This window comes from Hibiscus syriacus, unplaced genomic scaffold, assembly GCF_006381635.1.
Source record: "Hibiscus syriacus cultivar Baekdansim isolate YM2019G1 unplaced genomic scaffold, ASM638163v2 tig00000538_pilon, whole genome shotgun sequence".
Classification (NCBI taxonomy): domain Eukaryota; kingdom Viridiplantae; phylum Streptophyta; class Magnoliopsida; order Malvales; family Malvaceae; genus Hibiscus; species Hibiscus syriacus.
This window is the reverse complement of record NW_024061797.1, coordinates 254,369-398,547: the sequence shown is the minus strand read 5'-3', so window position 1 is coordinate 398,547 and position 144,179 is coordinate 254,369. Positions and strand designations below refer to the sequence as shown.

Sequence of the window (144,179 nt, the reverse complement as noted above, 5' to 3'; positions counted from 1 at the left end):
ACTTTCTGTTAACATGGCTTGTTTCCCATATGATCTGTCCGAAGGTTTACTTCAGTTCGTGCAGTGTCCATGCGGGCCTCTGGTCTTGCAGCTCGCAATGTGGCATTACGGAAAGCGAACAGCGCGAGTTTTGTTCTATCTGGACTGGTAGTCAGTTTCGGACCAGAGCATGGTCGATAGTAATGATTTAAATCCGAAAGTCATGGAGAACACTAGTCAGGACAAGATCAGGGGAATTCTGATAGGTATGGAATCAATTCCAGGGTTAGTTGTGCAACTGCAAGAGAACTTTTTGCCGAGGATTGTCAAGGAATTTCTGGGAACAATGAAAACACTTAATTTCGTGGGAGCAAGAGAAGACTTGCTCGACGTTCCCGATTGCGATGGTCCAGCAGGTTTAAGTTATATCGACTCTCAGGAAGCTGGGGAGTTATCACAAGCTAATGCACTTAATTTCGTGGAAAAATTTGTAAATGATAATTTGAAGGGATTTGATGATGAAGTTGATTTGGTAAAGAGTACACGGCAGATTTCGAAATTATTCTCATGCCCAAAAGGGCCACAAAGTTTGGCCAAGAAACTATTGAAAGAAGCACTGACAGTGAGAGAGGAATTTTGAATGGGATGATTTTCTGGAGGATGATGGAGGGGGCAATATTTATCGTAAAATGAAGGAAGAGTTCTATGGTAATAGAAGCCATTCGTGGAAATCTTCTACCCACCCGGAATCCTAAAGGAAGGAAACTAGAGGAATCTTGTAATGATGATCAACCGAAGTCTGCTGATAGGACAGTTCATTCTGATTCAAAATTACTTTTGTGCAATCGAAAGATAATGACAAGACGGTACAGAGGTCAAATGAATTTTAGAAAAATCTTTCCAATGAGTTTTATGAACAATTTAATTTGGATTCCTCGAGAGGGGAATTGGAAGCCACTGGGGCAAAGACAGGTGCTGCTGAAGAACTAAATGATGTAGGTTTCGACAATCAGATGGCAGCTGGAGCTATGGAAGCCTTATTCTGTGCAGAGGCGGCTACTGACCTGGAAGCTGATCAATGTTTCCAAAGCATATCCGAGGGATCCACTAAAGGTTCATTTAGGGGGACTCTGGGAAGAAATTTCTTCTACATCAAGAAAGGGTGTTTCTTGTTTTGATGCAGCTCCATTTACAAGACGATCCAAGAGAACTAAGTCAAGTGAAGAGTCTTCAGTTTTGACGGTGAAACATTCCAAGAGTGTTGGGAAGGACTGTGACATGGAGTTGCTTCTGCCGAAAATGAAGAAAGCTAAACTTCTTGGTGGATCAAGAAGGAAACGACATCCTGAAGAGGTTCACACTATTACACCCTTTTCTCATCAAACAAGGCAGTCCTCAGTCACAAACATGCAAATGGCTGGGAATCCAGTAAGTGATTGCAGAAAAGGAAGAAAATGGATCAAAGAGGCTGGTTTCCTTCAAGAAAGTAGATCTTCTGGGAGTACAGATGTTGCACTATCCGAAGTGTCAAATGCTAAAGGGAGACTTTCTATATGGCATTTTGATCAATCTGGAGGACACGGAAATGGAAATGTTGAATTAAGTATTGATGTCCATTTGCAGCTGATTACGAGGAGCACTGGCTATCATTTACCTAGCCATCCCAGAAAAAAAGATCCTCCAAGAAAACGCCTGTTGATATTGGTGAGTCTGATAAAATTGAAAAACACTCCCGAAAACCTGTTCAGTCAGATGTCAATGGACCTCCAATTTCTGTGCCGAAAAGGTTGAGAGGAAGCAATAGAAGTACGTGCATTCCATCATCCACTAGGAGGACTACACAATCATCTGTGAATACTTATACGCTTCTGTATATTGCAGACCATAATTCAGAAGGAAAATTAGCTCATCGAAGTTCCGAAAAACAGGGTTCAGATGATGATGAGATTAATTGCAATCTTACTGAGAAGAATGGGGGGATGATATCAAAGAGCAAAATTGGGCCATAGACTGCAAAGGCAATCAAGTACTCTGGTGGAAATCCTGATGCAATTTCTTTGTCCAATGCTTAAATTTTAGCTGTAAACGTTGCTTCTAATAAATCACCAAAAGAGAAATCGAGGTCACCTGGTTCTCTATGCTCTACGCCAGCTAACCGTCCAACACCCATCAATGCTGCATCACCTGTTTGTATGGGTGAAGAATATTTTAATCAGTCATGCAAGAACCTATTAAAATCTTCATTTATAAAAGAACTCAAAAGTTTAAGACCAATCGAGCCTGAACCTATTTCCCCTTTGAAAGAAATGAGGAAGAGAAGGGATTTGGCCAATAAACAGCAGAAAAAGGTATTAGTTGCTTGTGATTCAGTATCTCTAAAGGTATAAAAGCTCTTTTACCAGGTCTTGGCCCGCCTAAGTATCTCCGAGGCATCATCTATTTCAGATGCAACACACTTTATAACTGATGAATTTGTGCGCACCAGTAATATGTTGGAAGCAATTGCTTCTGGCAAACCAGTTGTTACAATCTATGGCTTGAAAGCATCGGGCAAGTTGATATTCACATCGATGAAGAAGCTTATGTATTGAGGGATATCAAAAAAGAGAAAGAGCTCAGCTGTTGCATTCCAGTTTCTTTAGCACGTGCACGCATATGATCTGTCCGAAGGTTTACTTCAGTTCGTGCAGTGTCCATGCGGGCCTCTGGTCTTGCAGCTCGCAATGTGGCATTACGGAAAGCGAACAGCGCGAGTTTTGTTCTATCTGGACTGGTATCATTTTCGGACCAGAGCATGGTCGATAGTAATGATTTAAATCGAAAGTCATGGAGAACACTAGTCAGGGACAAGATCAGGGGAATTCTGATAGGTATGGAATCAATTCCAGGGTTAGTTGTGCAACTGCAAGAGAACTTTTGCCGAGGATTGTCAAGGAATTTCTGGAACAATGAAAACACTTAATTTCGTGGGAGCAAGAGAACTTGCTCGACGTTCCCGATTGCGATGGTCCTCAGCAGGTTTAAGTTATATCGACTCTCAGGAACTGGGGATTTATCACAAGCTAATGCACTTAATTTCGTGGAAAATTTGTAAATGAATTTGAAGGGATTTGATGATGAAGTTGATTTGGTAAAGAGTACACGGCAGATTTCGAAACTTATCTCATGCCAAAAGGGCCACAAAGTTTGGCCAAGAAAACTATTGAAAGAAGCACTGACGTGATGAGAGGATTTTGAATGGGATGATTTTCTGGAGGATGATGGAGGGGGCAATATTTATCGTAAAATGAAGGAAAGTTCTATGGTAATAGAAGCCATTCGTGGAAATCTTCTACCCACCCCGGAATAAAGGAAGGAAACTAGAGGAATCTTGTAATGATGATCAACCGAAGTCTGCTGATAGGACAGTTCATTCTGATTCAAAATACTTTTGTGCAATCGAAAGATAATGACAAGACGGTACAAGAAGGTCAAGAATTTTAGAAAAATCTTTCCAATGAGTTTTATGAACAATTTAATTTGGATTCCTCGAGAGGGAATTGGAAGCCACTGGGGCAAAGACAGGTGCTGCTGAAGAACTAAATGATGTAGTTTCGACAATCAGATGGCAGCTGGAGCTATGGAAGCCTTATTCTGTGCAGAGGCGGCTACTGACCTGGAAGCTGATCAATGTTTCCAAAGCATATCCGAGGGATCCACTAAAGGTTCATTTAGGGGGACTCTGGGAAGAAAATTTCTTCTACATCAAGAAAGGGTTTTTCTTGTTTTGATGCAGCTCCATTTACAAGACGATCCAAGAGAACTAAGTCAAGTGAAGAGTCTTCAGTTTTGACGGTGAACATTCCAAGAGTGTTGGGAAGGACTGTGACATGGAGTTGCTTCTCTGCCGAAAATGAAGAAAGCTAAACTTCTTGGTGGATCAAGAAGGAAACGACATCCTGAAGAGGTTCACACTATTACACCCTTTTCTCATCAAACAAGGCAGTCCTCAGTCACAAACATGCAAATGGCTGGGAATCCAGTAAGTGATTGCAGAAAGGAAGAAAAGGATCAAAGAGGCTGGTTTCCTTCAAGAAAGTATATCTTCTGGGAGTACAGATGTTGCACTATCCGAAGTGTCAAATGCTAAAGGAGACTTTCTATATGGCATTTTGATCAATCTGGAGGACACGGAAATGGAAATGTTGAATTAAGTATTGATGTCCATTTGCAGCTGATTACGAGGAGCACTGGCTATCATTTACCTAGCCATCCCAGAAAAAAAGATCCTCCAAGAAACGCCTGTTGATATTGGTGAGTCTGATAAATTGAAAAACACTCCCGAAAACCTGTTCAGTCAGATGTCAATGGACCTCCAATTTCTGTGCCGAAAAGGTTGAGAGGAAGCAATAGAAGTACGTGCATTCCATCATCCACTAGGACTACACATCATCTGTGAATACTTATACGCTTCTGTATATTGCAGACCATAATTCAGAAGGAAAATTAGCTCATCGAAGTTCCGAAAAACGGGTTCAGATGATGATGAGATTAATTGCAATCTTACTGAGAAGAATGGGGATGATATCAAAGAGCAAAATTGGGCCATAGACTGCAAAGGCAATCAAGTACTGGTGGAAATCCTGATGCATTCTTTGTCCAATGCTTAAATTTTAGCTGTAAACGTTGCTTCTAATAAATCACCAAAAGAGAAATCGAGGTCACCTGGTTCTCTATGCTCTACGCCAGCTAACCGTCCAACACCCATCAATGCTGCATCACCTGTTTGTATGGGTGAAAGAATATTTTAATCAGTCATGCAAGAACCTATTAAAATCTTCATTTATAAGAACTCAAAGTTTAAGACCAATCGAGCCTGAACCTATTTCCCCTTTGAAAGAAATGAGGAAGAGAAGGGATTTGGCCAATGTTCGAGTTTTGTTTGGCAACCACCTAGACGAGGATATACTTAAACAGCAGAAAAAGGTATTAGTTGCTTTGTGATTTCAGTATCTCTCTAAAGGTATAAAAGCTCTTTTACCAGGTCTTGGCCCGCCTAAGTATCTCCGAGGCATCATCTATTTCAGATGCAACACACTTTATAACTGATGAATTTGTGCGCACCAGTAATATGTTGGCAATTGCTTCTGGCAAACCAGTTGTTACACATCTATGGCTTGAAAGCATCGGGCAAGTTGATATTCACATCGATGAAGAAGCTTATGTATTGAGGGATATCAAAAAAGAGAAAGAGCTCAGCTGTTGCATTCCAGTTTCTTTAGCACGTGCACGCAAACGACCCCTATTACAGGTAAAAAATTCTAGGTTCTTTGGCCACTTGTTCCATCTTGATTTTCACAATAGTGGAGTTACGCAGGGTCGAAGAGTTTTAATCACCCCAAATACAAAACCAGGTAAAGCAACGATCTCGTGTTTGGTGACTGCAGTTCATGGTCAGGTATGGGCGGTTCCCTTGAAAATTCTCTCGAAAATACATATCTTCGGATGTTTGATCACGGAAGTTTATTTCCTTTTTTATGTATTTTGATCAACAATTCCAGGCAGTTGAGAGAATTGGCAGATCTGCTATGAAGAATGACAGATTCCCAGATGATTTGCTGGTTCTATCATGTGAAGAAGATTGTGAATTTTGTGTTCCTTTCCTCGAAAAAGGTAATAAGGGTTCTGTAAATTAGCTGGATTTCAGTTCGAATGTTTTTATTCGAGTGTTTTGCCGTTACGTTATGCTTTTAGAGGCAGTGGTTTACAGTTCAGAGCTGCTACTAAATGGAATAGTTACTCAGAAACTGGATTACTAAAGGTCGTACTATATCATCATGAAAGCATCATTCTCTCGGATCTTTATTTTTGCTTTTGTTACAATGGGAGCAAGACTCAATTATCATATGCTATTTACTTTTTCTTAAAGTACTTGTGTTCATCGCATATCCGGACACAAGGATTTAAGCCCTCTGAAAACCTTTCGGATACTTGAAAAACTTTTAGAAAATAAAACATACGTCAACCATGCACATCCAAGTAAAAATTCTTATGCAGACCCAAAATTTTGTCAAGACCAGTGTGTCGGTTATACATCATGGGATGATTGGTTCTTCAATTATTTCTGTATTAGCTAAGATATTATAACGATATGCTTCCCTAACATATACGTATTTGATGGCAGGCATCGGCTCTTCGAAGATCATGTTAGACGAACCTGATCAACCATGTGGCTGAAGAAAGACGATACGTTTCATCCCTGTGACAAGTGAAGCTTTCTGCTTTTTTTTTTTTCCAGCTTCCTCCGAGTTTATTCGTATTTCCGCCATTTCTTCAGCACGGTTTTCGTAGGCATAGAATGTAGAACATTGTGATCTGTACAGTCCTGGAATTAGTTTTAGCCGTACATGGTAAATGCTTAGGATGCATGCTTGTTTCATTCCCCCCTCTCCCTGTAATTTTGTTCGTTAATATTAACGTATGTATATATTTCGAAGATATATTAATGTCATTTTCCTTTTCCATTTTTCAAGGGTTCACGTTCGAGTTTCTGCATTTATGACATATTTTCTCTTTTGTTTTTGGGATGAAGGGTCACTTTTGTTCCTATTGTAGAGTCTTTATTGTATTTTCGCATCAACTTAGCCTTCGAGGTTGTTTAATTGTATCATTTTATACCTACTTTTCACTTAAAATCTTAAATTGAGGGTTTAAAAGTTATAGGGTTATGGTTTATGGCTTAGGATTACAATTTAGGATTTTAAGTGGGGTAGAGTATAAAATGATATAATTAAACAATTTTAAGGGTTAAATTGATGTAAAAATACGATGGGAGCGAAAATAATAAATTGGGTCTACTATAAGGCCAAAAGTGACTCTTAATCCTCAATTTCTAGTAATATGAACTAATAATCTATTAAATTTTGTATTGAAGGCATAATACTAAAAATAACCCCCAATATTTATTAAAATGGTTATTTGGATTTTTTATTTTTTTTTGGGAGTATTTTGGCCCCATTATTTTATTTTGGGAAAAATATCTATTTATATATGAAAATCATTAATTAACAAACGGTTAACGCTCTAAAATAAAAATAGAGATTTTTTTATCCTAAAAAAACTTTATGGGTTAATTAATGATCAAAGTGACTATTTATTTAAATATTAGAGATTTTTATCATAAAATACTTCCGAAAATATGATAGAGGTTGACACGAGTTGCGAAAAAGGTTTGGATTTTCGTATTAAATTACATTTGCTCATCAAATTATTATTATTACTTTGGTACCTAAACATTTTTTAAGATAAAATCATTATTATTAAGGATGGGCATGAGATCCAAACCTGACATGTTTTGACTCGAATCAATTTGATTGGATCGGGTTTTAAAAAAAAAAGGGTTCATGTCGGGTTGGGTCAAATTTTTTAAATGTGATGTTAAAAAAAAAATTACCTTATAAATTTAGAAATAATTACAATAATATCTCTCTATATATTATTTTTCAATTAATTCATTATTTTTATTGAATAAAAATATTATTTCAGGTTGGGTCGGATCGAATTTTTAAGTTATATATTAGGTCGGGTGAAATATTGTTTCATACCCGTCGGGTCAGATCTCAGATAGAAGAGCTGTTGTTCTCGGATCGGATCAAGTGAAAAAAAAAATCAAACCCAACCTAATTCATGCCCCTCTCTAGTTATTATTTTAGTTACCAACCGTAAAAGTTAAGTCGTTGATGTGAATTTCTTTTTTATTTTTTAATAATGCTCTTTCTCTCTACACCAATACTATCACAAATCATTATTTTAAATGCTAATTAATACTATTATGATTATCCTACTTTTATGAACTTATTATTTAAGGATAGAACATAGATTATTATAGTTTAGTTTTTTTTTCATTGGTAAAATGTTGATTTTTTTTGTTTTTGTTGATGATCGGCGACATCAACTTTAATATTAATTGTTGAATGTTTTTATTCTTTATGATTCTTTTATTTTCTCTTGTTTTTATTTTCAATAAATTTATATGTATGATACGTTTTTCGACCGTTTAACCGTTATTTTCACTTATCTTTTTTTAAAAGTTGATTAGACATTGTTACGACTGATCAAGATGACGCTTATTTGTTATATTGTTGATCTTTCCTGCTTTGGACCCTTGGATTGAATTCAGATACCCATTATATTTCGTGGATAACTTTTCGAGTCTAATTTACGATTTATCAGTGATCTTTTAGTAGCTTGATCCCTTTCGTTTGCTGATGCGATCAGATCTGTTTGTTTTTATCTTTGTTTGAATTTTCTTGGTTAGATTTTAATTTCTTTATATAATCCTTAGGTGATCTTAAGTTATTGATTTTGTCTCAATGATTATAGTAAATTATCTTAATTATGTATTTAGTTTACAATTATTGATTGTAAATCTTTATTATAATTTATGATATTTCTTATTTTAAATAAAATTAATGATATATATATATATATTGAGATGAACAAACTATAAAAATAATTGATTTAACTGATTAATCTAACTAAATTAATTTTGTTGGTTTAGTAAATTTTTTTATTAATCTGATTAGTTATCACTTACTCAATAATATTTATTTGAAGATTCTTAATTATTTAATAATAAATATATAAATTATTTTTATAAACATTGTACTTAAACTTAAAAATTTTAAAGATAATAATTATCTTTTTAACATTGAGGTCGCATCATTTTTTTATAAATTTATTTTTTTCATGAAATGTTTTCTTTCGGTTTATAAATTCTGTCATCGTTCTAAATTTTTTAATACGTAATATTTGAAACCCTTTTTTCCCACTTTCCTCTCTGTTTACAATTTCAGTCTGTACACTGCGGATCCAAGACCCACACACCCATCAATTCAATTTGCATCGCCGATAAAGGCTCAATTGTAGCCGTCTGCGTCTAAAGAGAAGACGGTACCGGTTGGACGGCAACTTCAATCTGCAATTTCTGGCTTCCGAGCTCTCTCCTGTTCATCCTCTTTCTCAAGCCACTCAAGGCCACTTGAATTTGAATTTAATTTTTTGTTTTGTAGTTTTAGGTTAATGTTAAATATCTTTTTTAATAGTTTAATTTATGTTCTTGGTACAATTTAGCTTGATCAGAAAAGTTCTTTGTTGATTTGAACTTCTAACTAAGAAAAAATATTTAATTGCAGCTAAAAGGAAAATGGCAATAAAGTTTCTTGATTGGTATTTGAAAATTGCAGTTGGATCGGCTATAATTGGAGGTTCCATGGAGTTATTCATGATCAAGACTGGTTTCTGTGTGAGAACTCTCCATTTTTTTCTCCCTTTCATTTATCTAAATTGATTTCATCTCAGCAATTTATGATTTTATTCTCCACAACCTAAAAAGTGTAGTCGTTGACTTTCCCTTTCTTTGGTTGCCTTTTAGCTTGATATCACTAAATTTCACAAGATATTAGCTATGTTACCGAGACTTAGCCAAGAGATGTGGTTCAGATACGAGCATGTGTCCGGCACGGATATGTTCAATTCTTATTTTCCTGAAGTTTTTTCGTATGTTTAGAGATTTGTACTTCCATAAGGATATGATACGTAAAGAAAAATGATGAGTCTAAGCAAATTAGTATATTAGTACCATATTCTTGTTGTTAATTGTTGGGTTTTTCGTTGAGTTATTTTGATATTCTCATTTCTTAATGTTATCCTAATAAGACTTTTGAACCCCAGGGTGATCTTATTTCGAACATTTTCAGAATTCTCTCGTTGTAATGTCAATGTGCCTAGGTCATATAAATGGACATCAAAGCTGTGTGTTTCCATGTTATCTTAGACGTGGATCTAATATTCTTATGTCGAAGTGCTAATTTCCTATATTTATGTAAAGGCAGGCTTAATTTCATTCTTTAATAATTTAACGGCTTACTGCTAATTAGTCGTATGACTGTGTGATTAGTGACAAGCATTAGTGAGTGTTAATCTCAATTGATGCTTAATGATGAGTTGAAAAAGATTTGGTTTGAACTGTTATCTGACACACTTGGTAAATGTAAAGGAAGATGATTTCTAACTATTTCGAGGAAAATAATATCCCACGTATTGCTTTAAAATGGTTGTATTTACAATTTGGCATGTTCGTCAAGCCATGTTGCCGTGTTATGGCATGTAACTCTTGATTGAACCTTTACTTTCCTTATGTTGTAGATGACAAAGTGACTGTTCTGGAGTCAGAGAAGCGAGCTTGGGAGAATTCTCCTGAAGCTCAAGCACTGAGAGAAGATCTTGATCCTTGGAGAAATCATGATGCACAAGAAAGAAAAAGTTCCTAATGGAGCCACATCGAGGAATGGGTTTGATGTTGTTTGATTGTTTTGAATAATAGATGTCCCAAGCGCGACCAGAACTCACGAGTCTAAGTAACATAGGTTTCTACTGAGTTAGCAATGTCATTCAAATACTATGAGACAATTTAGGGTAGATCTGTCTGTTTTCGCCGGTTCTATTTCCAGAGAGCAATTTTATTGGTTATTTCCCAAATAATATCTGATATCATGCATTAGTAAATAACCTAGGAAAAGAACATTGGAAACATCCTTGTTGTTTATATAAGCATTGCATGGCTATATGAGTCTCAACCTGATGTTACAAAACTACTTCACAGTAGAAGTTCGGGTTTAGCTTGGTTCATCTGTTTTTCACGGTTTTTACTCATGTGCCGCCTGTGTGAGCCTCAGGTTAGCACAACAGGTTCGGAACATTGATACGAGTTACAGGGAGTTTCTCGAATTATTGAGACTGACTAGAAGCCTTGCTCAGCAACATAGTAGTTTCAAACCTCGTAGGAATACACGGTCCAGAGTTTAATTGTTAAAAAACAAATATATAATAAGGACAATTTGATCAAATATACATTCCAATAATCTTTTATTCCTTTAACCAAACACGATAATCTTACATTTCTGCTAAACTAACTAAACACAAAATACAACATTCTCAACAATCCTATTCACTGATAATCTTACATTCCCACTGGTAATCTTACATTCCGTGAATCAAACGCACCCTAAGAGAGTGATTAATTTTTTTGAAAGATAATTAAAAAAATAAAATTATCACACTTAATCAATTATACAAAAAAATTAATTATAAAATTTTAAAATACAATAAATCAATTATAAAGTTACTAATAACAATAACATGTGTAAATTATCCAATTATTAAATCATGTGTTTTGAAGATGAGATGAATAGAGGAGAACCAGAAACTGGGGTAGACATTGGCACATTGAAAAATTAGGTGACGATGCCTTGAGGAGAACCAGAAACTGGGGTAGACTTTAGAACATTGAAAAATTAGGTGACGATGCCTTGCGTGGGTTCTGACTTGGATTGACGTGCCATGTCCGGGAATACTCCATTTTATTACTCATATACAGCTATGTTTTGTTGTTTTCTTTTATTAAAAAAAAAACTTATTTTCATATCTTGACTCAAAGTTTGTCATTTTGTTACTTTGAGGCGATTTTTTACGAAAAATCAACTTTTTCTTAATGATTTATGTGTCAAATATCGTTAGAGAAAATATTACAGATCTAACACTTTTTACAGAAAACTACGGCTCATACACCACGCTTATGGCATCACCTGGGGAACATGTAAAGAGTAAATGTTAGTTTCGTAAATTTTTTAAAAATAATGCCTAATAGTAATTCATTTATGTTTACGATGATTTTTGTGTAAAAACATCAAATTTTTTATGTAAAAAAACTTTCTCTATTAAAATCTTTAAATTTTCTTTTATAAATTATTTTATAACTCAATTTTTTTTATTTTTGCATGAAATTACACAATTCGTATAATTTAGTATAGAAAAACTTTGAGGATAATTAATTAAAATATGAATAATTTTATAAAAGTTTTATAACTAGTATTTCTTTTACAAAATGATGATGATGATGATGATGATAATAAAAATATTTTATAATTTAAAAAAGTTATAAATTTCATATATTTTTGAAAAAATTATTGACTTTTAAAATTAATTGTTTAAAAATATAAAAATATAAAAATAAACTTTTAATTATAATGGAGGGATCAAATGAATTATTATTCATTAATTATTATTTTTTTAACAATAGTTAATAATGTTTATTCATGTTTAATGAAATTAAAATTAAATATTTATTTTATTTTTTTTAAAATTAATATTAGAAAGAATATTTTAAATATATATGTGATATTTTTAACTTTACATTCTCTTTTTATTGAAAAAAACTCACTTTTAATTTTTTTATTGTATTTTTATTGAATTTTAAATATATGAGTTATAATTTAAATTAATCATTTATTCTGTTATTCATCATCATCATCAACATTTATAAATTTTTTAAAAATATATGAAATTTATAATTTTTTAAATTATAAAATATTTCTTATCATTATCGTCATCATTTTGTAAAAGGAATACTAGTTATAAAACTATTCATATTTTAAATTACTTACCCTCGAAGTTTTCATATATTAGATTATACGTATTGTGTAATTTCATGCAACAATCAAAATTTGTCGAGTTATAAAATAATTTGCAAAATAATATTTAAAGATTTTAATGCATAAACTTTTTTTGACACACAAAAAATTAAAAAAAAATTGACGTATTTATACAAAAATTACTCTAACATAAATTAATTATATATTAGACACTATTTTAAAAAACTTTACATAACTAGCACCTGATTTTTACACGTACAAAAGGTGTTAGATCCATAATATTTTCTTTAACGGTGTCTGACACATAAATAATAAAAAAAATGTAATTTTTCGGGAAAATCGCCATTTTAAAATTTTGATTCTTGATTTGATCTTATTTTACGCAAATTAGAGTTATTAGTTTAATGAAATTTTACATATATATATATATATATATGTGTGTGTGTGTATAAATGGTATAAAATTTAGACTTTATAATTTTATTTATTTTAATCTGAAATCTTAAATTTCAGAGATGGGCATAGAATTTTATATTAAAAGTGTAAATTTTTAAAGAATTATATAAAAAGGTAAGTTTTTCATACAGTTGTGGAGTTTCGTCTTGTTGGATAATTACTTGATTAGACTTTCTTTTCTCTTCGTCTACTAGTGATTTTAGAATATAATAAATAATTAGATATTGTTTTATCATGTTTTAAGTTGTGTATGTATAATTTACACAATTGTTTTAATATTGTCATCAAATATCTTTTAAAATTTATAATATATTTTATGTTTGTTTAATAATTCATATTCAAGGTTCATAATTTTATTATTATTATTATTATTATTATGTTATCTTCAAGATTTAAATCTATATTTTTTAAGTGATGTGCTTTATCAATGCACACAATAATTATCGGTAAAAATATTTAATATACCACTATTACTTTTAATAAATCTATGGTTTACAATAAAATTGAAATTACTTAGTTTTTAAGTAATTTTCAACTTCTGATAAATGTTAAGTATATTTAGATTTCCATTATCCATAACTTCATAGTAACATTGTTTTTGCATCAAACTATTCTTCACTTCAACATTGTTAAATTAGTTTTACTACATATTAGAGTGTAATCGTGTCAAATTGAACTCAAATTATCAAAAGATTAATTTAGAACCTTAGTCATGGTACTCTTATTGATCTTCATGAAATTCTATTTCCAATGCACGAGTTTAATTTTAATATAAATATCGAACCATCAATCTCTTTAAATTTTAGATTCATTTATCTTAAAAAAAAATAAATTAGACATTCATATCTCTGATTTTCAACTTGATTTATGGGTTCGAATTTGATTTGAATTAAAATTATTTAAAACTAAAAGAGGTATACTAACAAATAAAATTTCAAATAGATTTCCAAAGTACTTCAATCAAACTTAAAATATTTAAATCCATTTTCTTTCTCAATAATTTGAACTCCAAATGATGATTAAATTAAATTCAAATTCTTTACAAAATCAAATATAAATACCTTTATAATATAGTTGTATGATTTATACTACGTCTGAATATACTTAACAATAATATTGGTTCAAACATAAATACTTATTAAAAAAATCTGAATAATATAATTTTTTTAACAATTATCAATATTTAATTTGTTAAACAATTAATCTAAATTAATATCATAAAATTACTTAAATTCAACCAACACTTTATCATGATAAATAATCATGATGTTTTGTATGCAAATTTGACAACTTAGATTTTAAAATAGGGTAAACTACATATTTAGTACTTCAATTATCAATTTTACTCCATTTTGGTCACTCAATTAGTTCCTTTTCAAAATCATACCTAATGTTTAGTTATGGTTTCATTTTAGTCATCCACTGTTAAAAAATTAACGGTGATGCTGAATTTCATCACAAGATAGTGCCACATCCTCATTAAAAAAAGAAACATACCACATCAATATTTCTATTAATTTTTAAAGATCAACAACCAAAATGTAAAGTTATGTATGATTTTTTTAAATAGTTGTGTGACCTAAACGGAATAAAAGTGATAGTTTGGACACTAAACGTATAGTTTACCCTTTAAAATACTACCTAATCAAGTTGCATGACAATTTACCCAATGATAAATTGCGGCGCCAATGATTAATTAATAGTATGAAACATTACAGTCCATACTTTATCAAACCACGTCAGCGACAGCTTCGTTTCCGCAAAAAAATATATATATATATACAGCTCTCTGCTTATCTGCTAATGGCGGCCTAATCTCCTTCCTCCAACTTTCTCTCCAATAATACACAACCCGACAATTCAATTATTAAATAAATATTTTATCCCATCTACGATGAAATTTGGGTCAATCAAGGAATCCACGATAAAAATATCTACGTGCCAAAGGAAATAGTGCAGAAATCTTGGTGATGTTGTGTATATAAAGCTCGTGTATTAGACCTTTGTTTTCCACCCACACCATCTGTTTGAAATTTTGTTTGTGGGTCTGGGGTGGTGTTGAAACACTAGAGAGATGGCAATTGGGCAGTTTAAAGATGTTGAAAGCGGTGAAATCAAAGGGCTTGAAGATTTACAGAAGCCATTGATTGTTGTTGTTGAAGAAAATGAGAAGGTTGTTGTTGTTCATGGGAATGGTAAAAATGCTGGTGATGAAAATGGGTCCATTTGGATGGTGTTGCTCTGCACATTTGTTGCTGTCTGTGGCTCATTTGAATTTGGATCTTGTGTAAGTTCTTTCAGTTTGAAATTTCATGTTTTTTTGTTTGTTTAGCTTTTTCAGATCAAAATTTTCATGTTTGCGGAATTCCCATGTTTAAACAAAGTTCATGGTTGCTAAAATGTTTTCCATTTTCTTTTCTTTTCTTCTTTGCGTTTTTGTTTATTTTTAGGAACCAATACTAGAAAATGTAAAAACAAAACCACAACCGAAAAAAACCAGACCAAAAAGGTTTGTTTAGTTTAAGTTGTTCTTTTGGCAGGTGGGGTATTCAGCACCCACTCAATCTGCTATCAGGGAAGATCTTAATCTATCTCTAGCTGAGGTTAGCCTTCTATTTACTACAAACAAATTGCTACATACTTCCGATATTTAGGTTTATCGACGGTATCTCGACCGTCACTAATTTGTTGTCGGATTTCCTTTTCCAGTTTTCAATGTTCGGTTCCATCTTAACCATTGGTGCAATGCTTGGTGCTGCCACTAGTGGTAGGATTGCAGACATGATTGGTCGAAAAGGGGTATGTTCTGTTTCGGAATTGAATTGAAAAAAGTATATTGCAAATGATAATTGTACTAAATTTCTGCAACTGCAATGGAATCAGGCAATGAGATTATCAGCTGGTTTTTGCATCACTGGATGGCTTGCTGTTTATTTCTCTAAGGTTTACACTTGGTGTTCTTCATCTCAGAGAATTTAGGATTTAAATTGGATAGAAAGTACCCAAAATTGCGTGGATCCTATTGCAGGGGGCTCTTTCACTGGATGCTGGAAGATTTTCCACTGGTTATGGCATTGGAGTTTTCTCATATGTGGTAATTTTTTCCCCTCAGACAATAAGCATTTCTTGATGAATATACTGAAGTTGCTAATCATTTTCCCACTAAACAAACAGGTCCCAATCTTCATAGCTGAAATAGCACCAAAGAATCTCAGAGGAGGGCTCACAACATTGAATCAGGTTAGAGAGCTCGGTAGAATCGTGTGCAGTGATTTAAATAGCATCTGCAACTAATATTTGCTACTGGAATATTTCCTGGAGCGCCGGATGGCGCGGTTGTCGTTTAAATGCCCTTTCTTTCCATTGCAGCTCATGATTGTTACCGGTTCATCGGTTGCATTCTTAATAGGAACAATCATACCTTGGAGGGCACTGGCTCTAACCGGTAACCCTAATTATCCTTCAAGATTTTTGAATCGAAACCCAAAAAACATAAAGGATTGTTAGACGCTAAACGTTGGTTTTTTATTTTTGAAGGACTCGTGCCCTGCATTTTCCTGTTTGTTGGCCTGTGTTTCATACCTGAATCTCCAAGATGGCTGGTAAACATTTAAATGGAATATATTACATTCATATAAGAAAATAAAGACAGGATATATACATGCATATATATATGTGTGTGTGTGTGATTTTTGAAACATTGTTGATTGCAGGCAAAGGTTGGCCTCAACAAAGAATTTCATGTTGCTCTTCGGAAACTTCGAGGCAAAGATGCCGATATCACTCAAGAAGCTGAAGAAATTCAAGTAAATTTCATTAACCGGACTCGTAGATACCTTTCGAAATATGTGTTAATACTTCGGGAAAAATTAAGAGTCCGGATAATATAGGGATAGACTGTCCTTGAAATTATATTTAAGGCCAAGTTAACAATTTTTGGTGTCTCAACAGATGTACATTGAAACTCTTGAAAGCCTACCAAAAACTAGAATATTGGATTTGTTTCAACCAAAATATATACGATCTGTGATGGTGAGAGAATCCATTCTTTATCTCTGGTCAATTCAAGATTGTTGTTTAAGTGGTTTCCATTATATATTTTTCTTTTTTTATATATGATTTTCAGATTGGAGTCACATTAATGGTTTTCCAACAATTTGGAGGAATTAATGGAATAAGCTTCTATGCAAGTGAAACCTTTGCATCAGCTGGTAAATAAATTGATTTTAAGTAACTTATTCCAATGTCTGTTTGTCATTAACCTTTCATGTTGAATTTTTTTTTTATTCTTTAAACAATTTCCAGGGCTTTCTTCAGGAAAAGCTGGAACCATAGCTTATGCTTGTCTTCAGGTAATTAATTTTCCCTCTTTTTACTGCATGAACCGACTGAAATATGAGTTCGAATAAACAAATTCAATGATATTTTCTTACTGTATGTATATTTAGGTCCCAATAACTGTGGTGGGAGCAATGTTGATGGACAAGTCAGGAAGACGACCATTGATAATGGTAAAAAGTTAATCCCAGAAATTTACTTTTACTTTCTTTACATATATGAAATTTGATGGGAAAACCTGGGATGAAAATATCTATTCCGCCATTTTCAGGTTTCTGCAACTGGCACATTTCTTGGTTGCTTCCTGGCTGGCACTTCATTTTATCTCAAAGTAAGCCATAATAATTGTCTATCAATGAAATAATTTCATGTTTTTGATTCAATTTGTTGGACCTCTTTCATTATTTATATGAATCAGGAGCAGAGTCTTTTGCCTGAATGGCAACCAATATTAGCTGTTGGTGGAGTCCTTGTAAGTAAATCATCCTACATTCTTATTATATGCACATACGTACGTACGTACGTATGTATGTATGTATGTACTTGTATATTTGATTTTCATTTTTCCCCATTGAAATCAGATATATGTAGCATCCTTCTCAATTGGAATGGGAGCAGTTCCTTGGGTGATAATGTCTGAGGTGAGTACACTTTAAAAGTTAACAAAACGGAATTGAAACGATTAACCTGAAATAACTTGAATTCGATGTTCTTCGTGTCAGATTTTCCCGATAAACGTTAAGGGAGTAGCTGGTAGTTTTGTGGTGCTGGTGAACTGGTTAGGTGCATGGGCAGTCTCTTACACTTTCAACTTTCTAATGTGCTGGAGTTCATCAGGTAAATGAACTGATAAAACAAACCTTTCAACTTGTCCAGAAAACCTGGAAATGTGTTTTTTTTCAGGCATGAACTCTGAAACATGTTTTTGATTTTTCCGTTTCAGGAACATTTTTTATATACTCAGGATTCTGTGTAATGACCATCCTATATGTAGCCAAATTTGTCCCAGAAACTAAAGGGAAAACACTGGAAGAAATCCAGGCATCCATAAATTCATAATGGGAAAAGAAAATTTCATTTTTGCAAGAAAATTTTGGATCAATTCGTTTGATTTCCAAGTCAAGACAGGGCAATGATTGGATTCCAAGAAAATTAGTTCTGGAAATGATTATGCAGCTCTACCTGTTATTTTAGCTTTTTTTCCACTTATTTATTCAATAAGTTTCAGGATGTATAATATATGATTTATATTTTAGATCATTATATTTAGTGTTAGTATTGATTTGTCGTTGAAATGCACTGGCGGGTTGTAATTTTCAGAAGAAGATGCCATGATTTTGATTAGGGAAAGATTTGTCTCTTATTTCCATTTATGTCTTTGGATTTGGACTAGTTTTGTTTTGGTGTAAAAGGTGATGACGTCAAAGTTTGAATCAATTAAACCATTAAAATCAAATAAATTGAATTTATTATATTGTCAATATTAAATAAACCGAACCAAACTTCTCAATTAAACCGAAATAATTAATAAATTGAATAAACCGAATTTATACATATTTTTTCTTTTTACGGTTTATTTATTTGTAAATACACAAAATTCAATTCAGTAGTTTTATTTATTTTTAATAGAAAGTAATTAAAATGGAATGAAAATGTAATATTATATATGATTTTAGAAAAAAAAATTAGGTGACCAAAATAAATTTACGAGAATAAATACATAGTTTACCTTAAATTATATTTAGGTATTTAGTTATTGAATATTTGAAAATCGAGCTGAGTATGAATATTTGTTTTTAAAACATAAATATACATATTTTCAACAGTTTAAAATTATTAAATTATAAAATAAATATTAATAAATCCGGAATGAATTTGAAGTTTATTTTATTCATGAATAAAATATTAGACATTTTATAAATAAATTACAAAATAAAATACAAAAGCCTAGTATTTCATTATGCATTTCTTGAAGCAGTAATTCACATATTCAGCTGCATTCTTCTTATCTGCAAGAAAAGGAAAAAAAAACATAAGTTTTCTCATAAAAAATCATTGGAAATGGTATTTGATACAAAACAAAAGAGTAAACTTTACCGGATTTGATGATTTCGGGCATGGATTTTGCAAACCGACTAGTACAATTAAAGATCAGGAACGAGTAACGGAGAAAACATTTCGCTTTACAGACTTGGTTGCATAATTTGCGAAGAAGAGGGAAGTTTTCTTTGCGCCATTTCGTCGAACATTTGTATTTACAAGTATTTCTTGGATGTGATGGTGATGGTGATGGTGATGGTGGTGGTGGTGGTGCAGGAGATGGAGGGGCCGATATGATTTCACGGCGTGCATCTATTTCATAAGGAATCTATTAGGTTTCAAAATACTCATCGGGATATTCAGATTCTTGGAGAAATTCAAATTCTGGAAACTGAGAAGTTTTCTCGGGAAAGTTTTGGATTTCAGATTTTGAAAGAAAAGTTTCTTCAGGATTTGATTCGGGAAAATATTGGGGTTGGTAAGAAAATTCGGAAGCATCAGAATCCAGAGGAAATCCAGATTCATAATCGAAAGGGACGAATCCATGAACTTGAACTGCAGCAAGAACAAGCAAAACAGAAACATATTTCAGGAAAAATGCCTTATTGATTGTTTCCATTGTTTCAAAAAATATTAAGCTTTTGATGAAAAACTAAGCTGAAAAACAAGAAATTTATATGCCATGAGTCAATTGGAATCATGCCATTGATTGTTCCATAATCGCTAATTAACAGATGATTGATTTTAAAACATTGATCAAATCCCTTAAAAGTTTCCAAAATTCAAATTATTTCAAAACTCTACTCCACAACTTCTTCGAGAATATGCAATCCAGAAACGCATGATCCCTTGATTTCATCTCAACATGGCAAATAGAGTATAAATCATCAATATTCATACCCTAAACTAGCAATCTGTATAAATTATCCAGAAAGACGAATCACATTACAAAGTTTTTAGGCAGAGTCAAAACAAAATTCGAATCACATACTCTAACACACAATTATTGTCCAAATTTGTTGAATCAAGCTAGCCTTGTTCCAACTGCTCATGTATTTAAGACCCCAAGCCACCTTCTACCCTTGAAGGGCATAGATTTTCCCACTTAATTCTCGCTCGTTTAATTGGTTCATACCTTCTACCCAAACATTTATCCTTTCAAAGATGGACAAAAATCTCTCTCTATCAATTTTCGAGAAATTTAAGGTTTGAATAGTTACATCTACAAGATATGTGCATGTTGTTAATAATGAAGAAAAATTCTGAACAAATATTATCTTATAATCACTCTTAGACTATTCAAAATAAAAGTTAACGTACATATTGAACTCCAACAATATAACAAGAGATCTTTTAGTAGACTATTCAAAATAAAAGTTAATGTACATATTGAACTCCAACAATATAACAAGAGATCTTTTAGTAGAGATCCTATAATAACTTATTTTTTTTGAAGAATATTTGGATGTGATATTTTCAAATTCAAAATGGGAGAATTTCTATGTTTGACTACTAATTTTCAGTTGTTGTCTAGACTGTCTATAATCTCACATTGATTATTTTGACTGTCTTATACGATTAATTTAGAGATAAATTTAGGAGATTGACAGATAATCTATTGGTCAAATCTAATTATATATTTTTTGTTGGACATTTTTAGCTCTTCCTCACAAATAAAAGTCATTTTGCTTGTCATAAAGTTTCCCGGATCCGTTAGACTTAAAAAATTTATTTTGGGAAAGGCGATGAAATTCAATATGGAAAACGATTTGCTTATGGAGTCGCCACCAACCATTAAGTTAGATAGGTTGGAAACCTTAAACGTCAAAAAATGGTTTGCATTTTACCAAAGATTCGTTTTTAAGAGTTCGAGAGTCGGTTACGTGCGGGGAAATGTTAGTACCCCCACAACGCCCAAACTTTGGTACCTAAACGATTATATATTATTTGAATATTGGGAATTACAAAATTGAAAATATATTTAAATTACGATCTTTTTATTTATTCGAATTTATTTAAAAAGTGTGAACAATCTTCGAGAAAGCACTTCCTTTGTAGTTAGGAGACTTTCCCATAGATTCCCCTCACAAAAACGTTATTTCACAAATTTCGCCAAGATAAAATAAAATAAAATGAAAATCGATGAAAAATACTCAAAATAAATAAATGTAGAACAAATAAAATTATCGAATACAAAACAACAATTATGCAAAAAAATCCTTGAAAAGATACATTCCCTTTAGTTGGGAGATATCTTCGTACGTAGATTTCCCTCACATTGAAACTTTTTCATTTTCGTATATACATGAAATTATAACGATCGATAAAACACAATTACAAATTTGGACTAAAATGCACATTTACAAACAGGACAAGCTAAAATACAAATAAAAATAAACATGCTTAGTAAAATAAAGGACTAAATAGAAAAAAACAGAAATTTACAGGATTAAAACAACAAAAATAGAAACTTAAAGGATTAAAATAATAAAAAACAGAAAGTTAAAGGACTAAAATAGGAAAAATAGAAAGTTAAAGGACTAAAATAGCAAAAAATAAAAAGTTTAGGGATTAAATTAGTATTAATAGAAACTGGAAGGACCTATTAAAAATTATGAACAAATCAGAGCCCCAATAATAAATTTGAAATAAATAAAGATACCATAAATGAAAATAACCCAAAAATCATATTAAGGACTAAAATAAAATAACCAAAAATATGAAGGACTAAAAAATAATTAAACCATACCAAGCAGTGACTAAAATAAAATATTTACAAATGACATGACCAAATTCAAATATTAACAAAAATAACAAAATAAGTAAGAACATGCCTAAAATATAAACAAGGAAACATTAGTTCCCGAAATCAAATAAATGAAACTTCATTAAAGGGCTACAACATGATATTACAAAGCATGGGGGACTTAAAACATAATTACCCCAAGCATGAAAACACATATGGGTGATGTAACATCCCAAACTATGGGTTAGTGACTTAGTTGTAAAGTTTCAGAATTTGGTGATTAAAGTAGAAGAATTGGTTAGTTCAATGATTTATCTGGAAATAAATTCTAAAAGATGTTAGTAATTATAAAAGGTATTAAAGGGAAAAAGGGTCATTTGACCAAGAGATGAATTAAATAATGTTATATATATATGGATAAGGATGGGAGATTTTCCAGAAATCTCTTCTCTCTTTTCTTCTTCATTTTCTCTTCTCCACGTGAAAAACTCAAAGCAAAGGTGAGTTCTCTAATTTCTTGATTGTTTGTTGATTTTAAGCATGAGTTTTGATCCTTAGAGGATAACTAAGCTTAAGGAAAGCTTAAGTTATCTTAAAATCAAAAGATGAAGAAGTTATAAGAGATTTAAGAAAACGAGTTTTTATATGGAATCATGGAATAGAGTTGATAAGTTGAATTTTAAGTTGAATTTGACTTGTCATCTATGAGAATAAGAAGATAGAAGTGTTAGAATTGTATTTAGAACATATGGAAAATTAAGTATGATTCTTGAATTTCATATGAAGGATAGGATTTTGAAGTTATAGCTGATTTTCATGGATATAAGTTAGTTTAAGTAATGGTAGTTGAGTTTAATGACATGGTAGGGGTTTAAAATAGAAGAATTGAATGAAAAATTGATGATTTTCGAGCTTAAAATATAATTTCTGGGTAGAGGGAACCGATACCCTATGAATGGGAATCGATTCCCCCTCTTGAACGAAAAATTCCAGTATGTTCAGGGGGTATCGATTCCCCTGGGGGGTATCGATTCCCCCTAAATGAAAATATAGAATTTGATTCATTAAACCGGTTTAAGTTATTAACATAAAGTTTAAAGTTTAGGCTTCTGATAGTTGTTTTGAAATGATATATTTATGTAGATATTGAGCCTAAACAAGTTCCGGAATAATCAAAGGATTATAATCGAATCAAAGCAAGGCTAAGGTGAGTGCATCTTATTTTATAGAATTATATGGAAATTGGACTTGTGATAAGTCTATTTCCTATAGTTATAGTGCATGAAGTCTTGATTATAAGTATGTGAATGACATGAAATGTATGTATGCTTGATTATATGTGTTGACATGTTTTTGTATGTAATGATATGATGACAAGATATAAGATATGCGACAAGATATCTGTAATACATAAAAAGGTGATATAAGTTGTGTAATAAACCATGTGAATTGATATAAATAATTTGGAGAATAAATAGAAAGGTGGGATAAAATAAGTAGTATTTACTTATAAGGTAAAAGGAGATTATATGAACAGATAGTATTGATAGGTCACATAAGACTACATGTCCATCTTTTAATGTAATAAAAGTGTATATGTGAAATGACATGATAGGTGATAAAAATCGTGAGCCTATATGAATATGTGATATATGTGATGTATGGGAAACATATGAGAACAAGATATGACAATGATTTACATGTCATATGAACACCAGAGAAGTGTTATTTCCTATAATTATAGTACATGAAGTAATAAATTTAAATATGTAAATGACATGATTTTTATCATGTATGAATTCATGAGTAAAAACATGTGTGAATATGATTTGTATGCATTATGTCATGTGAACATAAGAGGGCAGAGCATAAATTATATGATATGAGATATATGAGAAAAGGTACATGTAATATGTGAATTATATGTTTATGTGAATATGTGATATGATATGATATGAGATTCATAAATACATGTTTATGAGATATATGTTTACACACACATATGGTATGTGATAGAAGAGAATGAACATGTGATTATAAGATCAATGATTACACGTACATTTGGTACGCGATTGAAACGAAAAGATATATGTTCATAAGAGAAAGGATATGAATAAGTAAATTGACTGTTATAAATGATAATGCCCATGTTATATGATAAGAGAACTAGTGGTATAGTTGACATGCCAAGAGTTGAGGGTATACCTATGTTCTACGGAACATATGGACAGAATTACCTATGTCTTTCGAGACATATGGACAGTAAACCTATGTTCTAAGGAACATATGGACAGTTTACCTAGGTTCTTCGGAACATATGGACAGTTGCCGAGGATCTTTATGACCTCTGGATAGTTACCGAGGTTCCTTGTGACCTCTGGATAGGTCCTTCGGGACATTGATCGAGCTGTGGTAACAACATATGTGTGCACAACCTCAATGTACTCACATACCTTAGGTTCTCACTAGTGTACATGGGCTAATAAAGAGATTAAACAAACATACTGAATGTGATATGTATACGATGGGTTTATAAATGGTTATCAAAGGTAAATGGTTTGAAATGTGTTAGATGAACCATATGATGTTTTGTGTGTTTCTTAATGATAATGATAGAGATTATGATAATGATGGTATATGTTTATGTATGCTTTATGTTATGTGAAATATTATATGTTTTATATGCCTCACTAAGTCAACGACTTAGCGTGTGATTGTTTCACACGTAGGTTTCGAGAAGAGTAAAGAGTATTGCGGAGCAAGACATGTCAGTTCTCCTTACCAAATGTCAGATCAGAAAATATATGTATTGTATATAGAGTGTAGTTGGCATGTAGTCTAAAGATATAAATTGTATGAACTCTGATATATTTTATAAACGTTTTGAATAAGTTAAATGTTATAAAAGTTTTTAAATTACTCACTATTTTATACGAATAAATGTTTGAAAAGTCAATGTGACACTTCGGACTCGTATCCGGGTCGGATACGGGTTGGGGGTGTTACAGGTGAAGTGCCAAAACGACATCGTTTTGGTTTGTGTATTTAAACCGAAGCCCCAACTCTCATCACCCCTCATTTCTCTCATTGCATCAAACAAAAATAGAGAGAGAGAAAAAAAGCTCTCTCAACTTTCCCTTGTTGGGGAGAGAAAAGCAGTTACCGCCGGCGTTAGCCACGGCGGCTCGCGGCGGAGCCTACGACGGCGCATGGCGGCCGGAATAAGAGAACTTCCCAGAATATCCCTCTCAACCCCCTCAGTTCTGATCTAAAGATCTTTTTCCCTAAAAATGACCATAGAAACCCAGATCTAGCGATATACCTTTCGGACGAAAAAGAAAATCCGGTGACTTTTGGTGTTCCCGACGGCTTGTCCGACCAGGGTAAGAGTTATTTCATTCTCTCTTTGCTTTTCTTTCTTTTTTCTTTCTGAGTTTTTCTGTATTTTCTTTTTCCTTTTTTTGTTCGAATGAACTATGCTTTTCTCACTCTTTTTCCTTTAAGACCCTAAATTGTTTTTTTTGTATTTTCTCTCCATTTTTTCTCTGCCCTCTCTCTATATTTTTTTTACCCCGAATCCTTCTCTCTCCTCTCCTCTCTCTGTCTTCTCCTCCCTCTTTTATGTTGATGCATGTTGATATCAAGAGGTCAATCCCTCGGGATTTTGAGTGTGATTTGTTTTGATATTTTATTGGGGTTTTCTGATGGATGTTGTCCTTTGACTGATTGAGGCACTGTTGGGGCAGATGGGAGCAGTCGGCGGTGACAGCATCAGAGACTGGCGGCAGTGGTGGCATCATACCATAGTGTTAGGGTTTCAGAAACCCTAGGGGACCGGTCGGATCCGGGTCACTGGGCCGATTCGGGTTTTGCTAATGGGTTTGATGGGTCTGCTCTGGATTCCAATTGGGTCGGGTTTGAGTTGTAACGGGGATTGGGTAGGTTAGCTGGGCCAATTGGGCTTGTATGTTATCTGGGCTCCGGATCTGGGTCTGTAAACAAAAAATGTAAATAATATTAATAAAAATAACCATAATAATAATAATAATAATAATAATAATATAATATAATAATATTTTGGTAGACTCGGAAAAAAAAAACGGGTGTCTACATTGCTCATTTCAAATCACTAAAAAAATAAAAAAAATATTTCTTTTCGCTTGAGTTTTTTGCATTTCTCCAAATATTTCATTTGCCCATTCCAAGAAGAGTCATACCTGTAGTTTTCATTTCAGATTTTAGGTGTAAAAAATTTCTGAATAACCGTGTTAATTTCAAGATGTAGAGTCTATTTGAAGGATTACACAAATCCAAACGATTTTGCTTCCAAGATTGTAATACATGAAGAAATTATTCTATCTTATTTGTTTTTATTTTAATTTCCTAATCAGTTCTAACAAATTATTTGCAGTAACACTATTATTATCAATGATTATTGTAAAAAAAAAAGGGAAATAAGGTCTCTCTATATCTTATTCCCTTTAAGCCTCCATTTACAGTACTGACATGATGTTTTGCCAACAACGAGTATCAATGTGATATGGAAAATACGCATCGAGTATCGAGTTGCATCCACCTTTTATGTTGTTATTGAGGGTCTACTCACCTGCTTTGATTGGTCGAATAGCATTAGATTTCTCTGGTGTATGGACCAGCCTTCTTGTTCGCTCGTCTGTAAGTTGAGCAACATTAAGGCGTGCGTTTGACGCTTGTGGATATCTGTGGTTCCAGTCATGTATGTGCGTTTTGAGCATGGTGAGGGATCAAGCTTTTATAGTTTGCACGAATGGGATTGGTTGCCCTTGGTCTTTGCGTAATAGTAAGTTTGAACAGTTCTGTGGTTGAGGGATCAGTTTGGAAGAGTTTACTTATGGCTCCATCTTTTATATTGATGTTGCTGAATATTCTCTATTGTTGGATGGGTAGTGTTTATAGGTCTGTGTGGGGGTTTCTTCATTCATTTGTAAGTTTAACAAGGCACGCTCTTTTCCTCCATTCATGGTGAGGACCTTATTGTTGTTGTTCTGTATGTGTTTGTTCCTTAATGACATATAAAACACCTTTTAAAAAAACTGAAATTCAATGTTATACAAATAATTCACATCTCGATAATGATTTTAAAAGCAGTTCATCTTAACTAAATAAAAACTTGCCAATCAAAACAATTCCTGACTAATCTAACTCGATCAACATACTGTTTATCTTATCTAATTCACATCCCTAATACAAATACACATGATGAGGTACATACAAAATCCAACAATCAAAGCAAGGGAAAGATAAATAACCCATTCGTAAACCAATGTCAATTAAATACGCGGTGTATTATTCTTGGGCAGTTATCAATGTCAATTAAACCATAAACTTCCTAATAAAATTTAGGGTAAATTATATCAGGTACCACTGAATTTTGAGCATTTTATCACTTATACCAATGATCTTTTACTTTTGACAATTATAATATTAAACTTTGATTTATTTTCAATTATACGACTCCGTCATTAAACCGCAAACAACACGAGACATGATATACAACTACTTACTTGGATACGACATGAAAGTTACCTCATTTTAATGTGACTTTTTTTATGCTTAAAATGAATCAAAACAACATTATTTGTATAATGTGTTAGTATTGATTTTATATATAATACGAAATTATATCGTATTCTTGTTTTTAATTTTTTTATCTAATTAAAATATTTAAAAGTTTAATCAATAACATTTTATTTAATTATTGAATAAAAATTTAACAATTTAAAATAAACTATATAAAATTAAATATTAGAATATATAATTATAAATAAAAATAAGGCTAATATTTCGTTACGCACTTCCTGTAACAGTAATCGACGTATCGAGCTGCTTTCTTCTTGTCTACAAAAAACAAAAATAAAGGAAAACGATTAGATTTATTATATATATAAAAAAATGAATATGAAACTCGTAACTAAAACATAAGAATGTTCATTACCAGATTTGAAGATTTTAGGCATGGATTCTGCACAACGACTAGTACAATGGTAGATCAAAACCGAGTAACGGAGCAAACATTTCTTCTTGCAGACTTGGAGGCATAGGTTGCGAAGGGGAGGAAAGAATTCTTTGCGGCATTTCAACGAACACTTGTGAACACAAGTGTTTTCGGGAATTGATGACGATGGCGATGGTGATTCTGATGGCGATGGAGATGGTGTTTCTGATGGCGAAGGAGCAGGAGATGGTGGAGGGTATTTGATTTTACGGTGAGCATCGGTTCCATATTCAAAAGACTCTTCGGGGTATTCAAATTCTTTGGGAAATCCATTATCAGAAAACTGAGAAGTTTTCTCGGGAAAATTTAGGATTTCTAAAGAATCATAAGGACGTTCAGATTCAGAAAATTGGGTTTCTTGGAAATCCTGAGGAAACTCAGATTGTGAAAGCAATGAAGGTTCTTCAGAATTTGATTCAGGAAAATATAGGGATTCAGAAGAAAACTTTGAAGCTTCAAAATCCTGAGGAAATTCATATTCAAAATCAAAGGGCTCAAATCCATGGACTTGAGCAGCAACAAGAACAAGCAAAGCAGAGAGTAATAAAAATGATTTCTTCATTGTTTCTATTGTTTCAAAACTTTAAGCTTTTGATGTGAAACTGAGAAAAAAATGAAGAAATTTATAGCCTTTGAATCGATTGAAATTCATGCCATTAATTGGTCCATAATCGCTAATTGACATATTGATTTTAAGAGATTGAAGAAATCTCAACTTTCCAAAATAGTCATTTCATATATTATCAGTGAATTAATTTCTGAATACTTTCCTTAAATATTTACATGATTTCCCACAAATCATAAACTATCCAATCCTTGATTGCTTCCTTTTTTACGAATGAGTTACCGAATATATTTTTTTTAAATTTAGTCATGCCTTCCTTAATCGAAATTAGCGTCATAAGGCGATTACATTAAAAATGAAAGAAGAAAATGCAGAATCGAAAAACAAAGCTACGGCCGTTTGAGAAACATAATTAGCTAAATTATGGGCTGCACCGTCAGCTTCCCGGATCGGTAACACAAGAGACACCCACTAAGGGTTGCATTCATGGCAGCCGTAACAATCAGTGAAACGGTCTCAAGGATCACGTATGTGGGCAGTAGGTGGGGTAGAAGTGTAGCTGAATATCATGCAGTCTTCCACCCAGAAGTGTAGAGACCTCAACTGGAATTCCGCTTACGGCGGCTACAAGACCGAGAGTGGAAATATGCAGTGTTTTTATCTCCTTGCGCAAGCCATTGCTCCCGGGAGCGTTGCCGCCAATAAGTTTCCTCGATGGAGAGACGTCGATGAACATCATCTTTAAGCCGACTTAACTGCAGCAAATCAGACTCGGACATTAGTCCTTGAAGAAGACGGTTGATACGTGGCCGGAGTGCAGCAATACGCCCCCTTGTTGGATGTCGAACGATATTGTTGCCATTCGAAGAGGGAAGTATCTAGAAGAGAAGATTATAGCAATGATCCAAGTTTGGGATGTTCTTTACTGGTAAGATAAAAATAACTGTAGAGGGTGGCCGGTCGGTAGCTCTAGAAAGTGATGGTATAGACTGATTAGTCATCAAGCAAGACCACATGTATTGACACGTGATTAGTCATAAATTTGGATGATAATTGTGGGTTAGTTGCTAAGATTCTTCTCCTCCCAATTTATTTATTTTATTAAAATATATCAATTTAAATTCTTAAATCATAAATCTTAAAATTTAAACTCTAAATATATAAATAATTTCTGATGAAAATAATATTAAACAACAATTAGCTATTACAGATTCAATACTTAAGAAAGTTTCTTTCAACATTCGTATTATTTATAGACTCGGATATCAATTATCCAAATATGTATTGTTTTTCAGATAAAAAATTCGTAAATACAACTTTCACCTTATGATTTCGATATACAAATAAGAATTTGTGATCTGATTTACTTTTAAAAATGTTGATTTATTTATTTTAATTAGATTTATTGATAAAAAAAGACTAGAATTTCCCGATGCAATTCTTGTAGCAGTAATCGACATATCCAGCTGCTTTCTTCAAGTCTGCAAAAAATCAAAATAAAAGCAAAAAGATTAGTTTTCTTATATAAAAAAAACAAATTAAAATGATATTCGATTCTTACAAAAGGTTAAAGTTCTTTACCGGATTTGAAGATTTTGGGCATGGTTTCTGCACAACGACTAGTACATTTGTAGATCAGAACTGAGTGACGGAGCAAACATTTCTTCTTGCAGAATTTGAGGCATATGTTGCGAAGGGGAGGAAAGGTTTCTTTGAGGCATTTCTGCCCACACTTGTGAACACAAGTGTCTTCTGGAACTGATGGCGACGGCGGAGGAGATGGTGGAGGCGATTTGATTTTACGGCGTGCATCTTTTCCATATTGGAAGGACTCTACAGGGTATTCAAATTCTTTGGGAAATTCATTATCAGATAACTGAGAAGTTTTCTCGGGAAAATTTAGGATTTCTAATGAATCATAAGGACGTTCAGTTTCAGAATATTGGGTTTCTTGGAAATCCTGAGTAAATTCAGATTGTGGAAGTAATGAAGGATCATCAAAACCTGATTCAGGAAAATATTGGGATTCAGAAGAATACTTGGAGGCTTCAAAATCCTGAGCAAATTCAGATTCAAAATCATAGCGCTCAAATCCATGGACTTCGGCAGCAACAAGAACAAGCAAAGCAGAGACTAAATTGGTTAGTAAAATTGATTTCTTCATTGTTTCGATTGTTTCAAAACTGCTTAATCTTTTGATGTAGAGTTTAGAGAAAAATCAACAGATTTATAGCCTTTGAAACATTGAAATTCATGCTATTAATTGCTCCATAATCTCTAATTGACGGATTAATTTTAAGAGATCGAACAAATCTAGGCGTTTTTCCCAAAAAATTACCGGTGACCAATATATTTACCGATCTAACACCGGTCAGACTATATTTCTATATCTAACACCCTTAGCAGTAAAGCGCCCCCCTGAACTGCGCTATATACTGATTTAGCGCCACATGGGGTAAGGCGCGCCCCCTGCACCGCGCTATATGCTGACATGGGATATACGTGGGTATAGCGCGGATCAGGGGCCGCGCCTTACCTGTGTATCTGCCACACATCAGAAAAGCGCGCCCCTTGCCCCACGCTATATGTTTAATTACCCCCATACCCTGACGCTTCACACCCTAATCCTCCCTATAAATATCCACATCCTCAATTACTTTTATCACACCAAATTCTCTCAATTTCTCTAACTTCTCTTAAATACTCTTATATTCTCTGTTTAAGGTATATTTTATTATATTTTTAATATTTTGTATTTAATTTATTTAAGTATTTTAATTTATTTAATATTTTACTTATATAATTTTTTTTGCAGATATATAATGGAAGGCGGTCTACTTCGCTTGGATGAAAATCATATATCTCGACACTTTACTGATATGGTAACATTTTAACGTTTTAATTTAATTTAAATTATTAGTAATAATTTGTTGATTTATTTAATGCGTGATTATTAGATTAAGAATTAATTTTTGTAATTAATTTTTTTAGGAGAATAACAGTGTATTAGATCCTTTTATTAGGAACCTTAAGTTAGTGATACCTAGCTGTGTCTTGCCGTATTTAGTAGAGGATGAATTGAGTTACATAGGTAGATATCAGGGTCACTGTAAGATAGAACCAGACCTTATCTCTGTCTTAGTAGAGCGGTGGAGGTCGGAGACCCACACATTCTATCTTCCGTGCGGAGAGTGCACGATTACACTTGAGGATGTTGCTATGCACCTGGGGCTTCCGGTGGATGGGGATGTTATATCAAGGATCGCGCAGGGTTCTTGGACTACTTTGTGTAGGGAAAATCTAGGACGTGTCCCAGAAAGTTTTAACGGTGGTCAGATACCTTTAAATTGGTTAGATGCCAATTTTCTGGAGTTGAGCGAGGACGCGTCTGAGGATGAAGTTAAAATGTATGCACGGGCATGCATACTGCAGCTGATAGGAGGGTTATTGATGCCGGACAAATCGTGCAACCAAGTTCACTGCTTGTGGTTGCGACATCTGAGCGACTTTCATCTGGTCGGATCATTCAGTTGGGGCTCGGCAGTTTTGGCTTCGCTTTACAGGGAGATGTGTCGAGCCATTGACTATAGGCGTAATGCTATCGGCGAATGCCTGCTGCTGCTGCAGTATTGGGCATGGTATCGATTGCCCTTTTTTATGTCTCGTTGTGAAGAACTCATTCGTATTTCCACTACTATTGAGGTAATTATAAAACTGATTTCTTATATTAATAATTTTATAAAGCGTATAATAATTTTTTTTCCTTGAATAGGTGGTTTACTGATAGGAAAAATCATCAAGAGCTACCTTATGATTTAGAAAAAATTAGGGTGCTAATCGATCAGAAGGCTGGCATACAGGTATGAATTTTAATGTTTAAAAATCGATTTTAGATTATAATTATATAATTAGATTATTCTTTTGATAAAATATATATATATTTATTTTAGTTTGAATGGGTGTCATATTCTACTGATGATGTGAGGGCGGTGATCCCACCTGAGTTGAGGGGCCCATTAGATGTTTGGATAGCGATGGTCCCCTTGATCTGTTATGCGACTGTCGAGTGGCACTCCACTGATCGCGTGCTCCGGCAATTTGGTTGTTTTCAACTAATTCTAGAAGCACCTCGTAATATGGACGAGTTGCATAGCACATATAGACGCGGCAAGACAGATACAGATTGGCTGGTGAGGCATCATGAGTGGGTTGTGTTGTGGGAGGATCGACATCGGCGTCTTCCCCGTAGAGAGCCCATTTTTTATGACCTCTTGATGGTTGCTGACGTTTATTATGAGTGGTTCAAAAATAACGGGAAACTGTTTCTGCTTCCCGAGGATGCACGAGGGCAGACCTTTCCACGACGTCGATAGAGACGTTCACCAACACATCACCATCGTCCCCCGACTCGTGGACGGAGAACAGGTGCTTCTGGTTCATCCTCAGCTGCACCAGCAGGTCCTTCACAGCAGCCACTGTATCTAGCGACTTACATACTGCAACCATATATGATGCTGCCACCGCTTTTCCATTACCTGGTTTTATGACCCCGCCGCCGCCACCGTCACAGATGACCCTTCTTGGAGGCTATTATGGGTCTATGTTTACAGATCCAACTTGGGGTTCATATGCTAGATATTTGGCGGGTTCAGCCTCATCACCCATGGCCGCAGCACAAACACCTCCTGTACAGTTTTCACACTCAGCGATGTCTGGGTTTTATGAGTTTTCCCAGTTTTCGCATGCCGGTGGGATAGTCAGTCATACACCTACAGGGTCCTTATTCTACGGAGGTGCTTCATCGTCATCATCTCCTTATCAACTAATGTACCTACTCAGGAGGACAACGATGACGATGACGACGACAACGACGATGACAGCGAGGAGTCACAACCAGTGATACGAAGAAATCCTCCTCAAGATCGACAGCCACCGCCCTGCAAAACACATTCGCGTCGTAGGCATCGATAGATTTTGTTTTTTATTATATTTGTATTTATTTTATTGGACTTTTTAATTGTAATTTTTTATTATTTCTCATTTAATACTTACTTTATTTTGTTAAATTTGTTGGACTTTTTTTAATGTATTTCAGTTAATTTTATTTATTACCATTTAATATCAGTTATTGTAATTTGGTTATCATTTACCATTTAATACTCATTGTAAGTTTGTTGTATTTAAAATTATTTTGAAATACCAAATTGTTATTAGTTTGATAAAATTTAATGATTGTGTTCGATAACTTTCTTAAGTTTGTCACTTATTATCTCTTTTATTATAATCACATATAACACAAACGTCCAATCTCATATTATTGTATCATTTTTTCAATCTTCATCAACGATTATCGAATGACATTAACTTGAAGTAAATGCAAATTAAAGTACAAGAATTATTATTTTATAAACAAACACATCATTTCCTCATCAATTGTTACTTGATGGCAACAGAAGTGGACATGTTTTTCTAATGTGTTCTGGGTTTCTACAATGCCCACATCTTCTGTCTTGTCTAGATCTTTCTCGAATATCCATATCGCAATGAATTCGATTGGATTTTGGACGACCACGCTCCCTCAATTAACTCAGATTTGGTACAATCAGAAGCCAATCTTGAACCTCATCAGGGTCTTTGTCATTATCTATGGGGGGAAACTCAAATTCGTATACCTTAAAAACTTCAGATAGTAGGTATAAGAGATCCACAAAATGGTTATAGTCTTGGCGTATATGTGAGCAAGCTGCTATCGCATGGATACTTCAGAGCTTGAAAAAACCCGCAGTCGCACGTTCTGTCCCTTAGATTTACTCTTAATGACACAACTTCAATCCCTTGAAGAGGTCGCGGCAACTCTGTGACATGAAACATTTCATGCCTTCTAGAGAAGCTTATTACATATATTCCATTTGATGCATAATTTTTTTCTGTAGATCTGCAACTAATCTAGGGTGATAGACTTGACCGCCTTGTATCCAGGTTTGAGCTTGTCCCACGAGCTTCGCAAAAAGCGCCCTCAAACGAAAATATGTAGTCTTTACCAAAGCCGCTACTGGTAAGTGACGTGCACCTTTTAAAGTTGAATTAATTGCCTCTGCCAAGTTGGTCATCATGTGTCCATATCGATATTCACCATCATATGCGTTCGTCCACATTTCTTTATCGATGAGGCTGATGTAATCGTATCCTTCCTCATTCTTTCGCCCGCAAATATTGAAGCATTGATTCAAACATTCGAGGAAGTAGTTCGTAACCTGATCAAAAAATGTATAACTTACTAACTTGCTTTCTTTGCAAAATTAAAACGATCGAAAGAAAACAAACTACATCAGTTTCACTTACCCATGCGCACAATTAAGTGACGCTCATCATTCTTTTTGTACCTTCCATGGCAGTTCGCAGCAATGTGTCAGAGATAATACCTATGTTGGACAAAGGGTGGTTGCCACATTGGACCCAAAGACTCCATTGCTGCTTTGATCTCAGCTCCGCAATCTGAAATGACACAGATGTTTTCCCTCGTGATAATATGTGCACGTAAATTTCGGAGGAAAAAAGCCCAAGAATTTGTATCTTCTCCTTCGACAAGAGCAAAAGTAACTGGAAGAATGTTGCGATTGCCATCTTGGACAACTACCAATAATAAAACTTGCTTGTATTTTCCATACAAGAAAGTCCCGTCAATTTGGATCACAGGCTTGCAGTATTTGACAGCATTAACGCACTGTGGGTAACTCCAAAAAAACCGGTAGAATTGGCATCGATCGCTAAAAACTCGATCATTATGGTTGCATAGGAGCTTTCGAAGTCCACAATTGTCCCATGATTCAACGTCCTCACTAGCCTAAACCAACCTGGAAGTTCGTTGTAAGATGCATCCCATTCGCCATGAAGTTTGATAATGACATTTTGTTTTGCCAACCAAGTTTTTTTATAGGGGACAGTGTACCCATACTGCGATTGTATAACTGAAATCAACACTGCAACAACTATATGAGAGCTTGTTTTTTACCATGGGCATGATGGCTTGGCATATCATTTAAGAGTCCAAGTTGGGATGATCTTGGTTGACCCCTCCAGCACAACATATGTGAGGACCGTTGTACACTGTTAGTTCCCATATGTTGTTTTTCCTTTTCATTTTTGATATGCGAACCATCCAATTACATCCGTTTTCGCGTCGGGCACAGTAGCATACATATTTTTCGGTCGTGGATCGGTTGACTCTGGACTGAACAGAATTACGGATATTGTAATTTTTTATAGCTATCACCGCTTCTTCTTTCCTTGAAAACTCCATGCCTAAAGATAACTCACCATTATTTATTGATGAGTAATATCCATAGTCACCGAGATGAGGCATATCCGCAAATTCTGGTCCGTACATTGCACCATAATCAGCTTCATACATGTGTGTAGGAGGGTCAGTTTGTGCCACATTTCCTGGAACTTCATCACCATCGGAGTTGAATTGCGGTGATTCTGGGTGAATGAGTAGTCCAGTCTCAGCACCATCTGCACCAGGCTCACGAAGCGGTTCTTCTGGTGGAGATGATGGTCCCTCTATGCGCTCCATATTTAGGTCGAAGAACCTACTACTTGCACGCCTTCCCCTTGAACTAGAAGGCATATCGACATTGAGATCGAAAAAGCTCGCAGTCGAATGTCTCTCCCTGGAGCTTGAAGCCATCGTGTTAAATGGAAACTGCACAGATGGTTGCGTCGATAGCATCTCCATAGTAAGGTCAAACAGATTTGCAGATGAATGCCTTCCCTTTGAACTGGACGCGATGTTGCCATACGGATTGTTCGTCGACCCACCTCGGTACATATCGTAAGGAGTTGCGGATGAATGTCTCCCCATTATAGCATTAAAATCATTACACATTACTGTCGGCGGGCTGTCAACTTGATCAACTTGTTCAGTCAGCCCATAGTGGGAGCTTAATGATTGACCCCGAACGACACACACTTGAATAAAATTTGCATACATCTCAATATCGGCGTCTGAATAATTACTTTGAGCTTCAACCATCATTTCAACATCATCATTGTTCAAAAGTTCGAACGATGTATAAGTTAATGACAACAATAAATGTTGGAAATCTGTACTGCAACGACGACATTCCTCTACTACTTCCAACATGAATCTTCCTCGAAATCTTCGTTATCAGCTCCTCAAGAGTTATGTTTCTCTTCAATGATATTTTAACACGCTCATTTGATACGAAAACAACGCCGGTTTCATCTTCTCGAATTTCACCATCATAATAAACAATAGCTGAAAGTCTCGTCATTCTTTGAGTTTAAAAGTGCGGCAATATTATATCTGTAAAAAAACTGAAACAATGTTAATTAAATAAATAATATATGAACGAAAATATAACAGAATAAATTTTTTACACATAAACGTAAATAATTTAAATAATATAATTTTATATTATTAAATGTACAACAAAACTATTTCGACATATATTCCCGCTTTTTAATTTTACAAACACATAAATTAATTGACAACAATTAGTATAATATTTTTTCAAATAATCATAATAAACAATAAGTATAATAAAAATATTTATCACAAAATTACCTTATAACGAAAAATCGCACGAACTTCTAAATCAAATATGAGATAATTGTCAGAATTATTGACTCGTTGACAGAATTGTTGTATTAATTTATAAGTTAAGAGGAGAGATGTGAGGAACTTAACCGGGAGAGAATGGTATTTATAGCCGAGAAAAATTGCTATAATTATAAAAGGCGCTGTACCTGCACCGCGTCTTATATAATTATATTAGTTAAAGGTATGGCGCGGCCCCTGACCCGCGCTATACCCTACGTGACGTAAGGCGCGCTCTAGGGGCCGCGCTATACCCACGTGTATTCTATGTCATCATATAGTACAGTTCAGGGCGCGCGCCTTACCCCACGTGACGCCAAATCATCATATAGCGCGGTACAGGGGCGCTTTACTGCAAAGGGTGTTAGATCGGAAAATATAGTCTGACCGGTGTTAGATCGGTAAATATACCGGTCACCGGTGATTTTTTAGGAAAAACGCCTAAAATCTCAGTGAATTAATTTCTGAATACTTTCCTTAAATATTTACATTATTTCCGAGAAATCATATACTATCTGGATATTTAAATAACTATTCACTACGTAATTATATAACCGTAAAAGATTAAAGGTACCGTTGATAATCACGATATCTGTAATGATCGTAATAATACCTATTATTACCGTAATCGTTATATATATAATGCAATTAAAAATGCAATCGTAATTTAAACCTTTTCTTTGATTGATTTTTCTTATTTACGAATGAGTTAGCAAATATTAGAAGTTGAATAACTTATTTGTGGCGCATTTAATTATGGGAATTAGAGTGATATAAAATTTAAAAGAATCAATTTTCAATTTTTAATTTTTAATTTTAGGGTTGGGGATACGTGAGATTCACATTTGAATGTAAAATTTGAAGAAAATGGTTACTAGGTTAAATTTAGAATAGGTGACAATAGCTGAACATATGAATTAGATTAAAAAGGGAGTTTTGTAGGCTTTGTCTGTCTTAACTCGATTGATATTTTTAAAATTTCTGATTTTAAATATATTAAATATAATTATTTCAAATATATAGGTTTAGAAAGATTATGGATAGTTCAGATATTATAAAAATGAGGTGACGAGGAAAAAATTTAGTTTTAAACTCATTTTTTTATAGTCTAATGTGAGTACAATGAAATGTCTATTCAGAATCTTTAAAGAGAATAATATTTATTTTAACAATCAAAGGCGTTTAATGAATTTTTATACTCATGTTCGAATATAGGCCAAATATAAGTAGAGGTGAATAAAATTCAACTCGAAAAATCAAATATAGATCACATTCATTCCACTCGGTGTAATTTCAGTCGGTTCTCCAAGACCTTACATCGTCTGCACTTGACGAGAACACCTGTAACCCCCTAGACCCGGCCTATGCGTTTCGACTAAGTCTAGTGGATCACATTATAATTATTAAAGACATTTTTCGCAACCGTTATTCCATCAATATAAAATCACATTATAAATAACATGAAATTATAAACAAATTATACTATCAAAATCCAACTCGTAAATATAGTACAAATAAATAATAATTTAATTTAAAACATGTCTTCAAATTCAAAATCACAATAAACCGAGCAGTATTAGCAAAAGAGTTATCATTATAAAATCCGATATTTTAAAATAAGGTCCATGTCACCAAAATAAAGTCAACTTGCCAGATAAAAACATTACAATCTGATTTACTTCAAGAGATATGTTGATCCTCCAAGTGCTCGAACCAAGGTATCTACCCAACAGTATCTGAAAGGGGGAAAACATTTTCAAAATGTGAGCTAGGCTCAGTGTGTCCCAACATTTCCATAAAATCACAATAGGTACAAATCATAGTCCAGTAATCTCACAAATTCGTAAAAGAGTTTAACTTTTTAAAAATCATAGTTTAAACCCTTTTCTGGTACACCATCAGTAGTTCCCAAAATTATTTTCCATATAGCTTACTTTATGCACATAGCAAAAAGAAAGCCGACTTAAGGATAGGCTCTGAAGCTTGTATCCTTAAGCCCAAGTCAATAAGTCCATATAGCTTACCCTAAGCACACAGCAAAGGAAAGCCGACCTAATGAAACATCTTGGGGCCCTCAAGAGTCACATTAGGCCCAGTTAGCTTGATCAGAGCTATTCCATCGTAATTCAATTCCAAAATTCAATTGCACCGTGACATAAGTTCCATAAATCCAAAAACATGGTAATCATATACCATTTCAAAACAAAAATTAGATAGTAGCCATATTCCATAAATTGTCACATTAAATTGGTGCATCCATAAAATAATAACCAATGAATTCGGTGTACAACATATTAAAACCAATAAAACAGTTCAATAATAAGTAGGGAACACACCTCGACAATAGATTCAAATAACAAATCTACTGATTGTTGGTTTCACCACGCTCTGCTACAGTTTTTTGAACGGGTGAATACTGGCACACGTGGTTTAACTGATCTAGAAGAGCTGGGTCGAGCTGTCGAACGATCCAGAGAGTCTCTTGTACCTTCAAACAATAATATTTATCAGTCTCAAATCCTATTTAATTGTTCAAAGCTAAACTTCTTAAGTATATACGCATTTTTTGGGTTTGACTATCAATTTGAGGTATTTCGAGTCTGAATTTGGCCAAATGGATTGCGGAATCGGAATCAGGGCGTCGAAAAACATAAAGTATGATTTTTCGAAAATTCAAATTCTTGGTCAAAGTCAAAGTCAACCACTTTGACCGTAGATTTGGAGACCTTCAGATTCGAATTTGACAAAACGGACCACGGAAACGGATTCGGCACGTCGAAAACTATCAGGATAGGTATACTCGGAAAAGATTAACGGTCGTTTAATGCTCGGTCAAAGCCATTTTAAGTTTTGGTCAAAGAAAGTCAACGGTCAACGGTCAACGGTCGGGTCGGGTCTGGTCAACGGTCGGGTCGGGTCAACGGTCGGGTCAGACCGGTTCAGACCGGTCAAACCGGTTCGAACCGGTTGAAACCGATCAAACCGGTCAAACCGGTTTCCAGCAGCCACTCGCCCTGCGGCGGCGCGTGTGGCGCATGAGGCGTCCTTCGGGGCCCTAAAAAATCCCGGAAAATTTTCTAAAAATTATTTTGAGCGATTTCAAGATACTTACAACGATCGGTTCAAATTTTTGAACGGCGGAGAGCTCGATTTCAAATCGGCCGAATCTTTGACTGCACCACCTCCTCACGCGCCGCCGTCTACGGCGGACAAGGTTGACACCGGTGAACTCGGAACGGCACAAAGAACACGATGGTGCGGGAGGTGTCGTAAACGGAGCAACGATCAGCGGTGAATTTAAGATTTCCTCGGCCATAGAGCTAACAAAACCGTCGTTACTTTGACTGGAAATTCCCGACGTTTGGCCGCGTTTTGCTTCAATTAATTTGAAGGGTTTGTTCCTCGCTTGATGATGAACACAACGGTGGTTTCAAAACAACGATCGGAATTCGGACGGCGTTTGGATCGGACTTGAAAATGGAGGTGTGAGAGGAAGAAAATTGAAGGAAAGCTTTTGTGTTTTCTGATTGAAATCAGAAAACACGTTAGTTATAACAAACTTGCCGACACTTTTAGGGGAAATTCAGGGCCTTTACTTTGAAAATGGCATACAAGTTTTCATAAATTATACTTTAGTCACTTAATTTCACCCATTTTCACAATTTACCTCCAATTTCAATTAAAATATTATTTTGAAAATCGGGTTGTTACAATTCTCCCCCTCTACAAGAAATTTCGTCCTCGAAATTTACCTTATGAGAATAGTTGAGGAAACTGAGCCTCCATTGAATCCAATGTCTCCCAAGTAGCTTCTGAGGGACCCTCGATTACTCCACTGAACTTTGACCATTGGAATTCGTCTATTCCGAAGAACTCGTTCATCTCTCTCCAAGATCTGAATGGGCTCCTCTTCATATGACAAATCAAGTCTCAACTCTACTTCTTCAACCTGAATAATGTGACCTGGATCTTGACGGTATCTCCTCAACATTGATACATGAAAGACATCATGAATACGACTTAGCTCAGAAGGCAACTCAAGCTGATATGCAACAGGTCCTACCCTCTTCAAGATACGAAATGGTCCAATAAATCTTGGACTCAATTTACCCTTACACCCGAATCTCAATACTTTCTTCCAGGGTGAAACTTTCAAAAAGACCCGATCTCCCACTTCAAACTGTATATCCTTCCTTCTTTGATCTGCATAAGATTTCTGCCTATCAAATGCTTCTTTCAGACGGTCACGGATTAATCTGACTGTGTCCTCCGTCTCTCGCACTAACTCAGGTCCCAACGTTTTCCTATCACACAACTCAGTCCAACAGATCGGAGTGCGACATTTACGCCCATAGGGTGCCATACGAATGCTGGTCTGATAACTGTTATTGTAAGCAAATTCAGCCAACGGCAAAAAGTTCTCCCAACTACCATGAAAATCGATTACGCAACCCCGCAACATATCCTCCAGAATCTGAATTACTCTCTCAGATTGACCATCAGTTTGTGGATGAAAGGATGTACTATAATCCAATCTTGTTCCCAAAGCCGTATGTAACGCCTTCCAAAATCTCGAAGTAAATCTCGGATCTCAATCAGAAATAATAGACAATGGAACACCATGCAATCTGACAATCTCTGAAATATACAATCTTGCCAGCTTATCCAAAGCATAATTTACTCGCACAGGAATGAAGTGAGATGACTTTGTAAGTCTGTCAACAATCACCCAAACTGAATCTTTTTTCGAAGGAGTCATCGGCAAGCCAGTAACAAAATCCATAGTAATACGCTCCTATTTCCATTCAGGAATCTTGATAGGCTGTAACAAACCTGATGGATGTTGATGTTCTGCCTTAACTTGCTAACAAGTCAAACACCTAGCCACAAAGTCAGATATGCCTTTCTTCATACCAATCCAATAATACCACTCTCTCAAATTCCGGTACATCTTATCTCCTCCGGGGTGCATAACATATGGACTACTATGAGCCTCAGTAATGATAGTCTGCCTCAACTCAGCATCATCAGGCACACAATATCTACCTTTAAAGCATAAAACTTCATCTTAATCAATTGTGTAATCTGTGTTTGTCCCTTGCTCTACTTGCTCAAAGATGGAAAGCAAGGAGCTATCAAGGGGCTGCTTAGCTTTGATCTCATCAACCAAGGTCGGCTTAACTTGCAATTCTGCTAACAAAGTGTCATCGTCATATAAATTCATCTTGGCCATTAAAGACCTCAACTCTGATACCGTCTTTCGACTCAAAGCATCCGCTACAATGTTAGCTTTACCAGAGTGATAATCAATCACGCAATCATAATCCTTTAGGAGCTCTAACCAGCGACGCTGTCTCAAATTAAGTTCCTTCTAGGTCAGAAGATACTTTAAGCTCTTATGATCTGTGAAAATGTAACACTTCTCTCCATAAAGATAGTGTCTCCAAATCTTCAAGGCAAAAATTACTGATGCCAACTCTAAATCATGAGTAGGATAGTTACTCTCATGCGGCCGCAGCTGACGGGATGCATAAGCCACCACCTTACTTTCCTGCATTAAAACACAACCAAGTCCTGAATGTGAAGCATCACTATACACTGTAAAATCCTTCCCGGACTCTGGTTGAATCAACACCGGTGCTTGAGTCAAAACCGCCTTTAATTTCTCAAAGCTCTCCTGTTGTGCCTCGCCCCAGTCAAACAACACATTCTTCCTTAACAACTTTGTCAAAGGAGAAGCAATGATCGAGAAGCCCTCCACAAAACGTCGATAATAACCAGCCAAGCCCAAGAAACTGCGGATTTCAGATACGTTCTTAGGTCGTTTCCAATTCATAATAGCCTCTATCTTGCTGGGATCAACCTGAACACCTCGCGCAGAAATAATATGCCCCAGAAATGACACTTCTTGAAGCCAAAACTCACACTTTCTTAGTTTGGCATATAGACGATGCTCTCTCAAAGTCCGCAGAACGATATTCAAATGCTCGTCATGCTCTGCCTCAGTACGAGAATAGATCAGAATATCGTCAATGAAGACCACCACAAATTGATCCAAATATGGTCGAAACACCCGATTCATCAAATCCATAAAAGCTGCAGGAGCGTTCGTCAAACCAATAGGCATCACTAAAAATTCATAATGACCATATCTAGTGCGAATGGCCGTTTTTGCAACATCAGATCCTTTAACTTTCAATTGATAATACCCTGAACGAAGATCAATCTTAGAGAATACAGTAGCTCCTCGCAATTGATCAAATAAGTCATCAATCCTGGGTAATGGGTATTTATTCTTGACCGTCATCTTGTTCAATTTCCGATAGTCAATACATAATCTTAGCGACCCATCCTTCTTTTTCATGAATAGAACTGGAGCTCCCCATTGTGAAGTACTATGTCGGATAAATCCTCGATCGAATAATTCTTGCAATTGGACTTTCAACTCCTTAAGTTCCTTTGGAGCCATACGATAAGGTTCCATAGAAATAGGTGAAGATCCTGGATAAGTCTCAATCTCGAACTCTACCTCTCTATCAGGAGGTAACCCAGGCAACTCCTCCGGAAAAACATCAGGAAACTCGCTAACTATACGAATCTCCTCGATCGTGGACAATGCACCTTTGGTGTTCAAAATACAAGCAATGAAGGTCTCATATCCCTTCCGGATCATATGATCAATTTCCATCGCTGAAACTATATTGGAGAGATAACAACGTCGTTCACCAATTAACACAACAGTCCGACCATCTGAAGTCTTCAGAGTAGCCCGCTTGTATTCGCAATCCAGCTTTACCTTGTGTTTATTCAACCAATCCATTCCAAGAATTAGATCGAACTCCCCTAAAGGAAGTTCCATAAGATCAGCGAGAAAAATTTCTCCCTGAACCTCGAGAGGACAACGCCGAAATACTTTATTCACTAATACCGCTTGTCCTACTGGACTTGTAACTGTAACAGTATTTTCAGTGTTCTCGATCGGAATCTGAAGGTTTCGAGATACTGAGCTCGATACATAGGAGTGAGTGGAACCATTGTCCAATAATGCAAAGTATGGGGTAGAATAGATAGTAAATGTACCTGCAATAACCTCAGGCTCATCTCTGTCATCACGACGTCTAGTTGCATAAACTAAAGCTGCCTGTCTAGCCTCAGAAGCTGTTGGCCCTCTATTTTGCTGAGGTCGGGCTCTACTGTTTGTCCTGGACGCTGATCCTCGAGTCTTTCCTTGACTACGATCTCTAATTGGGGTCTGTATTGTAGTCTACGAACGTACAGGAGTTTGGGTAGTGGTCTGCTCAAACGAAACTAACTGAGGACAATCCCTCCGATAATGACCACTAGATCCACACTGATAGCAAAGACCCATCTTCTTACGACACTCTCCTGAGTGCTGTTTACCACAATACTCACAAAGGGGCCCATTATAATACGACGAGGAACCGCCTCGACTGACAGCTAAAGGTGAGGATGCTGCAGGCCTGAAACGTGTATTGTTTCCTCTGAGGGCTGAAGTACGAGTCCTCTTCCCGGACTGTGTTGATGACTCCATCGGCCTGAAAATTTCTTAGATCGATCTTGATCAACACGCTCTCTACCAGAAGCTAAAACCTCCACCTCTTCCGCATCTTTGGCTATGCCCACCAGCACATCAAATATCTCATCCTGATGGGTTACAACTTGCCTACGCAGCTCGTATATGAGTCCAAGGGAAAATTTACGACATCTCTCTCTCTCCATAGGTACCATACTGAATCCATATTTCAACAACTTCAGGAACTCGATCTCATATTCAGAAACAGTCATGTCTCCCTGAACCAGGTCTTGAAACTGTTGTCGTCTCTGAGCTAAGTAGCGCTCTCCCAGAAAACGGCTCCGAAAGCGATCCTTAAGAAATTCCAGGTCAAATGATCGGTAGGAACACTACTGGTCACTGACTCCCCCAGTGTAGGCATTGCCATCTAACATCGCCACAACACCCTGATATCTCTTAGTTGAGTCCAAACTCAACTGATCCATGCGTCTCTCTGTATCATGGAGCCAATCCTCAGCTTCAGTAGGAGCTCCACCTATCTGTCCCCCAAAAGTTCTAACTCCATTGGCAATCAAAGTCTGCGAAATAGGAACCTCAGATACAACACCAGTAGCTCTGACTGCTCCCTGTATTAACTGCAGAAATTGTCTACCAAAATTCTCATCCAAAGTAACTCCGGTAGACTCTGACTCAATATCGGTCACTCCTATTATCGGTGTAGTCATGCCAGTACCAGTGGCAGGAGGCAGATCCGTTGGGGTCGTAGGAGCATGATCACCTATCGGAGGTGGGGGATCTACCCGTATCTCATCGATCGGATCTGCGAATCTAGCCACTCGACCTCGTCCACGGCTAGTTCGACGACTACGTCTAGCACTCATTTTGATGTATCTCAAGTTTACTACAGAAGATAAAACTTAAGGTTAGATAAGCACTTGGAGTCTCAAACATAGTTAAAATCTTAATAACTTTGTGACATGGCCTTAGTAACTCGTTTTGTAAAATATTTCAAAACCGTATTTTCAATGTGGACTCATACACAGTCCGAGGGTTAAAAACCAAAGCTCTGATACCAATAAATGTAACCCCCTAGACCCGGCCTATGCGTTTCGACTAAGTCTAGTGGATCACATTATAATTATTAAAGACATTTTTCGCAACCGTTATTCCATCAATATAAAATCACATTATAAATAACATGAAATTATAAACAATATACTATCAAAATCCAACTCGTAAATATAGTACAATAAATAATAATTTAATTTAAAACATGTCTTCAAATTCAAAATCACAATAAACCGAGCAGTATTAGCAAAAGAGTTATCATTATAAAATCCGATATTTTAAAATAAGGTCCATGTCACCAAAATAAAGTCAACTTGCCAGATAAAAACATTACAATCTGATTTACTTCAAGAGATATGTTGATCCTCCAAGTGCTCGAACCAAGGTATCTACCCAACAGTATCTGAAAGGGGAAAACATTTTCAAAAGGTGAGCTAGGCTGTGTCCAACATTTCCATAAAATCACAATAGGTACAAATCATAGTCCAGTAATCTCACAAATTCGTAAAAGAGTTTAACTTTTTGAAAATCATAGTTTAAACCCTTTCTGGTACACCATCAGTAGTTCCCAAAATTATTTTCCATATAGCTTACTTTATGCACATAGCAAAAAGAAAGCCGACTTAAGGATAGGCTCTGAAGCTTGTATCCTTAAGCCCAAGTCAATAAGTCCATATAGCTTACCCTAAGCACAGCAAAGGAAAGCCGACCTAATGAAACATCTTGGGCCCTCAAGAGTCACATTAGGCCCAGTTAGCTTGATCAGAGCTATTCCATCGTAATTCAATTCCAAAATTCAATTGCACCGTGACATAAGTTCCATAAATCCAAAAACATGGTAATCATATACCATTTCAAAACAAAAATTAGATAGCAGCCATATTCCATAAATTGTCACATTAAATTGGTGCATCCATAAAATAATAACCAATGAATTCGGTGTACAACATATTAAAACCAATAAAACAGTTCAATAATAAGTAGGGAACACACCTCGACAATAGATTCAAATAACAAATCTACTGATTGCTGGTTTCACCACGCTCTGCTACAGTTTTCGAACGGGTGAATACTGGCACACGTGGTTTAACTGATCTAGAAGAGCTGGGTCGAGCTGTCGAACGATCCAGAGAGTCTCTTGTACCTTCAAACAATAATATTTATCAGTCTCAAATCCTATTTAATTGTTCAAAGCTAAACTTCTTAAGTATATACGCATTTTTCGGGTTTGACTATCAATTTGAGGTATTTCGAGTCTGAATTTGGCCAAACGGATTGCGGAATCGGAATCAGGGCGTCGAAAAACATAAAGTATGATTTTTCGAAAATTCAAATTCTTGGTCAAAGTCAAAGTCAACCACTTTGACCGTAGATTTGGAGACCTTCAGATTCGAATTTGACAAAACGGACCACGGAAACGGATTCGGCACGTCGAAAAACTATCAGGATAGGTATACTCGGAAAAAGATTAACGGTCGTTTAATGCTCGGTCAAAGACATTTTAAGTTTTGGTCAAAGAAAGTCAACGGTCAATGGTCAACGGTCGGGTCGGGTCGGGTCAACGGTCGGGTCAGACCGGTTAGACCGGTTCAGACCGGTCAAACCAGTTCGAACCGGTTGAAACCGATCAAACCGGTCAAACCGGTTTCCAGCAGCCACTCGCCCTGCGGCGGCGCGTGTGGCGCGTGAGGCGTCCTCCGGGGCCCTAAAAATCCCGGAAAAATTTCTAAAAATTATTTTGAGCGATTTCAAGATACTTACAACGATCGGTTCAAATTTTTGAACGGCGGAGAGCTCGATTTCAAATCGGCCGAATCTTTGACTGCACCACCTCCTCACGCGCCGCCGTCTACGGCGGACAAGGTTGACACCGGTGAACTCGGAACGGCACAAAGAACACGATGGTGCGGGAGGTGTCGTAAACGGAGCAACGATCAGCGGTGAATTTAAGATTTCCTCGGCGATAGAGCTAACAAAACCGTCGCTACTTTGACTGGAAATTCCCGACGTTTGGCCGCGTTTTGCTTCAATTAATTTGAAGGGTTTGTTCCTCGCTTGATGATGAACACAACGGTGGTTTCAAAACAACGATCGAAATTCGGACGGCGTTTGGATCGGACTTGAAAATGGAGGTGTGAGAGGAAGAAAATTGAAGGAAAGCTTTTGTGTTTTCTGATTGAAATCAGAAAACACGTTAGTTATAACAAACTTGCCGACACTTTTAGGGGAAATTCAGGGCCTTTACTTTGAAAATGACATACAAGTTTTCATAAATTATACTTTAGTCACTTAATTTCACCCATTTTCACAATTTACCTCCAATTTCAATTAAATATTATTTTGAAAATCGGGTTGTTACAACACCCGAGGCTCAGTTTGTCAAGCAAGGATTGTCTAGGCTACACACTTCCAAGCAAACTAGCCACAGATATAGCCACATGGTAAAGTCTCATGTTTATTTTGATTACGGACATAATTAAACAGCAGTTTCCGATTCCGGGTTTATAGAAACAACTGAATCTGTTTCATTTTGCAGGATAGATTCTTCGGTGAAATCCTCGGAGCTGTATTAATGGGTAGAGATCATCCAAAACTAAATTCCAAACTTCGTTTCATGTTTCTGCAGTAGCATTGTATGTGATCATATTCTTCACAGTAAAAATTCATTAAAACTATGCTTCAAATATAGATAAAGATTCAAATATAATCTTAAGACTCGGTATATTTCTTGTTATTTTGACATGCATTTTCTATGTTTTCCCACCAACCAAACAGTATCTGGATATACATTAAATAGAGTTTGAGGCTTTATTAAGCAACTTTACACCAAAAGTTGTCAAATAAATCACAAAGTGGAAGAACCGATGATTACAAACCGTGGGTACTGTTTTAGCTTTCAGTTGATCTAATGGAGGTTTCGATTAATCAGACCCTCGAATATTGCATAAAGATCTCTGTTATCGGGGCCGAAAATCTCGTTTGCTTTCTTTAAAGTCTCCTGGATTATTCGGATAAACAATGAGATGAAAATGTCGCAATGAGAAACGGATCAAACAAAGAGAATTTTCAGACGAGTTGCATACTTCTCTGGTTTGCTTGTGGGAATTCAATTCTTTAACATTTGCCAGGAATGCGCCGAACTGCTCGTAAGACAACCGGTTCCTGATGAAACGAATGAGATAGGCAATTTTGTAAGGTGCAAGCAAAACTTCAAAACTGGTAATATAAATTAAGAAGCAAGAACAAACTGAGTAATTTGATTACATTTGCTTAGTTTGTCTCGTAAAACAATTTAAATTTGTGCTTTATAATCATATAAGTTGATTCTGCTTTACCTGGCTTGGCGGAAGAATTCTTTTCCATCAACCCGAGTGCGTCCTGAAACGTATCCGGAAAGAAGTCGAAACGGGTTAACCTTTAGAATTCTTGTTCAGCAGTTAGTATTGCAATCCAACCTACAAGCTTTGAAGCTAACCAGTCTGTGATCCGGAATCAGAGGTTGATATCGATGGCCTATCATCAAACATGCCTCTTGAGGTAGAAAACGAAACCGAATGTCTCCTAGGGGACACTGGCTTCAATGTTCTTGTTGGAGAAGCAGAGGCTGACAGACTCGGTGGGGAACCTGTAGGAGTTAGCCGAGGTGTACTTGTTTGTGATGCTAGCAGCTGAGGTGTGCCAGGTCGCGAGGCTGCCATTAACATCACTTTGTAAGAAAATAGACAACATATAAAGTAAGAACAGGGGAAAGGGTACATTTTTAGCACACAGTTGCAAACATCTGCAACTTTTCATGATACCTCGTGTATGCTTGTTCGAGCATCGATAAATGTAGAAGCAGAAAACTTCAGAAAGTGCAGAAGAATTGAAGCAAATGAAGAGTTGAAGCAACATAGTTTTATAGGACCATATTTACGAATGAAATCTGCAGTCCTGCAAAAACTGACAGAGTGCAAAGCATACCATCTGAATCATGATCCTCCTCGAAAGAATTTCTTGACGGAATGGTCGCATAATCTTCTGAAGATTTCAAAACCAAGAAAGGTTTGTATCACAAGAAAAGGGAAAAAATTGCTTATGCTCTGAACAATAAATTATGCATCTCACAAATGAAGTTCGAATGAACTCGACTAGGTGAACATGGAAAAAGGAAAACCGTACCTGGTGGTGTTAGTTTCGCAACGATACGGTGACCCCCTGCCTGTAGCAAAAACAAGACGTAATCAAGTCTAAAAACTTCTCAGCATTATCCTAGAAATGAATTCTCGGCAGACAGCTTACTGTTCTTCATCCTCTTGAAGCGACTGCATAAGCCTCTTTCTAAAGACCTCCAACTGCATGATTACAGAATAGTAAAGGCTCAGACTACATTGTCTAGTAAAATCCTACGCTACTTGCCATTTTCGTAACATTCTTTAGCTCAAACCACATCGGCCCTCCCTGGTTTCGGATTCAGAGATGAAGAGCACGGTCCAAATTTCCCGAAATTCTCATCATTTTTTGTACCATAAACACAAAATCCACAAATAGAAAAACATTCCAAATCAATCATGATATCCTTATGCCTTCCTTTTTGAGGCATAGAACAACACATTGGTTAGAAAACTTTAATGGGCAACCCCGAATTTTCCATCCATTTCAAGCTTCAACCATCATATATCGCATATTATATATATTACTTGAACCCTTCATTTTCCGAAGATATTTGTGTCTGATACATGTCCAACGGCAAGAGGATAGAACCCTCCAAATACAATGAAAATAATCGTGTAGGACAAAGTCATATTCTGTTAGAAGATAATAGCATGTATAGTGATCGAACAAGTAAATAAATACCAAGAATTTTCGTGGAAAACTCTTTCAGAAAAGACCATGGGCAGAAGAGGAGAATTTTAACTAATATTCAAAATAGAAGAATACAAGAGGAATAGTTACTTGATAACAAGGAAAACTTGTAGGTAAGAAATCTACTCAAAAGTAATAATCTTTCTACTTTCAAACAAATTATGTTTCCTACCTTCTCCAATTAATTTGAGTAAGATCAAATTCACGTTAAACTCTAACATATTTGATACTCAAACCCGAACTCAATTAACATACCATATTATACATACACACATGGTTCTCCTTTCGTCTACTTCCCTCGTACTTTATTCCACTTCCAATTTAGAACTTAATTTGCAAAATTTCCTATTAATTAATTAAGTCTACTAACAATACTTAAAACTTAAATTATAATTCATAAACAAATACTTAGCTTTTATGAAATCAAAAGACAATAATAATTAACCCAAAATTAATTCGAAACTAAAAAATTGACCAGCTTCAGCCAACAAATCAACCAAAATTCAAAACCCCATTAATATTTTACCTTGGAAACATCTCTCTGAAGCTTCTTTACAGTATTAGCAAGCGAAGCGTTATCATTCAACAAACTCTCCTACCAAAAAAAAACTATAAAGTAAGTCAATCATTCATTTTCTTTTCTCCCAAAAAAGAAGAAACCAATTGACCTTTTCCACATCGGCTTTGACGAGTTTCTCCGAGGTTTGAGACAAGGAAGCATCGAGGGCCTCGATCTGGGCATGAAGATGGGCGATTTGTTGGTCTTTCTCGGCGAGTTTGAGTTGAAGGGAAGAAGACTCGGCTTCAAGAGAAGAGAGACGAGTGGAGAGGGCAATAGAAGTGATCTTACGAGCAACGTCGAGTTGTTCGAAAGGATCGGAGGGTAAAACTTGTAAGATTTCATCGGGAAGATTGAAGGTTGATGTTGATCCGTCCGATTCTTTAGCCAACATTTTTGTTCTCTCTCCAATCTTAATTTATTGTTTTCTACTGTACTGTTTTCAAAATTTTAATGGCTGGTTTCTCGTTTGGTTAAAGTACACCAGTGATCCCTATATTAGAATTTCAATTTCTTTTTGTTCACTAAACGTTTAATATTTATACAACGATTATTATTTATCAAATTATTTTAAAAATATGAGCGTAAAATTATAAAAAAAAAAGTCATTAAATTTATCAATATTTTAATAAATATAGATTAAATTTATAAAAATTTATTATTATCATTATGACTATTTTATAATTCGCTAAAGATTAGTGACCAAAATGATATGAAAGTCACAGATTATATCCTATTTACGTACTTTATCCTTCTATATTGCATGAATATATATTTTACAAAATAACAGGCAATTGTGGATAAAAACAAAGTACGTGGCTTTGTGTGTGTTCTTAAATCTTGACGGATAGGCAAAAGACAAAAAGTTTATTTGATCAGCTGAGTGGTTGCTTTTTATTAACTGATTTAATTATATTTTATGGTATATGTTTGGAATTCGAAATTATTTCTTAACAATTTTTTTATTCGAAATTCTTTACTTTTATTAATTTTTTAAATAATTTATTAAATTTTATATTTTATTCATGTAAATCACACGTATTGAGTAAATTAAAAATATTTAAATATTTATTTTACATAAAAAGTTAATTATTAAATATACATAAAAAATATAGTTATAGTAATAAATTTAATAGTATATTCCAAAATAATCGATATTATATTATTCTTAACCATATCAATCCGTTGGTAACGGTTTAAAATTAAAATGAAACAATATTAAGACTTACATAATAAATTAATTCTTATTATATTACATGAATAATCAAATAAATCTCTATTTAACTCTTATTTAGAATTTTAAAAATAAATAAACATTTAAAATTAAGAAGAAAAAAACATTTCAATTGAGATATTATTTGAAAATCCGTTCATCATTATTTGTTTATAAATTTTATTTTAAATAAAAATTTAATTAAAATAATGTTTTATTCAATAACTTATTCGAATTTCTTCTAATTCGATGGAGACAATTTGTTATATAAATCTAATATTAATATCTCCAGAGCAGCATCCTACAACTTCTCTGTAATTATAAATTTTTATTTATGTTTAATTAAAAATATATAATTTTGAATATAAAAAAAAGATTTTTTTAACATTTTAAAATGGTATATTGGACTAATTAAGCCTTATATCATCGCTTAAATAAGGATGAAGATGAAAGGAAGCATCATCTTGCATTGTAAATGCAACTTTCAACTGTTCTCACTCTCAGATGTATTATTCAAATCACAGAGTTCCCAGACATTATTCAGAACACTCGCTCAACTCACTTTGAATATAAAAGTCAAGATCAAGCATACCGGACCGGAATGCGGCGCTGGATAAGACTCCGACAAGAAGGACAGTCCTTCATCCCTTGTTTCTCTTGGAGCTCATTGCACGTAGTGCAAACGATCTGGTGCGCGCAGGGGATGAAAACCACGGAAATCTCCTCCGACAGACACATCACGCCTCCTTTCCAGGAAATGTCCTGGAAATCCATCACTGGTTCCGAAATAAAAGGGGTTCGAGATTCTGTCCGATCGTGCTATGCTTGTTGTCCAAAAATCTTTCAACACAGCTTCCATCGATGCCCCTACGAAGTGCAGCGATTTTTGAAGAGTCCGTCTTCAGTCTCAACAGAGAGATTTCTTGTTCAAGTTTCTGAATATCCTGTGTGTATTTTTGCAGGCTAGTTTCCGTTTCGACTTGATCATGTCCTCTTTTAGTTTTGCTGAAGCCTCGATTTGTTCTCGGTCCTTTCTTATCGAACTAGCCTGAGTAAGCACTTCTTGTTTTGCCTTCTGTTGCTGTTGCCATTTAACCTGCCACAGATTTTCAGTTTTCAATGAGAACAAAGTCGTCATTGCATAAGCATGATCACTAAAAGAACTATTCCGATGAACCAGTGGCATACCTAAAAATACTGACCAGAGTGATGGCTTGATATCGTACAATTGATATACTTTACACAATCAGATAGAAACTCGTATATATTCTCGGAAAAACTAGAAAAAATTATGAGCAAACGTATAAGGTGAACTAAACATGCTATAGAACGACTCCAAAACCAATTGTTAAGGCATAATATTAGATGGGAGATAGGGTACAAGCAAATATTAGTTTCTGATCGATTGTGGCATAAAAAAACAGATAAAATATGTAAACTATCAGTACCCATCATGCAATGGATGCCTTCCTCACCAAGTCTCATTTTTAAAAAACTTGTAAAACCTACTGGTACAAGTTTATCACATAAATCAAGGATTACTGTTCATTTTTTTTTTCTTATGAAAGATTACTACTGTTATCCACGAGGATAAAACTGGGGAAAGACGAGACAAAGAAATGCATGCAAACTAAACATTTTTAAAGCATACCTGAAGCTGTTCTTGGATAACTTTAGCCAGCTGTAATTCCTCTAGAAGTTGGGTGACCTTACGTTTTACGGTCACGAGCTCTTCCTGGAACAAGGTCTTTTGCTTTTCCCAGGACTGGACTTTCATCATAGTTTTCTTCTCCCTCCTCGATACCTCTTGACAGCTAGCTGCTGACTCCGCTGCTCATAATTTTGCGGCTTTCATTTCCTGACATACTGCTGCATTTTCCACATCAAGCCTGCGGACAGTAGCATTAGCACGTTCCACCTGCCTGCTAGCCTTGGACAAAGCAACATCCATCTCAACAAGCTTCTTCCTAGTGTTTTCTTCCAAACTCAACTTCTCTTTCTTAAGCCGTTCAACTTCTTCTTTCTCTTGCCACAAAATCTTGAGTTCAGCTTTGTCCTTGCTCAATCGACGAGCAGCTTGTATTACCTTTTGATTTTTCCATTCTGTCCATTCCTGTAGCTGATTTTGCAGTTCCCGCATCCTCGGTACCAGCTTCAAAATCATCTCATCCTTCCTATCTTGAGGAACCCAATCTCCCAAGGAATTTCCAAATGGCATCCCAACGTAACTTGGATTAGCAGCATCAGAAAAAGAAACGGGAGGCACTACAATTGAATTGCTTTTGGTAGGCAACTAAAGGGAAAGCTCATTATCAGCATTAGATAATGAAGGTGGGTTATTCATAGATGGTAATTTAGCTGGTATGTTTACCGGGGAAGAAATAGTTGCTATATCGGTCTTAGGCACTGGAGAAATATTATTATCATTATCTAAGCAAAATGTTGCAGAAGAAGACAGTCCCGAATTAACCGAAAGATGACTCCCGTTATATTGAGGGGCACTGGCTCCCATTTCCTTAATTTTCAAAGATAAACTTTCTATATTAACAGCAGAAGAGCCAGATACAGATTTTAGTTTCTTGTCCAAGGTTAAACCTCCCAAACTTCTCAGTTTAGCTCTTGATGACTCTTTAGATCCGCATGTCTTATAGTTTTTATCCAGATAAAGTGATTTCTGCCGAAGATGATATTCTCTCTTGGTAGAGTAAGTCTTTCTACTACCCACAAACTTTTCTTCCATAGTTGAAAACTGAGATGTTCCTGCTGCACGGAAAGTTTTATCCGTGCCATCAGCAACGGAGTTTGTTCCCTCTTTCTCTGAGACTACACCACTTGGAACAACGGAATTCTTCAATTTTGCAGTGTTGCTAACTCCTATAGACGGTGCCTCAGGTGGAGAACTATGAGAAAAAGGAAAGGATGGAACCGGTCTACACGGATTTGGAAGATTAAATTCAGAGGTTTTGGCTTCGGGCTTCAAGTGGGGTTGGTTTGACGCAAAATGAATCCCGTTGGAAACTCCATCACCAACAAAACCATCAACGGATCACCATTCATATAACAAGCATGTGACGCATTCATATCACAAATCAATAAGCACCACATAGCATCCCCATTGCTGAAGAAAGGCTGAACTTCTCGAAGAACACAAACCAGTTCAGTTAATATATACTTCTCCAACTGCTGCAAATCCTCGAAACAGTGGTCTCTTGAAGGATGATAATCTTGGCCACTTCTAAGAAATGTTAAGGTATTATCCACTATATTCGAGAGTGTCTTTACAACCATAACAAAGGCCTCATCTCAAGACTGCCTTAGTAGCAATTTCTTTGGGGTAACCAAAAGCAATGATACTTTTAATTGCACTCTTGAATATTGCATCCAAATTGCTTAAAATAAGTTCTTCTAGCTGAGATTCTGTGAGCTCGCTCCAATCAGCATCTTGGATTTCATCTGCCTCCAGTTCCACTTTAGGCCGACTTGGCCCAACCTCAGAAAAATCTAATGTGCTAGATAATCTCAGGTCGAGTTTTAATCCCTCAGAATGATCTTGGCTAACACCACACAAGTCGCACACACTAGCTTGATGATGGACTGGGGTGATTTCGAACTTCTCAGCACAAAATTCATAACTCGGACAACCATTTTCAGGCGAAGTTATAGTCTTATTCTGATCAGCTAACGGCGGATCAGCCCGGAATTTTCGCTTATTCCAGCTACCTTTTTCTTGAATCGACATCAACGGAGAAACATGACTACTACTGCCACTAACTTTATGAACCATTGATGCCATTTCTAAGCTGCATCAGGAAAGAACAAGAATATCAAACTATCTATCAATCTTCAATGCAAAAACTAAACTATCCAATGACCCATTAGCCAAACTTAATCAGAAAACACAATACAGAATCCGAATTCCAAATTCCAAATTCCAAATTATAAAGGATTAAATAATAAGCTCATCAGATCATTCACTACCAAACTAGAAAATAGTGATGATTTTATATTATAAAAAAATCTAAATCCTACCTTTTAATTTCAGCTATAAAATTTTACAACAGCAACAATCAAAATTCTGCAACAAAAAGAGGGGGAAAATCATAAAAAAAAACAGCTCAGATTCAAAAATTATTTAATCGAGGTATTAACAACATAACCAACGATCAAAACCGCAAAGCTTGAATCCAATCTATCACTATACAAAATTAGAATCTAAAATAATAATAATAATATATCAATTAACACACAACATCGTTTTATTAGATTAATGATCAGATTCCGATGATCGGAAAATATACCCGATTAAAAGCTTATATGTTTGAGAAAATTCACCTATCTCATAGCATCGGTGCAGAAGGAAGAATATATATATATATAAGCGACTATTTTTTTTCCTGAAGATTTTCTTTTAATTTTATTTAATAATAAAAATGTTTTTGGATTTTACAAGAAAATTTGATTTTTTATTGAATAATATTATTATAGTTTTGTAAGAACTAAAATTTTAAAGTGTCAGTACAATTTACAAATTTATTCTTAATATCTATATTTTTATTATTTTAATATTTATTTATTTAATTAAATCTAGCCTAATACTGTTTTAAATGTAATTACTCTTATTTTAATGAAAGCAATAATTTAATTCATCAAACTTTTTATAATGTCAATGTGTGAGTTTGGTAAAATTTATTTTTCTCACTCAAAAATAGATTAATATGTACTTCATTAGTGATATGATATTATATGTTAATAAATCATTTTGAATTTATTAAAAAAATAACTAATTGTAAAATTGTCTAAAAATAACATCGACAACCACATCAATAGAATAATATCATATCACTACTAAAGTATACATGAATGTTTTGTCATTTTAAATAAAATTAATTTAAATTAATTATTAATATATAATCTATTGAGATTCCACAATTTAATTTATTTCATTCACAAATTCAATATATTTCATTCAAGTATTAAGATTCCACTCTCTAATTTTACTTAAAAGAATGTTTCATCTCATGCGACTAATTTAGTTAATTCGAACTAAATATAACTTTTCTCACTAACCTTTTAGTAAATATTTTAATGATATGATAACTTAAGATTATATGTTAATATTGATGTCATTATCTATTTTAAAAGAAAATTGAAAATTATAAAAAAAATAAAAATTATATATATTTAAAATCATAATATTTACTCTCCCTTTCACTGTTTCGTTTGTTTTCTTCAATCTGTTCAAATAAACGAGTATTTACCATCGAACCGAAGCAGCAGTCGATTAGACCTCTGAGAGCTTTTTTAATATTGTTATACAACAAAGATCATAAAATCAATGTAGCTTTTGTATCAATAAAGTCATTCATGAAATTTACAGGATCCGTGGTGGCAAGTTAACAATATGAAGGTAAAAAACTAGAGGTATTTGACATAGAAAGAAAGAAGATGATTTCCTAATCCCCAGAACCCGGTTCCATCGAGTTAGTTACGATAATCAACTTCAAACTTGCTTGTGGGATTTCTCCGAATCTGACGAAACTGGATTCATTTCTTTGACATGTTTTGGATAAACAGGTGCAAGATCAGAGCTGAAGTACTTTACCTTGACAAATTTCATGATGTTTAACAAAGATATCATCAGCCTCGTTATCAAGATGTCCCTCAGCCTCGAAACAATTTGCCAAAGAGAATCTTGATTGCGGAAAACAATAACCATTTGCTCCTTTCGGCTAACCCACATCCTGATACCAGCCAAAACAAAACTGTCAGTTCAGACTTGGACAACTATATTGAAGAAATATGAAGTGAGTCTTCATTCTCTAGACTGAGTAAGACGACTAGACGAGTAATTATCAAAAACCAGTTCTGTTTGCAAATGAGGCAGCTTATAGAAGATCAACTAATCCGATGGCTCAAATATATTTATAAGCTTAGAAAGTATTCAAAACAACAGATTGACCAACCAATTCCAAAGGTCCTTGATGCATCAGTGATGGAACAACAATAGCAGAACTTCGATTAATTGAACCACCATGTTGGCAGGACTGCTGTATACATGACAAGTCATGTCTTACAGAACCGTAGGTTTCTGGTTCACAGGAAAAATCAAGATTTCTCTCGACTGACCTGGGCCTGTAATCTACGTCACCATCTGTGGCAATACCCGACTGCAGGATTCCAAAGAAGATTAGTTAATTGCAATGCATAAAGAGATTACACAGAATCTTTACTATGACCACAAGAGGTTCTTCAGATTAGAACTTCCCTAGAATTTGTTATTAGGTTGGTGAGTACAAATGTATAAGTTATACAAACTGCAAGGAAGAATAAGCAAATTAATCCACAAGTGTTTCCCCTTATAAATCAAGAAAGCCTATATGACTTGCAGTAGTAATTCAACCAGGCTAATTAGACAAGTTGCTTCAAATTCAGTTACAAAGTGGGAATTTCTACCGCACACTTCTAAAAGATCTTCACTCACTTCTAAGAAAGAATATAGCTTCAGGAGACAGCCATAAAGAAAAAATTGTAGTTTAAAATATTGAGAACACAAATAGCCAAAGAAAGATTTAAATTGTTCATACATTAGACGATTGTAATATCATCAGTTCGATTTTCATGCTCCAACCAAAGTTTATACGATTCTCCAGCAATTGCAGCACAAGCATCCCTGGGATCTTTGTATTCTGCTGCCTATATTAAAGAATATTATAATTTTGTCAATCAAATGCACAAAGTACGACAAAATATCTTGGGTAACCAGCAGGTACGACAGAATGCTACAGCTGAGAAAATCCACTTTAGCAATAAACATTGTTTCACAAACAATAAACATGCAATAAAATCTTTAGAAACTTTAGCAGTAGCCTTCTAATCAAAAGCAAATATAACTCATATCAGCATGCAATTGAATGTCAACAGAAGAATGATGTATCCATGGATTGACCGTAGCATTATAAGCAAATGGGAAAAGGGTCATGAATAAATCAGAAGGATCTTTATCATACCATGTTAACAACAGTTTGGCTAGAGAGAAACTTGAAAACTCCATCACTTGCAACAACAAAGAAAAGATGACTAGGTGTGAGTCGAACAATTGAATCTCAGGAACTGCAGTCACACCGATCTTCTCTGCAGTGCTATCTCCTACACTCCTTGTAAATGCAGTCCCAGGATACATTCCATTCGGAACCCACAACCTCGGAGGATCGCCATCATTACTTTCTTCATCACCCAATTCTGAATATTTGGGTCTTTAAAGCCTTCCACTTGTTCGATATTCAAAACCCTGGCCCCATAAAGCTTCACCCGATCGTATTCATCTTTCCTAAAGGGTGTTTGATCCATAGATAAATCCTCAGCCACAATCTGGTCCCCATCGTTAACAGCAATCACAGCCCTCGAATCACCCACATTAGCAACATAAAGAGTATCCCCAACAACAAGTACAGTTATGGCTGTGGTACCACTCAAAGCATCATCAATCTCACTATTATGTAACTCGGAATTCGTAGCTAAAAATGCAGAATTGTAAGCTTTTAAAGGATCGTCCAACAATGTGGGGTCACTGGATAATATTTCCACAAATCTATCCTTAACAAAATTCGAACATTCAGCACCGTATTGACCATGTCCATCAAATACACCGAAGAAATGAACATTTGGGTTACCTTGAATATGTGTCTTGATACAGAAACTATCTTGGTTTTCCCTCTCAGCCGCGCCTGGGTAATAACCATATGTTGTTAAGCTCGAGTACTGCAAAGTGAAGTTGCGATATGGAACATGAACCAGCTCCAATGAACTTTTTGTAAGGCAGTGTTTGCTTTTGTAAGGTTTTATTCCTCTATGGTAATCCGAATCCTCATCTGGTGTTGGCGGATATCTGTTACCACACTTTCCCAGAACTCAACCCATGATTTCGAAACAAAATTTAGAAAGAACATAAAAAAAATCCTTTCAAAAAGTGTAGCTCAATTGTTTGATAAAAGGCCTGAAAGAAACTGAATTTGTGATGGAGAAAATGATGCACTTTTAGGTGAATATGGAGAAATGGATTTTTTTTGAACCTAACATTTTAGGCATTTTTACAGGAAATTTGATCATGAAAGATGACAAAAAAAAGAGTAAATTTTACGGAGCAGTGCAAACCAAGAGGGTGTGGGGGATTTTTAAGACAAAAAAGAAGAATAAAACCCTTAACAAGCAAAAAAAGAGTGATACTCTATACCAAATCTACGGAAAAGAAGAAATCCTTTTTAGGATTTAGTGGATTCCTACTTCAATTCAAGGCGAAAGGGATTGCTTTCTTGACAGAAAACAAGATCAACAGCTCAAGAAGGAAATTAAAGGGATCCATTAAGGGGAGGTTGAAAAGAAATTGGAAAAAAAACGTAAACCCTGAAACTGGGATGTGTGAATTTGTTGTGCTTCAAAAGATATTCAACTTCCCAGCGAGAGAGACAGAAAGGGATAGAGAAAATCGATGGTCGCCCCGTGTGTGCATGGGTGAGTTTAGCTTTACCCCCGCCAACCCCGAAACAAAGAAAACAAAATAAATAAAAATGTATATATTTAATTTTTATTATAATAATCTGATTATTAATTTTAATTTTGGAATCCGTTTACTCATAAATTTGATGTAATTTTCATTAATTTTAGGGTAAACGACCTATTTAGTCCTTCTTTAATTCTTGTATTTTTATTTTGATCACTCGACTATTTTTTTTCAAAACCATTCATAATGTTGCATTTCATTTTTGTTTTGGTCACATATTGTTAGATTTGATCATTGACTTAACGAAAATGATGATGTGTCATGATATAATAATAATTTTAGTCCTCAAAACTTACACCTTCTATCAAATCAATCCTAATTTGAAATAATTTAAAAAGATATTCAATATTTGGAAATAATTCAATTTGTCCAACATACAATCCCAAAATCTCTTTCCCAAATGTCGACCTTCATCGTCGCACATTTGCTCAATCACCGCTATCACCTCTCCACATCGATCGTACACCCCTCGTCAACCCCTTACATTATATTTTAGGCCTTACAACCACCATATTCAATTGCACCCTTCGTGAGTTATTTGAACGACAGAAAGTTGGGACGAACGGACATTGATCGATTGTGAAGGCAATGAATCAAGAAAGAGAAAATTGATGGGAACAACAAAATTTTGTGTATAAAGTATGTGTGTTTTGCATAAGGGTGTCAATGATAACGAATAAGTGAAGAAGTTGTTGTGATGACATTAATAGTAACATTTCGATGACAGTTTGGGAGAATCGTCTCGACTAGGATAGCACAATTTATATCTATCAAATCTTACTTCAGGTGTAATTTAAATGGTAATGATATCTGTCGAGGGATCTTTCGATTACATAATTGATTAGAACCCTAACAATCAGAAAGTATTGCATTATTGAGTGTATGGTGTCGTTTTAGCATCGAATTTTTGTATTTTGACCCTCGAGAGAAACTTAAAAACGCTTCAATTGAGGAGAGCACAATATGTAAATTGTTCGTTCTTACCACGACTTATCTCGAGTGTCAAATCATCTTGTGTGTAATTCACTTTGATTGATTTGAATCCAATTGAAAATTTTGGAACAATAATCAAATAATTAATCCCATTTCATACCCCTCATTATTCATTTATTGTTTGTAACTTCTTTTTGTCAAGTCCTTACATTATTATTCTGGTTCTATGCTCAAGATTTATAATATATCTGTAGTACGAATAAAGTGACTTTAATGGTTAAAAAGTTTGTTATAATTTTTTGGGATACCGAATTCAAGCATCGCAATACTAAAGATATAAACACTCATTGTCAGAGGGTTAAAAGTCTTTGAATAGATACTATTTTATATTACCCTAAACTTTATTGATATAATTACTATGTCCAATGGACCATTACTATTGATGTAATTATTTTCATCTTTTTTTCCTAATTAGCTTATGCTCACGTATTATCTAGATTGGTTCAACATAATTATTATCAATCGAAATAATTATAGATCAAATCAAACTCAAATACTTTTGATAATTATCATCTAAAAACATATACAATACAAAAAGAAAAAAGAAAAAATTGATATAATCGATAAAATTGCTCCAATAACGTGTTAGAACAAATATTTAATCATTCAAGGTGTAAAAAAATATTTTTGCAAGTAAGATGTTTGCTACAATGTTTATTGGAAGTCGCCTGGATCACATAACATCCTCTGGAACACTCTTGAATTGTTCAATGACTTCTGCACCATAATATAGTTATCCATACTATCATGCATATAAAGAACGCATTATATACTCTATATGACTTCCAGAAAACGTAAATATTATAACAATCACTCTACTTATAAAAATATTTTCTCATACACTCCATATAAAAATAATCAACACATTATTTAAAACATTTTGCCGTTATAATCCTTCAAATTTAGGGAAAATGAAAAGAAAAAAAAAACCATGAGCACATTTCCCACTACATATCTATATGACGTCAACATTATGTAGGCGTGACAATCCTAAATGGGTAACATTATTATAGTGACCCCAATTTCCCAAATCTCCTGCTCCCCAACGTTCCTTATTCTGCCACGTCATCATCCAAAAAAATCACCTTTATTTTTTTTCATTTTTTACTCTTTTACTTAAGTCAACCCCACATTCATCACTCTTTGTAACCAATCAGATTCGTTCACATCATCATATTTTTCCAACCCCTCGTTTTTATCCTATTAAAAATAGGATCAAATTATATCGTAGTTCCTCTATTATTCTTAAATTCAAAATTTATTCAGAATTTTAATTAAACATAATTTGATCATCTATTTTCACATGATCAATAATTAATATAAATAATTAACTAGTCTGGTTAAAATGTTACTTTGAATTCTTTTATTAATAACACCCATTGCATCGTAAAGAAAGGACATATCGATAAAATGAGTTAGAAATTAAGGAAAAATTGTTTCAACATTTTAATCAAAAGAGCATTAATAATTTAGACTAACTAATGATATTATAGAAATAGAGGATAAAATTATATTGAATTAAAATATAGGGACTAAGTCTCAATTTAAAGGATAGTAGAGGACTGAAACTACAATTTGACTTCAAAATCTCCCCCGAACTACACCTATATACTTCACTGTTTTTAACATTTTATCTACCTTTTGTTGTCGTTGACGATGTTGTCTTATTTTCCGGTATCATTTCCGACAAGGCGACGTGAAAGTTTGGAAAACAACGGTACCGGTGGCAGGGAATTCGTCCATGGCAAAACTCCGGCATTTGAGTCCAAACGGTTCCATGGCACGAGACACCCTCGTCCAAACCTCACGACGGTGAAGGCTCGTCGTCGAGATCGAAACCGTCGCCGGCTTGAATACCTGAACCGCTTTCTTCAAGGTATCGACAATGTCGTCTTGGTCATCGTAAACGGACCCAACGCACTCGAAGCTAGCGTAACTGAACCCATCTTCAGGCGTAACATGGATCGTCGAGTAACGATCACCGTCGACGCCGTTCATGGAGTAACCGCAAGGGTCGAACTCGAAATCGCAAATCAAAGCTCGCGGGTTAATGTTGTCGATTCCGGCCAACTCAGTCATGTGTTTGGAAACAGACGAGTCGTGGCTTGTTTTGAAGAATTTCCGAGCCATGACTCGGTCGAGTTCCGTCATGCAAACTTCGACGGTGAAAGTATTTTCAGCCGATAAATGATCACCGTCGCCGGCACAGAAAACATGCCATGAATTCGAAGGGTTTTTCGAAGGCATAACGGAGGCTTTCCTAAAGCAAAGAGCTTCGGGTAAATTCTCTTCAATGTAAACCACTTCTTGTCTGAAATTGACATGAGGGAACGGCTGTGATTTAGGGAAAATGAAGTTGCCTCGAGTGTACCTACAGCCGCACAACGTAAGGCCGAGTTCGTTCGCCAAGTGAATCAACGGACGGATCGACTTCAGCAACTGAGTAGTCCCACAGGTCTTAATAATGATCTTAGTCGGATACACAAACAAGCTCGATTCAGACAACACGTAAGCATCGAAGAAATGGTTCCCGACGGCCGATACGACGGCGCATTGGACGACACGGAGGACTTTTTTAAGCGAATCGAAATCAATCAGCCTAAGACCCATCGTGACCGTCGGATCATTGTCGTCACTGTAAAAATGGAGTTCAAGGCGCTTTTCGAAACCTTCGAAACCAGAAGCAGCCATGGCTGGAAAACCTTGACTAAATCGAAAACCAACAAAAACCCAAAGACAAAGATGAAAAGAAGATTAAAATGGGGGAATTAGGGAGAGAAATGGTTGGAGTTTGATGGAGGAGCAATGGGAGGTGAATTTATAGGGAGACAAAGCATAGAAGTGGGAAGGCATGCGGATTGAGGTTACCAAGAATCATGATTGTTAGCATAACGAAGTGAAGAAATGATGATTTGTCAAAAAAAAAACCCATCAAATTTAGTTTGAGCTGTAAGAGAAAGAGATATTCCATGAAACATATAAGAGGTACATTTCATGGGAATGTCATTGGTTGAAAAAGGTGTTTGGATATTATGTATATAGTATCATACTAATTACAAATGTTTAAGTACAATTAAGTCATATTAACGATCCGTTTGTCTAATAAAATGAGACCATAGGTTTTTTAAATATTTTTTTAAATATGATATTGTGAACGAAGAAAATTAGATTTAGAAAGTCACATACATTTTAAATATATAACTTTTCAAAAGTTTAAGGATTAATTTAGATTAATATTTATAGTTTAGGGATAAATGTACAATATTTTAAAGTTTAAGGATCAATTTAAAAAGAATATCATAGTTTGAAGATGTATAATGTAATTAACTCATTTTAAAAATAAATTTATACGCTTGAACGAGTAATACGACTCATTTGATAAGTATATTTATTTGGGTAAGCTATATGTAGCACCCTCAGTATCATTTTGTTCCATTTTATTCTCCCACTTATTATTCAAAACACAATCTAACGTTTAATTTTAATTTCATCTTGATTACCCGTCATTAAAATTAACGATGATGTTGACATATCATTATAAATAATATCACATCATCATTTAAAAATAAAAAAAATATGTCAACAGTTCCATTATTTTTTTAACAGTGGATAACAAAAATAAAACTAAAACAAAATGTTAGATATGATTTTAAAAACAAAAAGTTCAAAGATCAAAATATAACAAAAATAATAATTAAGATTTAAACATGTAGTTTACCTTATTTATGTTGATGCGCATGCAATTCAGATAATTGTCATGCGACAGTTACTCCTACCAATGCAGGTCTATCGGTCAGTTCCAATCACCAATCTTCCATTCACTCATGAGTGCCAATGAAACACCTTTTCAGCTTATCTTTTTTATTGGGTAAACTAATTATTAAGTCAACCACCTATTACTTAATTTCTGTTTTGATCATCCAAGTATTATTTTTTTAAAAATATATATAATGTTACATTTTAGTTTTATTTTGTTCACCCTACCGCTAAAAAATTAACGATGATACGAATATATCACCATGATATAATATCACATCAGTATTTAAAAATAATTAAAAATACCACGTCAGCATCATCGTTAATTTTTTAACGATGGGTGACCAAAACATAACTAAAACGTAATATATATGTTATTTAAAAAAATTAAATAACTAAAAAAAACTAAATAATAGGTGGGTGACCAAATAGATAGTTTACCCTTCTATATGCGGATCAAACTCCTAACTTGAAAATACATAAAGAAAATATGAAATACCTTCAATAGCCATTGATAGATATATTTTAAACTGGTTTAATATTTATATATTCTTAGATCAAACAAGTCATCGATTTTTAATTTAATCAATTTAATTGGTTAATATAGTCTAATAATATTTAGATTTCATTCATGAATGTAGTCTTTGTCGCATCATATTTATTTATGTATTGCGAGTTTATTAATGTTATTATCATTGAAATCTTCTTAATTGGAATGATAATAAATCAAACGTGAATATGTAATTTTTTAAAAATATTTTTATTCATGACCATTTTTATAAAACAAATAAAACGTTAAAGATATATATATATCCTATTTAAGAAAACTATTTAATATGTTAATAATAATTAAAACAATATATTGTTGATGCATCAAATATTAATTTATATATAATTAGATTCATGAACACTTTGAAACACTTTGAGAGTTATCAACAATTTTGTCTGATATTTTTAGTTCACATGCAAATGTGTAATTATTCCAACACTCCTGTCTGGTTTCATGGTACGTAAAATTAATTACATCATCCCTCGTTGTTTCTTCATCGACATCTTTTGAGAGTTATCAAGTAATTTTGTCTCGCATTCTTACTTCACATATGCAATCGTGTAATTATTCCAACATCTAGGGATAGGGGTGGACTAAAGATGGCAACCGCTTCTCATAAAAATTTAAATTATTATACATTCATATATATATATATATATATATATATATATATATTGATAATCTATTTTTGTCTCTTAGAATTTATAAATTCGTTACTTTTTAAAATTTTAAAAATCAATTCCTTAACATAAAATCATACGTTCGTCTCTACCAACACCCCTCTCTAGTTTTTCGTGGCAAGTAAAACTAATTTACAACATGAGTTAGACGTTCCAAACACGGTTAGTTGGTCTTGTTCGGATAAGAATAAATGTCTTACACGAAATATGTTTGGTCTGTTTAATTTTATTGGATTTAATTTATTCTTATATATATATATATTATAATTATTCTTAATAATATTGTTTATGAATATTATATGAAAATAAATACTAGTTATATAGAACTATAATTTTGCAGAAAAATAAATATAAGAAGAGAATCAGGCGTGACAACTAAATAATGAGAAATCCTTGAATTTAGGGAGGGCCTCTTACGTGAAACTCAAAAGGAATCTGCAACATCATTTTTATTCTCTACAAACTTCAAACATAAATTATGCTTATCACCTGGTAGGATCACTATAAATATCTATTGGTCGCAATTAAGGGAGAACTTTTGTTTTCTTCTCCTTCATACCTTTATTTAAGTCGATCATCTTTTTCCATATGTTACCTCTCTCTCGCCCCTTCTCACTCACAGAAAATTAACAATCTACAGTTGATTTTATGTCGATTATAACTCTTCATTCAAATTAAAAAGAGTAAATCGTCAATATTTAATATAATTAAGTCATTCTAATCAGCAATCTTCATATAATTAAAAAATATTAATTTTATGGTTGATTATTAAATTAAATGTACATTTATATTTTTTTACAAGTGGTTTCAAGATTGATTTAAACAACATATTCTCATCGTGACATTATCTTATGGCGTCTCTTTTGATTTTTAAATAAAACTTTAAACCAAGGATTACATTAATAATTCAACATGATAACCTCTCCAGGAGTATCAAAGGTATATACATGAATAACCAAATGGGAAAATACAAAGAAAGTCATAATTATCTCAAAAGCAAAGGTGGAATTGGAATTAGAAATGGATTATATTCAACTAATTTTTTTTTGAATAATCTCGAATGATAAAAAGATTGTATGAAATCACTTTTTTTTATTAATATGGGATAAGTATAAGTCAAAACAATATTTGTTCAAATTCAACTCTCAATCATTTGACATTAAAACGCTCACACCCCTGATATTCATAGTACTTGAACTTGGGACTTTAAGGAATATCATCAATTCATTTACCACCGAAGTCGCTTAGTTCGTGCATATGAAATAATTATGATACATTAATATACGCCACTTTTATTCAAATCATGACCTATAACTTGATTTCTTGATGAACCCATCAAGTGATCTTAGTGGAAAAAGGAAATATAATTCTTCCTAAAGGTCATGGGTTCAAATAGATACGTCTGCAAAGTGCGTGTTGTCAATTAATTAAGAAAGTTCTAAATATAAAAAGAGAAAGGTTAATCTTCCTAAAGATCTTGAGTTCGAGCAACTGCGATTATAAAACGTGTGCGCATTGTGAAAAGACAAAGAATACTTGTAATTTATATTAAAATAAATAAATATTAACAATTGATTTGAGAAATACAAAGGGCTGTATAGGACAAGATAATGAAGACAAAAGAGAGGATGAAGAAGCAATGATGGGAAATGGTGAGGTTTCAGAATCAAAATTTTGCAGATATTAAAAGGGGGGAATGATTCAAAATGTACGCAGTGATTGAATAATGCAAATGTTAACTTATGGATGGCTGCCAGCCCCCCATTATGACCACAATACGCACTTCTTCAGCAGCATGCGCACCCCACCAAACTCAACATTTTCAAGATAATTTGCATTATTATAAGATAATATTTATTCAGAAAAAACAAGTTAATAGTAAATTTATTGAGATATTAATGTAATAGGAAAATAAATTTATTCATATGAGGTGGTGCAATTTTTATTTTTTCAAAGAAGGTAAATGTTACCGTGTCAATCATAAATCATGTGAATCACTTGATGTTTTCATGAAGACGCGGCATCTTCTAGCATTAGTTCCCGTGTTTTTTTGTTTTTTTTTTTCATCTTCTCAAGCTCCATCAATAGTGTCCGTTAGCTTCCATATGCTCCAACAACAGCCTAGGTAAGTTCACCATCATCAACTCAAGGACACCAACAATGTCATCACCATTTTCGTGCCAGAGGTTGGGGAGATGTCAGGTCTTTTATGTGTCTTTATGAAGACATCGGGTAATCCATGCGTCTTCCCTTGTCGACTTGAGAAACCAAAATAAAGTCTAATGATCCTTGTTTGGGGAATTTTTTCCACTTCATTATTTAGGTGATTTTGCTTTTAGTTAATTGATAATGTACATAATCTTATAAATTTAATTGTTCAAATCCGAATCCTTTAGAGAGAATGATATTTCTTTTTGCTACTAATGTCATTTAATAGGTTGATCAAACTCGATATATAGATCTTTTAAATCGTATATTTTATTTTATTTTTAAAAACTCATTTGATCTATTTTATTGACATCTTTAATAATATTATTAATTTAATATAATTAATTAAAATGATATTTATAAAATAATTAAATAATTTTTATACTTGTAAGCACTATATTTTAACTTTTTTTTATTTTATTTGGTTATTTCTCTATCAATAAAAATGGTCAAACACTTGTAATAATAATTATATCCATTTGTTGGCATCAAATCTTACTTAAAAGTCCCAACAAAATCCCACCTTTTACATCAAAAGGTGCAACCAAAATCTTCCTTGTTAGGATTCAAATAGCATAAAAATACATATATAAATTTAATTTACTTTTTCTTTGAATATATAAATTTAATTGAATTCATCTCACTTACATTAATTATACTATCTTAATTTAACCCAATCCATATCACTTGTAGTAATTATAGTAATAGAGAAAGGAAATTTGCTTGATACATAATTCGCATAAAATTTAAAATGTACAAATATGTATATTTAAATGTAATTATTTGTACGAACCAAACAATCTTGGTAGTAAAAGAAATTGTTGTTATTATTTTAGGTCTCGAGTTTGAGCACCATGAATATCAGAGGTGTGTTAATATTCAATGTCAAATGGTTGAGAGTTATTTTTGAACAGTTAATGTTTTATGATCTACTTACCTCTAGTGTAAAACTTTTAGTTTTATGCATTTTTAAGATCGTCGGATAAACTTTTAAAACTTTAAGAGAGAGCGAACTTATAAAATTATAGGAGGAACGAAAGCAGATTATCAATTGAAAATATAAAAAATATTTAAAATATATACTAATATATGATTTTTAGGGAGGACAACTGTCTCACCCACCCCTTCGATCTGTCCCTACATATACATAATCCATAAACTAAATGAAAAATAAAATGAAATCAAACTAAATACAATTAACCTCTCCCATCCTTTCAATCCATTCCAGTATATATGTATAACCCATAAACTAAATGAAAAATGAAATGAACCCAAGCTAAACACAATTATTGGTCCTACTTCCATAACTTTTTAATTAACCATTCCCAAGACTCACTATCCTCCAAACTCAAATCATGCATCGTAAGCTAAGCACCATGATTGGTCCCACTCATGAGTTCAATGTGCCTGCTCCACTACAACTACCATGGCATGGTCCCATTGCAACTACGCATCATCCAAGATGTGTCCGAACATGCATGTTGGCACCCAAAAGGAACATTAATCCACCCTTGGGTTTTTAATATGTTTTTAGGGTTAGACAAATAGTCCCCACAGGGTCCCTGGTTGGACGACATATGAATTGTTACAGGGGGCATGTTACAAGTTGTGTTTAGCCACACATGTTGCAATTTTGTGCCAAGAATTATAACCCAAAATAACTTGAATGCTTCTTTTTTTAAGCTTTGGGAGCATTAATGAATGAGTCTTTACTGAGTGCCACTGTACCATGCGCGCACAATTTGGTTAAATTTTGTAGAATGGACCCACCACCTCTTTTGTTTTGGATATGCTTTACATGTACTACTGATAAGGTGGTGCTTAGATGCTCATCAAATATATTTGTTAGATGTTTTCTCGAGTTAGCGATGAATATAAATGTGTGTCAACTTAAACTATTTTTAAATCTATTATTGACCCGAATTCGAGTAGTTTAATTTATGTTTTGATATAACCTTAAGATTTTATGTATTTGTGTTAGATAATTACCCGAATTCAAGTTATATAATTCATGTTTTGGTACAAGTTAATGATCATTGATATGAAATTTAATCTTAATATTTATTGAATACTACCATATGATTATAAAAATCGTGTAGATTGAATTTAGGGTTCACAATTAAGTGTATTTGAACCGGTTTTATTGGTAATGGCAGAGTTAATATTTCGGTTTGAATATTTGTTAGGCCTTCTATTGTATTGTTTTGAAATTGGATAAATTAAGTTTTATTTTTATTTAAATATTTTAAAATTCTTATTAATTATGAAATTAGTTAGAGAAATTAATTGTTATTGAAGTGAACAGACTACTTTTTGTTTGCCTTCAGAAATAGATGTGGGAATGTGTAGTAATACAGCTCCCAAGAGAATATCATATATATATATATATATATATATATATACCTCGTAGATGGTAAAGATTTTTTAGTCAGAGTTTAAATATTTAATAAGTGTTTGTATTTTTTAAGTTCATAATTTGATCTCGCTTTTTCTGGGTAAATTATAAATTTCATATCTCGACTTTCTACTCACTCACATTTTGATCACTAAAATTTTAAAAGTTTCATTTTAGTCATTGAACTTTCAATTTATTTTGACCACTTAGATGTTAAAATCGTAAGTGGAAGGGTGATATGACAACCACGTGCGTTGATACGGATTGCTTTTAATTCACATGAAATCTACGTGTCATCCACATCATTTTTTCTCCTTTTTTTTGATTTTATCTTCTGCCTACAAGATGAAACTTTAACAACTTCATCCATGTGTCACGTAGACATTGTAATTACTATTCTCGACATCTTTTCCAACCACTCAAGATACCTACGAACTCATCTCATTGTCTCCTATCTCTCGATCAATTTAGATTTTATCTAAATCACTTTAAAACTCATAAAACTCAATCCAAAACTCCAAACTACTCTAATCTATAATATACACCATCCAATCAACGTGAAATCAATATATATATATATATATATATATATATACAACTATCTTCCTCCTCCACCTTCCCACCATTGGGATTTGAAAGAAGATGCTTCATCATCGAGAAATTTAAAGATGCTTCATCATCGATAAATACGAGTGAATTATGAATTTTTTCACAAAAAAATGAAGAAATCTTTGGGATCATTTCATAAATTTTTAAAGGAAAATATCCAATCATAATATCATTAAGTATTTACCGGCGGAGTGATCAAAATAGGAGCAAATCAAAAGTTTAATGTGTAAATTAAACATTTTAAATTTTATTAACCAAAATAGGAATAAAAATAAAATCGAATGACAATCTAAATTTACCCTTATATTTTTCTAAGTTAAATATTTAATCTTCTTAATATTCCATTATGACTCCATCTCTTCATGTTACATATAATTTTTAGCATAAAATTAGTGATATTATTGTAAAAGTTATCCCCCACAAAGTCATGGAAAAATAAAGAAAAAACAATGCAATCTCTTTGATCATTGTCTCACATTCTCAGTGAGTGAAAATTAGTGAGGCAGATGCCTCGAGCCCTACACCGCTGCAGGCTAAATCTTATTATGCAATCCGACAAGGAGTAAGGGTTGATGATAGTTGGATTCCAATTTGATTTTTTTAATTGTGATCGTATCAAAATTAGAAGAGATATGTGACTTAATTAATACTTACCTAATAATTTTAATTATTTTAAGGGTAAAGTATACATGTTCGACTATAAGACGTTGTTTGACGTTGTTTAATTTGTTGAGTCTTCCGAAATCACAAAATGATTCTAAACTATAGGCATTAATTTGTTGAGTTCTCATACTATTAGAAGTTATAAATAATCACTCAGTTACTCATATGTATTAACTTGCCTTTTTTGGTTAAAAATTGGAGGACGTCTACGCTAGACGTTAACATATTGATTGAGATATGATAAAATTTGATATCGTAATCGTTTGAACTATATTTTGTGGACCGACTCTCCATTTATATTATGTTGTTGAGTCAGTGTTTGAAACATTATGTTGTCAGCCAGTGTTCGAAAGCAACAACGGTACCAATATAAATCATTGAAATATTTTTTCCATATCCCAATAAGTAGATTAACGTCTAACTCATATTTTCGTCAAATTTTTAATGGAAAAAGACGAATTTGAAATATATAAATAGTTAAATAATTATTTTGTAACTTTTAATAGTTGAATACGCCAACAAAACAATGCCCTATAATCGGATGACTATTTTATAACTTTTAATAGTAAAAAACTCAACAAGACATCCTATAGTTGATATACCATCTTTATACTTCAATCTTTTTTAATTATTTATAAAGTTAATTGCTTGATAGATAACCAAACGGATTATATCATAAATTTTTTCGGATAGATCAAAATAAAATTCATATCATAAATACTAATAAATTAAGTGACATAACCATGTTGTTATTCCTTATGTTTGTCCTCAAAGGATGGAAAACAAAACAAAATAGTGAGTAGGCCCACTGGAAAGTGAGTGAAAAGAAGTGCAATCTTTGCCATTAATTATATTATCGCTCATGCATGGGAAAGATTGTCGACAGACTTCATCAAAAAATGCCACTAATAAGTGCAAATTAATGGGACCAAAGGCATGAGATATGTTCCCCCACCTCTTACCTCTTTGCTCTATTTAAAAAAGGCGTACTATTAATGTTAAAGAGAGTATTATTTTTCTTTAAGGTCTTAAATTTGAGTAATTGCGTCTGTAAAATATGTGGGTTAACAATAATTAAGAAAAATTATGAACATATATTACCATATAATAATCCTAGACTATTAACGCTTGATGAGGAGGAAGATCAGGCTCAGCCTATAGGGTGTGGTATTGAACAAGAAGAGAGAATCAATCATAGTTGGGATAGTTCCAATTGTGCATCCCCAAATCATAACTGATTGGGCTAGAGAAACTGAAAATTGGGGCAGCCCGTTTAGTGCCGGTGTGCTATATGCATAGACAATTATATACTACAATCACCTTATGTCGATCCCGGCCGAACCGGCCTCGTGAGTAAATAATTATTGCTTGATCTCAGAACTCTCATTATAGAAATGAACAAGTTCAGGATGTCCAAATAGAGAGTGGCGGATGCCAATATGTAGTCATCGTATGTGAAGCGCTTGATCAAGTTGTCGGTGTCGTAGACTATGAAACCGCAGAATATAAAGGCACTGATTGCACCATAGACAGCGGTAGTTGTTGGGCCGAGTAGGAAGAACATCTGTATGATAATATAAATATATTTTAGGTAATTGCATAGTGTTAAATTTTCATTGCATATATAGTTGACCAGGACATATGAATCCTACAATTGAAGCATATATAGATGACCGAGGCATGAATACTACTTATTAGTCTGGATAAGCACAAGTAATCATATAGTTTTCATGCATAGATACTACTTATTAGTAGGTCAAAGCTCACGGAACTGAAGAGTGTCGAACTTCCGATAGCAAAGATAGATGAGTGAGACATGAATCCATAGTAGGAGTTTATGGATGCATAGATAGGTGACTGACAGACTCAGACGTATGAACCCTACAAATGAGTACGTGAAAGCACGAGTAATCTTATGGTGTCAAACTTCTAATAGCATAGATAGATCATTGAGACATGAATTCTACATATGAGTGTATTAAGAAGCATGTTATTATCTAGTGTTGAACTTTCTGATGAATGAGATAAACAAATCCTACATATATATATGTATGTAGATGTACAAGTAACCGTATAGTGTTCGACTTCCAATGGCATAGATAAATGTCCGAGACCGAGAACATCTAACCTGCATCAGACTGGTTAGGATGAGGATAATAAGGCTGGTGAACAAAATCGGCCCAAGATAGTTAAAGTCCTTGCCATTCTTAGATGCCCAGAAAGTGTAGCCGGTAAGAGATGAAACCACAGCTGCTGTCAAAATCAGTGCTTCAAGCACAATTCTTCCTGAAACCGTGGAACAAAAGCGGTTAGTTCGGACAATCCCATATTTATAACTAAACATAGAGTTGTTTATGGCGAGCATCAAGTAAAATACTAGCCATCAGTGTTTGCACAGCTCACACCAACTGTGAGACTCAGAAACACAGTGAAGAGGACAAGGATGATAAAGTTCAGTGGGTGCTTTTGGTGATAGATATGCAAGGGCTACACCACTGCATGGATCAAGTATTGTAGTTAAGAATGGAGAGAAAAAAAGTGACGTTTATTTTTATAAACACATTTTAATTATTTTTATCTTAAATAAATATAATTATTTGTGCATTGCGAAAAATAATAAAATGATGCAATGTATATGATTAAAGATCCTTGATAAGAAAGAAATAGGAATGGAACATACAGATGATGAGGATTAAACAAATGAAGAGCAAGAGGCCAGAGTTTCCGCTAAAGAGGTCGTTGATTGGAGGTGACAATACAACAAAGGTGGAGAACACGGTGGCCAGCAACAGCTGTGCCGCCAAAATGCCGCAAACCTTGCGGATAAAGCCCCATCGGAGCTCATTCTCACCATAGCTGAGTCCCGGGTACATTGTCTCCCCCGACTCTAGATCAAAATGCTCTGCCTTGCCGGTATCCGATTGACTTGCACGCTCATACCCGTACATCGTCTTTTTTTTTTCTTTTTCTCCGGGAAATGAGTTGAGAGATACGTTCCGAAAAACCGTTAGAAAAGAAATCGTAGGATTTATTTATATTAATAAATCAATGGTTAGTAAATATAAATGTAAAATATTGGTAGCCAATAAAAATGATTGGTAATGTGGCATCCACTCGTTATTAATAGCTGAATAAGCTGATATAAAAATAAATTTAATATGTAATTTTAAATATAAATACAAGATAAATAGTAAAGAAAGTATTTTTAAATCTATTAAACCTGTCATAGCTTGTTAAAGTTATTAAAAGTTACAGCCTCAATATTCGAGAGAGAAAAAGGTAAATATTCGTTTGGGTTTCTATAAACATGGTTTTCCTTTTTTTTAATGGATGTTAAATAGTAAAAAATTTACCCTTAATTATGTATCATAAAAGTTAAAATTATAATTATTCAATACAAAAATATATAATTATTATCAACTGTAACACCCTAATTTAGGGGCCAAAATTAAGAAATTATAAAGTATTGGATTTAATTGGAATTTTGAAAGAAATTGAAGATTAAATTTGAAAAATTTCAAAGTCGACAGACCGTTTTATAAAGTGTAAGAAATTCAGTGACTAAACTCATGGTTTACTCATTTTTATTTTGGGAGAATTATAAACCCCTATTACCAGTATGTTTGCAGATTATTTTCTCAGTTTTCCTCCCCTTCAACTACCCTTTCAACTCTGATCTACTCGCCGTCTGACTTTCGATCGACGAACCGAAACTACCATCGTGTTCGTTGTCGACCGATGAACAAAACCCCTCAAATCTTTTGTCGTTAATCGTCGTCGTTTGTCGTTAATTTCAGTCGGAAGTATCATCGGTATTAACTCGATTTCAGTTGGTTTTTCGCCGATTCACGACGATCCGACCATCCGTTTTTGACACCTCCCGCACCATCGAGTTTCTTGCATCGTTCCGAGTCCACCGATGTTCTCCGTTTCTCGGTCCTCGTCAACGCGTGGAGGGGTGAGAAAATCAAAGTTTTCAATGTTTCGGAATCGAGCTCTTCGCCGTTCAAAATTGTGAACCGAGCTCGATAAGTGTCTCAAAATGCCTTAAAATAATTATTAGAAATTTTTCCGGGAATTTTCCGGCGCGTGAAGGGGTGAGAAAATCAAAGTTTTCGATGTTTTGCCACTGCGCGTAGGAGTGTTAATTTTGTAATTAATTTCTGTTAAGGTGATATTTGTGTAAAATTCGGGTGCTAGTTTTGTAAATATTTTAAAAGTGGCTAATTTTGTAATTAATTTATGTTAGGGTGATATTTGTGTACAACGGTCGACTGTTGACCGACGTTGACCATTGTTGACCAGAACTTTGACCGGTGTTGACCGGGCGTTTAACGACCTTTGACTTTGACTGGGTATACCTATCCTGACGTATTTCGACGTTCTGGGTCCGATTCCACAGTCTGTTTTTTGAAATTCGGACCTGAATGCCTCGAAATTTCCAGTCAAACCCGTTGATTTTGACTTTGATTAAAAAGTCAAAATTTTTGCAAAGTAATATTTTATGTTTTTGACATCCCGAATCTGTTTTTGGGGTTTATTTCACCAAACTCGAACCATGTAAGCTGTTTTTGAGTGATTTATCACCTTATTCGATCTGTTTTCGGAATTAAGCTCCGCTTTTATGTAATTTCTGTTTGATATGGATCCGAGGAAATATTGAAAGTTGAATTAAAGATCAAAGGCGTTCGAATGGAATTTATATGGTCGATCAGTATGACACGAAAATCGAGGTAATGCATTACTACCTCTTTATGCTTTATGGAACATGTTGATATTGATAAATGCATGAATAAGATATTGTTGGTCACTTTTGTGGAGTTAATTAATAAAGTTCTACACTCGATACAAATGCGATAGAAAGTAAATAACTGAATATGGTTCAGATGACTATTATAAGAAATTGGAGTACAATTGGAATTAAATTACAAGTTCTGGAATTAAGTGATAAAGGAATCAACCATTGATATGTAGATTATAATTTATCTCATTAAAGGTACTTGGATGATAAATTATGAGAATGTTCAAGAAAGCAATTAATCATAGGATCTCTAAATTATATTATTTTTGTTAAGAGTAAATACCGAAATTATCTGGTTAAGAAATTACAAAAATGCCATTGAAATGTAAAAATAGTCCAAGTTGACTCTGAATGGGAAAATACTTTGACGATTCGTACTTAACTCGATTAAGTACGAATTTGATTGTTAAAATCCTGACTTAGTGAAGAAAAATTCTTGATATTCCGTTTGTAAAATCTGAGAAGGCACTTCACCCGAAAATATCCGAATTATGAGTAAATACCTGAAGAACAATTTATCGAGGGTATTCTTTTGTCAGAATTGTTTGAATATACTGAAATAAATGATAAGTTTGAATTTAATAATAAGATCGGACGGAAAGAAATTATTGAAATACATTGTATCTGTAAAATGACCAAAATACCCCTGTAAAGGAAATGACCCAAGAATATCACCAAACTCATGAATGATGAGATATCCTCGAACTCTATAATGATTGGAATAAAACTGAACACCAAAATGACCAAAATACCTTATGCCTATATTAAGTAAATGTCTTGGATTAATTAAGGAATCCAAATAAGCATAGGTTTTGGGCTACCTTTAAAAATTATGGAACACAACTTAAGTGAGTTGATCAATCTTAATGATATGTCAGTACCTGAACGACATAGATATTACTTGAATGCGTGTTCGTCTTCTCAAGTACTAAGAATTTTATATTTGTTAGACAAATCAACCACAAATACCAAATTAAATTGAACGGAAGTACAATATGTATCTGAAACTCAGAAACGTCTAGATTACCCTGGAAAACCCAGAAGTAACTAGAATAGACTTGACAACTAAATGAATTAAGTAACCTCAAGGACTGGGGATTAAGTAAGGGATTTGGATGAGTCTGGAAACGCTAATGAACATACATGATGTAATGTTCTTATGGGTCATGAATTACAAATCAAGCACGTTAGCATTTCATGATATCGAGGAAGTGTGGAAATGAAATAAAGAGCATTGGAATATCTGTTAGTTTCCTTAAGATCCATTCAACGATGATTTCGAAGATGATCTATAGACAATAATTTGGGTAATTAAAAAAATAAATACCCTGGAAGGACAATGAATTGACCAGTCGATAAACTTTAGTTCTGGGAACTATTAATCTAAGAGGTGTTCGATAATCCGATCAACGATATAGATTGTAAAGGATTTTGAATACCCTTCTAATTACGTAGAGTTTCCGAAAAATATCCGAATAAGATATAATCCTGATAAATCATATTTTGAATAGCTGATGATTTTGTCAGTTAATGAACTCTTCCAATAATGATTCTAACTTCCAACATTCTATCAGTAAATTGAAGATCCATGTTTCTCTACCCGATAAGATTATTCAGTATCTCTGAATAATATCTAGAAACTCTAGTGTGTTCCCTAATCACATGAATGTTTTATCTGAATTCCGATTTGAATTCTGTTCTGATTTCCGATTTGAATTATGTTCTAATTTCTGATATGAATTATGTTCTGATTTCTGATCTGGATTCTGTTATGATATTTAATTTGAATTCCGTTTTGATTTCTGATATCTCCGTTTATTGACAGAAAAATGTTTTAATTGGGGGGTTTATTGTTGGAGGAAGAATATTTACAGGTTCCTCGGCTTTGTGCTCAGTGCCTAACTGTTGTGTCGGGGTTGTATGATTCTAGGGAACCTACACATTATGTTGTGTTCGGTTGGGGAAATTTACTATGGTTTTTGATAAATGTTTTATTTGGGGGTATTGTTGGAGGAAGAATATATACAGACTCATCGGCTTTGTGCTCAAGGCCTAACTGTTGTGCTGGGGTTGTATGGTTCTGGGGAACCTACACATCATGTTGTGTTCGGTGGAAGGAATTACTATGGTTTTTGATAAATAAAAATATGTTTTAAAAAAATATTTGTATCTTTTCACTGGTTTTGAGGGAACACGCTAGATAACCTATTCTGATCTCCTTAACCTAGACATCCGAAATATTTCCATCTACACTAAATACTATCTGTTTCTACCTGAGATATCAATGGGATCTCAGCTCAGCCTAAAAATCTGTAAATATCTGAACAAATAAGGAAATATTTGTTTATATGTATCTGCACGTTTTTCAACATCATCTGGTAATTCTGTATTACTGAGATTTCTGAAGCTCATTGTATTACTCACCATTGCAGATTAAAAGAATTGTATTAGTGAATATCTGAACAAATAAGGAAATATTTGTTTATATGTATCTGCACGTTTTTCAGCATCATCTGGTAGTTCTGTGTTACTGAGCTTTCTGAAGCTCATTGTATTACTCACCATTGCAGATTAAAACAATTGTATCAGTGTAGCTATTGACATCAAAATTAAAGTTCTTCCGGCGTTGTTTGCAGATTATGATACATGTGATTAGGGGGCATGCAATTGTATTTTATTTTAAATACGAGTCTGAAAATCTATTTTATTTCTGAATATTGATAAATGATTTTATGAATTTACATGTTATGATAAAGAGTTTTAAATTTTCTGAGATTTTACAGTGAGTCGCTCCTGTGGCCTTATTGTGACACTCCAGATCGGATCGAATTACTTGCATCGGTCTGGGGGTTTACATCAACTATCTAACGAGATAAAATGTTAAATTCTTTAAACATAATTTAAATTTTAAATAAAAATTCTAAATCATGATATTATGAATTGAATAAATTGAATTCGAAGAAAATTTTACAATATTCAATGCAGATTAACTGGATTAACCGATGAATAGATGAGATATTGGTGATTATACCAAAGAATGCGTATAATTAAATTAAAATTAACTTTCCTATAGTTAAATAAAAAGAAATATAAATATATATACGTATATACATGTATGTACACAAACAAGATACATAATTTATGTACATACGTCCAACAAGAGATTGAAGAAACTCTTCGTTGATACCTCCTCAATACGCCGATTCAAACCTTATTGCTAAAGTTTTTAATTAATACATCGGTTTTCATAGGATTATTATTCTTGTTAACTGGGATTTATCCTATAGTTCTCTGTAATTTCCTGTATTACGCCTTCTTTTCAGCCTACTAAGACAAAGCTGAAAGCAACCGGATAAAGATTTCATTCTAAAATAATAAATAGTAATAACAATTGAAAGAAACCGAATTAAGAAGAAAATTATACCTACTGTTGTACTGATGAAAGTTTATACACTACACAATCACGATACGCATGCGATTAACATACATAGTTCAAATTCGACCAAATTTAACAAACAGTAGGAGAATTTAAAACCTAAAAAGCGACAGAGAGAGAGAAGAGATAGATGTGTACTTTAAGGGATTCTTCTTACTTGTTTTTCAGTTGATATCAGAGTCATCGAAATCGTCTTCGAAGTTGTTGAAGAAATCGGCATCGGCGAGCTTGTTGTCAGTCCCGATTACGCCTTCGCCTAAGAGATCGAGCGAGTCGACGTCATCGACTTCCATGGCTGAACCTTGATCGTCCGGTCCGTCACGTATTCCATCGGCATAGGCATCGGCCTCATCTTTTTCCCCCTCTTTTTTCAGATTCTAGGGATTTCTTTCTTCGAGTTGTAATTGTTTTAGATGGAAATATCACGCCGAGTTTATATGGAGGATGTTTAGCATTGCAACGATGCCGTTTACATGTTAAAACAAATCCTTCTAAAACGCGGCGTTTCCTACTTGGGAAGAGAAAGTTCATAAAGACTTTAGGGTGGTGGGGTTTTTTTACTTTTTTCAAATTTACATATTTTTATGTGTGCTGCCCTTGTGATTGTATCTTCGGCTCTGCTATTGGGTGTAGCTTATCGATTGTCTGTGGGCTGAATGGAGTGTAACTTTTGCGTGATTCATAGCCCTGTTACTGACCGTTTGGCGTGCTTGGAAATGCTTGTGTTGTTCCTCTTTTGCGAAGCTGTTTTAAGGTTAGTCTGTGATGGTTTTTTTGGAGGAATTCTTGATTTCGGTTTGATCGCATCTGTTTATCCTGCTTTTGGCACTCTGGTTGTTGGCTGTTTTTGTTTTGGGGCAAGGTACCATTTTGGATTTTTGGGTTGTAGCCAATAGTCACAGGTTGTTCTTAGGTAGCGTCGTTTGCAGGGTGATACCTCTTAGGTGGCGTTTGGTTCACTGGAATATTTATAAGTTAATTAGAATTTGTGAAGGAATTAGAATCTGTCAGGAATTAGAATCCAATTCCATATTCTGTTTGGTTGGTAGGAAATTAAATTAGAATCTAATTCCATATTTTGTTTGGTTCGCATACATGTCAGATAAATTTGATTTCAATAATATAAAATGACATCATTGCCCTTCTTATTTTTTTACTTTATTTTAGTTGGTTTTACAATTTACATGTAGTAATATATTATAAAAAATTAAAAATATTAAATTTTCATTTTATTGATTGATTATTCATTTTAATAATTATAAAAAGTATACTAATAAACATCATAAGTTAAAATCATCGCAATCAAAATATGTTAATAAGTTACCAAAAGATAGAGCAATATTTTGATACATTACAATCGGAGTATGTTAATTAGTTATCAAAAAATATACCAAAAACTATTTTTATTCAATATATAAATTAGAAACCCGACACGACACAAAATAATAATAAAATTATTTTTATTCAATAAAAACATTGACTTAATTGAAAAAAAATATATATAGAGGGGTATTATTATAATTATTCCTAAATATATATGTAAAATTATATATATTTTTTTCGGGTCGGTCCGGTTTTTTTTACCCTAAACCCGAACCCGACCCAAAAAAATAAAGTTTCACCCGACCCGACCCGAATATATGAATTAGATATTCGACCCGACCTGAAATAATAAAAAAATATTTTTATTCAATAAAAACAGTGACTTAATTGAAAAAAAAATATAGAGAGGGGTATTATTGTAATTATTCCTAACTATATAAGGTAAAACTATATATATTTTCGAGTCAGGTATTTTTCACCCTAAACCCGAACTCGACCCGACCCGAATATCACACTTAAAAAAACTGACCCGACCTAACCAAAATAAAGTTTCACCCAACCCGACCCGAATATATGAATTAGAAAACCGGCCCGAAATAATAAAAAAATATTTTTATTCAATATATGAATAAGTTACCAAAAGATTGATGAGGGTAGTATGATCAAATTTCAATTCCCTCCAACAAGGGAATTGAATTCCATCCATTTTTGGATGGAATTCACTTTCCCTCATTTGATGAAAAGTTGAAGCCACGAGGGATTTCAATTCCCTTGAAAATTTTGAATCAAACATGAGAAATTGAGAGAATTGGATTCTAATTCTTCCAATTTCAAAGGATTTCATCCAATCAAATGCCACTTTAAGATCTGTATGAGTTGGATGATGCGGTGGAGTATGGTCAATGTAGGATCGTTTTATTCAATCCATTCCATATGCGATGTTTTATATGTGTTATAGAATAAAAACCGTATAAAATGCTCTTTATAAGAGAAAAAGAAGATGTACTAATTATATATTTAATTTACCCTTATGATTATAAATCGTCACTCTTAACTTCAATTTTTTTAATAAAATTACTACTTGCATAAAAAGTGTTGGCAATGGCAGCCGTTTGATCATTATCGTCCTCACCCACCAAAATCCAATTCATTTACACAAAAGCAAAGAAATCCATACCATTACAACACAGTGAAGGTTAAGTAATTATGAAGATAACTTCAGGTTTGGATCGAGGGGATGGTCGTTCCTAAAATTTTTAAATTCTTATATATTTTAAATTTTTATGTATTTTTTATTAATAATTTATCTTTATTCTCTAAAATTTTATAAATTTATATTATCTCTAAATTTTATACGTTCGTTCTTTAAAATAAAATCTTATATTCGTCCCGAAAGACTCCGTTACCAATCCGATCAATGTAAGGCTTGAGATATTCACAAGCAACAATGAGAATATTTTCCTTGAAGAGTTGCTTGTCGGTTTGGCCAAGGAGGAATCAACTTACATATTATGTGTTAAGCTAAGATCTATTTTGATGATTTACATCTTATTTGAAATTTAAATTTTAAGATTTAAATAAATAGATGATATAAATATTAATTTATGATATTCTTAAATGGATCACATATGATAAAATTTAAATCAAATTTATGAGTAATCCAGTTAAAAAGTTAGAATGATAATATTCTTTAATAATTATTTTAAAAATATGTTATAAAGAAAATTTAATAGCACAATCTCAATAATTAAAGGAAGTATTTTTTTTAATTTCTTGGATTCAAGCATGTGTATTTGTAAGATATACATGCGATACTTTAGATTCTAAACAAATAATATACTTTAGATACCTATTTTGGCAAAAAGATAACTTAGATTTACAATAGGTAGGTGTCAAGGTTGAATTGGGTTTTGATTGAATCTAATATTATACTCTTTCACATGTTATCCGATCAAACCCAAGTTTAAGTAGGCTTCACTCGCACTTTAACTCTACCTAATTTTTTGGGGTAAAAACCTATATTCAACCCAAGACAAGTGTATGTCTAATCTCATTTTTATTCGATAAAATAAAGACTTAATTGAAAAATATATAGGTAAATAAATATTATTATAATTATCTTTAATACTCATATAAGGGATAATTATAAAATTATATCATGCCTAAACCCAAACATAATTTTTGTTTATAAAACTGACATTAAATCAAAATATGACAAAACTTATAATATTAAGATCTCATGCTACATAAATTAAGAATAATATTTAGAGTTCGGGTCCACACCTAAAATTATATTTAGAGTTGAACATTCTAAAAATAATATTTAAAATTATTATAAAATATTTTTATTTTAAAAAAATAATTAAAAATTATTGTTACTTATAATAATTAAAAAATTTATTTTGAATAGTTAAAGTGATTATAAAATAATATTAGTTTATGAATTTTTTAGTATATGACAACGCATAAACATCATGAAATCATATAAAATTATTGCCGTAATAGTTACTGGAAGTGTAAATACTCGAGATTTTGTTAAACGAACCGGAGTTGAACCCGTATCAACCGAACCAAAGCATGAAAGTTCCAAGAACAACAAGAGTCGCACTATGACCACGCAAAGCTACCGATCTACCCGTATGATCGAACTGACCGATCATCGGTCCTTCAATAAGAGCGCCCCATAATCAGGCAACACCTCCGACGATATGAACAACGCCAGAGCCGGCGAAATCTATGACGCCACTACCGAAAAGGAAACCATTATCGGTTCCAAAAGCACTGGCCCAACCATCAGTCGCCCAAAACCAATGAGAAACAACGGGGTAAACGAAACCGGTCAAGAAGGATGAGTATATAAGATAAGCGACGAACTGGGTTCTTTCAGCAATGGAACCGCTGGTAATTCCGGCAGCCGCAATGGAAAAAGCACATTGATAAAGGAAATTACTGTAATCATTGTTTTAAAAACCGGATCGGATCGGTCGGTTCAATTGGTTCAACCGGAAATCACTGTCTAATCCAGTTCAATTTATACCGGTTGAATCGTTATTAGTGAACCGGCCAGAACCACTGAACCGTTCGAACCGAACCGGTTGAAAACCGAAAAAAAAACGCAATTTTGATTTTGTTAAAAAAAATTAAACCAAACGACGTCGTTTGTTAAACGAGCCAAATCGAACTCAAGTATTACTGAACTCGACTCGAACTTGAAAACTTTAAAAGTAAGCTCAACTCGACTCAAATTCACGAGCTAAAAATTATCAAGTTCAACTCGAACTCGAAATATAATATTGAAACTTGAACTCGAAAAGGTTTGAACTAAAAAAAATTAGAAGCTCAATTGAAGCCTAAAATTCGAGCTTAATTGAAGTGAAAGAATAGTTCACTCAATGCTCACCAAAAGTCTTTATGATTTTGAATGTCAAATTACCTCTATTATTTATAGAAGTTAGTTGGGATGCTCTTCTATGTTTCTTAGTCACGTGAGATTGTTTTGTTCTCATATTTTTACTCTTTAGACTTTTGGGATGTTCTTATATGTTTCTTAACCATGCGTGATTGTTTTTTAAAAAAATTAAACTAAACAATATCATTTTAGTATGATTTTTTTAGCCCCATATTTTTTTTTAATTATAGTTATATAATTATATTTATTATTTAATATGTTTTATCTTAAGTATTATGTTGTAGTTGATTTAAATCATTTTGTTTCACTTGATTTTATAATTTTTAACTTATATATATGTTATGATTTGTCAAAAAGGTAATAAAAGGTAAACCCGAAGGCAAAGGCTAAGCCAAAAAAGTAGTAAAACAGGCCGCCGGTGGCCTCATCGAGGACATTGGTTAACATTGATATTCATGGTTTCTTTGGCTAGGACTGAGCCGGCACGAGCATGGCGAAGCCGAAGTTGCATAGAGAAGACGAGGTAGGCTGAGAAGAGAAGGTAAGTGTTGTAAACTGCGAAGGAGGCATCAGTGAACTTGTTGCATATGTAGTCGGCGGCCCATTGCCGGAGATATTAAAGAAGGAAATGACAGGAAATAAAGGTTTAAGTAAAGTTATGGGCGCTGCGTGGAATAAGTGAAGATAGTTTATATAGAAAGACTTTGGACAAAAGGAAGACTTTTCAAATCATTTTTTAGTCTACTTTTATAGGTAAGAAAATATTTTATGGAAAATTTATAAAATATTATTGGCTTAATGTTAAAATTAACCCTCAATGTTTATTAAAATTATCATTTTGACCATTGCACTTTTTTCTGGAACATTTTGACCCCAACATTTCATTTTGGTACAAAAATATCTCTCAATGATGAAAATCGTTAATTAACAAACGATCAACGTTCTAAAATATGGGTCCTTTTTACCATAAAATGAAATATTAGGTTCAAAATGCTGTAGAAAAAAAGAATAACAGTCGAAGTGACTATTCAGTCAAATATTAGTGGTCTTTTTGCCCTAAAAAGAAACGATAATTACCAAAATGCTCCAAAAATAATATGAGTCAAAATGACCATTTTGATAAACGTTGGAGTGTTAATTTTGGCATTATGCCAATATTATTTTTCACGAAATATATATATATAATCATTTTGGTCATTGAATTAATTCTGAACATTAAGTTTTACGAAGCTCAATAATATACAATTAATCTGCTATACTACATGAAATAGATAAAAATAATTATTCAAAACATGTTATAAGCATAAAACAATTGATAATAGTTCACCATTTAACAGGCCATATAAATATATAAATACATGTACGAGTCCACAAATATTTCACATTCAATATTCATATTTCGTATCATGATCATATCACAATCATCATATTAAGCGTTTGCTTGTTCTTCAAATACATTGATATTCAATTGTGTATATAAACATTCATCAATAATCGGCCACATAAATCGAAGCATCTCATGAATATTCAGTCATCATATTGATCAACCGTCTTCTTTAATTATAAATATTAGATCATCAAGCATCTCATAAATCGAAGTAGAATGGGGATGTGCCTTATCGGCCACATTAAAGCAATGGGTGTTGCCATTGATGCTAATCCAGCTACACCCAGGTGCCTTCTTCAAACCCTTTTCCTTCATCATTTTTCTTAATCCTGCCACGGCATCCCATCTTTTAGTAGAGGCATGTAAATTCGAAAGTGAGACATAATTTGAAGGGTTTTCGGGTTCTAAATAAATGAGAAACCTATGAGCAAGTTCTTGCATCTTGGTATTCCCGTGCATCACAGAAGCATTAACAAGAGCACCCCAAACGCTTGGCCCCGGTTCAACTGGCATTTTTTTTATAAAATCTAGTGCTCGATCAAGCTGTCCGGATCGACCAAGCATGTCGACAACACAAGCACAGATCTCAACCGTTGGCTTCATCCCATATTCGTTTGTTATTTTGTTATAAAGTCGAAGACCTTCTTTTACCAATCCTGATCTACTACAAGCAGAAAGCACCCCTACCACTGTTATCATATCTGGTTTATTCCCAAGAAAAAGCATCTGGTTATACAGACTTATGGCTTCTTCACCCATTCCGTGTAATCCATATCCACAAATCATTGAACTCCAAGATATGGCGTCTTTATGGAACGAACCTTTATCAAAAACTTGCCTCGCACTAGTCAGGCTCCCACATTTCGAATACATGTCAATCAATGCATTACACAAAGCGATATCAGTGGTCAGTTCTTTTCTAATTGTGTAACCATGAATCTGTTTCCCAAGCATTAAACCAGCATAGGAGCTACAAGCGGGAAGAACACTCACTAGAGACACTTTATTGGGTTCTATTCCATCATTCAACTGCATTTCCTGAAAAAGAACAAGTGCTTCATCGAAATCTCCGTTTTCGATGTAACCATTGATCATTGCTGTCCAAGCATAAACATTTCTAAACCACATTCTATCAAAAACATTTCTACCCACTGAAACTTTACCGCTTTTTGAGTACATATCAACTAAACAACAACCCAAATGAACATCTGAACCGAAGCCCGAATACAGTTCATTCTTAAGAATATAACAATGGAGTTCCCTCCCGTAATTACATCCCCAATTACCCTCACCCCCACTCAAGGGCAAAAGGCTCGAAATCGTGAATCCATCGAGTTTCATTCCTTCAAGTTGCATATTTTTAACAACTTCCCACAGATCCTTCATCAATTCCCAGTCCCCTGAATTCGAATAACCTGAAACCAATGCATTCCAAGACCCCACATTTCTCTCACGCATTTCGTCGAACACTTTCTTCATCGCCTCAAACTCTCCACATTTTCCGTACATCAAAATCAAAGAATTCGAAACAACAATATCCACCACGAACCCAGTTTTTATACTCTGGCAATGAACCAATTTACCCGCTGCCAAGTCCCTGATTTCCCCAACAACTTTCGAAACCGTTGCCAATGTAAAACCATCAGACTTCACACTAAAACGACCCATTTCACGGAACAAATCAAAAGCTTCAACGTATGAGTAAGTTTTGAGATACCCATTGATCATCGAATTCCAAAGATAAACATTCTTGTCTTTTATCGAATCGAAAACAGTTTTCGACTCGGTTAAATGCCCTAAAGAGGAGTAAAGAGATGAGCTTTGATGCTGTAAAAGGGTTTTGCGTGAACCCGTGTAAGAGGATTCGAGCTTGGGCTTGCTTGGTGAGGTGGAGAGATTCATGGGTGGATGAGAGATTAAGGAAATGTAGGAGATTGAAAGGCGAGTCGGATGAGTAATAGCGGCTGGTTTTCAAAGAAAGTAAGTTGCGGGTAAGGGGGAAGAATATCATTCGGATTTGAATTTTGGCGGTGATATGTTAGAACCTGTAAAGATTGAAAGTATTTAATATGTCGATGAGGTACATATATATTTATATAATATTTATATAAAAATCAATCAAATAATATTTCAAGGTAGTAAAATTTAATTTGATTTTAAAAATTTGAATTTTCGATTTGAATTATAATTTTAAAAAATTTAAAATAAAGTTTGAATTAAAATATATCATTTGAATAACTTGAAAATTTTAGTAATTAGTATATTAATTTTTAAGTTCGAGTTGAATCTTTCAACTCTACATGATATATGTTTATCACATTTAAAAAATATGAATAATATATATATATTATATATGGTTGTAGAAAGTCATTTAAATTGAAATAAAATGATACCATAATATTATAAATATTTATAATTAAATTTAAACAGAAACTCAAATAACTAAATTTGAAATTCATAAACTCAATAAAGAATTTTAAATCAAGTTTGAGTTATAAAATAGAACTCATAAACTCGAATTTTTTTGACTTGGTTTGACTTTACTAAATGATTACCCCTACATAATAAAATATCCAATAATAATAATAAAATAAAATTCTGATCGAGTTTGATGTTCAGTTTATAATTATAAATATATTTTTAATCTTTTTATTAATTACCAATATCTAATTGGTTAATTGATTAATTCAAATTGGATAATATAGAAACCTAATGTATAAGATCCTCTTAACCCAACTTATTTCATTCACGACATTAAAATTTAAATCTTTAATTTTACTTAAAAGATATAAAACTTTATCCCTTTAAATTAAATGATTGTTGATAATTCATATTTTAAATCTAACAAATATTTTTGTAAGATTTATTTGTGTTTTTATATTTTAATAAATATATAAATAAAATTATTAAAGTTAGTCAGATGTGATTCAAACTTAGTTGTATAATCTCAATTCAAAAAGTATAATGAAATCGAAGTATAAAATAGAAAAACATGTCCTCCGTCACACTAAATTTATCGGTTATTAGTTTTTGGTGGGCAAAATTTTCAAATTTTAAATATAATTATTTTAAATAACTCAAATTAATTTATGAATTTAAAAACTAAGATTTTTAAAATATATATTTTTACCTTTTTATTAAAAGTAAACTACATCATTTCTCAGTGAATTTTATTTTCTTTCCTATTTTATTCATTGTACTTTTAATTTTTTTAATTTACTCATTAAACTTTTGATTTGCTCATGTTTTGGTCACTCTAAATTATTTTATTATTATTTTAGTATGATGTGATATTTTTTATTATTATTTAAGATAAAATAATTTAAAATATAAAATTAAAATAGATGGTGATGGTCCACTATTAATTAGAAATGAGGAATAGTAGCTAATTCTTTTAGCGAAACCGATCATCTATTATCCTCTATGGTTCCTCCACATGTTGCCTCTCCCGTTAGGGTCTTGTGAGCACCATCTGTATTGATTTTGGCCCAGGGAGCTTTTGGGGCTTGCCCCTCAACAACATTCCTTTCATTTTGACTTGGGACGCTTGGTGTCCTATCGAGGATTCTTGAATGAAGAAATTCGTATTCATCCTTATTCCTTTCTTGAGCAATGTCCCTCTCTCGAACATGTCTGGATTGAAAATCAAATATTTCATTATAAAAATAAATAAACTCTAAACAAAATTACAATAAACATAAACGAGATTATTTAAAAATATAAATAAACTGAATATGTGTTCGATTTGTTTGATAAATGAGTTTTAAAATGTTATTTGCTTCTGTTATTGTTTAAGAAATACATGATGTTTGCAATGCAACATAGAAAAAGAGAATCAAAGCTCAAATCTTGAGCATGGGATTATTGATTTGAAATAGAATGATAAAATAAGAGATATATGCTTTATGCTTTCAACTTTATATAGAGAAAATGAAGTGAGACACACCTAACCACTAAAGCAAGCACGGATTGTACTGCATTTCCGTATCCACGTGCTTTTGCTTTTTCAATCTTCTTTTGTTTTTATTGATTTATTTTGGTGTTTTCCCCCTTTTATTATTATTATTATTATTATTATTTTGTTAATTACCTATATATGAATTATCGATTAATTAACTCATATTAATTTTTTTGGTAAAGTACACAAATAGTTTCTGACTATAATACATTGTTTTATTGAGTCATTCAACTATTAAAAGTTATAAAACGATCAATCAACTATATGATATTATTTTTGTTGGGTCCTTTGATTATTAAAAGTTATAAAATGATCACCGCACTATTCATATGTCCCAAAACCGTCCCTTTCCCTTTAAAAATTGACGGTCTTTTGAGCTCGACATTAACCTGTTGACTGAGATATGATAAAATTTGATTTTAGAACCACATGAGTTGTATTTTATGGATCGACTCTCCGTTTATATTATATTGTCGAGTCAATACTTGAAATATTATATTATTGAGTAGGTGCTTGAAAGCAACTACAATACCAGTAAACATTATTAAAATATGATTTTATCATATCTCAATCAATAGGTTAACGTCCAGCTTAGATGATCATCAAACTTTTAACAAGAAATGATGAGTTTGGAATATATAAATAGTCGGGTGACCATTTTTTAACTTTTAATATTCGAGGGACTTAATCAAATAACATCCTATATTCGAATGATCATTTTGTAACTTATAATAATCGGGAGATTCAACAAAGCATCACTCTATAGTCGAATGACCATTTGTATACTTTACCCTTATTTTTTATTAAAAAATATTCAATATTTTGAAAAAAGATTTTTTTTTAATTTTTACAAAGAAGTTAATTTCAATATAATATTATTGAATTCGTCAAATAGTTTTAATGATAAAAGAAAATATTGTTCTCCCTAAAAGATTTAAGTTTGAGCAGTTATACAGTATGTATGTTTTGTCATGTACTAAGAATTTTTTTGAATATATATTATATTGTAATCACACATACATATATATATATAAATTTTTATAATTTCAATTGATAATTTATTTTCGTCCCTATAATTTTATAAGTACATTTTCTTAGAATTTTTAAAAATTAGCCTCTACATAAAATCATATGGAAATAAGTATATTTTATGTTGAATTAGGTGGATTAAGATTAACTTGTCTACTTACTAGCTAAGCATATATATAGACTAGTGTAGCACGGATCCTAGGAAAATGACAAGCCTATATATATAATTATGTGATAAATATTTTTGTAACACAAGAAAAAGGCAATCAGAAAAAGATAACATAGGAGATTAATGCAATCAAGAGAGAATCTACTTCTAATCTTTTATCATTTTATTTATTATTATTAAATTAATATATTTGAGACCCACTTTGTTTTTGTGTTACTTCCCAACCTTTAGTTTTCAATGTGACCTAAGCCTCATCAACCATAATCCATATCATGCTTAGCTAAATATCCCCCTAAAATTAGATGTGTTTATAGATTAGACTATTTATCTAATTTGTTTAATTTTAAATAGAGAATAACTCAAATATTTAATTTAAGTTAAAATTAAATTTTAAAATTTTAAGGATTAAAATATAATTTTATCATTATATTAGCTTATAATTTTAGAAATTTTGAAGTGGTTAAAAGAATTTTTTTATGTTTTAAGGTTAAAGACTGTCTGATTTAGGCCTCATTTAGCATTATTTTTAGAAAGTGTTTTGGGAACCAAAAGCCCTTTTGGAGTCGGAAGTAATATTGAAAATACATTTTTTTAAAGAAAAACGATTGAAAAATACTCCACTCAAATGCAATAATTAAATTTTCTAGTTTTTTCGTATGAAAGTGTTTTGAGTCAAAATTACAATTTTAACATTCATTTTGTTATCCTATAGTGTGTTTATTTATAAATTTATATTTTTTGTGTCGATATATAATTATATGATTAATTAAAAATTTTAAAACAGATGTCATACATCGACATACATGTTATACACTGATACTCACTACTAATTTTTAATATATTTTAAAAACATGAGGGATATAAAGTGTAATTTTGCTTTTTTGAAAATGAATTTCAACTTGTCCACCTTCCAAGAATCCCAAAGAACTACTAGAAAGTTATTTAGATGGATAAAAAACGAGTTTATACATGAAAAAAAAATTTAATCTATATTCAAATTTATCAACGGATATACGATTTTCTGATAAAGGTATGACCTTTTAAAAAAATTATTTTATAAATTTAGAAAGTGCGAGATTATAAAATTTTAGAATTTATAAACTTAAATTATATAGAAATATCAATTTTTTAAGAATGCAACCATCCAACGCCCTTCGATCTCCATGGGTCTGTATAGAACATAAGTATTTTTTTTTTCTTTAACTTCAAAATTTAATTCGATTAATTTATATCACTGCTTTTAAAACGAGCAAAATTGCTTGAATAAGGTACACCAATAATGATCCACGGTGATTGTTACACACTAACCCGAAAAATTCATTAGGGTTACACGATGATTTCTAAATAGTATGTTGACTGTACAACGACTTCCCCATGCTGCATGCACGGTAACTGGTAGCAATGCAGTCCGAACATAAGTTGTACAATCAACACATTTTCAAGAATCCGTTACATATTTCTAACAAAATTCTTCAATTACTATAACAATCACACTAAACCATTAAATAATTTATGATACTCTCTAATCAAACACTTTAACCTTTAAAATGTGACATCAAAGACATTTAATATTCAAATTTCAATCTCTACCTTTTTCTCAAACTTTATATCTCATTTGTACAGTAAAAAAGCAAATGCTTCGCTGTTTTGGCACTAATTTTATGCTTTTGCACAGGGGCAGATATGGAAAGAAGGCGAAAAAAATAATAAAATAAAAATAATAAACAAGGAGAGAATAATTAAAAGAATTTTATTGTTGAAAAATTTGTCGAATTCCGACAGCAAAGACAAAACATAAGTGTGCCAAAGGATTTTAGAAGTGATGTGTTGTGCCCATAGTGATTTGAGTTCTAAGTTCAGATTCTCCAACTCTATACTATTTTTTTATTTGATCGTTGATGTTCTAAAAATTATAAAAATTAGTATTAAATTTATTAAACTATTACAAAATGGTTATCATTTGTTATAAAAAGATAATAAATTTTGATAAGTTTAAGGATTATTTGGTAATAGTTTGATAAGCCCAATGATTATTTTGTATTATACGTTTGATAAAATTTAATGACTATTATATAATAATTTAATAAATTTAATGATTATATTAAAATTTTCAAAACTTGAATGACAAAAGGATTATTTTATAAAAATTTAGTGACCATTTATATAGTTTACTTTAAATATTATTTTAAAATGAACCCATTAGTTAAAAGATCTGTACTTTGATCATGCTAAATGATTTTAAAGTTTAAAATTATTAAGTCGCATGATAATATCGAGATATTTTATGGTGTTTATCTTGTGTTGGGAATTTGTGTGTTCGGTAGTCTTATAAAAATCGATTATATCTCAGTTGAGTTAAATCAAAATTTTAAATAAAAGTAAAATTCTCTTAATATGATTCAGAAGAATCAAACACAAAACTTTAACATAGAATTTCTTACTATTCAACACTATAATTAACCTTAAACATTACTACAAATGCTTTTATTCGAAGCAAAATTGGATTATTTTATTTATAGGATAAGATTACACCATAATTATGCTCTTAACTTGCAAATTTTACACCATGATTATCAATCTAAGGTTCTACATTTACCGACTAAAGTTTTTCGTAGGTATAAAGGCTTTTCTAATGAAAACTAAGGAGAATTTAACAGTAAGGGATTGATAGATTGTGCAAACTAACTTTGCTAGTTGCACCAAGATTTCCATTGATATCGTCCAAATTCCATAAACCGTCCCAAAGAACGTCGGCCTCGTTTGACGAGTCGCTGCCGGAACCGGAAGCATTGCCATCGATCATGGGATAAAACAGCCCCACTTGTTGTTCATTTGTGTTGGGGTATGAAACAGCTGTCGCTGTTTCTTGTCTCAACTGTGGCACATATGGAAGTTCAGATGATGATGGTTTATGTTCAGTTTCATCGAGTAAAGACATGATCCTTTTCATGTCGAACTGATTCACCTGTAAATGTTCCTGTTCTTGTTGTTGTTGTTGTTGCAGCAGCAGCTGTTGTTGTTGGAACTGTTGTCTTTTCAGCAAACGAGCTTTTGTTTTATGATCAGAGTTGTTGTCGGGTGAAAGTTTGGTGTTTTTCTTGAAACGAGTCCTCCAATAGTTCTTGATCTCGTTATCGGTTCTTCCCGGCAAACTTCTCGCGATCGTCGACCACCTAAAGAAAACAATTTCGGTGTGAATATCAGATACGAATACATATCCGACACGATTAATTTCATATAAAGTTCATGTTCATATGATAGATTACCTGTTCCCCCACCTTGCATGTAACTCGAGAATTATACTCTCTTCATGAGGGGTTATTTGGCCCCTTTTAAGGTCTGGCCTTAAATAATTCACCCACCTCAGCCTGCAACTCTTTCCATTCCTGTTTAACCCTGAAACGTAATAGCGTCAGGATTCGGAATCTTAAACTTATTGAAGAATAAGTCAGGTTTTTAGACCCTATTTCTCTTACCGGCAAGCCTAGCGACGGAGTTCCATCGGCCTTCACCGTGTACCCTAACATATTCGATAAGGAGCTTGTCCTCTTCAGCAGTCCAAGGACCTTTTCTCCATCCTTCATCAACGAGACCCCAACCAAAGTGACCAGCCATGACTGCCCAAGACATGTGAAAAAAGTGACCCAAAAAGGAGAACAAAAGCCTTAAACCCTTTGATTATGCTTTTTGAAGCTCAAGTTTAGAGCAAATGTTGTTTGCCTCCTGAGGGTTAGTGTGTCCTATATTTATATAGGGAGTAAAGGTGGCCAATCAATCACTTTCAAAATCATCCCACATCTTTCTTTTCTCTTTGTTTAAGGTACAGCTGCTGATCTCTAAGATTAGATTAAGATACCATCTTATCATTCGTAAATGACAAATGTAGCCTCAATATAAAAGTTTTCTACTTTCAAATTTTACAGGACGAGTCGACGAAACTTTGACTGAGTTGATAACGGTTGAAGTAACAAGTTTTTGAACATTCGGGCTCAACTATCATTATACGTAACCCTCGTGTGTGTTATTTCTAGATTTTAATCCGATTTAAATCACATCGTGTTTAGATCTTCTAGGCATGGACGAAAACACTTTATAGGTGAGGCTTTGACAGAGATTTCTATTTTTTTTTTCAATAATTTCAATTTTTACTTGACGAGTCGACCAGACTTTGACAAAATTTTAAAACAATTATAATTAAGTTATTGATCTTTTAAAAAATAACTTAATTACCTTATTAGTTTTAGAATTAATGAGATTAAACTCTAATTCCCTTAATGTTTACGAGTTAATTACTTCTTAAGATTTTACTCGTTTCAAAGTTAAGCAACATAATCTCTCATAGCTTAAACATAATTCCGACCTTACTTCTAAGAATATAATTCGACTACAAATTTGATATATTTTAAATAATTAATTTCAATTTTTGATACGAGTAACTTATAGTTGTGATTATAATGAAAGTGTCCAAAGGATATTAAATCAAATAATCAATATCATAGAACTGAAATGAAAATGGGAATGTCAAGGCATTGGGTGACATTATCCAATTAGCATATATTTAATTAATGCCAAAAGGAGACAAAAGGTAAATTAAAAGAAAAAGAAGAATATCATAGCTTTACGCCACGTATAACATAAGGTTTATGCACATCGCTATTAATAATTTAATAATTTTTATGTTAATAATTTGTGTAATTTTAATATATATATGTAATAATATTTTATAATAGTTAATTCCGATTATAGCTATTAAGATATATATAAATATTATTATGATTGTGATTACAAATATATTTATATTTTTTTTGGAAAATGATATTTTAATATATGTGATACAATTATCCCAAACGTATAATTTATAAGGAGAATAACATTTTTTTATCATTAAAGTAATTTTAATTAAATTCTTGAATGTCGTATGTCATACTACGATATTAGATGAACCGGAGTGATGATCTTGGAAGAAATAAAAAATTAGCATAAAAAGTGAGTGGATGATTGTTTTATGTTTATTAGTAAATGAAAACTGAACAGGTGTTGGATTTGCTTGCTTGTTAAAAGGATTGATTCAATTAATCTTCACTAAAACCATGATAAAAAAATTAAATATTGTTGGATTCCATATTGGGTATTGGGGACATTAAAATATTCAAACAGTTTTTGATGTTTTTCGAACGTCACCATTGACAGGTGGTCTTGTTTCTAGATTTTTGTCTTAAAAGACAAGCTTAATCTCACCTTCTGATATATGAAAAATAAAATCCGGATCACATGAATTTCTATTTAATTCGATTTAAATAAACTAAATTCTCTAATGACAGTTTCAATTTTAATTCGGTCAGAATTAATAAAAAAATTAAATCTATTTTTTTAATGTTAATCTTAATTATTTAATTCGGATTTTATAAGTATAATACCGAGTTAAATAAAGTCGATCAAAAACCAACCCTAATCTAACTTATTGTCATCTTTAATATCACCCGGTGAGTACATAAAAAAACACGTACACCCGTCGGTTACCCTATTTTATTTTATTAATCAAGATTAGGAATAATAATCCGTGTTTTGTACGGATTATCGCACTAAGACAAAGGTTAGGGTTTTCAAAAGCTGACTACTTGTACTGCTTAAACTTTGTTTAATAGCTAGGCATGTGACCTTTATTAATTTAATCACTATGCTAATAATTCGTGTTTAGAAAACTGGGTAAAAGTGTAAGATTATTTATGTTCTTTTTCATTTCATATTAGTTTTATTCGAGTTCGCTCTTATAAATCGATAATATAATTTTTTAATTTCATATACAAAATTTAAAATTTATTAGATATACAAATATTTTTAGGGGCATGATCCAATTACATAGGGTAAAACTTTTTAGTTTTATACATTTTTAGGATCGTTGAACGAGGAAAAATCAAAGGCTGAGATTAACAGTAGGAAATGTGAATATATTTATTTGAAAAAAAAACAATGAGTTAATCTCAGCATTTGATTTATTCTCATCCAACGATCTTAAAAATGTGTAAAATTAAAAATTTTACATTACGTAATTGTAAAACTAAAAAGTTTTATACTAAATGAGAGAAAATCAAAGACTGAAATTAACAATGAAAAACGTAAAGATATTTACTGAAATACTAGGTGTAAAACTAACCCCTTTGATTTATTATCTTAATAATATATTATAATATTTGATTCGGAAAAAATTAAAAAATTATATACTATGAATAACAAGATTAGGATTATTGGTTTACATATGATGTGGGGTTCTTAATTAAACTAACCCCCTTTTGTTTTGTTTTTTCTTAATTGAAATGGGGATTTTTTTAGCACGCTTGTCTGTTTCTCGAAACGTTCCAAATTTTCTATTATTCTATGTAAATAATAGGGATGGGGAAGGTAAGGACAGGTGTTTCTTTTAAAATTTAAAATTTCGTATCTCTAGCATAAAATTCTGCATCCATTCCTATAAATAACGAATTTAATCTCTATAGTTTTATTTGATCATTTTTAAATTTTTTATTTTAATTTAAATAATAATAGTTTCTTTTAAAGGGTTTATAAAATGGGGAAAACAACATTATTAGTATTCAACAAATTTTGATAATTTGGATTTCGGGTTAGATCGATTTAGATTTAAAGGGAATTTGTCTCACTTCGAGATAATTATAAAAATATCTTTGTATTTATTTATATATTATTAATTAAGTTTTTCGATGGAAATTATACGTAAAAAGTTAGCATATAAGGTCCTAGAATTACGGTATCAAATTAAATTTTACTAAAATTTTATGTTATTAAATTGAATTTCAATTACTTTTTTATTTAAATAAAAAGTTATATGAAAATTAAAAATTATGTTAAAACATAGGATAAAGTAGACAAATGATCCCCTGACTATAAGGTGATGTTTTGTTGAGTTTCCGACTATTAAAAGTTACAAAATGATCCTTCAATTGTAGTACATTACTTTGTTGAGTCATCCGGCTATTAACAGTTACAAATGGTCACTCGACTATTTATATGTTCCAAACTCATCATTTTCTGTTAAAAAATTAACGTCAGTCTAAGCTGAACTTTAACATGCTTATTGTGATATGATAAAATATGATCTTAAAATCTCATACGATAATCATATCTCAATCAGCATGTTAACGTCCAACTTAGACGACCATAAATTTTTTTACGAAAAAGGACGAGTTTGAAATATATGACTAGTTGGGTGACCATTTTGTAACTTTTAATAGTTGAGGGACTCTACAAAATAATATCCTATAATTGAATGACCATTTTGTAACTTTTAGTAGTTTAGAGATTCAATAAAGTAATATCTTATAATAGAATGACCATTTGTGTACTTTACCCTAAATCATATCCCAAAGCTCTCGAGTCCAAATCAGTTAGAGGACTCTCCAAAAGTGCTTTGGTAATCTCTAGGGACGGGTATGGACCCAAATTTTTTGATGGGTTTCGATCTGATTTGATCTGATCAGTCTAGAGTTTTTTAAAATTTTTGGGGTCGGGTCGGGTTTTTTAAAGGTAACGTTCGGATCAGATCATGTTTTTTAAAGTGACATTTGAGTCGGCACGGATTCGGGTTTAGGGTGAAAAATACTCGACCCAACCCAAAAAAAATATAATTTTATCTTATATATTTAGAAATAATTACAATAATACCCCTCTATATATTATTTTTTCAATTAAATAATTTTTTATTGAATATATAATATTTTTATTATTATTTTGGGTAGGGTCGGATCGGATTCGGATTTTATCTCAAATAGTCGGGTCAGATTCGAGTCGGGTGGAGGGTATATATTTTTTGGGTCGAATCGAGTCGGATAAATGATGTAAAATTTTTGAGTCGCATCGAATTTGCCGAAACCCGACCCAATCCCATCACTAGTCATCTCATGGAAAGGTTTTCTATGGAATACTTTAGGTTGAGTCATAAAATCACTAGGAGTGGAACCAATTAATAATTTTTTTCTAACCTTGAAAATTTTTGATAAGATGCCATTGAGATTGTTCTTTTTTAAAAAGGAAAATTGTACTTGAATTAGAATGTACATATGATTCCTCACAATTTGATATTATACCATGTTATCTACAACTCAACATTGCTCTTCAACAAATAATACAGTTCCATCTTATCCAAAAGTAAAAAAGAAATTGTAGTTAATAATTGAAGTTGCATATGTATTTTATAGTGGCAGAAGAACATGTGGGTCTAATTTAATTAAAAATATATTTAAAACGAATGAGGAAATGGGGAAATGATGAAATCATATAAAGTAGAGAATTTATTTTCAAAAATAAAAATTGAAGTTATATAAGTATTCTACGGTGTTTAGAAGCATATTATTCAATTTTGATAAAAAAAATGAACTTAAAATGAAGAATGAGTTGAAGATATAAAGAAATCGGATATTATTTTGTTGTTAAAAAAGGTGTTTTGTATGATTAGATATTAACGCAAGTAAAATGGTCTCGTTAAAAAACTCCCTAATCACAAATTGTAAAACCAAAGATTAAAGTATAAAACAAACAAATTATTTAATTAAAATCAAAATAATATCTTTTTGAAATTCATTTTTAAAATTTTTCGAATTGCTAAATTTAAACTAAACTCAAATTCAAAAAATAATTAACTAATTTAAGTTTACTAAGATTATTTAAAATAAATAATAATAATTTTAAATCAAATTTTGCTAACTCTTAATAATACCAACAGTTTTTATATATATAATTTTAATTAATTAATGAAATTCAGATTACAATATTAATTATTTTTAAATTAATGTTGATATTATTTCAAAATGATATTAATTTCATTTCCAATATTTTTTATATAAAGTTTTATACTATTTATTTTCAAAATGTTTTTTAGTGTGAATTGACACCTCATTCCATAAAGTGACTAGGCCCACAATTTAACCTAGGATAGTTTGTAATTAAATTGAAAAGACAACATTAAATTGATGCTAGTTCCATTAGGACAAAAATAGAAACAATACTAAGACTAGGATGATTCCCAACATCTTAATTTCATAAGATAATTGTATTTATATATTACTAGATTTAAATAGATTGCTTTAGCTTCTTATATGGGTCGTTAATGGTGAAGTACAGCCAACAAGATAATGAATGGGACGGCCAAGATTTTATTCCATATTAAAAAATTGCCCTTTCCTTTATAATTTTTCATAATTTCAAATTTATTAAACGAACTTAATAATTAAAAAAATATTATTTTTCTTAAAAGTCATAAGAATATGTTATCAACAATGACGTGACTAGTTAATTATAGAAAGATTATAATTTGATATTACTCTTTTTAATTTTATCAATCGATTCATTAAATGATGCTAATTATGCTACTTGCAATTAACAATTAAAGGATAGAGTGACGTGTAGTTAAAAACTAATAAAATTATATTTGATCCTTGTTACTTATACATTATATTAATATGATTGTAATTTTAATTTAATTTAATCATTTAATCATTTAATTAGATGATGATACTATCATTTATGACATGTGTCATCAAGTAATCGATTTTATTTTCTTAATTTTAATTTATTTAATTTAAAATTTCATCTATGATGACAACTGAAAATCCAATTATATGATTAATATTAATATAAAAAAGTGGACCGAAAGTCTCAAGTAAATAGCATGTTAGGTGAGCTGTATTTGAGTTGGTGATTATCCACGGTTTGTAGGCCAAAGTATCAACAAATTGAACTGCAAATTTGGCTTAAACTTTAGAACAAAGGAATGGTCATAAAAAATATATATATTTAGATACGGATATAATCGGATTCGAGTTTTCAAAAATATATTTTATTATTTAAATTAATATAAAAATACATTAAAAATTCACATATCTAATTAAATTTAAATAAATAAATATAATTTTTATCATTAGACACGGGTACAGATCAAATGATCTCAAATTTATAAATTCTCTATAACAACTTGTCAAATTAGAATCCCTTTTTCCAATATTTTGACCATACCTGTCATTTATGTCCCAAAAACCTTTAGCCAATGGTGCTTGTCTCAATACCTAGGATGAAGGACCTAACTTTGATGATGAACATTGTTTCTTTTCATTTTCTTTCCAATGCTTTTTATTATCTTTGCTTTGTTTTTTTCGGAGTGACGATTGTTGGAGGACCTAACCTTTTGAAGTGAAACATGTTTTTGCATTTCATTTTCCAATACTTTAGGTGTTTGTTGAATGGTCCATAACTGCACACAATTTCAAATAATCATTCAGTGGTTAGTTTATATTCTTCGATGTTTTTGACGGGATCACTTATTAGCGTGATTAATCAACTTTAATTTTTGAGTAAACTGCATGAATCGCCACTTAAGCATAGAACGATTTCAATTTGATCACTGATATATCATTTTTGTCAATCACGCCACTTAACTACTAAAATGATACCAAATTAAATTGTATGTCATTAACATTTAAAATGAGAAGCTGGTCCGAATCAAGCGACCTCGGTGATAAAGAAATTATTGTTATTCCTTGATGTTTTGGGTTCGAGCATCATGAGTATCAGGGGTGTAGACATTTAATGTCAAATGATGTAATTATATTAATTTTATTTAATTGTCATGTTAACTTCTCAATTAAATGTTGATGAAATATGGTTTAATTGATATTTTTGTAATAATTAAATGATATGTTTGATAAAATTAATAGTTTAATGAACATATTGAAAATATGCCATAATTAAGTTATGAAATTGCCCTTGCTTTCAACAATATAATTTGGAAGATGAAATCATTAAAACGAAACTTGATTCCACAAAAATTTGGGCGGCTGGGCACTACCGACAAAATCAAAAGAATGTCCCCTTTGCCATAGACAAATTATGCATCTACAAAGGCTAGAAAATATCTAGAGGTAAACTAAATTAAATGTTTCGCTTTTAATCTCAATCTTTCATTAAATTAGCAAATTGCCCCATCCAATGTATTTCTTCAATTTTGAACTCCAAAAGTATTAGCATTTTATTTCCTAAGCCAAAACTACCCTACAAGAGTGGACAAATATTTTTGCCTTTTAATCAAGATGGAATTATGAATTTCATCCTTCTAGTTTGTAAAAATTAAGAAGTTAATCCCTCCTTTTTCATTAGTTAAATTTTGATTCTTATACTTTATGTCGTTAAATCACTTACTTCAAAACACATTTTTATCGCTCAATCAACAAAATGGTATTATTTTATTACAATTATTATATGGATAAAGTACACAAATGATCCCATGACTATATGTCGTTACTTTGTTGAGTCCCGACTATTAAAAGTTACAAAATGGTCATCTGTTTATAGGTCATTACTTTGTTAAGTCCCTTGACTATTAAAAGTTACAAAATGGTCACCGACTATTATTATGTTCGAAACTCACAATTTTTCGTTAAAAAATTGATGATAGTCTGAGTTGGACGTTAACCTGTTGACTGAGATATGCTAAAATATGATCCCATGTTCTTAAACGATTATCATATCCAGTCAACATGTTAAAATTCAACTTAGACGATCGTCAATTTTTTTATGAAAAAATGACGAGTTTGGAACATATGAATAGTTGGACGACCATTTTGTAACTTTTAATAGTTGATGGATTCAACAAAGCTACACCATTATTATTAGATGATCATTTTTTCACTTTTAATAATCGGGAGACTCCATAAAATAATACTCTATAATCGGGAGACCCATTTGTGTACTTTACCCCTACTATATTTATACTTAAAAATTTTGATAAATTTTGGTATGGGTCAAAGAGTCAAACTTGGGGAATGGAGTTAGTTTATCCCTCGTTTATTTTATTGCTCTGCTTTCTCTTTTACACGCCTCCCACGCGATTTGGGTAGGCAAATATTGGGATGAACCTCACATTATCCACTTTTATTTTATAAATTATGCCTTTTTGTTCAAAGGGTGAAGTCAAGTCTTCCCATTCATGTGATATGGATATACACATTGAGAACCAAACATTTGGTCATCAACAGACCTACCCTTCTATGGTAAACATATTAAAACTCATGACTTTTCCAATTTATGATCAAAGGATGACTTGATGAAAATGCTCATTCACATCAAATCTCATTTAGTCATCACTCCGTGTGGGTTATAACGGTTAACGATGAAAAATATTGGTCAAATGATCATATTAAATTTATTTTTCTGAATTGAAAGGTCATATTAAGTGCAAAAATAACCAATCATTTTTTAAAACATTTGGGATGAATTCAAGGTGTTTAAAAGCTTTACAATAAAAATTATAATTTAACGATAAAAATAAAATATTTAAAAATTAATTTATAATGCGTTTGTAGCAAAGTTGGCAAAGGTGATGAGTTCTTGAGCACTCAGGTTCAATTTCTAATCTATGCAAATCATGTGTAGGTTATTGTCAAATGTCATTATTAATTATAATTATTGTCTATTCGAATATATATTAAGTGAAAGTATCTCATAGGTCCCTATAATATACGTATAATATCACTTTAGTCCTACTATTAAATAAATCAATTTAATCATTCTATTACAGTGAAGTTCAAATTAACTCCTCTACCAATTAAATTGACCAATTTATCCCATATATTAGTAAAAAAGTAATAAATAAGAATAATTTTTATTTAAAATATAGGATTTAGAGTATAAGTTTAAAAGTTAGGGTTTAAAGTTTATAGTTTAAGATACATGATTTTCAATTTTAGATTTTAAAATTCAAGTAGATAAAATTGTGCGTACTTTAATTTTACACGTGTATAAAAAAATTTCTCTTAATCATAGTGGCATTCTGTGAATATAATATTTATTATTAAGAATTTTGACTTTTCGTGCAATTAAAAGATTCTTCACGATAGAACCTGTCAAGTGGTTTTAATGGTTAAACGGGAGAATTGTTATTTTTTTAAGGTCCTTGGTTTAAACAGCTGCATTTATAAGATGTATGCACATTGTCAATAATTTAAAAATATTCTGAATAAATTCTATGTTATAATTATCCCATACTATTAAAAAAAATTATCTTTCCAAGTTTTATCATTTCTAATGGATCCAATGAGGTTGGTTTTTGAGTTGACAGCTTTGGAGAAACTTGTTGCATGGTTGTTCAAGATTGTGACACGGTTTGCAGACACGAAAATGCCAACTTCGCCGTGAAAACTTCCTCAGCTACCCTGTTTTCATGAGGCGTAAGCCGATGATCCAACTAGTCTTTTAATGGAGTACGACGTCCGGTGATCGATTCCGGTAGTGATCGAGACAATAAGATATCTTCTTCATGCTTTCCCAACATCGCTTCCAATGCAAAACACCCCAAAGTGTACCTGGAGCAAAGTATCCAAATGTGCCTGCAAATTATGCCAACTTAGATGAATCAAGGTTTAGAATGTTAGCGGTACCGAAGTCCCGAACCTGAGTTTCGTATTCCGAATCGAACAAAACATTGTTGCTCGAAACGTTTCGATAAATTACCGGAGCAAAACATTCGTGATGCATATACCTTAAAGCATTCGTCACCCCTTTAACAACTTGAATCCTCTTATTCCAGTTCAATTGCCTTGCTCTTTCTTCATTTGCAAGCATCTTTGCTAAGCTTCCTCCTGCTAAATACTCATAAACCAAACATGAATGCCCAGCATGAGAGCAAAAACCGTAAAGCTTCACGATGATTCGATGCTTCACATCGGTCGATGCATCGGTTTCATTGCTAAAAAATTTCGGATTGTGCAATTCATCGTGGTCATCGCATTCATGAAGTTTCATCACTGCAGAAACTTGTCCTGTTGGAAGCTTAGCTTTATAGACACTTCCATGTCCACCTCTTCTCCTCCTGGTTCAACCATTTACCTTTCTCGATTCGAACGAGTAAACAGTGTTTCTAAAATGATTAACGGAAGGGTCAAAGTAACTAAAACGGAGTCGATAATCAAAACCATAATTTTTTTTGCTGTATTTCCCCTTGAATTTTCTCCTCATTGTATTTTGTTAAATTTTTAACGATAAACAGAAATCAAACAAAGTAATTGATTGATGACAATAGAAACAAAGTAATAAGTGGGTGACTAAATAGGTAGTTTACCCTACAAATCAATGCGCTGCCGTTTCAGTAATAACTAAAATCTACAACTTTTCCCTTCTGCTGACCACTTAGAAGTTAGATCCCTGAAATCAAACATTCCGGAAAATTTCCATTCCATTTTCTCATCAACCAAACAGACAAAAGAACTTAAAACGAAAATTTGAAAAAACAGAAAAAAATGGACAAGGTGGTGGAAGAAGTGGAGAATACAAAGAAAGAGTGGGACGAAGCCTATTCAAAGACTCAACAACACATAAAAGAGATTCAGGAATATGGGAAATCAACGGTGGAAGAAACTAAAAACAAAATCTCACTGCCCAGATTAAACGGGTTGGCTCAAGATGGTTTGAATTTGCTTAATTCATTGCAATTCAATCTCGATCTTCTCGCTCCGCAGCTTCCTACCGATGAGGAGGTCCAGTCAGCTAAAGCTATGCTCGAAACTTGGAAAAACCAATCTCAAAGGTTATTTTAGACCCCATATTGATAACTTTGAATCAAAGATGCGGATTTTTGTTGTTGTTTGATTTTAGGTTTTTCTTTTTAGTTATTGTTTTAACTGATTGAAATGGTTTTATGTTGATTGTTAATTGGTTTTAGCTATGATTTAGCAAAGCTTGTTGTTAGTGTTTTAATTGCATTTACTGATGAGATTTCTTTGTTATTACTGTGATTAGTTTGAGAATGAGTCTGAGAAATGCGAATCTGCAAGCAAAGGATAATATGAGGAAAACTGCTCAGAAAGAGGTAGGAAATTTTATTTGTTAAGATTGAAGCAAAATTTAGGTACTGCTAAAGTGATAGTAATAGCCATGGATTGTTGTTTTCTTTGTGGTTTCTATTCCCTTTGCTTTTGATATTTAATGTAATCGAGATCAACCGTAGTTGTACCATAATAAACATGATGCAATGGGGAATGCATACCGTAATTTAGATCCTTGGTAGATATGTTGTTACTTTTCCATACAAAGTTTGATAGATATGCTGTTGATTACATCGTGAGAAATGTTTTGTTTTTTCGGTTCTCAGTCATGATTATATTTTCTTATGTTTTGTAGAGAGAACTTCTTCTCGGTGGTGGAGAAGAATCCACGGTTCGTCGGCGCAATTTGCAGTATGTATTAGTTTTCTCTTTTATATATTTATTTGGCCTTCACTGATGTAATAATTAGCCTAGGATCCCTGGATTTTATGAGTTAACTTTGTTGAACGAAAAATAGAATGATCTTCTGCTCCCTTTTCATAATCATTTTCAGGACAAAGGCTGGAATGACATCTGCTGCCGAAAGCATCACAGAGAGTCTTCGCCGTACCCGTCAATTGATGGTTCAGGTTAGTAACATGATTTTTTTTCACTTCTGTTTCTTTGTTTTGATTTATCTTTGATGGTCTTAAATATGGTTCCTTATGGTTTTGTTGCTTTACTTGTGCATGTATATAGGAGGTCGAAAGAAGCACAAGCACACTCATGACTTTCGGTATGTCTTGATGTCCCTATTCCAAAATGTTTATTTTTCGAAACTTGCTGAAAGTAGTGTAGTTTTAGAAGATTTTGTACTAGCGTATGAAGTCATGTTTTTCTGAGGTTTGAATGTTCATGTTCTCCTTAAGAAACTGAGAGAATTCTATCTATGTTGCTTTGGCCAATCCGCTTCGGATTTCGGAACATAGACTAGAGTTATGTTTCGATTTATTGACTTATGTCCTACATGTTGCATATGTAGAGGAATCAACGGGCGTATTAAAGAAGGCTGAAAGTGAATACAAGGGGCACAAATCATTGCTTTCAAGAACTCGGAATTTACTGTCCACGATGCAACGCCACGATGTTATAGACAGGTATTATTAAGAGGTTAGGTTTTCCTTTACATTCTAGTAATGACTACCTGTCTAAGGATGTCCGGGCTTATTCTACATTTTGTCTGGACAGGGTGATACTCGTATTAGGACTTGTCTTGTTCTCGTCTGCTGTACTTTACGTTGTTTCAAAGCGTATAGGCATACTTAAGTTGCAGAGGACAATTACTGCTGCCATAAGAGCTGGAATGGCCGGAGAACCAGAGCTTGCTCGCAAAGCTGTAGAAGAAGGTATTAACCAAGGTCGATTCGACGGTAATGTAGCTCCCGGTAAGGGACTCCCATTACAGCAACCTATGCATGATGAACTTTGAAATGATGTAGCTTTCATTACAAAAATTTGATCTTTGTCGGCACAATTCGCATAGGGTTTAATCGGTTCATTTTTGTTCTAGCCACCAATATTTTCATAATCCCAGCACTGTAATTGTTCTTTGTTCCGACTCTTATTTTCCTTATATTGTCAGTGTTCGACGCATATTTAGACATGTTATGAGAACATTCTGTAAGGGACTCTCTGAATGTACCCATATAGACTGGTTTCTATATTCAAAACTTACTCGAGTTCAAAGCAGTATTTTTCTACGTTGCTTGACTCTTGCTTTTCTTATACTATCTATGTGAACTGTTGAAAGATGTATAATTCGAGATTAATTTACGTATTTGATACGATAATCATACGCTAAGGAACTAAAAAGGGAGAAAAGGGTTTGGAAATTCACCCAAGTATTGATTAAGAGAGACTTCGTTTTTGTCCTATGATAATGTGATCAACTCCCAGAGCTTTGCTCTTTGAAAGGATTATGGTAGCTTTATCTTTGCCATTCATGTCGGTTTTCTCGATACACATGTTGATTTTAGGCTGAGCAACTTCGCAGGCATGTTTCATCTGGTTGAGGAAGTCTGTGTCCGTGTCCGTGTCGGAAACTCCTTCGGGATGGAGTTTTGGAGTGGATGTCGAAGGAAGGCTTGGTCTCCAGAGGAATGTAGAGCTGTGTTCTTCCATGAATTAGGGTTTTCAAAATGGAAAAGGAGTTTGTCTTGTTATTGAATGGGATTGGGGGTGGAGATAGATTCAGATTTAGGCACGATCTAGATTAATGGAGTAACAAATCGGATACATATGGTCATATCAAAAAATATTTTATTATTTGAAATATATACAAATATTATAAATATTGAATGGATTATATAATTAAATAGTGTATAATCCACATCAATTTCACCGAATAACTAATCCGACATTCAACAACTTTACCCACAAGTAACGGAAATTTCACATCCACAAATGGTTCCAAAACATGAGAACAATCCCTTCTTGTTCTTGTGAGCCCGTTTTCTAGAATGTCTCGACCTTCTAGTCATCTTCGTTGGAACCTCATCGGAAAATAAACTCGCCATGTCAATACTTTGGTCATGAGCTGGTGGGAGCTCGGTTTGCCACCGTTCTAGCTTCGATTCGAGCCCTTCAATGCTTCCATCTAAACTCCACCCTTCACCCACCGAACTCTCCGCCTCTTCCATTTTGTTACGGTACATGTTCCTCGCCACCGTTGCCGCCACTTCTGATGGTGATGGACCGATTTCTGAATTGGTCCAAATTTTCGGCGCACCCCTATCATTCGAACCATTGACAATGGAACTTGGTTTCATCTTTATCCCCGAACTTTTGTTGAACGCGTGATTGACCAATGAACTTCCCCTTGAATTAACCTTGTAGTTGTGTTTCCCTATTTCGGAACCAGTAATGATTGACCCACCATTGACGACTGACGATCCTCTCATCGATCTTCTAGGCTTTACATATGATTCCAAAATCGAACTTGAATCACTCTTGGTTCGTCGAAGTTCCGTTTTGATTGGGCCATTAATCAAAAGGTGATTTTTGTTGGTATTGCTTTTAGTGCTCGAAAGGATTTTGAGATTATTAGAGCTTTGAAATGCGTCTTCTTCGCCCATCAAATGTCGATAATCGACCGCAGACGATCCAATTTGACAATACAAAGGCATGCTCCTCATCGAATTATCGAGCAATGCCAACCCGATGTTCAAAATCCCTTGGGGTCGACCAGATGGTCTCCAAACCTGAAACGCCACGAAACTCATCCCTAATTGGACTTCTTGGCCGTGGCGGCCATGCATCGGAGAAACCTGCGGGATAAGGTTCTTAACGATGACTCGTACACTCCCTACATGGACGTCGCGGAACCAATGCACGGCGTAGATTTCGATCATTAAGGTGGAGGTCTCACTATTGAGGAACTCATCATCTACACGGAAAACAAACTTATCATTCCATGTAGGATCCGTGTGACCTTGGGTGTCGATTCGAGTCGAAAGTTTTCGCTTTGAATGGACCCAAGCCACCGCGTATGTTCGCATTGTGCGACGACATACCGGCTTCAAATCTTGGGCAGAGATGATATTGAGTTCCAACAAGTGGAATAGGGGTGGCAAGACACTCATTACGTAGCCTAACGAAAAACAGAAGACAGCAACCTAGTAACGTCGATGTTTTTTATTTCTTCGTCGCCGATAATCTTTCGTTTACTAATGACAAACGGTCGACCCTTTGTCGTCGTATGCCATGTAGGACGACAAAAAGTGACAACAAAAAATGAAATGTCCATTATAAAATAAAGGAAAACAATTGGAAAGGGCATTTGAAAATTAGTGTGAGATTTGTGGTCGTAGAGACGAAACCGTTGTTTCTTTGACGTGGGAGGCGGTTCTCTTCCCAGGTGGTGTAACAAAAAAACCAGCGACAAAGGTTTTTTTTAATATAATTTTTAAATAAAACAGATAATTATTCAAATTATACATAAAACTTTTATGAAATATATAATTTTATGCATAAAATTTTGTTTTAATCTAATTTATATTTCACATATTACTAAAGTCATTATCGACGTAATACATATTGTATACATAAAATAATTATATACTTTAATTTATGTTCAATTAAATCAAAATTAATTATATATATATATATATAATTAAATCGAATCCAAAGTTTCATGAATATAATTCCACAAAACAAAATTCCATGTATCACATTCCATATTTGATCATAGTTCATTTGTAATTTTGATATAGTGACTTAATAAATTAGTCGAAACCAATTACTTGGGCTCAAAAGAGAAAGGGTAAACTACAAAAATCATCACTCAAATTTTTTCTCACTTATGTTTTAATCACGAAATTTCCACTTTTGTTATTTAACGTTACATATTGAAATTGTTTTATCATTCAACCGTCATCTCTCTAACTCTACTCTGTGTTGATTTAAGTTTTTCGAAAATTCTTGAACAACATAGGTGCCAACTCAAATTTGACTCTCGTTAGTCTTCAAAAAGTCCATCTTTCGATTTTGATGGATTTTCAATTATTAGAGTCTCTAATTGAATGTCCCAATGGTAGAGATGTCCCAATAAAGTAACAAACGATTAGGGAATAACGAATTGAAGTGTTTAATGCTAGATTGATGAAGTTTGAGGTGTTTTCAATTAAACAAATATTAAATTTTTGTTCAAGAGGGAAAAATGATTTTGATGAAAAAATTTGCGAATCATCGATCAACATCAACGATGACTGACTGACGATGTTCGATCGCAACAAGCAATGATCAAAATTTGAGTAGATGGATAAAGAAGGAAATGAAGAAAAAAGAAGAAAGAGGAAAAGAGGTGAAAAAGGAAAAAGGAAAAAAGAAAAAAGAAATTAAATAACATAATAGTTAGGAGAATGACAATTAAAATATTCAAGAGTTTAGTACCCAAAACAAGAGTGAAGAGAAAGTTGAGTGATGATATGAGTAGTTTACCCAAAACCAGAAGATCAAACTTTCTTGTAATGTTGAAAAGGCTTAAAGAAGAAAATAACATAATTATTTTTTACTCCTCTCTCCCAGATGAATTCATTTTATGGGAAAAAGACCCTTTCTTATTTCATCTCAGTAAAAAATTGTTCTCCATCTTCATTCTAAAACTCTTGTTTCTTTGATTTGGAAAGTCCTTTGATTCAAAAAATTGTTCATCCCTTTGAATAATATGTTGCTTTGAGCTGTAAAATCAGTTTCCTCTTGATCGACTGTACTCTTGATTGTTTCCATCATATTTACAGCCCCTACCATAACTTCGACCACCGAAATGCCCCCTCGAAGCTTCCATCAGATAGATGCCTCGGCCTCGACCTCGGCCTCGTCCTCTCTCCCTCCCTATGAAACATTTTAGCCACTTCGATAAGAATCGTAAAACAAATGTTCTTGATGTCACATTTGTCATTAGACAGCTATAAGGGAGGTTGTACGATGCTCGTTTTAGACTTCCGCCACGCAATAAAACATATCCTGACAGGAAAGAATTACATCCATTAAAAGAAAAGGGAAAGATGTACATACTTCCTCCTCGAGATGGTATATAGCTGTTCGGTCTCCGCTCTTCGATGTACACTTGTTGTCCGGCAACCTGTGCACTTCCCGCCTACATAGGATTTGACTAAATTAGTTTACAATAAGAATCACATGGCTATCAGTGTTCTTCCACAGAGGAGATCAGCTACTAAGACGAATTCGTAGGTGCTAGGAGTAAATTCGGACCTGGACGGCGTTATGGACACTCGTCATGTCTTCAAATTCAACAAATGCATAGCAAATGCCAACATCCTGCACACAAACGGAATATTTTAGCATTAAAAGCCAGATACCGTGATCGTACCACGGAAGAAGCTAAAAAGTGAACCTTGCGACTACGAATCACCACTCCATCAGGACTGATCTCGCCAAATTTCTTGAATTCTTCCATAATTTCAGACTCAGACACGGTAGTGGGCAAGTTCCTAACATAAACAGATTTTATTTCACCTAAAACAAACGAACAGCAAATCAACAACCCGAGTTTAGTTTCGGAATTCTAGCAAACAGAATGTTTTAAGATTTGCAACAATAAAATCTTGTAGAGTTTCTACAGAATTAGCATTTCATACATGTCACCATACCCCTATAGTAAAACAGTTAAACATAAGCTTTTTTACCTTCATATTCTCCTGGTGAAATTTCATCAACCATATCAACACTAGACACTTCAACTACGTTAGAGAAAACGGGTTGCAGAGTAGTGTGATTTGCATCATGATCCAAGCCAGAAGCAGGTGTCGTGTTCATGTTAACAGAAACCTGAGGACCGAATGATGGTGCAGGTTGTCTTTTAGCAACCTGTAACATAGACAATCACACGGAGAAAACAAAATAAATTAAAATTAGTAAGACAAAAAGAAGTCGATTTTCTAATTCAATAAACACAGATATCTCGTAAGCGTAAAAAACAGGAATGGCATAAAATAGAGCACCAAACATAGAACGTACAATGTTGGCATATGTTTGCTTTTGGGGTTCCCCAACAGGTTCCTTAACAGTAGGAGGCACATGCTCTTCGACAGTGTTCACTGTATGTAGAAACGAACCATTGGCATTGGACTCGTGCACCCAATTGTTCTCCACAATACTCTCAGATTCCAGAACTTGCTGTAGTTGTTGCTCCGGGAAACTATACTTGTCAACGAGACCATTTTCCTTGGCACTGACGGGAGCCAAAAACTCCCGTCCGTGGATATCTCCTCCCAGCATATAGCTTGGCGCTACGAGAATTAATGTTATCAGCCAAAACATAAAAATTTTACTAGCCACCATACTACTACTTTTCAGAGCAATTTTATCACGAAGAACAATAATAGTGCATAGACAATTAGACATATTACAGAATCAATTTATAATCAAACAATAAAAGGAAATCGGAGATTCCAGAAAAAGATTGTGTATATCGCAATGCCATCGTAAACGTAGTACTCTCTCTAAGATGGTAAGTACATTTAAAGGAATGCAAGCATTGATTTGGGACCAATCATAAACTTCACATTATGAAATCGGAAAGGAAATACCTGGTTTAGGATTTGTTACGAAAGCATTGATATCGCGATCAAGATTGTGCTTGGCTAATAGGACTGCACGATGTTGGTGAATTCGTTCCTTGTCAATGTAGTGAAAGATGTCATTTAGAATGAAATAGCCTTTATCTTGCGGCGCAAGGAAGAATGTCTGCACAAAATCCCTCCGGGAATTGAAATCCTTGACATGCACCAAACCAGAAACCATCACCAGAACACCTCCATTCCACGATTCTAGGGGATTTGCTGTCTTTATCTCAATCGCAGTGAAGTTGAGCGACATAACAAGAGAATGGATTTGCTTCCGAATGAAAATAGGAAAAGAAAAAATGGAAAAAATTAAGCCTATAGTTCCATTACCGAGATAGTTGATGACAACTTAAACCAAGAACAAAACCATTAACCCTATCACTGCTTGCATAGAAGTGTATTAATTACAAATAGAATGTTAGTAACGCCATCGTTCGATCGATTCGTTATTATCGACATAACAAGAACAGACACTAAATACATTTAATGAACTAAAAAATTTTGTGAACACATTGAACCAAAAAATGCAAAAAAAGGCATCAAATTAACTTAGTTTTATCAAAGATCAAACAAAGCAAACTCGATAAGCCAGAGAAATACCAGCAATCCGGTGGCGGATTCCCTGTTAACACCATCGACACGAACCATGGTACTGGAATCACTATAAAACTGGTGCACCAAGTGTGGCTGCTGTTTAAGTACCTGATAATATTGACCCACAAAATATGTTCCCACCTAGGAAAAAAACACAACATAATGAACAACAACAAAACCCCATATTCTTTTATCATTCTTTCAACAAATCATTTCAAATAATCAATAAAAATCAAAACTTTTTAAAGAACCAGAGAGGGAAAAGGCAATGAAAAACAGGGTTTTTTAAGTACCTGAGTAGCAGTAACTGGAATGGGATAAGGAGATGCCATTGATGAAACCTCCTTAAAACCCCAAATGAATAATAATAAAAAAAGAATCCTTTTTTATATAGATCCTAACACTGCACTCACTGCACCAAGATCTGCACCAGCAAAAACAAAAACAAAAAATCCCACATTTTAATTATCTCAAATAAACCAGACCAATGAAACCCAGAAAAAAAAACATTAAACATGGGAAGAAATCTCAGATGGTATTGAGAGAGATGGAAGAAAGTGATTACCTTTAGTAATATAGATTTGAGAGAAGCTCTTTCTTCACTGTGTTTGGATTTTTTGTTGCCTCAGATGGCTACTGTGAATGAACTCCTTGTAGGCACTTAAAAACAAAAAGAACAAATAAAAAAGGGGTTTTTCCCTATCCACGCTATATTTCCACACGTATTTGCAATTTTTTTTTTTTTGGATAAGTCAAAATTTTATTATCCAAATAGCGATACGCTACAGAATACAATCAGAGTTCAATACAAATAATTACATTATAAAATTCATTGGTCAGCAATACCCCAATGATTGTAGAGAATAAGATTCATATTATCAACTTTATTGAATTTTCTACCATTCAGTTGGAGACAAACAACAGATTTAATATTCTTAACTAGTTCAGTAACAGGAGTTGATCGGCCGTGATACAGTCTTCTGTTCCTTTCTTCCCAAAGCAAGTAAACCAATGCATTCAAGGCAATCTTCATTACAGTAGATAACAATGATTTTCCTTTCCAGTTTGAGCTCGCCATTTCCAAGAATTCTTCCCATAAGTATCCTGTAAAATGCAAACCAGAAAAAGCGAAGATTTGTTCCCAAAGAGAAATAGCAGTAGGGCAAAGTAAGAAAAGATGGTCTCTAGTTTCCACTGCTGAGTTACAAAGAAGACAAGAGCAATCATTAATAAGACCGATACGGTGGAGACGATCCTTGGTAGGAAGTCTGTCGAGAAAAGCCATCCAGGTTATCATACTATGTTTTGGAATGTGCAGGGGAAACCAAACGAGTTTATGCCAATGGACCTTCTGGTTTTTCGCCCGAATGGAATCCCATATCGAGCTAGCTTTAGTAATGCCCGAGAGGAAAGAGTTTTGCACCTCTGGTCTCAATTTAAGAAGTCGTCTGATGCACCAGCTTGTATTGGGTTTAGCTTCAATAGACCAGAATCCTTTTAATTTAGTCCTTGAAGTTTTTAAACCCATTTTTTAATTCTTTTGATGGGATGGTAGTAGGGATGGGCATCTAACCCGAATCCGACGGGTTCCGACCCGACCCGATCGGGTCGGATTTTTTTTAAAAAAATACGGGTTCGATCGGGTCGGGTTTTTTTATGTGTTGTTCGGGTTGGGTCGGGTTCGGGTTTAGAGTGAAAAAAACCGACCCGACCCGACCCGGAAAAATATATAATTTTACCATATATATTTAGGAATAATTACAATAATACCCCTCTATATTTTTTTTTCAATTTAATCACTGTTTTTATTGAATAAAAATAATTTTTTTTATTATTTCGGGTCGGGTCAGGTGAAAAAACTAATTTTATCGGGTAGGGTCACGGGTGGAGATCCCCTTCTTCTCGGGTCAGGTCGGGTGGACCAAACTGACTCATGTCCATCCTAGATGGTAGTTTGAGAGTTTATCAATTTTAAGAATCAAATTTAAACAAAATATTATAATATATAATAAGGATTAAGGAATTAAAATATATTCGAATAGAGAGCCCTACACGTTAGGATTTTATGTTTTTCATATGTTTTAATACTTATTTTTTATATAATTTAAACTATTGAAACGTTCCATCACCCATAAATAAAAAAATATTATATATTTAAGTATACTAGAATATATCCTTTTATATTTACAATAATAACAAATAAAAATTAAACATGACTTAAATTTAGTTTTAAGATTTAATTTTATACTTATTTTCTTAGTCTAATTGGGAATTTATTTAAATCAATATATTAATTTAGATCAATAAATCAAATTACGGTACAATCTAAATCAAGTATTCGTTGTTGGGTAATCATTATTTTCTATTTATATATGTTTCTTTATCCAATGAATCTAACTTAAGTATCGTCCTTTCAAAAAAAAAATTAAGTACCGTAAAAATTTATTATGACTTCTTATTTATTTATTTATTAATAATATTATAATTTCAATATTTATTTTTATTTAAAGGACTTAACATCGCATCATACTAGACATGATCATTGATATATATATATATATAAGAATTTATAAATATATTATATTTAAGGAAAAATTATCGAGAGGGTGTTGGAGGGTAGGTGCATTTTTTAAAATTTTTATATAGTTAAAATATTTTATATGTATTTTATATTAATGATATTTTCACACTCCTTAAAATATTTTAATTTCATTTATTTTAGACTTATAATATAACTTCTAAAAATTTATACCTCTTATATAAAATCATGCTTTAATCTTGAAAATATTTATCCATTTATAAGCCTTCCATCGAAAGTTTAAGCTGTTTCGATACTTTAGCAAAACAAATCTATTGTAATTTTTTATATTTTTTATTCAATTTAAATCGTGATTTATTCCATCCTTAATTAGTGCTAAATTAAAATAAGGATAATAATTATTCTCCATAAAGAAAAATAATAACTGTTGTTTAGACCTGACACATGCCCACCAACCTTAAAAGAAAACAAACATGTTTACTGTCCTTGCTGCCTCCGATTGTGTCTTTTTGGTTTAGGGAACTTAATATTAAGGATATCAAAATAAACTTGAGTGTCTGAAAATAAGAATTAGAATTTAAAAGGTAATTTTGCTTTAACAATGTGTTGATTTTTTTATTATATAAAGTACTAGATAATAATTCAAATTTTAATTGATAATTTAATTAGATTTTATTATAATTATAATTATAATACTTAAAGATTATTTAGTAATTGAATTTATTTAATATCTAAATACTTATTTTAGATGAAAGATCTTATGGGCTCAGATTATTTAGTAATTGAATTTATTTAATATCTATAGATATGAAATAAGTTTTAGCTTTTAGAATTATGAGATAGAATTATTTAGGAGTGATGCAATCCTTTTTTGAGATCTATATAACTTTTGGGACTAATATTGCAAATATGGTTTTGTAGGGGTGCTGGAAGAATATTTAGGGATATACCTAATTTTGATATGTATATCGAGTTTTAGGATACATGATATATCATATTTTTGTATTCTTTGTGATTTTCGTAATCTTTACAGTTATAATTAATTATTATTATTCTCATCTGTGGAGGTAAGAAATATTGAACCACATTAAATTACACCTCTTGTGCGTGATCTATTTATCTATTGATATCTCTTTGGTTATTTTTCCACTTATAAATTCCTAAAAATATGGTATCAAGGGTATGATTCAAGTTATGAAGTTTAGAGAATTTTTTTTGTTGCAGATTTTGTTAGCAATTTTTTAGACATGCAAAAAGAATTTTGTTGCACTAAGTTTTCGGCTGCATTAAAGTAATTCTCAACGAATTCACTAAAATACCGTCACCAAGTCTTCAACAACTTCTTTACATAAGAATTGAAATTGTCGAAGACTTAAAGATCAACGTGTGGACGAAACTTATGTCAATGGTGAGATTGTTAGATATTTACTCAAATTTTAATTAGTAATTAAATTATATTTTATTGTAATACTAGCGGTGGAAGATTAATTGATAATTGAGTTACAATAATAAAGTTTCTGGGTTATCAAATATTTGACTCTATAAATACGATTTATATCTTAGCCTTTAGAATTATAAGAAATAATTATTTTTGAAGGATATAATCATTTTTTGTGGGATCTATGTAACTTTAGGGGGTTTATATTGAGAAGATAATTTTGTAGAGATGTTGGAAGAGTTTAAGGATACATTATATTTTGATATATATATACTATGATTTGAGATGCATGTGATATCGTATATTTGTACTATTTGTTATCTTCGTGTTCTCTATTATAGTGAATTATTGTGTATCTTAACTATGAAAATAGAAAAGATTAAATCCATTAAATATCATCTCTTGTGTATATCTATTTATACCTTGATATCGCAATAATTATTCTTTCGCTTAAAATTATCATCTATGGTGTATGATTTTTTTTTTTGAAGTGAATAATCATCTATGATGTATGATCTATTTTCTAGAAATGCGCATAACAATAGTATGACACGGCATGTGATATTAACTTAATCCGAAGAGTGAATTGATAAAAACTTCTCAATATGATCATTTTGAAATTAAAGAATGTAATCTCTCTGCTTTCATAGCAGGTTTCCTCTTGTTCTTTGCTGGTACAGTGGGTTTGTTTCTTATGATCTATGGCTACGGTTGAAGATGATTTGGCTGCACTTTACATTAGTACTGGGGAGAATGATGGTTTGGAAATAGATCAACCAGATTTTGAATCCCAGGAAGAATATGATCATTGCTTTGTTGGCTCCTTCCTCACTTCAAGTGTTATCAACTTTATGTCGATGCGCTTCACGTTGCAAACGTATGGCATCCGGTGGGAGGGATCTCTATTTTGGAAATGGGAGAAGGTATGATTTTGTTTCGGCTATACAATGAAGTGGATGCTAATCGTATCGATTTGGGAGGTACTTGGAATTTTAATAAACACTTATTGATTCTACATAAGCTTCAACATGGTGAGGATCCGAAGACTGTCCCGTTAAACCATCTTTGCCTTTGGATTCTTATTTCCGATGTTCCCCATGGTTTTATGTTCGAAAGGGTTGCTCGCTCCTTAGGGAATTTCATTGGGTCTTTTATCGAATATGACACAAAGCAATTATGCGTATTCGCGTAAGATTAGATGTTCGCCAGCCCCTCAAATGTTGAAAGAAGCTGCTATTGTCTAATGGTAAACATCATTTTGTGCGATTTTCTTATGAAAAAATTACAGTGTTTTGCTTTATCTGTGGAATGCTAGGCCATGGAGAAAGTTTTTGCCCCGTGAAGATTGCTAGAGGATCTGAACAGATTGTTTCGGAATGGGATATATCGTTGCGTGCTCCTCCTCGACGTGTTGCACCACCGTCCAGTATTTGGTTGAGAACCGGTGGCATTACGATCCCTTAATTCTGGGAATCATTGCTGGATCTCTCCAATCACAACGTTAGTTACTCCTGGAAAGCCTCCCTTAAATTTGACAAATTCAAATCTTGATTCCAATCAAGGCGAGTCTCAAGGAAAGTCAATGCATGTGCCATCTTCATCTACAGCTAATAATTCAACACGTTTTGAGCCAATTAATGGTCCCGCTGAAGTTATGTATGTAATTATGGGATATTCGGGGGGAAGATAATCCACTGGAGCCCGTTGAAGGTCCCAAACGCCAACGTCTTCAATCTCATACATCAGGAGTTTCTAATTCAGCAGATTCAAATGATGTCTTGCCTCTTTTGTCGGCAGGCCTTGTTAACCAGGCCAACCGTCCACAATGAAAACTATTAGCTGGAATGTTCGTGGTTTGGGGAAGCTACGGGTAGTTAGACGTCTCAGAAATAAACTTAGAGGGGTTCGTCCCTAAATTATGTTTCTTATGGAAACTAAAATTTCGGCAAAAAGAATGGAGAGGACTAGAAGGAGTTGTGGCTTTCAATGTGGTTTTGATGTAGCTGTTGATGGTTCTCGAGGTGGTCTTTCTCTAGGTTGGTCGCAACATCTGCAGGTTTCTCTTATTAGTTGTTCTTTGTCGCATATTGATGTAGAAATTATTGATCCAGATTGTCCCACTGCTCGGAGGTTTACAGGTTTATATGGAAACCCATTGAGAGCCAAAGGGCTACTTCATGGAACCTTCTTCGACAACTTAGTACTGGTCGTGACCTCCCTTGGATCTATGTAGGGGATTTTAATGAAATTTTATTGGCAAGCGAGAAAAAGGGTGGCCGTATTCGATCCTCCCATAGAATGGGTGAATTTCGAGACACTCTTCTTAACTGTGGTCTTGTTGATCTAGGCTATAAAGGAAGTGGTACACATGGGAAAGGGGTCGGTTATCAACAAACAATATCCGTGAAAGGCTTGATAGAGCTGTGGCAAATTCAGCTTGGCGGGATCTTTTTCCCAGCTATTGTGTTAGCCATTTGAATCGTGCTATATCGGATCACTGTCCAGTTTTAATTGATACGGTTGGCTCAATGTCGGATAATCAAAGAGGCCATATGCACTCATTTCGTTTTGACGCAAACTGGATTCTTGAAGATGATTTTGAGGACCTTATCAAATCTTGTTGGTCGATGGTAAACGATGATGTTCCTAGCAAACTTCAGCAATTGAGTTCAAAAATAAAGCCTTGGTGTAGAACTTTAAAGTCTAGAAGAAGAAGTAAAATTGAATTATCTAGCGTGGATCCTGATGATGAAATCCTTGCGGAACTTGTGGATGTTAAGTTGGCTCTTAATTTGGAATCTGACAAAGATGAGATTTTTTGGGAACAACGAGCTCGTGTTAATTGGTTACACCACGGGGATATAAATACTTATTTTTTCCATAATTGGGCATCTTATCGGAATAGGAAGAACGTAATTAGTAAGCTAAAAAATGACGATGGTGTTTGGACAACAAGTGATTTTGAAATGGCAAATATGGCGGATTCCCACTTTCAACATATTTTCACCACTACATAGTTACAGATCCGAGTGAACTATTACAGCAGATCCGCCCAACTATAACGACAGAAATGAATAAAAAATTATTTGCAGACTTGTCACAGGAGGAGATTTATCTTGCCATAAAATATATGGCCCCTCTTAAGGCTTCGGGGCTCGATGGATTTCCAGCCATATTTTATCAAAAATATTGGCACATTATTGGCAATGACATCATCAACTTTTGTAGCACTGTCTTTGATGGATCCTTTAAACTTGACAAAATGAATGTGACGAGAGTCATATTTGTTTTACAAACAAATGGTTACGAAAAACAATCAGTTTAAAAAAATGGTTATGACAACGAGTATTGTTCTTATTCCCAAAAATAGGAAATCCATCGACTTTGGATCATTTTAGGCCTATAAGCTATGCTCTGTTCTCTACAAAATCATTGCTAAAGTCCTTGCAAATAGACTGCGCGATTTCCTCGAGTGTTGTATTGATCAAGCTCAAAGCGCATTTATCCCTGGAAGATTAATCTCGGATAATGTTCTGATAGCTTATGAATTGCTGCATTCTATGAAAATTAAGAAAACCGGGAATTCAGGGTCTTTTACTTTGCAGCTATATATGACAAAAGCTTATGACAGGGTTAAATGGAGTTTTTTTGGAACGAATGATGCTCTAGAATGGGCTTTGATTGTCGATGGGTAAATATCATTATGCATTGCATAAAAATCAGTATCTTATTCTGTCAAATTTAATGGCATAAATGGTGATTCTTTCCAGCCCACGCGCGGTCTCAAACAGGGGGACCCTTTGAGTCCTTATCTTTTTCTAATTTGTGCAGGAGGATTGTCGTTTTTGCTTAATTTGGCTCCCGTTGAGTCCTTATCTTTTTCTAATTCGTGCAGAAGCATTGTCGTCTTTGCTCAATTTGGCTAAACACTCTGGTCTTATTAGTGATCCTAAGGGTGGACGATATGTTGTTCCACTTACTCATCTATTATTCGCAGACGATAGCATACTATTTGGGGGGGAGTTCTGAAATTGAAGCACGCAACACGAAGGACCTTGTTACCAAGTATGAAGCAGCTTCTGGCCAACAAGTCAATTACACAAAATCCCTTATCTATTTTAGTGGGAATGTTCCAAGTCAAATTGTTGCTTCTATAGGAAGCTTGTTTGGTGTTCGTGTTTCTTTGAATCTTGAGAAATACCCAAGTCTCCCTAAGATGGTGGGTCGTGGTAAAAAGCAGCTTTCGCTCATTTTTGAGACAGATTGAATAAGAAGGTTGATCGTTGGAGTAATAAACACTTATCTATGGGCTCTAACAATGGCTCTAAACGAGGTGTTCATTGGTCGAGTTGGAGTAACCTCTGTCTCCCTAAAAAATTAGGAGGCATGGGCTTTCGAGATTTAGCTAAATTCAACCTCGCTTTGTTGTCAAAACAAGGGTGGCAGCTAATTACAAAACCAGACAGCCAGCTGTCAAGAGTTTTAAAAGCCAAATATTACCCCTCTGGAAATTTTCTTCAAGCAAACCTCGGATCTTACCCATCCTACACTTGGAAAAGCATATGGTGTGCTCGTGGTCTTCTTGAACAGGGCTTGGGTTGGATTGATGGCAATGGCTTATCCATCAATATATGGAACGATGCTTACATTTCGGGTCTTGGTAATGGCCAAGTTAGTAGAAATTCTGCTAATAATAACCTTAATTATGTTGAGGATTTTATTAATGCCACAGATTGTACCTGGAATGTAGATCTTCTTCAAGCTATTCTCTCTGACCAGCAAGTTGCTCAAATTTTGTGCATTCCTCTTCCAATGAATGGCTCCTGACCAGCGTATTTGGCGAGGTGATCAGTCTGGTCTCTACTCAGTCCGTAGCGGCTATAGATGGCCTGTTAACTCCACTGTTTATGGCTCCAATAACCCCAGCTCTTTCGAGGACGGTTGGAAAACCAAATTTCTTCCGTTTGGGCACTCCCGCTATCTTCCAAGATCAAAATTCATTTTTGGAGGCTCATCAACAATTATATTCCAACCTTTTCGAATTTGTTGGTTTGAAGAATAGCGGTTCATCCTCTTTGTCTCCTTTGCCAATTGAATATTGAATCTGTTCATGATTGTTCCTTTTCGCAACAGGTTTTCTCGAAATTGGGCATCTCCATGGGATCTGGTCTAGCTGAGCAGAATTTTTTCCTATGGTTGTCTAATCTTTTTGACTCCCTCAGTGTTAATGACCGTCGAATTATGGTAATTGCCATCTGGGCTATATGGGGCTCTAGAAATAAAATTTTGCATGGTCTTATACAGTTAGCACAGGAGGTCGCTAATTTTTTGTCGAACTTATGCGCAGGAGATAAATGCTTCTCTTCATCAGCCTATAACTACAAGAAATACCTCAAACCAATGGATCCCTCCATCAGACGGTAAAATTAAAGTCAATTTCGATGCTAGCTTTAATCGGTCTACTCTTCAATCAGTCTCTGGAATTGTTTTAAGGGATTCAAATGGACTTCTTATGGCAGCGGGTACTTACCCAAATTCTTTCATTTTGAACCCTGAGATGACTGAGGCGTTTGCTTGTGAACAAGCCTTGATTTTATCAAAGGACTTGGGTTTCCGATGCATCGAGGTTGAAGGGGATGCCCTCACTGTTATTTCTGAAGTTGTGTCTCCTACAATGGATAGATCTTTAGTGATTGCTGTGTATTCTAATATTTCAGAAAAAAGGACTTTGAGTTCTTACTTTTCATGCATGTCAATCGAAAGAGGAATATTGTTGCACATGTTCTTGCAGATTTGGGCAGACGGTACTCATCGGTCATGATTTGGATCGAAGAAGCTCCACCGACGGTTGAAGAGGCTTACTCAGCCACTACTTTGTTCTATCTTTGTTTTGGTTTTTTGATTTCGAAGTGGATGAGTCATCTTTTTTTCCTGGAGCTTAATGGTGTGCTTCTTTTCAAAGCTTCCAGGTCTTTCCTTTATTTGCTTAATTGTTGCCTTTCTTTTATATTGTAATGTGTTGTTTCTGTTTTCAATTCAATAAAGATCAGCTTTACATATTCCAAAAAAAAAAAAATCTTCTCAATATTAAACTTGAATGTAATTTTTTTCTTCAAAATCTTCAACCACACTTCATCAGCGCAATGAAACAAATTATCTTAATATTCCATCTTTTGTAAGAAATTAACAAATTAGAGTCAATAATGCTTTGTAGAAATCCATATCTTCAATTTTGTTTATGATGGTCTTCCTTGAGCCAAGCTCACCCTCAATGCTCTTCCATCCAACACATCAATCAACAGACCATTAGTGAATTTTTTTCATATTCGCCATTTATAGGATTCCAACATATTTAATATTCTGCAAGACAAACAAAGATAAAATTGTCACATTATTTTCAAAATTAATAACAATTTAGGGTAAAATATATAAATAATCTACAACTATAAGATATTATTTTATTGAGTCCCCTGATTATTAAAAGTTATAAAATGACCATCGACTATAGAATATTATTTTATTGAGTCTCCGACTATTAAAAGTATAAAATAATCATCCAACTATTCATATATTCTAAACTTATCCTTTTATGTTAAAAGAATTGATGATTGTCTGAGCTGAATATTAATTTGTTGACTATAATATAATAAAATTTAATCATAGAACCGATTGAGTTATATTTTGTGGACTGACTCTCCTTTTACATTATGTCATCGAGTCAATGCTTGGAACATTAGGTCGCCGAGTCAGTGCTTGAAAGCAACAACGGTGCCAGTAAACAATCTTAAAATATGATTTTATCATATCTCAATGAACATGTTAACATTTAACTCATACGACCGTTAATTTTTTAACGAAAAAGGACGAGTTTAGAACATATGAATAGTCAACAAAATAACATTCTATAGTGGAGACTTAACAAAACAACATTCTATAGTCAAAATAATATTTGTATATTTTAACCAAAAATTTAATACCGAAAAGAATCAATATCTATATATATGTGTGTGTGTAAATACGTACCACTCCATTGAGAGATTGAATGGCAGCTTCCATCTCTGATTTTGTTGAGTAGCAAACGAAGCCATAACCTCGAGACCTTCCTGTCTCACCATCGTACAAAACCCTAGTTCCGACCACATCCCCATATTCTTGGAAAGCTTGCTCTCCGATGTCACGGACCACGACAGGTTCCCCACGAAAACCTTGAATTCGGTTTCCGGATATAACGGCTCCCTCGGTTTGGGCTTGTCGGAAAAGTTAACTCTCAAGGTCCGACCAAGATATTCCTGGTAAACACACACACCGGAAGATGAGTCACTGTGTGAACTATCGAAACATTGGTGTCGTGTTCGTGTTTTGTTTCCATGTTTGATTGAAATAATGAGTATTTTACATAGGATTCTTACACTTCCATCAAGGTTTTGGATAACTGCGTTGCAATCTTCGACGGTGCTCATTGTGACGAATGCAAAGCCTCTGCTTTTCCCTGTTTGTCTATCGTAAAGTACCTGAAAATCATTCATAAAATCTATCGATAATCAATGTTAAAGAGTTTTGATCCTTTTTGTTTTGTGATCATATATACTCGTTATTATCTCTATATAATATAATCATACAAACAAATTAGAAAATCAAAAGACATCTGTGTCCTAAATAGAATGCTTAGATGATAACTATTCACCATCATATTAACCTATTTTATTCATATCCGACACTCACATCTAAATTTCGATTATAATATGTAATAAGCTTAATAAATTAGAAATTAATTGTTTAGTTAAACTAATTAATCACATATGGCGTACCTCAACAAGCTCTGGGCTGCCATAATCTTGAATTATCCCAGCAAGTTGGGGACTGTCAACATTGTAAGGCAAGTTCCCCAAGTAAAGCTTGTGTTCACGGCAGACTCAACTTCACCTTCGGTTTGGGTTTGGGTTTCGGGTTCGGATTCGGGTTCCTCCACCAAACTGTCTTCCACCGGGGCGGTTGCTGCCGTCTCGTGTTGAGCAACAGCGGCGGACAGCTTAAGCATCCGCCGCTTCTGAATGGTCCCCACGGTGGGGAAAAGCTCGTGAGTGAAGTAAGAGTGCTGGAGTTGATGAAAATGAGATACGGAAGATAATAGGGGAGCAGATGGGATTTTGAGGAGGGATTGATGATGGTGATCAGGCGTGAGTTGCTTGAAACGCATGCATTTAACGGTGTTGATGGATTGAGAAAACAGTGAACCAACCGCGCAGCTGTTGCAGCCATGATATAATTGTCACTTAAAAACTGACAGCAAAATGGAATCAGTGGCGGTGGTTTTGGCAGTGTGAAGTTGAAGAACAAAAAAGGGGTAGCAACGGTATGGGTGAACGAGTAATCCGAGCTGATGTGGCCAGATTTTGTCCAATAAGGTTGCCTATAAGATAATTTCAGATCAGACGATTTATATATATTTTTGGCTTACTATAAAAATAAATAAAAATAAGTATTTAAATTATATTTAAAATTAATTTTAAGTGTTTAAAGATTTTTTTTTGTTAAAATAAGTGTTTAATGTTTTTTCCATTACACTTTTAGGCGTGTAACGTTCCCGATGTTATATTTTTAGGTCTCTAGAATGTAACGACTGTTAAAAAATATCGTTTCTTACATGTGTCAGGCATATGAAATTTTAATTTTTTTTAAACAAATTAAAATTAAAATTTATTTTTTTAAAACCTAATATTTTCTGAATTTATAAAAAGACCATAAAATACCGAAAAACCTTAATTTCAATCCCTTGCCACCATCAGTCGCCACAAACGTTGTTAATCAGTCGAAAATCCGACAGCGTGTAACTGGTCGAACCCTCATGCTTCGTGCGGTGATTATAGCCAAAATTCGACAATCACAAGTGGAGAACCTCTTTCAACTTATCACGAAAATCTTATGTTTACAAGGTTGTTGGTTGTTTGGCCGGTCGAAAAATAAGGGATTTAGTCATGGGTGGTTGTACAGATGAACAACGGTAGGTGTTCGATCGATTGACGACGTTGGTGGCTACCGATAGTGCAAAGGGATTAAAATTAGAATTTTAAAATATTTTGAGTTTTTTTGGTAATTTTATAAAATTTTAGGGTTTTAAAAATAAATTAAAATTTTATAAATGTGACATGTGTCACTTAACGATCAAATTTAACGGTGTTACTGTAACATCCCGAAATCCAGGTCAGTGACTAAAATGAGAATTTTTGAAATTTGGTGATAAAAGTAGAATAGTTCAATAGTTCAATGACTTGTTGGAAATATAGTTGAAGGTTGTTTAGTAATTATTGAATGAATTAAAGGGTAAAATGGTCAATTAACAAGTAAGATTTTTATTTTCCTTTATAAGATAAGGGAACCACGTGGAAAGGGAGAGATTTCTCCAGAGTTCTCTTCTTCTCTTTTTATTTTTCTTTCTTCTTCACGTGGAAGCCAAGAGCAAAGACATCGATCGAAAGCAAAGTTCGGATAGGTCGTCAAAGTAAGATACGCAAGAAAGAGAAAGAGCTTGGTAGTGTTATTGGTGATCAGGTGAGTACATGATATGAAGTGTAGTTATGTTAAGGAATTATGACTTGCGAGAAGTCTAATTCTGATATTAGGTAATATGAGTACCCAGATGTAAGCATGTAGTGATATGATGATCAGAGAAATTTGAGTCTATGCATATGTTTAGATTTAATTGCATCTCTATGTTTGTGATCTAGGTGAATATGCCTTGTTGCATTACATGTTATGAGATATGTGTTGAATGATAGTGATCTATGAGATATTGATAATAAGTCATAAGATTTCATACATATGTAATATAAGTTAAAAGATAAGAAATAATATGTTATATGCATATGAGAAAAAGGTATATGTGAACTATATGAAATGAGATAAAAAAAACTATGTGATGTGACAATGTGTGAAAATGATGAATAATGTGAATTTCATGGAAAAATGCTACGTGAAAGTAAACTACGTGACTATGTGATTATATGAAATGTGATAGAGAGCTATGTGAAAGAACTATGTGATATGAACATGTGAATGTGTAATGAGGTAAAAGATAATGCCCATGTCATGTGTTATGAGAGCTATAGGTATAGTTGGCATGCCAAGAGTCGAGGGTCTACGCGGTCCTTCGGGGATATAGTGGTCCTTCGGGACATCTACGTGGTCCTTCGGGACAAATTCTACGAGCTCCTAGTGAGAATTATACGAGCTGTGGTGACAGCATAGTGCACAACCTCTATGTACTCATATACCTTAAGTTCTCAGTAGTGTGCATGGGCTAACCAAAAAGGATAACAATAAAATGTGAGTTGTAATGAGAAATGTGTTACATGTTTTATATGAGGATATATGTGAATGTGTGTATGTGTTACAGGAAAGAATGTATGTTATGGGTTATGGCATTTGTTATGTGATGTACATGAATATATGTTAATATATATATATATATATATATGAATGAATATCAATGACTCATATGATGCTGTAAGAACATGTTATAAGATATAAAATATGAAAATAAGAGATCATATGAACAAGAGATAAGAGATAGAAAGGATAATCATATAAGAGTATGAGAAAATATAAATGATGACATGCATATGTGTATGTAATTGTTACATGAAAAAGTATGTATACAAGTATGACGTTGTATTACATGATATGTACATGCATTTGATAATTTACATATGTATTTATATGTCTCACTAAGTCTATGACTTAGCGTGTGAGTGTTTCACACGTAGGTTCAGGAAAGTAGGAAGAGAAGCTAAGAGGAGCAAGACATGTTAGTTTCTCCTTACTGAAGGTCAGATCAAAACATAAATGAATAACATGTATTTTGTTATATAGAATCTAGTTGGCATGTAGTTAAAAGATTTGTATTAGATACGCTCTGATCAGTTTTGTAAAACCATATGTTTTATATCATAGAAAGTAAATGGTTTTATTAGAAATATCAAAATGAATCTTGGGTATTTTGTAAAAGTAAATGTTTTGAGAAGTCAATGTGACACCTCAGACTCGTATCTGGGTCGGGTACGGGTTGGGGGTGTTACAGTTACAGTCCAGACACCTAAAAGTGTAGCGTTAGAAACGTTAGACATCCATTTTTAATGAAAAATTTTTAGGCACCAAAAGTTAACTTTAGGCACTCATTTTTGCATTAATCATATTTATTTTAATAATCTAAGATGATTAGATGATAATATCTTTTCAGAATCTTTTTAACTATTGATAACGCACATATACTCTACAGACGTAGTTGTTTAAAGCTAGGACTTTTAAGGAAAACAACATTTTCTTTAATTATTGAGATCACTTGATGGTTACAGTTCTGATGATATATATATATATATATAACCCATTGTGTCATTTCAGATGGGTATGAGTTGAAAAGATATAAAAGAATTCAAAAAATAAAAATTAAGTTATTCGATTTGAAAAGTTTTATTTTATTATTTAAATTTTATTTATAAAAAATAGAGTCGATTTAATACAAAATTCAAGTTGAATTGAGTTATTCGAATATTTGTTTAAATTAGTTATAATTATTTATAATATTATAGTATAGATTGGTTCTAATTTATCTACTTTATAAAATATAATTAGATATTTCTAATGTTATTTAATAAATCAAATACAGTCTAAAATTATGAAATATATTTTTTAGTATTATTTATTAAAAAAATATTTGAGAACAAAATATTGATGAAAACATAAAAGAGTCGAGAAATTGATGAGAATAAACAATTTGTAAAAAGTTGTGGTTAAAAGAGAACAAATATAAAGTTAATAGATTAAATTGTAAAAAGAATACATTTATTGTTAAAATTAAGATTTGAAGTTATATAAGAATTCTATAGTGATAAAGGAATATGTGATTCAAATTTGATGAAAAACACACTTAAAATGAAGGGATTAAATAAATGAGTAAATCATGTAAAGTTGAAGGATTAAATAAAAAAATAAAAAAAAGTTATTGTAAGAAAGGAAATGAAGATAAATATTTATTAAATAATGTTTTAGAGAGATACGATTCAAATTTGATAAAAATATATTTAAAATGAAAGATAAATTGAAGGAATTAGAATAAATCATAAAATTTCTAAATTACTTGACCAACATTTATTTGACGGACAATTTTTAAATTCAACTCAAACTTGAAATTCATATCGACTTTAATAACTCGTTATTAAAAAAATCAAATCGAATTTTAGTTTATATTTTATACTGACATTTGAGTTCAAGCACCGAGACAAAAACACTTACGCAGCTAAAATTTCTAGGGATCTTGCCAGCTTGGTCTGTCAGTCAAGGGGTGTTTTCTCCGAGTTGAAACAGTTGGTCTCGATCCTTTCTTCCCTTTAATTTCGACATTACAGTCATCGGCATCATCCTTGGACTTTTTTGTTCTTACAGGACTTCTAGCAAAGATATGCGTTTGAGCCATGTGTAGATTTTGAACAGTGTTATGATTCTTCAAACCTGTCCGTTGTCTCCCTTCGATCTTGTTTTTATATCCGATCACCGCATCGTTGTCTGAATTAATATAAAAAAAAGCAGAAACATCACCAAATGAATGTCATAGAAAACAACATAACAGATTGTTTAAGGATGCTGCATGAAGCCCCTGGCTCCACCTGCAATCATGTTTCTATTTTAGCATGCAAGTTTACTAATGATGCTGCAAAGCCTTTTGCATACACCGAGTTGTTCCTTTCTAAAGAAATAGAATGAACTAGACCTATGTTACTTGGATTCAGATGTGAGTACCTCACGTAGGTGTATTTATAGCCTGGTAAACGGATATTCAGACATATATATATATATATATATCCGACACGTACACTCGAATTCGAATAACATAGACAAACAACTTCGATATAACAATGTAATTACCAGGACTAGATATGACAGCCCGAGGACGCGGAGTCGAACTCACTCTAATATTTGGTCTAGCTTCCTCCTCTTCAGTTTCAGCTTTTATCTTGCCGTTGGCTGATCCTGCAAATCAATCTTACTGAATTAAACCATAGCATGAAATATTTGTACATCCGAATACAATACATATTCGTATATGAGTACAAGGATATTGGGTACTGTCGAATAACTATATACATATCAGATGCGTATTCATATTCGACATTATTTGAAGTGCGAAAAACCTTCAAGGAAGTGCCTAAAAAACTCTACCTTCAGATGAAGAATCTGAATGTTTCTCCACTTCTGGTAGGTAAGACTTTGGAATTCTTGCTGTGGACATTTGAGAAACATCTTCATGCCTTTTCACTGCCAAACATGATATGATTTTTCATTTTCTCCATATGAACATGAGATATAACATGTGACATTCTTAATTATAAAAAAAAAAACAGAAACTCTTATCGGGAAAAATCATTTCATGAATCGTCCTCAACAGGATATATGTAGTTCCAACTAATAAAATTCACTTTTTTCTGTCACTAATTTATTCATAATTAACTTTTAAGTAACCATCCACTTCCATATTTACTCATCAGATCATAGAAGACGTGATGAAAAGGATTCATATCATAATTTTTCATTTATCGGACTCGTGAATATTAGAATTTAGCATGGGAGAGATAAAACATCAAACATGTGGAGTGCTCTTAGTTTCATGTTTCATGAATGGATATCAAACATGATTATGAGCATTCCATAAACTTTAAGAGACAAACATAATTACACAAATCACTCAACTTTGACCATGTATCGAATCAATCAAAACAAAATAATCAATTACACCTTTATCCCAGAAACTGATTTTACAGAGCAATGAAACTTCAAAGAACAGCAAAGAGAAAGGATACCTAGAAAACAAGAATCAAGCATGGAGAGAAATAGAACATCTTTCAAAGACAATACGGAGTTTATCTTGTAATCCTTGACAACATGTTGATCATCTTGGTCCTGTTCTTTCACTTTCACCCTTGGGAACACTACAAAAATTCCCAAAAACATTAAAAAAATCGAACTTTCAATTTTCAACAATCAAATCGCCAAAAAAATGAAAAATTGAGAGAGAGAAAAGGAGACCCACTTGGTTATTCAATCTGGGTTGACTTGTTGAAGAGCTTATTCAGCTGTTGATAACAAATCAGACTTGTGGGTGTTTTAGTTTAGAGATGATTGAATTCGGAAAACAATAAAACAGATGGAGGTACTCAAGCTATAAATTTTTGGGTTTGTTTATACGATGAACGCTGGGAATCTAACCATTAAACCAGGGGTCGGCCAACTTCGAGAGTTTGTTAAATTGGCGAAAGAATCGCCTGTGGGATCCATTAACCATAATTTTTTGTTGTTTTTAAGAGTAAAATACACTAAGTCCTCGGTTATAAATGATATATTTTAAAAAATTATAATTTATTTATTTAATTAAAATATCATTATAAATATATTATTTCATAATTAAAATTGAGCTTAATGTCCAATGTGATCTGATATAGTAATAATTTTAATCTTTAAAAAATATATATTTTATTAATTTGGTCTTAATGTAAAACAATTAAATAAATTTAACTCTACATCTTAAAAATTCCATCAATTTCATTTTTAAGATATTGTCAAATTTAAAAAATATATATTTTATTAATTTGCTCCTTCACCACGTGTTACACACGCGTGTACATCATCTCTGGGTTAATTGATGCATCTTATAGCACTCAACCTTGATTGGTTTTGAAAATCATCTCTGGGATTCAATTGTTTCAAAGGATCATCAATTCTAACACCCTCTCCATGTTCTAAACAAAATTCGGATTCGGAAATCCGAAATGGATAAGACTGTTACCAAATATCCCCACAAGTACAACTACCACTATGAAACTTATGGTATCTGTTAACATCCCTTACAATGATCACCTTGTTTATTGCTCTTCTTATGTACTTAAAAGCTTCGTGACAGTCCTTGCAGATTCGGAGATTCTTTATGATCCTTATCGGCTTCCCTGCCGGTGCAGCACCGCTCACTATTGCATATGCTAAAGCCAACTTCTCACTATGATACCAACGTGCTTCTTTTTTCTCCCCTTCTCCTACTTCATGCAACATCTCATCCCATACCGGTTTGTATCCTAGTTTTTCGATGGCTTCCATTAACTCGTCCAACTTTGTGTATATTTCTTCAGTTCTCTGGTGCTTCCTATCCCCTGCCATGAACACATGCACTTCCCCCTTGACTTCTATCCAACTCTTCCCGCCTTCCTTTTTGATTCTCCGATTTTTCATCGACTTCCTCACATCAGCAACCTCTTCCCATCTCCCTGCAGCTGATAAGACATTTGCAGCTATCGAGTAAGCTGAATCGTCGTGAGGATCCAATTCTAGCAACCTTTTGGCCATCCTCAAAGCCATATCTGGTTCACAATGATGAGCACAACTCGACAACAATGATCTCCACACTGCAGCATCAGGGTTAAACGGCATCGTTATTGCGATCCTCTCGGCATCCAGCAGTCGCCCAGCTCTGCCCAATTAACCAATCAAACATGTATAATGCTCGAGCCACGGTTTTATACCATACTCCACTTTCATTCTCTTCAACCACATCTCCGCTTCACCAACCACATCTCCGCTTCACCAACCAAGCCAGCATTGTAAAAGCCCGAAAGCGCAGCTAAAAAACTATACTCGTCTGGCACCAACCCTCTGTCCTCCATCATTTGAAACAACTCGACCACCGAACTTGCATCGCCTTGCTGTGCATAACTACTCATCAAAGCATTCCACCCCACAATATTCATCGCATCAACATTTTCGTCAAACACCTTCCATGCATCCAAAACAAGCCCCGATTTCCCATACCCATCAACCAAAGCACTCCCCACAATCACATTCTTATCGAACCCAGCAACAACCGCGTGCCCATGAATCATCCTGCATTGCTCTAAAGCAGCCAAATCCGCTACCGCTCGTAACGCCCCGGAAACGCTATACATGGTAGAACCCACATTGCGAGATCTCATTGCAGAGAACAAAGATAAAGACTCAACCGGCTTTGAATTCTGCGCCAACCCAACAATCACCGCTGCATAGCAAACTTCATCTCGTTCAGGCATTTCATCGAACAGCTTCATGGCATCCATCGGAAGTCGATATTTGAAATAGAAATTAGCCAAAGCGGAACCGGAAAAAGGTTGGGTATTGAGGGAAAGCTTGAAAGAAAGAGTGTGCAATGAAAGGCCGAAGAAAAGACAACGAGGAAGCGAAACGCAGGCTTTGAAAAGAGAAGCTACGGTTCGTTGGTCGGGGAGAATGGGGTGGCGGAGCATTGAGAGGAACAAAGAGAGGGAAAGTGGGGAATAGGAGTGAGCTGAAATGAGAGAAGTCCATGAGACGATGTTGGGCGATGGGATTTGATTGAAGATGCGAAGCGAGGAATCGAGGAGGTTGGATTTGGAGTAGACAGTGATTAAATTGTTGAGAATGGAACGATCGAATCGTGGGGATTTCAGAGCTCGGGTATGTAGGATTCGTGGGTCGCCGATGGATTGTTGTTGCAGTGCTCCAGCACCGCTTGTCGGCTCTCCCAGTAAGTTCATAGTCGAACAACTAATACCTTATATGGCTTAATCAACCTATATATTACACAACTTTTTTAGATATTATATCCCATTTTATGAATAAATAAGGCTTAATATATATAAAAAAGTGTCTAAATTATATTGTTTCTCTTAAAGTGATGTCTAAAATATTTTTCAGTTAATCCAAATGTTTAATATTACAAATGTTATTGTATTATGTTGGGTGTGTTCCTCCTTAATTGATCTTAGGAAGATGAATCATCTTTTAGCAAGGAAGGTGTATTACATGACTTAGAGAAATGTACCATCCACGTTCATGTAAATTGGCATTTCAATGATTTATTCATTTATGGTGAATTCATCTAGAAGATATGAATGAGACTTTTGTTTACCCCATTGCTCTATTATAAATATGAGGTTTTGGGAAGGCTTGCATATAGAAGGCAAAAGAAAGTTCCTTCAAGAGAGAGAGAAAAAGATAGAGTACACCATTTTTTAGCGAGTATTTTTGTAAATCATCCTAATTGGATGAGGTATTTTGTATCCATACTCATATAATAATGGGATGCAAGTTTGCATTTGACTAACGTCCTGCGGTTTTTTCTTATTTGGGTTTTGCGCGTCACCAAAAAATTTTGTGTTCTTGTTATCTTTTATATTTGTGCCAATTTTAATCACACAAAGATGAAAAGAGGTATTCTCATATATACATGTCTTTTCCCAATACATTAGGTGTTTCGACTGTAATAGACGTTGAATTTCGTCATTCAGTAACATGTGTCATGCTCAAGTAATTTTAAAAAAAATATTTAAAACAACTTTAAAAATTATTATATTTATAAAAAAATCTTAATTTATCTAAAATTAAAAAAAATCCCTAAAAATCTCTAAAATAACCCTAAACCATAACCTTACCATCACCATTACCGACCACGACGGCCGTTGCCTCCACTATCTTGACATCTTTCTTCTCAGTCGTCGTGAGCGTTGTCAGATCGTCTGGGTATCATGATTTCACCATTTTGGGTTCGGTTTCGCCATTCTCTTTGTCGATTGTTTGTCATGATTTATGGGTTTTGGGTGGAGGTTCTGGTGGAAATCCTATCGACAGTAACAACGATAAACGACAGCGACGGGTGTGGATATTTGGGATTGGTATTAGATTTTTCAAAATTTTAGAGATTTTATAAAGTTTTTTTGAAAATTTTGGATTTTTTAAAATATAATTTTAACTTTTTTATTTTAAATAAAATTTTCAAAAAAATTTAAGTGCGACACATGTCATTTAACGGGAATATTTTTATGGTCATTAAGGCCGAGACACCTAAAGTGATAACTTTTATAACATTAAGCACTTGGATTGACCGAAAAAAGTTTAACACCATTTTAAGAAAAACGATATAGTTTAGATACTCTTTTTACATTAAGCCAATAAATAATCATTTGATTATTAGATATTTGAAATATATAACATAATTTTTCAATAATTTAAAATAACTATAAAATAATATTTTTAAAGAAGTTTTAAATTATTAATAACGCTCACCCAAACCTAAAGGAAATAACACAAATTCTAATCACTAAAATCACCTTACGGGGTCTATAATAATACAACCTTTTACAAGCTCTCGAGTTGAGGATAAATTTTCTATCTTTTTAAAACTCTTATTCCTTTGAATTATTGTCATTGTTAACATCAAATCCACTCACTAGTTATTAGATTCTATTTCCGAACAATTTTTTATCAAATAGGAAATTAAGGTTTATAAATTTATAAATTATGATATTATGATTTGTGATATATTTTGTGTGAAATAAAAAAGTTCAAAAGTTTTTTTAAATTTATAAAATTTATTTTTAAAATTAAAAAAATAATTCACGTGTTAAATATTATTTAATTGACTAATTTTTAACAAGTTTTTTTAATGACTATAACAACTAGACATTTAAAATAATATCATTAAAAATATTATATATATATATATATATTAGACAGTTAAATAAAAATGAACGTAGGATCGTTTACGTAACAAGAGTACAAATTTAATTTGTTAAAAAATATGGCAAAGCAAAAGCCGAACGCATCAAATACCTCTTCTCTGCTTTCCTCTGTTTCAATTTTTCCTCACCCATAATTTTCTTTATCGTCTTCCTAGTCTTTATTCAAACCAGAGAACTTTAATTTTTCCCCTTCAATTCTAAAAAAAAATCATTAATTTGCTTATATATATATGGATTAAAATCTGTATGTGTATATATCTATTTCCCAGGAAAAAATTGGGGTGAAAATGTACACGTTGAAAGACAAAGTAGCGGGAAGTCTTTCACGTTTATTTGCAGATTCACCGTCTCCTTCTCCTCCATCTTCTGCGCCAGATCTTTCTCAGGTGATTCTTTTTCCTCTAATATATTTGTTCTTAAGAATATGGATCTGGGCTCGTTTTAGCAAATGTAGCTTTTTTTTCCTATTGATTTGCTGTGGGGTTTTTCTTCAACCTGGGCAGTGATATTTATATGTTTTATTTATGATCTTTGAAAAACGACTGAAATTTTCTGGGTTTGTTTCATGGTTTTTTTATTCATAACAAATAGGGATATACACATGATTTTGTGTTAGTAGTTCAGAAATATATTAGAAATTCAGGGATGCAAAATTACAAAATGTTAGAAGAATGAAATTAGATAATTAAAAGAAAATGCAAATAAATATCTAAATTATACGAGAATTTAAAATTTTCAGGAAGATACAGTCCTGATAAGAAAGCAATCTATTTCTGATAGCTTAGACAGTGCAAGAACTGGTAACAGATGATAAAAATGTGCTTATTATTTCTCATAAAATATGTTTTTTTATCTTTCATGTTCCTTTTACTGTACATGTTTTGTAGCTGAAACTCTCATAAAATATTGTCATTGTTTAGGCTTAAGATAATCCACTTCATATATTGATCTAAATTAATGGGGGGTTTTCATTTAAAGTTTCAGTTGTTTGATCTTTGGAATGACCAAATCATTATATATGTATACACACACACATATATATTCACCTACATTTCTATGTTTTGAAAGAATCAATAGCTTCATTGACTTAAAGTTTTGAAAGTTATGAAATTTAGTTGAATGATTTCATGAAATGAAACTTTCGGATGTGTAGGCCAGATGGTACTCCAAAGGGTCAAAATCTGTGTCTTCAATAGTTTCTGACATTATCCCTTCACTAAGCTACGGTGAGTCTGAATTGAATGATAATGGAACTAGTCTAAAGCCGGTTCAGTCGCATCCCATTAGATGGAAAAATTACAAATTAGAGATGCAACATGAAGTCCCAAACAGCGGTAAGGAATACACCACCACTTTTACAAGCGAAGAACTAAAAAGACTGGTGAAGATACGAAGAAAGTTTGGACTCATAATGAGGATAAGCAAATGGTTGTTAAACTTGGTCATAACAACTTCGAGATGCAATATGAAGCCCCAAATAGTGGTGAAGAATACACCACTCCTTGTACGAGTAGGGAATTAAAAAAGGCCAGTGAAGATGAGAAGAAAATTTGGATTGATAATGATGATAATAAGCAAATGGTTGTTAAACTTAGTCCTCATAGTGAGAATAGGGACAACGTTTCTGAAAGGAGCAGTACTGATTCTGAAGAATTTCAAGAAGCAAGTGGACAGCAGAGTCCAATGAAGCCTACACCAAAACTTTCTGATGAATCTGTATTCATTAGCTATGATTTGTACGAGTTCTTAATGTCTTCCCTTCCCAATATTGTTAAAGGGTGTGAATGGATGTTGTTGTATAGGTAAGTTTTGTGATAAGCTGTGCAGTTTGCTTTTGGTTTTTGATCTTGATTTGGTATTAACTCTTTTCAAATGAAGGGCAGTACGTTAAAGCATGGTATATCACTTCGTACTCTAATTCGTAAGAGTGCTGCACTTCCTGGCCCTTGTTTGCTGGTATGTTGATGTTTATGCTTTAACAAATGCAACCGTTATTAGAAGTTGTTCGAGTCTTTAATGCTTGATTAGTTTTTAGTACTTTGTATTATTCACACGATGTTGTATAAATTACAGATTACTGGAGATAAGCAAGGGGCTGTCTTTGGGGCAATGTTAGAATGTCCATTGATACCTACACCGAAGAGAAAATATCAGGTACGCAACAGGTGCCGGTTTAGATTTTGAATGTAGTTTTGTTTTACACGATATGGTTTTTCCTTCTGATTTGTTGCATGCTTACGCAATTCGTTTCTATGTCCTTTCATTTCTTAATCCATATACTGGTAGCTTATGCTTTTTTTTAGCTTTTTTCTTCTTCTTTCATGACAGGGAACGAACCAGACTTTCGTATTCACAACCAAATATGGTGAACCGAGGCTATTTAGAACCACTGGTATGCAATTTTGTTTACTTTATTTCTATGATGCTTGGAAAATTTTGTGACATGCATGAAGGGAAAGATTAATTCAATGCTATTACTTAGATTTCAGTGAGTTTCGGAAATTGATATGTATCTGACACGAGTATGTTCAATTTTCTTTGAATTTTTTAATGTATTATTTGTTTCTGTCACATGTACCCTACTTGAAATGTTCTCTTAATTGGTTCAATTTACTACTAAATGCTATCAAATACCCGTTGACCATTAATATGCCCGAGATGCCGAATGGTTTTTTATTGCATCGTATTATCTAAACAGGTGTGAATCGTTATTATTATATATGTATGAATGACATGTTAGCACTCGGAGGTGGTGGAAACTTTGCTTTGAGCTTCGACGGAGATCTGTAAGTTGCTATTTGTCGATCTCTCTTTTTGAGTCCCTACAACTAGACATCCATGCAAATTACTTTTACATATTTTCTCTTCATTATGAGTTTCTTTTCTCTTTACAATAGGTTGAGTGGAACTAGTGGACCTTGTGAAACGTTCGGGAACCTATGTTTGGCTCGTAACGAAAACTTCGAACTAAAGAACGTGGAGGTAATTTAGTTTCTACCAGGTGTTAGTAGCCCTACATTTGTTGTTTCGAGTCTTTATTTTTCTTGAAGTTTCCGTGTCTGATGCTCATGTTGGATATATATATATATATTCGATAAGTCGGGGCAACATCGATGGAATCTCATATTCTTTTTTTCATACTTTGCAGCTTTGGGGATTTACACATGCATCACGAAACTGAAAGCAAGTGAAAGAAAGACTGAAGTTTATTTGTTTTTAAGCTGAAATGATAAAACCAGTATCGGAATTGTCATTCTTTATTCTTTAATTTGTACCATACATGATTTGCCCTACATTTTTGGGGGGCTTAGATTGAGCGTGGTTGGCAAATACTTTGTAAGTTATAAATTATGGTTTTCTTGCAGCGTTTGACATTGTTCGAAAGAATAGTTACGAATCTCGAACATGAAAGATGTTAAAAAGAATATACATATAAAACCGGAGATCGGTTTTCATTTCATCAGATGCTGTTAGGTGATACAGTGTTATATATTTAATCGGTACTCGAAATCCGGTGAGAGCAGAGAACAGTCACGATTAGTAAATTGCAGGAGTTTTCTGGGAAAACTTACCATTATATGGATGAGAAACATAAGATAAGAGGGTCTCTCTCTTTTTATAACTCCGTTGAAGCGTCGTCATCAGGAAGTCCGAATTTTTGGAGGATAATAAAAAATATACTTAATTATTAATAACGCACAGATCATATAGATGCAAAAGATAATAAAATTAACTGTTAATATTCAGATTAAAAATAAAGATTCAAAAGATAAAACACCAAAAGCCAATGGGTAAGTTAATATCTTTTTATAATAGATTTCATGGATCTTTATCTTTTGAATTGTTTTACTTTGTAAGTTAAACATTTTCTTTGAATAGTCTGAGTGATTACAAAATAAAAAATGACACTTATTTTTATACTTGAAATTGCTTGATGAGTTTAGAAAAAAATGTTTTTTGAATAGTCTGAGAGATTATAAGATAATATTTGTTTAGAACTTTTTTAATCAATTGACAACGCACACATGCCTTTCAGATACAACTACTAGAATCTAAAACTTTAAAAAATATCAACAATCTATTTTATTACTAAAATCACTATAAAATATAATATGGGACAAAGTATGTAAAACGATAAAAACTCAAAACTAAATAGAAAAGCCCTTACGCAACCATCAAGCTAAAAACAAACAAATCAGCTCACAAAGAAGGTTGCAGAGTTACTCGAAGGGGATGTAATAAGTCCATAACATTTTAGTTTCTCGACCGTTGCAATTAAAAACTAAAACAAAAGACATTCTTCTTCTTCTTCTTCGTATCGTTGCAAGGGGTTGCCTCTGTTTTACTCCAACAACTCAAGATCACCAGGCCCAGCTGGCCTTGCTTGGAAATGTTGTTCCATGAACACAACTCCATTGGAACTGCAGTAGCTTGTCGGTCTTCCAAAAGTGGAACTCGTTGACGTCCTTGGTATCGGTGTCCTTCCTTGTAAGCTTCCATACATTTAAAAACACAACAGAGATGTTGGGTGCATATATTTGGGGAGCCAAGTAAGTTTAGTTTCACATAATGTGTAAGTTTTGTTACTGTCTATAGCTGAAACATAAATGGATGTTCATTGTTCATGCATATAGGGTGAAAGCCTCACAGATTCAAGGTGGTGAAATTGTAATGTTTTCATATTTAATGAATATCCGCCAGTGGTAAAGCCGGCATTGCCTGTGAGCTATTGGAAACGGCTGCGTTCCAATGTACGCTAAGGTCAGTGTCGAGGACCTAATCGAACAGCCTTTGTGAAAAACGACAGATTTGATAAAGAGGAGCAAAAGCGACTTAGAAGAAGAAGAAGATCGAATGAGTTTACCAAAAAAAAATTATAAAAATATATTTTTATTAATTATTAACAATATATTGCAAAAAAAATTACTTGAATCTAAAAACTCAATGAAAAATATTATTTAAACCGCGAATAAAATAGTACCAAATCAATCTACCTAATAATACGGATTTCTTGTAATGTACTTTGTACGGTTTGACTTAATCCATAGCAACCGCACGGTTGCCGTACCGTACGTATTCGATCACCTCCTCATTTTTCGTGGGTCAATTCACCAAATTGATCCGTACGGTATTCCTCTCTATAAAATTCAGTATATTTCGGCGTATTTTTCAGATTTCCGGGATTTTCCAAAGATATGATTTCATGTATATTTATAATCCATTCTGAAATTTTAAAGGAATGATGAAAAAATTATAATTATTACATACCCGATTTTTAATTAATATACTAAAAACTGAACCGGTTAGATCTTCTATTCTTATTTATAAGTTGAACCGATTGATTTGACAATTTTGACATGCAAATCTAATATAAAATGTACTTGATAATTTTAATATATATATATACTCGAGTTTTTGAAATCGTTGAACCGACTCACTTAAGAACGAATATTATAAATAAATCAATAAATTTCGATTCAACCGAGAAAAAACTCGATATTTTATTGCATGGACATAAACTTTGATAGTGTAGTGTTGATTTTTAACAAGCGGGTTATTAGGGAAAATGTGCAGTTTAAGAACAGAAACATGTTTAATTTCCAAGCAAACAGCGATAGAATTGGATGGAAACTTGGTCAGCTCAATTTCAGCTTACCCAAATAGTCATACATTCCAAGTGTCATCTTCCTAACAAGCCACGTCAGAAACCAAACATAAATCCACCATGTTTTTGTCATGTATTCGTATCGTATTTTCGAAACCCGTGGCCAAACGTGAATATCGTAGGGATATGGAGAGAGTGCCAGGGTGGCAACCCTGTTTCGGGCATAACCCTAAAACTTCTCCAACCCTCTTTATATAACTTGGCTTTCCATGACCCTAAAACTTCCCTCTCCATTGCAATAGCTTAACACACTTTGTTTTTTCTGTTCTGAAAATTCCCAAACAAAAACCTAATTTTGTTGTTTTTTTTTTGTTCTTACATCTTGTCTTGTTTTTTTCATTGTTCAAGTGAACTTGTTTCTGTCATCTGTTTGGTTTTTTTTAATTACATTTTAAGCTTAAACATTTTCTTTTTCATATTATTTCAAAGGAGATTTGATTATTACGGTTCATAGTTTTTGAAAAATCAGCAAAACAATGTTGCAGGACATGATTCATCCACAAGAGCAGCAGCTTCCCAGTGTAATTCTCCACTTTCTTCATCATGCATGCATGCGTACATACATATATGTATGTATGTATTAGGTGATTTTATGAACTATGTTGCATGTGTTTTTACGTATGAAATTCTGCAGATTTGTTATTTTCTTCGAGATTTTAATCCATCTTTTAGATTACATATAATTAAGGATCCATGCATTTTCCATTTCACAAACCCTAATTTTCGTACGAGAAAACGCCATCGTTTTAACATGATTAATGTTTACAGGATGATGTTTCGAGTCCGAATAGCGGACCGGTTTTTTATTTTTCCGACACCGATCTCTTCTCGGACATCGGTCTGCAAAGCTTCGAAGTTATGCCGGCTAATTTTTGCTTTGATGAAAGCACTAACTACATGGATAAGGCTTCAGAGGCTCCCACTACCACCACAAACACCGCGGTCACGACCGTAACCACCGACAATGACATTAACATTAAAAACAATGATAACAGCAACAACAACAATTTTTCTATAATCTTTGACTCGTCCGATGATA

At 33.5% G+C, this 144,179-nt stretch overlaps 12 protein-coding genes and 9 pseudogenes across 16 annotated transcripts; 5 read left to right on the top strand and 16 right to left on the bottom strand.

Annotated features, from left to right (window-relative positions):
• LOC120208089 overlaps positions 1–6,450 on the top strand; it is a 7,137-nt pseudogene extending 687 nt beyond the window's left edge.
• Positions 6,451–14,914: 8,464 nt separating this feature from the next.
• LOC120208544 (sugar transporter ERD6-like 16) lies at positions 14,915–18,592 on the top strand. Of its 2 annotated transcripts, XM_039207789.1 has the most exons (19): positions 14,923–15,051; positions 15,082–15,191; positions 15,445–15,507; positions 15,614–15,703; positions 15,788–15,847; positions 15,933–15,998; positions 16,079–16,144; positions 16,274–16,349; positions 16,442–16,506; positions 16,618–16,710; positions 16,856–16,936; positions 17,031–17,115; positions 17,210–17,256; positions 17,353–17,415; positions 17,514–17,573; positions 17,661–17,714; positions 17,824–17,883; positions 17,965–18,079; positions 18,186–18,592. In XM_039207789.1, exons 1-19 carry the CDS (start codon positions 14,979–14,981, stop codon positions 18,299–18,301), a joined length of 1,443 nt encoding a protein of 480 aa, XP_039063720.1. In that variant the 5' UTR covers positions 14,923–14,978; the 3' UTR covers positions 18,302–18,592. The 2 variants fall into 2 exon arrangements, with proteins under 2 accessions (XP_039063712.1, XP_039063720.1); XM_039207781.1 differs by having other exon boundaries at positions 14,915–15,191.
• Positions 18,593–27,843: 9,251 nt separating this feature from the next.
• LOC120208080 lies at positions 27,844–28,624 on the bottom strand. Its single transcript, XM_039207440.1, has 2 exons — positions 28,003–28,624; positions 27,844–27,905 (listed from the first exon to the last, which is right to left on the bottom strand). Exons 1-2 carry the CDS (start codon positions 28,622–28,624, stop codon positions 27,844–27,846), a joined length of 684 nt encoding a protein of 227 aa, XP_039063371.1.
• Positions 28,625–48,548: 19,924 nt separating this feature from the next.
• LOC120208533 lies at positions 48,549–51,693 on the bottom strand (annotated as a pseudogene).
• Positions 51,694–53,035: 1,342 nt separating this feature from the next.
• Positions 53,036–56,277, bottom strand: LOC120208522 (annotated as a pseudogene).
• A 1,519-nt stretch (positions 56,278–57,796) lies between these two features.
• Positions 57,797–60,969, bottom strand: LOC120208511 (annotated as a pseudogene).
• Positions 60,970–63,616: 2,647 nt separating this feature from the next.
• Positions 63,617–64,787, bottom strand: LOC120208195 (S-adenosylmethionine decarboxylase proenzyme 4-like). Its single transcript, XM_039207531.1, has one exon. The coding sequence runs from the start codon at positions 64,708–64,710 to the stop codon at positions 63,697–63,699; it is 1,014 nt and encodes a 337-aa protein (XP_039063462.1). The 5' UTR covers positions 64,711–64,787; the 3' UTR covers positions 63,617–63,696.
• A 9,262-nt stretch (positions 64,788–74,049) lies between these two features.
• On the bottom strand, positions 74,050–75,859 carry LOC120208499 (annotated as a pseudogene).
• Positions 75,860–81,072: 5,213 nt separating this feature from the next.
• Positions 81,073–81,484, bottom strand: LOC120208185 (annotated as a pseudogene).
• A 3,436-nt stretch (positions 81,485–84,920) lies between these two features.
• LOC120208069 lies at positions 84,921–86,465 on the bottom strand (annotated as a pseudogene).
• A 927-nt stretch (positions 86,466–87,392) lies between these two features.
• LOC120208058 (pentatricopeptide repeat-containing protein At3g12770-like) lies at positions 87,393–89,206 on the bottom strand. The gene has a single exon (XM_039207428.1). It carries the CDS (start codon positions 89,136–89,138, stop codon positions 87,393–87,395), a length of 1,746 nt encoding a protein of 581 aa, XP_039063359.1. The 5' UTR covers positions 89,139–89,206.
• A 5,793-nt stretch (positions 89,207–94,999) lies between these two features.
• Positions 95,000–96,090, bottom strand: LOC120208174 (transcription factor MYB23-like). Its single transcript, XM_039207516.1, has 3 exons — positions 95,869–96,090; positions 95,659–95,788; positions 95,000–95,565 (listed from the first exon to the last, which is right to left on the bottom strand). Exons 1-3 carry the CDS (start codon positions 96,020–96,022, stop codon positions 95,043–95,045), a joined length of 807 nt encoding a protein of 268 aa, XP_039063447.1. The 5' UTR covers positions 96,023–96,090; the 3' UTR covers positions 95,000–95,042.
• Positions 96,091–106,588: 10,498 nt separating this feature from the next.
• On the top strand, positions 106,589–108,753 carry LOC120208454. Its single transcript, XM_039207741.1, has 7 exons — positions 106,589–106,976; positions 107,189–107,258; positions 107,570–107,625; positions 107,768–107,843; positions 107,953–107,989; positions 108,236–108,350; positions 108,442–108,753. Exons 1-7 carry the CDS (start codon positions 106,690–106,692, stop codon positions 108,680–108,682), a joined length of 882 nt encoding a protein of 293 aa, XP_039063672.1. The 5' UTR covers positions 106,589–106,689; the 3' UTR covers positions 108,683–108,753.
• An 861-nt stretch (positions 108,754–109,614) lies between these two features.
• On the bottom strand, positions 109,615–110,834 carry LOC120208446. Its single transcript, XM_039207730.1, has one exon. The coding sequence runs from the start codon at positions 110,832–110,834 to the stop codon at positions 109,623–109,625; it is 1,212 nt and encodes a 403-aa protein (XP_039063661.1). The 3' UTR covers positions 109,615–109,622.
• A 1,510-nt stretch (positions 110,835–112,344) lies between these two features.
• LOC120208439 (nuclear transport factor 2-like) lies at positions 112,345–115,559 on the bottom strand. Its single transcript, XM_039207716.1, has 10 exons — positions 115,498–115,559; positions 115,226–115,356; positions 114,939–115,073; positions 114,303–114,609; positions 113,731–114,002; positions 113,400–113,580; positions 113,108–113,229; positions 112,966–113,031; positions 112,768–112,849; positions 112,345–112,584 (listed from the first exon to the last, which is right to left on the bottom strand). The coding sequence occupies exons 2-10, from the start codon at positions 115,262–115,264 to the stop codon at positions 112,439–112,441; spliced, it is 1,350 nt and encodes a 449-aa protein (XP_039063647.1). The 5' UTR covers positions 115,265–115,356; positions 115,498–115,559; the 3' UTR covers positions 112,345–112,438.
• A 202-nt stretch (positions 115,560–115,761) lies between these two features.
• On the bottom strand, positions 115,762–116,217 carry LOC120208049. Its single transcript, XM_039207420.1, has one exon. It carries the CDS (start codon positions 116,215–116,217, stop codon positions 115,762–115,764), a length of 456 nt encoding a protein of 151 aa, XP_039063351.1.
• Positions 116,218–123,748: 7,531 nt separating this feature from the next.
• On the top strand, positions 123,749–124,852 carry LOC120208488. Its single transcript, XM_039207761.1, has 2 exons — positions 123,749–124,153; positions 124,257–124,852. Exons 1-2 carry the CDS (start codon positions 124,067–124,069, stop codon positions 124,728–124,730), a joined length of 561 nt encoding a protein of 186 aa, XP_039063692.1. The 5' UTR covers positions 123,749–124,066; the 3' UTR covers positions 124,731–124,852.
• Positions 124,853–125,145: 293 nt separating this feature from the next.
• Positions 125,146–127,106, bottom strand: LOC120208039 (annotated as a pseudogene).
• A 4,032-nt stretch (positions 127,107–131,138) lies between these two features.
• On the bottom strand, positions 131,139–136,729 carry LOC120208463. Of its 3 annotated transcripts, none has more exons than XM_039207754.1 (5): positions 136,708–136,729; positions 132,760–132,888; positions 132,122–132,217; positions 131,828–131,932; positions 131,139–131,467 (listed from the first exon to the last, which is right to left on the bottom strand). In XM_039207754.1, coding segments are annotated over exons 1-5 (588 nt in total). In that variant the 5' UTR covers positions 136,709–136,729; the 3' UTR covers positions 131,139–131,210. The 3 variants fall into 3 exon arrangements, with proteins under 3 accessions (XP_039063685.1, XP_039063680.1, XP_039063687.1); XM_039207749.1 differs by lacking the exon at positions 136,708–136,729 and adding an exon at positions 132,990–133,171 and having other exon boundaries at positions 131,140–131,467; XM_039207756.1 differs by lacking the exon at positions 136,708–136,729 and adding an exon at positions 132,990–133,186 and having other exon boundaries at positions 131,331–131,467; positions 131,871–131,932.
• Positions 133,739–135,492, bottom strand: LOC120208428 (annotated as a pseudogene).
• Positions 136,730–137,591: 862 nt separating the features above from the next.
• On the top strand, positions 137,592–140,839 carry LOC120208158 (oxidation resistance protein 1-like). Of its 2 annotated transcripts, none has more exons than XM_039207504.1 (9): positions 137,592–137,861; positions 138,629–138,810; positions 138,870–139,277; positions 139,359–139,431; positions 139,549–139,629; positions 139,804–139,867; positions 140,174–140,261; positions 140,373–140,457; positions 140,624–140,839. In XM_039207504.1, the coding sequence occupies exons 1-9, from the start codon at positions 137,763–137,765 to the stop codon at positions 140,654–140,656; spliced, it is 1,113 nt and encodes a 370-aa protein (XP_039063435.1). In that variant the 5' UTR covers positions 137,592–137,762; the 3' UTR covers positions 140,657–140,839. The 2 variants fall into 2 exon arrangements, with proteins under 2 accessions (XP_039063435.1, XP_039063439.1); XM_039207508.1 differs by having other exon boundaries at positions 137,721–137,861; positions 138,634–138,810.
• The last annotated feature ends 3,340 nt before the right edge of the window (positions 140,840–144,179 follow it).

Coding starts and splice junctions, on each gene's coding strand:
- LOC120208544 (XM_039207781.1), top strand. CDS start 14,979: ATGGCAATTGGGCAGTTTAAAGATGTTGAAAGCGGTGAAATCAAAGGG. Junction 15,192..15,444: donor CATTTGAATTTGGATCTTGT/GTAAGTTCTTTC, acceptor TTCTTTTGGCAG/GTGGGGTATTCAGCACCCAC. Junction 17,884..17,964: donor CTTGGGTGATAATGTCTGAG/GTGAGTACACTT, acceptor TCTTCGTGTCAG/ATTTTCCCGATAAACGTTAA.
- LOC120208080 (XM_039207440.1), bottom strand. CDS start 28,624: ATGAAGAAATCATTTTTATTACTCTCTGCTTTGCTTGTTCTTGTTGCT. Junction 27,906..28,002: donor GCCTAAAATCTTCAAATCTG/GTAATGAACATT, acceptor TGTTTTTTGTAG/ACAAGAAGAAAGCAGCTCGA.
- LOC120208195 (XM_039207531.1), bottom strand. CDS start 64,710: ATGGCTGCTTCTGGTTTCGAAGGTTTCGAAAAGCGCCTTGAACTCCAT.
- LOC120208058 (XM_039207428.1), bottom strand. CDS start 89,138: ATGAATCTCTCCACCTCACCAAGCAAGCCCAAGCTCGAATCCTCTTAC.
- LOC120208174 (XM_039207516.1), bottom strand. CDS start 96,022: ATGTCTTGGGCAGTCATGGCTGGTCACTTTGGTTGGGGTCTCGTTGAT. Junction 95,789..95,868: donor CTCCGTCGCTAGGCTTGCCG/GTAAGAGAAATA, acceptor ATTACGTTTCAG/GGTTAAACAGGAATGGAAAG. Junction 95,566..95,658: donor CATGCAAGGTGGGGGAACAG/GTAATCTATCAT, acceptor TGTTTTCTTTAG/GTGGTCGACGATCGCGAGAA.
- LOC120208454 (XM_039207741.1), top strand. CDS start 106,690: ATGGACAAGGTGGTGGAAGAAGTGGAGAATACAAAGAAAGAGTGGGAC. Junction 106,977..107,188: donor TGGAAAAACCAATCTCAAAG/GTTATTTTAGAC, acceptor TACTGTGATTAG/TTTGAGAATGAGTCTGAGAA. Junction 107,259..107,569: donor GGAAAACTGCTCAGAAAGAG/GTAGGAAATTTT, acceptor TATGTTTTGTAG/AGAGAACTTCTTCTCGGTGG.
- LOC120208446 (XM_039207730.1), bottom strand. CDS start 110,834: ATGAGTGTCTTGCCACCCCTATTCCACTTGTTGGAACTCAATATCATC.
- LOC120208439 (XM_039207716.1), bottom strand. CDS start 115,264: ATGGCATCTCCTTATCCCATTCCAGTTACTGCTACTCAG. Junction 114,610..114,938: donor AATCCGCCACCGGATTGCTG/GTATTTCTCTGG, acceptor TTCATTCGGAAG/CAAATCCATTCTCTTGTTAT. Junction 113,230..113,399: donor TTCACCAGGAGAATATGAAG/GTAAAAAAGCTT, acceptor CGTTTGTTTTAG/GTGAAATAAAATCTGTTTAT.
- LOC120208049 (XM_039207420.1), bottom strand. CDS start 116,217: ATGGCTTTTCTCGACAGACTTCCTACCAAGGATCGTCTCCACCGTATC.
- LOC120208488 (XM_039207761.1), top strand. CDS start 124,067: ATGGGATCTGGTCTAGCTGAGCAGAATTTTTTCCTATGGTTGTCTAAT. Junction 124,154..124,256: donor TTAATGACCGTCGAATTATG/GTAATTGCCATC, acceptor ACTTATGCGCAG/GAGATAAATGCTTCTCTTCA.
- LOC120208463 (XM_039207754.1), bottom strand. Junction 132,218..132,759: donor GCTTGATTCTTGTTTTCTAG/GTATCCTTTCTC, acceptor CATGTTTGGCAG/TGAAAAGGCATGAAGATGTT. Junction 131,933..132,121: donor TTCAGATTCTTCATCTGAAG/GTAGAGTTTTTT, acceptor ATTGATTTGCAG/GATCAGCCAACGGCAAGATA.
- LOC120208158 (XM_039207504.1), top strand. CDS start 137,763: ATGTACACGTTGAAAGACAAAGTAGCGGGAAGTCTTTCACGTTTATTT. Junction 137,862..138,628: donor CTGCGCCAGATCTTTCTCAG/GTGATTCTTTTT, acceptor TCGGATGTGTAG/GCCAGATGGTACTCCAAAGG. Junction 140,458..140,623: donor TCGAACTAAAGAACGTGGAG/GTAATTTAGTTT, acceptor CATACTTTGCAG/CTTTGGGGATTTACACATGC.